Source organism: Vipera ursinii (genome assembly GCF_947247035.1).
Source record: "Vipera ursinii genome assembly, chromosome: 9".
In the NCBI taxonomy this organism is placed as follows: domain Eukaryota; kingdom Metazoa; phylum Chordata; class Lepidosauria; order Squamata; family Viperidae; genus Vipera; species Vipera ursinii.
The window spans coordinates 681,519-807,927 of record NC_139523.1 but is presented as its reverse complement, the minus strand read 5'-3'; the positions used below and the strand labels follow the sequence as shown (position 1 = coordinate 807,927).

The window sequence follows — 126,409 nt, the reverse complement described above, 5'->3', positions numbered from 1 at the left end:
CGGTCGGCACTGTTTCTGGAGAGAGCGCTAAAATCCCCCTTCCCTCACCACAGGGGGGAACATGCTTAGCAGCTTAAGCAGGTACAAAAAATAATTAGGGTATAAAAGAGATAGATCTCACCCAGTATCTTCCGCACTGCTTTAAGGTTGCCTGGTGGAAAATGTGACTGGCTGTTTGCAGCCTAGGGATGAGCCATATTTCTATGGCCGGTCCTTTCGTCCGCCAGTTTGGAGGGATCGCCAGGTCTAACGGGACAGTTGCGTCTCTCCCGTGATCCAGTGAACGCCCCTCCTTGCTGGTCGCCTCTTTGGGGTGACTTTTGGCCCTTTTCAGAGGCCCCCAACGATGTGAAACTGGATGGGGGAGAGAGAGCAAGTCTCCCAGCCATCCATGGCGGTTGCGTGGCAAACCAGAAGTCCCTAAAAACAGAATATACTTAAATAAATAAGATATGCATGTTGAACATAAGAGATTGTTATGAACTGAGATAAAGAAAAGTTTTTGGTCATTAAAACTTAGCAGTATAAATACTAATAGCTAAATTAGAATGTCGATTTGTGTATAAAGGTTATGTAAAGGTGAATAGGATGTAGATAAGCTAAAAGCTTATTTCTGAAAGTAATAAACAGGTCTATATGGAACATCAATAACAAAAATTATTAGTTTAAGCATGAGATAGCAGACATAAAAAGGAAGAGAGAGAAAGCATTAAATACTGAAATAATTTTTTTTTGATTACTACTTAAAAAATCAAAAACTAGCAGAAAGGAAGGATATTATATTGTATTATAAATTTGTTGATATAGAGGGTGAGAAGTTAAATAGATAGGATGTATATTTTGAATATTAGAGCTTGTGAGGAATGGTGATAGAGGAATTGGGAGTATATTAAAAATCTTGGGAATGATAAATATCAAATGTTAAATTTAAATGTTAGTGGAAATTAAAGTTGGAAAAATTTATTAGGTCATTGATTGTCCAAAACATTTTATGCCAAAACAACTAGAATATATGTAAATTAAAAACTATTATTTTCTGTGTGATTGATAGAATAAAACTTGTTTTAAATTTACAAATAGACATTATATATGAAGGGAAAAAGAGATGAAATGTTTATGGTAGCAATTTGAAATCTGTACTAAGGATATTTGTATGTAATTGAATTACTACTACCCAGCCACCATGTTGCTTTTCAAGTATGTGAATGTAATATTAGAAAATCGATAAAATTTGTCAAAAAAGAGAGAGAGAGACAATTTTTTAGCACTGTCAAGAGAAAGGTGATTGGATGCCATCTTTTATTTCAAATAATACGTGTAATAACAGAGGGAGATCCATTTGATGATTTAAAAGCACGGAGATGGAGGGCGAGTTGGCAAAGAAAGAAAGCTAGAATAAGGCTGAAGAAAATTGGGGTTTTGACTTATTAGTGAAGATTAAAAGAGAATATACTCAAATAGATAAGATGTATACTTTGAATACTAAATTGTGTTATGAACTGAGATGTAGAAAATTTTGATTATTTAAAACTTGGAAGTATAAATATTAAAAAGTTTAAATTGAATATTGATTTGTCTACAAAAATTGAATGTAAAAGTAATTTACATTTATAATTGAATGCTTTTATAACATTTATAATTTGAATGTAAAAGTAATTTACATTTATTTATAAGCTAAAAATCTATGGATAAATGTAATAAACATGTCTTTACTTAGCTGATATAATTGTACTAGCCTAAATATGAGATAGTAGACATTAAGAGAAAAAGAGAGGAAATCTTTGATGTTGAAATAAGATAAATTCTGATTACTAAGGTTGAGATATTAGGAAATTAACAGAAAATAAGAATGCTATATTGTATTATTAATTAGATGATGTAAGATGGTGAGAAATAGAATACGTTTGAATAGATAAGATGTGTATCCTGAATATTAGACTTTATGATGAATTTGATAAAGGGAATTTTGGTTACTCAAAATTTGGAAATTATAAGCAACAAATGTTAAATTCAAATATTAACGGGAAACTAAAAATTGGGAAAACTAATTAGGACATTGATTGTCCTTAAAGACTGAATGTTAAAATAACTAGGATATCTATAAGCTAAAAATTATTGATAAATGTAAGAATGTTATTTTTATTTAATTGATGTAATAAGAATTGCATTAGTTTAAATACGAGACAGTGGATATTAAGGGGAAAAGAAAGGAAATATTTGATGTGGTATTTTGAGATTTGTCTTAAAGATATCTGTAGGTCATTGAATTGTCTGTTAACCCAGCTGCCACATTGCTTTTCAAATACTTAAAATGTAAAATTAAAAAATCAATAAAACCTTTTAAAAAAAGAAATCCTTGCTCCCCCAGGAATTGCCTTTCTTTGCTTACCTGACTCCCAGCCCCTTGCCGTTTCTCCTTTGCGATCCGTCACCACTGTGTGCATGGAAACAAAAAAAGTTTTTTTGGGGAAAAATCAATTCCAACTTCGCAAGATCTTTTTTTTTGTGAGAAGTTGGAATTGATTGAGTGACCTTTCCCCCCCCAAAAAAACCAATGCGAGATCTCAAGACGTTAGAGAGTTTGATTGAACTTTTTTTTTTAAACTGGTAGTCCCACAAACACGCAACGAAGGCTGAGAAGCAAATGGAGAAATGCAATGCAGCTGAAAGGCAGGTTAATAAAAAAACACTGGGGGGAGGCAAGGGCATCTGGGTGGCGGGGGGGCAACCTTACCCTGCATGGCTTCGGCAGGTGTCTGGCAGGCAAAGGGAAACAACTCCACACACACACACACCATGGCAGTCTTACCCTGTGCGGCTTTGGCAGGTGTCTGGCAGATGGAGGAAAGCAACTGGTCTGCCACCATGCTCTTGCTTTCGTGTTGCTTCTCTACCCCATGCACGGCCCCGGCCCCACCCCCGCAGGCTCACGGCATACTCGTGCCAGTACCGGCAAAAAGTAAGCCCTCCCCAAAAGTAAAAGCTTGTGTTTACTTCAGAGCCCAAAAGAAAGTAAAACAGGCTCTTACTTTTGGGGAAACACGCTAATTAACACCATTATTCCTCTGCCACAAACAGATCAAATAACAACCAGATCACAAACACAGAGACCCCCTGCCGGCCCTGACTATCACTTACTGAAGGAATTGAAGGAGAACTTAAGAGACTGATGCCTGGTTCAAAGACAACAAATCTATTTTAATCCTAGGGGGTGGGAATAGCTTGGAAAGGCTCTAAATTACACCTCCCAGATGGCCTCAGACTCCAAGCACTGCAATGGAGTCATGACACTAAGCAGGCAGGTCACTTTGGATTTTTGAAGACATTTTATCTGGTGTGGAGGCAATTTTGGTGGCCAGGAATGAAAAAAGACATTGAGAGTTATGTTAAGAGTTGTACCATCTGTGCTGCCATGAAGAGGCATCCTGGAAAACCCCCAGGATTGTGGCAACAAATTGCTGAACCTTCCCAGACTTGGGAGGAAATAACCATGGATTTTATAGTGGAGTTACTTGAGAGCAATAGAAAAACTGTAATATAGACTGTGATTTATTTTCCAAACAGGCAAATTTCATCGCTTGTTCAGGACTTTCCTCTGCCCAGAAGCTAACCAAGCTGTTTTTGAAACACATATATTGACTCCTTGGTGCCCCAAAGCACATTATTTCTGACACAGGAATCCAGTTTACTGCTAAGTTTTAGAGGGAGTTCGTTAAACTGATTGGGTCCACCCAGGGGCTTTCATCAGCATTTCATCCGAATACTAATGGAGCTGCTAAAAAAGCTAATGCAATGGTGAAACAGAACCTCAGATGTTATGTAAATTACCAGCAGACTAATTGGGCATCACTCCTGCCTTTCGCAGAGGTAGCATACAACAATGCTGTGCACAGTAGCACTGGACTCACCCCACTTAAGATAGTAATGGGTCAAGATTTTGTGCCCATGCCTGAGTACCCCCAGGAGCCTCCTACTTCCCAGACTTTGGATCAATGGGGTGATCCAGGGGTGGTTGGGTGAATGTGAAGAAAGCATTGACCAAGGTCACCAAGATTTACAAGAAGCAAGCAGATAACGACACTCCCCTCAGAAACATTTTCATGTTGGGCAATTGGTTTATCTTTCAAGAAAATATTTAAGGTTAAAGTTACCCAGTAGAAAATTGGGTCCAAAATTCCTTGGTACTTTCCTCATCACTAAGATCATAAACCCTGTCACAATGGAATTGAAACTTCCACAATTGTTGAAAAAAGTGCACCCTGTGTTTCATTGCAGTCTATTGAAACCTGTGTCAGAATCCTCTGAGACCTGTCCCATAGAAGCCTCTGGGTCTAATAGTGGTAAAGGGGGAGACACATTATGAAAAAAAAGAATTCTTGATATCTAGGTTGTACAAGGGAAAATTACGGTACTATCAGAATCCACTTATATTTCATTTCTAACTGTCTCTTCTGTGCAAAACCCAAATCTCACCCTTCCCTGGATTCTGCCATTCCCAAGGAGAAGAGGGAACAAGCATGGGATTTTATTACTTTCACTTCCTTCCTTAATTGTAACCTTTGTGTATTCCCCTGCCTGCTATCCATCACAATATAACCAATTACCAGGCATTCCCCTCTTATCTTGCAGACAGGTAAGAAAGGGGGTGAAAAGTGAGGAAGGAACACTTCTGAAATATGGATTGTTTCTCCAGATGAAATATGAGGGGGTGGGAATGATCCTGTTTGTCCCACGAGGGGCTTCCCACCTGGAGCTTGGCTAATCCGGAACTGACCAAATGAACTGAGGGGTGGAGTCTGCTGCACATCAGCGAAGAGGACAGGAGTTATGCACCACATGCAGACTGGATCCTAGAGAAACCTATTGACCTGATGAAAAAACCCTTGGCTCCCTAAGGGAGGAGAAACCTGTGTCCTGCAGCCACACCAGCGCCTGGAGTTGCAGCTGGAGAGACAGTGGGGGGGGGAATCTGGAACCTGTAGCACCGGGGGCGTCCGCTGAACCCAGAGCTACCTCACCTGCCGACCCGCAGATGGGGATCAGGATGAGGAGCAATACCGCCAGCGGCATAGGCACCAATTCATTCAAAGACTCCTGCCTCTGGAAGCGAAATTCAAAGGGGAGCTGCCACGTTTGGGGTTTTTCCTAACTCAAGTCCTCAGTTATATGGAAGAATATGGACAAGACATCCCCAGTGACAAAGCCCGCATCCGCATCGTGCAATCCGCCCTGGACAGACTGGCTGCACACTGGGTGGTGAACCTGCATGACTCCGATGCCCCAGAACTCAATGACTTCAATCGGTTCATATCATCCTTGAGGAGGCGATTTGAGGATACTTTGGCTGATCGTAAGGCCCAGGAGAGAATAAAAACGGTGAGGCATGGTAGACAGCCGATGGCTGAATATACCCAAGAAATCCGGTCCATTGCCAATAAGCTGAACTGGCCGGAAGACATCCTCCTTAGCCAGTTCAAAGACGGGCTAAACTACAACCTGTATGATGTTTGCCTGCCTTGAGGAGACCCACACCACCTGGCAGAGGAGGTGGAGATAGACCTACTGAAGATGCACCACCGAGGGAAACTATGGGCCCGCCCGCCGCCCGAGCAACACACGAGCCAGCGAAACCACCAGCTACAGCTAAGAAATCAACGGGCTGTTTCAAATGCGGGAGAGAGGGCCACTGCGCCAGAGAATGCTGCTCAAAAGCCCCTCAGCGCAAATCAGACCCATCACCAGCCAGGAGATCAGGGAAGTCCCCAGCCAAACCAAAAGAACCTGCCACAAGGGGGATAGAGGCTGTAGAGTCCTCAACCCCTGCCAAGGAATGGGAGGGGACTCCAGCCTACACCGCAGGGGCAGTGAACACCTCGGAGGACAGCTCGGAGGGTGAAACCCTGGTAAGTGAATCCATTCCACCCATCTTTAAGACAGTGACTATATTAGCTTCCTGCATGCTCGAAGTCGTCCAAGTAAAAGCCCTAATAGACTCTGGCTACACCCGCTGCCTCATTAGCCCAACGCTAGTGGGGAATTTGGGCATTCCAGTGAGAAGACTAAAGCAACCAATCTCCTTTGGCCAGTTAGATGGGTCCATAGCACGAGGGGTACCCGCTACCCTAGCCACCTTACCAGACATAACATTTCTAGTGACCCCAGGCATGGAATACCCAATGATTTTAGGGCTGGAATGGTTAAAGAAATGGAATTCCTGGGTAAATTGGAGTACAGCAGAACTCAAACTTCCTGAAGGGGGAGCATACAAACTTAAAACCTCAAGGACCTCCCAAACCGAGGAGCAGAGACAGCATCAGTGGAGGAAGAGAAGGGGTTACCAGAAATACCAGAAGAATACCGGGACCTTGCTGAAGTTTTCAGTGAGGAACGGGCTCCCCCTCACTGACTCACAGACTGTGCTATAGAATTCAAACTTGGGGCAAAACTCCCGAACCCCAGGCTATACTCCATGAGCCCTAAAGAGAAGGTGGAGATGGAAAGATTCATAAATAAAAACTTAGAAAGGGGATTTATTGAGCCTGCCAAACCCAACGTGGCCGCTCCAGTCCTGTTCAGGGAGAAGAAGAACGGCACTATACGCTTATGCGTGAATTACAGGGCCCTAAACACAATTAGTGAAAGAAATCTGTATTCCCTAATGAAGGATATGCTATCCCACCTATCAAAAGGAAGAATTTTTGTCAAACTAGACCTAAGAGAAGCATATTACTGCATTAGGATCAAGGAAGGGAACGAATGGAAGACTGCATTTAATTGTCCAATGGGTTGCTTCCAGTTCAAAGTTCTGCCGTTTGGACTGCAAGGGGCCCCCACAGTTTTTATGAAATTAATTAATGAAGTGCTAAGAGACCACCTATATAAGGGGGTCCTGGTTTACTTAGATGACATCCTTATCTTCACTGAGACCAAATAGGAGCATATTAATCTAGTCAGAGCAGTTCTGAAAAAAATGCGGGCCGCCCACCTATATGCAAAATTATCGAAATGTGAATTCTACCAGGAAAGAATAGACTACCTGGGGCATCGATGGTTAGACTCCCCTGGGGCATCGATGGTTAGACTCCCCACAGGGCATCGAAATGGACCCCGAGAAAGTAAGGGCAGTATTAGAATGGGCACAACCCCGCACAAAAAAGCAATTGCAAGTTTTCCTGGGTTTTGCAAACTTCTACCGCCAATTCATCCCTTCGTTTGCCCAAATAGCCCTGCCCCTCACAAACTTGTTGAAAACAAGGGGGTGGGGTCCCCCACTGAAACCCAGCCAGCCCCTAAAGTGGACAATGGAATGTCAAGTAGCATTTGAGAGGCTAGACTTTTTTCTGTTGAACTCGTACTGAGACACCCAGATCCCGATAAACAGGTAGACGCTAGCGATATGGTGGTGGGAACTGTACTATTACAGAAAAATGACAGGGGGCATTGCAACCATGTGCATATACATCCAGAAAACTCATGGAGACAGAACAACATTGGGCCGTGTGGGAAAAGGAGGCGTACAATGTGAGGTGGTCATTACTTACATGGCGTCATTTCCTTGAAGGAAATAAAATCCCCTTCCAGGTCTGGATGGATCACAAAAATTTGGAAGTGCCAAAAACACCCAGGAAACTCACTCCTAAGCAAGCCCACTGGTCTCAACATTTTCACCGATTCCATTTCACACTCAAACACTTTCCTGGCAGATGCATTATCTCGCATGCCCCACTGACTCTAAACCACTTATGCCCGAACAACAACTGGCAGCACCAGTAACCACCAGGGCCCAAGCTAAAATAAAGCTGCAGGTGGATACCCAAACTGGAATCAAATTCCAAAAGTCTTTGGAATGTGATGAATAGTTCCAGAAAAATAGACATGTGTGCACAATCAAAGACGGACTACCCTGGGTGGGTGAGAAGTTATACATACTGGCCACCCAGAGGATCAATTTCATGCAGTTGTGCCATGATACAAAACCAGCAGGACATTTTGGGTTTGTAAAAAATTTACATTAAACTAAAAGACAATTTTGGTGGCCATCGGAGATAGAAAGCTACATGGCCACTGCCAAACGTGCGTAATGGCTAAGAGGCTGCAGGGGAAGTCACCCAGGGGGGCACAGATTTGTTTTCCAAACAGGTGCACTTTATCCCATGCCAAAATATTCCCTCAGCCCCCTGGAAAGAAATAGCCATGGATTTTATAGTGGAATTACCAGAAAGCAACGGGAACACTGTCATCGGGGGGGGGGCACAGATTTGTTTTCCAAACAGGTGCACTTTATCCCATGCCAAAATATTCCCACCACAAAAATCTTATCAAAACTATTCGTGCAGCACATTTACAGACTGCATGGAAGACCCCAATGCATCATATCTGACAAGGGAGTGCAATTTATGTCAAAGTTTTGGAAAGAATTTTTATCTCTCTTAGCAACTACTCAGGGACTGACATCTAGTCACCATCCTCAGGGGAACGGTCAATCGGAACGTGAGAACTCTGTACTTGAGCAATACTTAAGATGCTTTATTAATTTCCAACAATCAAATTGGACGGATCTACTCCCTTTCGCAGAAGTTGCTTACAATAATGCAGTCCACTCCAGCACAGGCTACACTCCTTTTCAAATAGCCACCGGTCAAAGTTTCAACCCTATGCCAGAACTAACCCCAAGCGAACCGGTAATTCCCAAACTGAAGGAATGGATTGCTCAATTGCAAAACACCTGGCCAATCATTAGGAAAGCTTTAGATGAAGCTAGGCAAGCATACAAAGCACAGGCAGATAAAAAGAGAGTCGATCCCACACCATTCAGGATAGGAGAGATGGTATATTTAGCCATAAAATACCTAAAACCCCTACACTCCTGTAAAAAACTCAGACCAAAATATATTGGACCTTTTCCAATTAAAAGAATCATAAACCCAGTAACAGTAGAATTAGGTAAAGGTAAAGGTTCCCCTGCACATGCGTGCTAGTCGTTTCCGACTCTAGGGGCCGGTGCTCATCTCCATTTCAAAGCCGAAGAGCCAGCACTTGTCCGAGGACGTCTCCGTGGTCATGTGGCCGGCATGACTAGACGCCAAAGGCGCACGGAACACTGTTACCTTCCCACCGTAGTGGTCCCTATTTTTCTACTTGCATTTTTACGTGCTTTTGAACTGCTAGGTTGGCAGAAGCTGGGATGAGTAACAGGCGCTCACTCTGTTACGCGGCACTCGGGATTCGACCCGCCAAACTGCCGACCTTCTGATTGACAAGCTCAGCGTCCTAACCCACTGAGCCACCGCGTCCCTACAGTAGAATTAAAACTACCCAAAAATCTTAGGCAAATACGCCCAATCTTTCACTGCAGTTTACTAAAAAGGGAACAACAGTTACCCTTACGATCAAAACCCCTACCACCACCACCTCCTATCATGGTTGAAGAACAACACTTCGAGGTAAAAGAAATCCTAACCCTAATCCTAACCACAGAGCAATTCAATAATTAGTAGCTTGGAAACAACTTCCCTCCTCAGAAAATGAGTGGGTCAATAAACGTCACATTAGAGCACCCAAGTTGCTAAAGAGGTTTCATACAGAATATCCCAGCAAACTGGGCTAACATGTATATTTTTGTTTGCTCTACAGGTGGATCTCTCCTATTTTTAAAGGGGGGCAGGATGTCAGAATTCACTTATATTTCATTTCTAACTGTCTCTTCTGTGCAAAACCCAAATCTCACCCTTCCCTGGATTTTGCCATTCCCAAGGAGAAGAGGGAACAAGCATGGGATTTTATTACTTTCACTTCCTTCCTTAAATGTAACCTTTGTGTATTCCCCTGCCTGCTATCCATCACAATATAACCAATTACCAGGTATTCCCCTTATCTTGTGGACAGCTAAGAAAGGGGTGGAAAGTGAGGAAGGAACGCATCCGAAATCTGGATTGTTTCTCTGGATGAAATGTGAGGGGGGTGGGAATGATCCTGTTTGTCCCACGAGGGGCTTGCCCCCTGGAGCTTGGCTGATCCGGAACTAACTGAATGAACTGAGGGGTGGAGTTTGCTTGGAGACACTTTAAAAATATCGATCTGTGAGGGCATTCTTCAGATCCTGCCATCTCCTATTTCTTAGTAAAAGTTCCTACTTGGAAAACCTTGTTTCCAAGAATCTTTCTTTCCTAAGATGTGGGCTGAAGTAGGTTTTGACAAGTACCTTGTTCAGTGGAAAGGCTACCCCCTTTCAGAAGCTACATGGGTGAAATGTACCAATGTGAAAGCAGATAGGTTAATAAAAAAGTTTTACGATAAATATCCTCACAAGCCTCAAGGAAATACTTAACCTGCTTTTTGTTTCCCCTATAGGAGTCTTTCTTTTTGAGAGGGGCCGACTGTCACCTCTACAAATGAGCATGGATGCAACCATTTTCCTTCTCCTTCTAGGTTGCAACATAGAATGGAGGGAGGGGGGTTGCCCAGGTGCTTCGCTAGTCAAAATAATCTTTTGTCCCATGGGAACCAAGGTCATCAGCTGCTCCGGGGATTAGAGACTGGGTGTTTCATAAAAAGCCCACTAAATAATCATATTGGGGAACGTAGTGCTTACATAGCTTTTGTGGGTGGTTCAAAGCAGCTGGTTCAAAGCAGGCAGCCCAACCTCATCCCTCCTGGAGATCAAGGCTGTTTGCATAGAATGTCTTAGGCCAGCATTACATGGAAACACTACTTCCAGCCTGGACATTTAAAGCCATTTTTGAGCCCCTTTAGTATTGGACTGATTATGTCCTTGGCAAAGAGTATGCTTGGAGGGTCTTTGTACCCTGGCAAGGTGGCCATTTTTATGTATTTTCCTCCCATCTTTGAATTAGCACGTATACTTATGTAAATAGTACTGAGCTTAACTTAGTTTTTAATGTGGGTCAATTTCAGGGCAACAATTGGTGGATTCCCTGCCCTCCTTTTCCCTTCTGCCCTCAAGTCATCCACTGGCAAGAAATGCAACCACCAGTCACTCTCTTAAATTTGGAACGGAGTTTGGGAGGCTCCTCTGAGATTGGCCAATCAGATTTTGTTTGTTTTTTGTTGCAAGACCACTGATAATTTTGGTACTGATAATTGTATTGGGGGGGGGAGAGAGAAAACACAACCATAGCCTGCCTGAAATGTCCTATGTGTAACAGGTGAAAAAACAATACTTTGTTAGAACAATCAGTTTGTTATTGGGCCTAGTGTAATTTTAGTTTTGGCTTAGTATATTATGTGAACTTTATGATACCAAGATCAAATAAACATCTAGGAGAGTCAGTCACCTCTGGGAGAGCAGTAACTTTCTTTAATCAGATTTGGATTACAAAAGCTTCCTGGAGTACTACAATAAACAAGGTTGTCTTATTTATAGCTGCAGCTAAAAAGAATAGTTGCACTATCATTGTAAACTTAGCTTTTAAGGGTAACATAACTTGTTACTTCATAGTATGTATTTTTATTTACAGAACTTACCTGGGGGAATTATGGGATTTATTTTTAACTATAGCTAACATGAGCAGAGTCATTAATAGCACAGGAACAAAACTGCTATCCAATAGAGTATCCTTCAACATCTGTGCCCACATGCCAGAGACAAGAACTGTTAAATGGATCTCACACAGTTCCCAAATTTCATGTACTAACAAAAAGTGGACAGCTTAAGAATCCATTCTGTTCTATCAGACCTAGGTCTTCTAACATCAAGCTGGGTGTCCTAGCATTCCTTTGCATTAAAGCTGTGTGGCTCTTCAGAGCTGAGGGTCATAGCTTATCCATCATTGCCAACAAATCACATCCCTTGCTGCTTGTCTCACTTTGCTGTTCCGACATCTCAAATTCCCCCATGATGTGATCCAGCTTCTCATTCCATTGCTGGTCCTGTTTCAATAAATGTTGCAAGCAAGTATTTATGTAAGAATAGATGTGTGGAGCAAAATACAATATTATTATTTATTATTATTTATTAATTTAATTTGTATACCGCCCTTCTCCCTAGGGACTCAGGGCGGTGAACAGGGCAATACATAAAAATTAGATACAAAAGTTAAAATTATTAAAACATGATTAAACAATGCCCATAAATTAATACAAATTTAGAATTAAAATCATTTATCATTTATTGAGCCTTGGTGGAGCAGTGGGCTAATGCCTCCTTAAGTAACACCAGCTGCCTGCAATTAGTGCAGGTTCGCATCCCACCAGGCTCAAGGTTGACTCAGCCTTCCATCCTCCCGAGGTAGGTAAAATGAGGACCCAGATTGTTGGGGGCAATTAAGCTGACTTTGTAATAATGCCGCTGGGGGGGGTGAAAGCCCTAATAAGCAGGCATATACATAGAATGAAGGCTACTGCTAAGCTTGTAAGCCGCCCTGAGTCTTCGGAGAAGGGCGGGATATAAATGGAATTAAAATAAAATAAAATAAAATAAATTTATAAAAATCCCACCCCGTCCCATCAGGCCAGGCCAGCTTGTTTAAAGAGATGGGTTTTAAGATCGCGCCGGAAGGAGCGGAGATCGGGCGCCATCCGGAGCTCAACCGGAAGATGGTTCCATAAATCCGGTGCACCCACAGAGAACGCTCTCCCCCTGGGGGCCACCAGTCGGCATTCTTTGACCGGTGGCACCCTGAGGAGGCCCTCTCTGTGGGAGCGTACTGGGCGGAGGGAAGTTGACGCCGGCAGCAGGTGCTCCCCAAGGTATTCTGGACCCATGCCATGAAGGGCTTTGTAGGTCATTACCAACACCTTGAACCTCACCCGGAAGACAACTGGTAACCAATGCAGCTCGCGGAGCAGAGGTGTGACATGGGAGTATCGGGAGACTCCCAGTACAACTCTCGTGGCTGCATTCTGTACCAGTTGGAGCCTCCGAGTGGTCTTCAAGGGTAGCCCCATGTAGAGAGCGTTGCAGTAATCAAGACGAGAGGTCACGAGCGCATGAGTGACTGTGCGTAAGGCATCCTGGTCTAGATAGGGCCGCAACTGGCGCACCAGGCGAACCTGGGCGAAGGCCCCCCTAGTCACAGCTACGATATGGTCTTCTAAGGAGAGTTGTGAATCTAGGAGGACTCCCAAGTTGCGAGCCCTATCTACAGGAGATAATGACTCACCCCCCATAATGAGGGGTGGGATATCCTGAATATCCCGAGATGCCGGTACGCACAGCCACTCAGTCTTGTCAGGGTTGAGTCGAAGCCTGTTCCTCCCCATCCAGACCCGGACCGCCTCCAGGCACCGGGACATCACGTTGAGGGCATCACTGGGGTGGTTTGGGGTCGAAATGAAAAGTTGGGTATCATCAGCGTACTGATGATACCCAACTCCAAAACCACGAATGATCTCACCCAGCGGTTTCATGTAGATGTTGAACAGGAGAGGCGAGAGGACCGACCCCTGAGGAACTCCACAAGCGAGAGGCCTCGCGGTCGACCTCTGCCCCCCTGCCAACACCAACTGCGAGCGTCCCAGGAGATAGGAGGAGAACCACTGAAGAACCGTGCCTCCCACTCCCAATCCCCTGAGACGCCGCAGCAGGATACCATGGTCGATGGTATCGAAAGCCGCTGAGAGGTCTAATAGGACTAGAACAGAGGAATATCCCCTGTCCCGAGCCCTCCAGAGATCATTCACCAGCGCGACCAATGCCGTCTCCGTGCTGTACCTGGGCCTGAAACCCGATTGGTACGGGTCTAGATAATCCGCTTCATCCAGGACCAGAGGGAGCTGATGCGCCACCACACTCTCAACAACCTTCGCAAGAAAGCGAAGGTTGGAGACCGGACGGAAGTTATTCAAAACAGCCGGGTCCAAGGCAGGCTTCTTGAGGAGAGGTCTCACCACCGCCTCTTTCAAGGCGGCGGGAAAACTACCCTCACTCAGAGAGGCAGATATAACCGCCTGGAACCAGCCTCGTGTTCCCTCCCGGGCTGCATAAACCAGCCAGGAAGGGCACGGGTCCAATAAACATGTGGTGGAGCTCAGCCTCCCCATGATCCTGTCCACTTCCTCCGGAGTTACAGGATCGAACTCCTCCCAGATGACATCGACAAGATCACTCGTGTCCTGATCGTCCGATACTGCCCAGTCGGAGTCCAAACCGGTCCGAATCCGAGCAATTTTGTCCGACAGATGTTGACTAAATTCCTCGGCACGCCCCTGCAAGGGATCCTCACTGACCTCCTGGTTGAGGAGGGAGCGGGTCACCCTAAACAGGGCGGCCGGGCGATTATCTGCGGACGCGATGAGGGCAGCGAAATAGTTAGATCTCGTTACCCTCATCGCAGCGAGATAAGACCTAATATGGGTTCTTAGTTGCAATCGGTCGGATTCAGATCGGGTGGACCTCCAGACGCTCTCTAGGCCCCGTCTCCGACGCTTCATCTCCCGGAGCTCCGCGGAAAACCATGGAGCCCATTGGGATCTGCGCCGGGTCAGGGGCCGCAAGGGTACAACTCGGTCAAGTGCCTCCGTGGCCGTCCTTTCCCAGGCCTCCACTAAGGCATCCGCCGAGCTGTGAGCTGGGGAGGCAGGTGGGGCCCCCAGCGCTGCCTGAAACCTCTCAGGGTCCATTAAGCGCCTGGGGCGGAACCATCTAGTTGGCTCAACAACCCCACGGTGGGGGGTGGCAAAACGGAAGACCAGCCGCAGGAGATGATGATCGGTCCATGACAGGGGCATAACAATTGGGGAGCCCCCACCAAGATCATCTAACCACCGACCAGATAAGAAAACCAAGTCAAGGGTGTGGCCTCCCTCATGGGTTGGTCCATGAATTACCTGCGTCAGGTCCATGGCCGTCATGGAAGCCATGAACTCCCGAGCTAACTCAGATACTCCTCCCAGGGATGGTAGATTGAAGTCTCCCAAAACCATTAGTTTAGGAAACTCAATCACCAGCCCTGAGAGGATATCGAGAAGCTCAGGCAGGGCTGCTGCTACGCGACTAGGCGAAAGGTACGCGAGCAGCAAGCCCAACTGCACCCTAGGACCAAACCTCAATAAGAGAAATTCACACCCGACTATCTGAGGAACGGTGGCCTCCTGCGGACATAAGGTCTCCCTCATAACTACAGCCACTCCCCCACCCCTACCCTGAGTCCGAGGCCGGTGTAGCACCCGGAAGCCTGGTGGGCAGAGATCCACCAGGGGGATACCACCCTCTGGGCCCAACCAGGTTTCCGTAATGCAAGCCAGGTCCGCTTGCTCACCCTCGACTAAATCCCGGACGAGGGGAGCCTTATTAGCAACGGACCTGGCATTTAGGTACACCAGTCAGAGCTCAGGTGGCTGCACATTCCCGCTCCCAGAGCCTTGGGTCGAAGGCAGAGGGTCGGAGCGCCTCACCGCTTGGAGATAGCGGAGAGGCCCTCCCGGAGGTCGATACAGCCCTCTGATCTTACACCTGCAGCCATTCCCTATCGTCGTGGGAATTGGCATTCCCACGACCCGCTCCAGAGCTCCAGAGATGACCGACCCCGGCTCCCTCTCAACGCGATCTCTACTAGGCCTGGTCTGAACAGCAGTTGGCAGAGTGCCCCCTCTCTCCAACCAACCACAACCCTCCCCCCTCCCTAACCCTACAAAAAATTTAGCTAAAAAAGTAATCAGGGGCCTCTTGTTAAATTTATATCTTAGGCCCCTGTTTCTGCCCGGCCATCTCTCAGGGTCCCAACAGTCGGACCCGTCATCAAGAGGTAAATTAAAAGGTAAGGCGGGTTGCTCCCAGGATGGGGGGGCACCTCTGAGAGCGAGTAAAACCGTGCTGGAGTATCTCAAAACCATGGTAAAATTGGGTAATACAGCAAAAAACAGACCCAGATCGAATAAATAAAAAGGGGAGGATCTTAAAAATGGAAGGGGAATATCCAGACTGCAAACCCAGCTCTTCTGCCACTAGAGCAGGGTAACCCCGGGACAATCCCCGTTCTCTCACAACGGTCAGAACCGGGGAGCAGCCTGAGATATACAGCCGGGGAGAGAGATACCGCCTAGAGCTCTCACCTCTAGGACGGAAAAGATGGAGCTCTTAACTCTTAACTCTATATGAAACTTACATATACAAATTCAAGTTGGTCCAGTTAAAAGAAACCTGTGTTACTCATTTTTTGAACAAACAATAAGATGCAGCAACAAATATCTACCTGGCCTGCTTGGATGTTGATAACTTGACAAGATAACTCCTCTGGATGAGTCAGGGAAGCGTGTCTTAAGAGAGCAAATAAAAACCTCACATAAATACAATTAATTAATTAATTGAAAGTTTGAAAGGTTTTTTTATCACTAACTCACTTCTGGAGTATGACCTCTGATATTTCAAAGGCCAAGGGCAACTCTGGATATATGTAAGACCCACCACCATTGCTACTACCATTGAAAGCCAAGTATCATACTCTTCCTCCTCATCAGTGGTGAAAAGATTCAGACGAAAACCAGCCTCCTTGACTAGGGGCTTCTTGATCTCCAAGCCACCCATCAGCCTGGCTAATAAATTCAGCTCTTCTTTAGCAAGAGGGTTGGGAGCAGTGTTCTCCTGCATTGACAACAACATTTCTAAGAGCCATGGAAAGAAACATGTAAGTTACACAATGTGCCAATGACTGATTTCCCAGTTTCTCCTATCTGGAAATCAGTATACCACTCCTCCCACCTTGCTTTCATTTAATAATTAGCCCTGGAGTAAAGCAGAATCCATCTTAAAAGTAGTTGCAATGGATATAGTTGGATCACAACAGAAGGAAAGAAAAATGAAATCAAATTTAAAAAGAAGTTCTGGAAAATACTCTCAGAACAAATAGCTTCTAGACAAGAAAGTCTATTCCAGTGTAGTAATCAAGGGATTTAGGATATTAATACTGAAACAAGCAAATGAACAAAATGAAATAGGAAGCAAAAATAACCTTGCTCTGTGTTTCTCAGGGTAAATCAAAGATACTGACCTTAGCATGAGATGCCAAGTTTTTGGCCCCCGATACATCTGTCTCTACAGGCCGACTGATGCTGTATCTAGAGATTAATTGAATTTATGTACATAAGAGGCACATAGGAAACTTGTTGAAAGCCTCAAACTGAAACTGCAGACCATGACTTACATGTTTGTTCCCAGTCTAATGACTCTGTCTCCATGAAGGTCAAATGAACCTTCCCGATATGGAAGAACATAATTTCCTCCACTGCTGAACTCGATCCTCTGAATTTCATCTCCTTTACTGTTAAAAAGTCTGTAACATTGTAAAGTATAAATACTGTTTCCTTTTTTCTTATACAATAGTTGGGAGAGTTTGGGGACTGAGTAATTCATCCATAAACCCAACCTTGTAAACACTGTTATACCCCAAAAGATAACCTGCACTACAAAGCTGGGGGTCCATATCCATTTGGACTGGTGTTCAATACCTGATCCAGTTGGATAGTTAAGGAAAAAGGCCAGTCAAAGGATTCACCTGATGAGTCCAGGGATCTCTGTTCCCCAAGGAACAAAACTTGAGGTTGGCAGCACAAAATGGCCATTAGAATTCTGCACTTTATCTTTTAAAAGAATGGAAACCTATGAAGAAATACCAAGACTGCTCAATAAAACTGCTTCACTTGGAAATCACTTATGCTAAACATTTTATTTTTACCATTATCACCCCATGGAAGTAATATGTAACATGCCTACCCTGATATGTATGTCCTGGAAAAAGATGAGCAGCGTTTGTCGGATGAGCTGAAGTTCCCCAGCAGACAGCAAGATGTAGGTCTAGGGTAAAGAATCAGAAGCAACAACATCTGATGAGTTCTTAGTTCTTCTTGCTCATTTTAGAACTAGGTGGACCAAGTATTTCATATGGCCTCATATCTGTCAGCAGATCAAACTGAAAATCTAGATGCAGATGCATCATGTATGTAATTTAGAATTTTAGAATTTTCATAATATTTTTAATATTTAAGATATACTTTTAATATTATATAACTCTGGCAAGCATATATGTAAATGATGAGATGGTCCTATTTGATGTTTCACTGATGGTGTATCACTGAACCATCACTGGTCATTCTATGCCATGGCTGTTTATACAGTATATTTAACTACAGTATGGTTAACTAAAATATAGTAATTTATTTAATTTTCCCAGATTTTTGGATGGGCATGAGAGACTAAAACATAAACTAACTGGGTATGCATAATGTGCAAGGTTAAAATTATAGATGGCTACTTAGGAATGTAGTGTGTCACAAATACAGATCATCTGCAATTCACTTGTTTCTTCCAACTTTATTCCCAGAAGGCTAAACCTACTGTTGACAAAGCTATAATTCTTTCTATAATTTAGTTTGCTTTTATTCTTTTATGCTATTTCTGTACAGAAGATAGAATGTACGGCATTCATACATCAATGAACTTGCGAAAGATAACATCAATTTGGTTCAGAATTTTGGGCGATTCATAGACAAAATCCTTAATAGCATCTAGGTGGTTGAAAGTGATGAGCAGAAGGTCCTTGGGTCGAGGGCAGAGGAGAACTTGGTACTTGAAAGCCATAGTCATTAGATCATAAAGCTACAGAATAAGCAAGAGATACCAGTTAATCACAGAGGCTGAGTCAGGGCACCAGCATTTATAAAGTTACTTATATTTTGTTAGAATATGATTACTGATTTAACATCTCATTTTAATACAGCTAGCAGGATTTTACTTGAAGAATACCAATAATCCTGGCTAGCTTTCAGTGCAATGTTTATTAAAATGCTCTTTGCATTCATGCCCAGAATCTAGCAATAATATATTGCACATTATTTAGTTAAATGCATATGGTGAATGGTTAGAATTAAAAATATTAAAATATACAGGTAGTCCTCGACTTACAACAGTTCATTTAGTGACTGTTCAAAATTATAACACTGAAAATGTGACTTATGACCATTTTTCACATGACCTTTGCAGCATTCCCATGATCACATGATCAAAATTCAGATGCTTGGCAACTGGAATGTATTTATTTATGACAGTTGCTGTGTCCCAGGGTCCTGTGATTGATCACCTTGAGTCCTTCTGACAAGTAAAGTCAACGGGGAAGCCAGATTCAACAGAAACAACAGAAAGTGAAATTAATTGAAAGCCCTCAGTTGATAAAGCAAATGATATGAAATAAAAATATCTCAGCAGGAAACTTACCAACATTATCACATCTGCATTCAGATATGTACCTCAACTTAGATCTTGCATTTGTATGCATACTTTATATAATATAAAGTAAATAAGTAAGTAAATAAATAAATCAGTCTAACATTAATACCTGGGAAGATCCTGGAAAAGATAATCAAAAAACAGATCTGCGAACAAGTAGAAGCAAACAAAGTTATAACCAGTAGCCAGCATGGGGTTGTCAAAAACAGATCATGCCAAACCAATCTTCTTTGATAAAGTGACTAAATTAGTAGACCAGCGAAATGCTGTGGACATAGTATACTTAGATTTCAGTAAGGCATTTGACAATATATTGCTTAGTAAGCTAGAAAAAGGTGGGATATACATCATTACCACCAGATGGATTTGTAGCTGGCTGACAAACTGTAGTCCTCAATGGTATTAATCCACAAGGCGAGAAGTAAGCAGTGGGGTACCACAAGGCTCTGTCTTAGGCCTAGTACTCTTCAATATCTTCATCAATGACTTAGATGAGGGAATAGAAGGGGAACTCATCAAATTTGGGTGTTGGAATAGCCAACACCCCAGAAGACAAGCTCAGGATCCAAAAAGATCTTGACAAACCTGAACAATGGGGCATATCCAACAAAATGAGTTTTAATGTGGAGAAAAGCAAAGTTTTACATTTAGGCGGGAAAAACCAAAGGTTTAAGTACAGATTAGGCTAGACCTGGCTCAAAAACAGCAACTGTGAGAGGGACCTTGGAGTCCTAGCAGATGATCACTTGACTATGAGCCAGCAATGTGCAGCAGCTGCCAAAAAAGCTAATACAATCCTGGGTTGTATAAACAGAGGCATAGAATCAAGATCACATGAAGTATTAGAATCACTTTATAAAACCCTAATAAGACCACACCTGGAATACTGCAACCAATTTTGGTCACCATACTGTAAAAAAGATGTTGAGACCTTGGAAAAAGTTCAGAGAAGAGCAACTAAAATTATCAAAGAAGAACGGCTGCAGGACTTGGGTTTGGCTAGTCTAAAGAAAAGAAGAAATAGGGGAGACATGATAGCAGTATTCCAGTATTTCAGGGGCTCCCACAAAGAAGAGGGCATCAAACTATTCTCCAAAGCACCTGAAAGCAAGACAAGAAACAATGGCTGGAAACTGATCAAAGAGAGAAGCAACCTGGAATTAAGGAGAGACTTCCTAACCAGTGGAACAGCTTGCCATCAGAAATCATGGGTGCTCCATCACAGGAGGTTTTTAAGAAGAGACTAGACAGTCACTTGTCTGAAATGGTTCTCCTGCTCAAGCAGGGAGCTGGACTAGAAGACCAGCTCTATTCTATTTAAAGTATTCACTTGAAAAAAGTTTCTTGAAAAAGATAAAAGTAGTTCGTTGAAGATACACATGTAAACACATTAATTAAATATTCAGTGTTTTCCTTTAGCAAGTAACATCTTGGTAACTATTTTGTTCAATAACACTATTGAACAAAAGTGATATGAACAGAAATCAGCCAAATGAGGATTGAACATATGAATGAGTGAAGCTGAATCTGAGTGTTCAGACTGCCATTTTGGAAGGTTGATGAGGACAAGCTATGGTATGGACAAGATTGGGGGGAGAGGGTGTGTTTCAAGGGCTAAGGCACTGGTTGATTAAGAAAGCAGAAAAAGACAGGTAGAGGTGCAGAGTGACATTTCATAAGACTACATGATACCATATTTTTGTCCTTAACTGTGAAGTCAGTAGGCATTGATGAGATGCACTGAAAATCAGTATTTCATATCATTTCTTCACTTTCATGTGCACCTATGTTTCAACTTGTGTGAATGTAACAATGGCTTTTCTTGATAAAAACAGGGTTATACAGATTCATAAAACATCTAGAGAAAAAGAAAGGTTTGACCTCACCTTATCCATACTGGGGGCATTCAGTCTCATGATGGAGGCATGAACCAACCGCTCAAAAACTGTCCTTAGGGCTTTCCTGGAATAGAGTTCCTGTGGCTTAAATAGCTCATCCATAAAATTTTTATTGAATATGCCCCCAATGATGTCATTCATCACTGAAAAGATAAAATAATCATAGTTGTTAGAAATCAATTGTTTTAGTTTCCCAGGAAGAAGCAGGCATTTTGCAATTGAGAAGAAAATGTGCTGCTGAAGCTGCTTTTTCACTTAAACTTCTTTGCCCCCAGATAATTCCTGTGCAAAGAGATATGCAGAAGATATTTCCTGAGTGCTAAATGGGGATTTCACTAGTCTGATAGCAATACAGAAATTGGAAAACATTTTCTTGTATTTGGAAAGGTGATGCTTGAAACTGCTTCACTGCTGTTCCTACACCAAATAATTCTATCTTCCAACAAGATAGAAAAGAAATGTTTGCAAAATCCAAGAGGAATATTTTTCAACTTCAGCAGTTACAATTTGCAGCATTAGTTTTTGTACTTCCAAGCTGCTTCAGTTCTTCTTCTTGCAATCATGACAAAAACATGTTTAAATATAATGACATTTATTGTGAAAAATAATCAAATCTCAGTTTTAAGATTCTGCAATTAATTGGGCTAATTTTCTCAGTCTTTAACCATTAAAAGGTAAAGGTAAAGGTTCCCCCGCACATGTGTGCTAGTCGTTTCCGACTCTAGGGGCCGGTGCTCATCTCCGTTTCAAAGCCGAAGAGCCAGCGCTTGTCCGAGGACGTCTCCGTGGTCATGTGGCCGGCATGACTAGACGCCAAAGAGGCACGGAACGCTGTTACCTTCCCACCATAGTGGTCCCTATTTTTCTACTTGCATTTTTACGTGCTTTCGAACTGCTAGGTTGGCAGAAGCTGGGACGAGTAACAGGCGCTCACTCTGCTACGCGGCACTCGGGATTCGACCCACCAAACTGCCGACCTTCTGATCGACAAGCTCAGCGTCCTAACCCACTAAGCCACCATTAGAGGACCCTTTTTCTTATGAGGATCACATTTTAGGCATAATAGGTTAATTATCAATATTTAGGTGCTTTAACTGCCAAGAGAAATCTTTAGTATTACTTAAACATTAAATGCTTATTAAATTTATATCCTACCCATTTCACAGTTTAAAGCAATTCTGGATGGAGATGCTTTTCCCTGTACCATAAGATCCATGATATGGATCTACTGGCTTTGAAGAATTCTCTACTCCATGAATTAATTACAAGATGTTAATAACCTTGAACACTGAAGTGACTCAGACGTTCTGTGACTGTATATGGGAGGATCAGATACCAAACAGGTTGGAAATTATCCAATTATCAGTACTGTATCATCAGACCTGAGATCAGATTAAAATTAACTACAAAAGAGTTGGCTGTCCTTGAGGGTGATGAAGACACTGTAATTTAAGTATTATCCAATATTGCCATTTTTCCTTTCCATGGTGGAGGCAGACAAAAATGGAATTTCCTCAGTTCTCCACACAAATGTCAGAATCAATTGTGACACCACAACACACTCAATTAGGCCTGTTACAAATGTATTGGCTGCATTTGCACAGCTTACTTTAAAACTGAGGTGCAGGTTTGGGACATATACTGTAACTGAGCTCACGATTCAGTAAATTGTGCCAAACCAGTAAATGGGTTAAGGGAATTGTATGAACATTCCCCACAATGCCTTTTCTACCTGCCATTTTTATTTTTTCCTTAGAGTCATTCATCCCAGCATCCAATAGATAGTGTTAATCACAATATCTCCAGAGATAGATATGCAGCACAATTCCCTCTGGACAAACTCTGAAACATAAAATATCTGTACTGTTTCTGAAAAGAAAGTCTTGCATATGTGCTATTCAGACTGCAAGTCAGAAAACCTCTTAGCTATTCAGGACCAGTCCAGTGGAAGAGCCTTTTGCATTGTACTACCCTACAAGCCATATTCAGAGGGTAAGTGGTAGGTGCTTAATGCCTCATTTTTAACTGGGGATTCCTGAATTGCTTTATGATCTGCTGCACTTGGGATGCCCTGAGACTGAACGCACCAACAAAATGATTAAAGGAAGGAATGCTATGCAGCCACTGTATTGTACATTTATCATTCAGAGCTGAGTTCTTTTTAGAAACCTACTGCTCAAATCTATGCAAGTTAAGCAGTTTTTTCCCCTAAATAAATGATTATCCCTTGCTTACCTACAAGACTATGGTACAACATAGGTAAGTGGATCAAAGGTAACACACTGGGGTAATAACTGTGGCTGTCACTAGTGCCCACTACGAATTGCAGTGATGCCAAATTCCACCATTATGTATATGTGTTCCAAACATCTGATGCCCTACCTAAGAGGCAGCCAGGCATTTGTATAATGGCACACATATTCTGTCATTTACTCCCCACAGACACTCATAGTTGCAGTCTGCTTTGCAATACACCAACAAAAATTGGTGAATACACCAACAAAAATTTTATGACAGTATGAACAAATGTGGTAAAGTCATACTGAATGATATTGAAAAGATCTTGACACAATAAACAATTTTACAGCAGAAACAACTGAGGGGAAACAAACTGGACCAAATCTGTTTGCATTCTGCATATGAACAATTACGGTAGACATTATTTATGCAACTCAGAGTGTTTCACAGAATTCTAGAGTTGGGAGGTACCCTTGAGGCCATGAGGTTTACATAGGGCTACATTTGAAAACAATGTGGAGGCTACAACTGGTACATAATGCAGTGATTGCATTATGCCCGTATGCCAGACTTGCTACTGCACAGACTCATAGAATGAAAGGAATTGAAAGGAAGTTTGGAGATCATCTAGTCCAACTCTCTCGCTCCCACAAGAGACCATAACATCAACATTCCTGAGCCACCGAAAACAGTGCTGATCAGCTGTTCGGCGGCTCGGAAGCCCCAACCTCGGGAGAAGAGGAGGGGGTGAGCGTCCAGGTAGGGGTAGAGCTCTCTGGGGCTGCCAGAACTTATAGTTTTGGCGGCAGAAGGATTGAGCCCCCCCGAAGCCTGGGCATGCTCCGGACTGCGAGGCCCCTCTGCTCCGGGTTTTTTGGAGCAGAACAGGGCGTTCGCAACCATCCCTGCTAGCAAGGAAGAGCTTTTGAGAACGAGGACGCAGGCAGAGCGATGCAGGAGATTTTGGTGAAGATGATGCTTTGATCTTTAACTCAATGGACTTTGCTGAATCTGCATGTGAAAGTGCGTAGTTAACAATAGAGGGTGAAAATGGCGGCTATATCTTCTAAAGTTCCTGCCCTGAGGCAGCAGTCTTTGGTGAAAACTTCATTGTCCTCTGCATCTGAATCTGTATCAGCTTTTACAGTGAAAGATTTGCAGAATCTGTTACAAGAGACTATGGAAAAGCAAATGCAGCAATTTGTTGAGATAATGGAGAAAAAGTTGGAGGAGAAGTTTACAGAGAAATTAAAAGAAATGAGAGCAGACATCACATCTGCAATAGGGGGCATGGTTAAAAGTATTGAGATTTTGGATGACAGAGTGGAAGATCTTGCTCAAAATGATACTAGATTGGAAGCCAAAATGACAGAAACTGAAAATGTAATAGAGAAAATGGATTATGATTTGATTTCGAGACAGTATTCTCAGATGGAGTTTGCTTTAAGAATCAGAGGCCTAATAGAAAATCCTAAGGAAAATTTGGAGAAAATGGTTTCTGAGGCTTTGGAAGGGGTGTTGAAGCGACCAGCAGATGAAATAATGCAAGATATAGATAAAATCTTCTGTGTTAATTCGTGGATCGCAAGACAAAGGAAACTACCTAGAGATGTGGTGGTTTATTTTACAAAGAGAATGATTAGAAATGAAGTTATCCAGGCCTCCTACAACATTGATTTTGTAATTGCTGAGCAAAAAGTTTTGATTTTAAAAGAGATCCCTGCAAAGATTTTAAGGAAAAGGAAGGAATTTGCTTTTTTGACATAAGAATTGAGACGACGTGACATTAAGTTTAGATGGCAAATACCAGTGGGTATGGTGGTGACCTATGAAGGTACAAGGTACTGTTTTACCACGGAGATTCAGGCACGTGATTTCTACAGTAATGTTTTAAAAGCAGTCCCCATACCATCTTTGGAATCTACAAAGAAAAAAGGTGAGAGAGAGTCTCAACGTTCCAGAGAGAACCTGCAAGTTGCTGAAGGGTTAACGCAGGCAGATGTGAAAGATACAGGAGTGGGTCAAATTTCATTATCACTGGAGAAGGCCAGAAATTGGAAGAGGCGTGTTACTTCTGGATGAATGAACCAAGCCTGAAGATTTAGTCACATAACTGTAAGAGACAATAATGTAATAAGGATTATGGGAACTGGAATTGCTAGAAGGACTAAATATTTGGGGATATATTTTTTACCCTTATAAAATAATTATGTAATATTTCATGTTGCTTTAGTTCTAAGATGATTATGAAAAGTTAATTGGGAAGATTTGTAGTAGTGTTTATTGATATTCTGTAGGTTATGATTTGTTATTTGGATGAAAAATTTTAAGCTTTTAGTTGGATAGAAGAATAGTCTTATAAAATTGATATAAATTGTTTTTTTGTGATTGAAGTTAATTTGTAATATTTTTATAGGTAATATTGGAATAGGTAATAGAATATAAGAATATAAGAATGATGTGATTATATAAAAATTTCTTAAGTTTGGAAAGTAATCTATGGTATTTTAAGTTGTATAACACATTAGGATAATGTGAATTTAAAGCTTAGCTGGAATGAGGAATAGTTTTAGACAATTGATATAAATTGGTTTATTTGAGATTGTTTTTATTGGGTATCAGATTGGAAGGTATTATTTTGTATTTGAATAATCATTGATATGATATATATACGTATGTTTGGAATTTACCTATATGAGTTAAAGTTTGATAGTTTGAATAGTTTAGGATTGTTTGCGTAAGTTAGATCATGATTGTTTGTATTTTTATACCCTGTGTTTTGGTATTAGATTGGAAAGTATTATTTTGTATTTGTATAATTATTGATATGATATATATATATATATATATATATATATATATATATATATATATATATATATATATATATGTTTGGAGTTTTCTTATATGAGTTAAAGTTCGGTAGTTTAAATAGTTTAGGATTGTTTGCGTAAGTTAGATTATGATTGTTTGTATTTTTATACCCTGTATTTTGCTCTGGGAAGCGGGGGGGAGGGGAAAGGGAGGGAGGGGTTGGGGAGGGTTGGGGAGGGGGAATTGGGTGGGGTTTTTTTCTTTGTTTTTGGTTTATTAAAGATAAAATGTATTGTAAAACTTTTTAATAAAAAAAAACATTCCTGACATATGGCCATTCAGTCTGTATAAACACCTTTAGCAAAGAGAGCCTACCATTCTCTAAGGCAGTGTTTCTTAAACATTTATATATATAAACATATATTACATATATTTATTGACATTACTGTATTAAAAATGTAAATTGATGCATTCCCTGTCACTACCGCTTCTCATCTTCATTTGATAGGATATTAATACTGTATTATTTTTCAACATAGGCTGACAAATAAATTTGATTTTGTGGACCCAAGAAAGGACCATACTTTAAGAAATACTGCTGATGGGAATGTTGTTCCATTGTTGAACAGCTTTTACCATTACATTTCCCCCCCAATATCTATTCCAAATTGATTTCCTTGATATTTAAACTTGTTTCTTGTACTGTTTCCTGAAATAACTGAATAATTCTTCCCTGCCTTCTACATGATAGCCTTTCAGATACCTGAAGACATATCCCAAATCTCCAAACATTCCTTGTTAAGATTCCTTGCAAACCTCTTACTATCTTGATTGTGCCCCATGAACAAACTCCAGTTTATCAATGTGCTTCCTAAGACACAATACACAGGGATGGATGCAATATTTTAGGTGCAGTCTGGCCAATGCAAAACAGACAATGAATTTTATTAATCTTAAGAACCTGTAATTCTGTTGATGCAGCCTATGATTATTTTTGCTTCTGACATCTTGTGATCTATCAAAGGACCTAGTATTTACTGCTGTTCAATATGGAGCTCTCATTCTATACACAGTTTTCAATTTTACTGCCCACAGTATTTATCTCTGTTCAAATTTATCTTGCTGATCTGGGTCTTTCTCCAAATTGTCACAATCCTCCTAAATTCTGATATTATTCTCTAAGGCAATGTTTCTCAAGCTAGGCGACTTGAAGGTGAGTGGACTTCAATTCCCAGAATCGCTCAGCCAGCAATACTTGAAGGTCCACTCACCTTCAAGTTGCCTAGGTTGAGAAATACAGGTTCTGCTCTAAGAGGTTTACTAGTTCCTCATCTGTTCTACTTCTTCATCATTGAACAGCCTGATGTAGACTTACTTAAAATGCACTGAAGCATACCTATTGGGCAGGATAACATTTTTTTTCTAGTTATTCCAAGCACAACTCAAAGTGCTGGTTATTATTTATTATTTAGTACAGTTACAAGCTACATCAAATATCACTTTTTGCCACATTATTCTGATTCTCATATTGGGTCATCTACAGGGGGCCTGTTCAAGGTTTCATTATCTTGGGAGTAAGGGGTTATTAGACAAGAAGACAGCCTTTCTTTGCGACAATTCCCATGCTTAGGTATTTATTTTCAGTACTGACATTGTACAAGACAGTGAAAATAATTTTAAGCTTCCCTTTGAAGCTTGACGGTGATACTGTTTCTCTTTTAATATATTTTGTTTTGGAAGGAATAAAATGTGATGAGCATGGTTATGATGATACAGACTCTAAAATTTGGCAATATCAGATATTTGAAAGGATTAATGGCCAACCTTATTATAATGAAAGTGTAAAATGAGGGGATGATTAGATTTGCTTCAGTATCGTTGCATATTGGTTTAAAATCCATAAATTTGTTCATATGGTGTAAGAAAAGTAATGTTTAAAGATATGAACGTGATTCTGAATTATTATTTTTTTATCTTTATTTTAATTCCATTTATATCCCGCCCTTCTCCGAAGACTCAGGCCGGCTATTTATGTACCAAAAATGCAGAATCTATCAATTTTTTGAAAACTGTGGAACTACAGAATAAAGCATATCAAAAATATTACTCTTTGATAATGGAAAGACAATGCCATTATCGATAAGATTTTAGATTCACTGTTTATGAATTGTTTCCATTTCAATGTAATGGAAGGGCTGATCTGTGTGGACAATATTTAATGCTGTGTTTAAAATGGGTTTTCTTTTCTCTGTATTTTCTATATATGTTTTCTATATATTTTATTTCTAAACATTAAAGCAAATAAATAGAGCAAAACAAGCAGATCTTGGAATTCCAATTATCATCTTATTTCTATCAGTGAGAAGTCAAATTAGAACAGGGAATTAAACTGGCTAAAAAGATTTGATTAAATTTATTGTTGTTGTTAGTTGCGAAGTCGTTTTCTACCCATTGTGACCCCATGGACAACGTTCCTCCAGGCCTTCCTGTCCTCTACCATCTTCTGGAGTCCATTTAAGCTCACGCCAACTGCTTCAGTGACTCTATCTGGCCACCTCATTCTGTCGTCCCTTTCTTCCCTTGCCCTCCATCTTTCCCAGCATTAGGCTCTTCTCCAGTGAGTCTTTCCTTCTCATTAGGTGGCCAAAGTATTTGAGTTTCAACTTCAGGATCTGGCCTTCTAAACAGCAGTCAGGGTTGATCTCCTCTAGGACTGACCGATTTGATTGCCTTGCAGTCCAAGGGACTTGCAGGAGTCTTCTCCAGCACCATAGTTCAAAGGCCTCAATTCTTTGGCGCTCAGCCTTTCTTATGGTCCAACTTTCACTGCCATACATTGCAACTGGGAAGACCATAGCCTTGACTATACGCACTTTTGTTGGCAGGGTGATGTCACTGCTTTTTAGTGTGCTGTCTAGATTTGCCATGGCTTTCCTCCCCAGGAGCAAGCGTCTTTTAATTTCTTGGCTACAGTCCCCATCTGCGATGATCTTGGAGCCCAGGAAAATAAAATCTATCACTACCTTCATTTCTTCCCCATCTATTTGCCAGGAATTGCGAGCGCCAGATGTCATGTTCTTGGTTTTCTTAATGTTAAGTTTCAAGCCAACTTTTGCACTCTCCTTCTTCACCTGCAACAAGAGGCTCTTTAGTTCTTCCTTCACTTTTTGCCATTAGAGTGGTATCATCTGCATATCTTAGGTTGTTGATATTTCTTCCGGCAATCTTAATTCCAACTTTTGATTCATCTAGCCCTGCCTTTCTCATAATGTGCTCTGCATATAAGTTAAACAGGCAAGGCGACAGTATATAGCCTTGGTGGACTCCTTTCCCAATTTTGAACCAATCAGTGGTTCCGTGTCCAGTTCTCACCATTGCTTCTTGACCCTCATATAGATTTCTCAAGAGACAAATAACATGGTCTGATACTCCCATCTCTTTAAGAACTTGCCACAGTTTGTTGTGATCCACACAATCAAAGGCTTTAGCATAGTCAATGAAGCAGAAGTAGATGTTTTTCTAGAACTCCCTAGCTTTCTCCATGATCCAGCGTATGTTGGAAATTTGATCTCTAGTTGCTCTACCTCTTCGAAATCCTGCCTGTACTTCTGGTAGTTCTCGATCCACATACAGCTGGAGTCTAGTTTGTAGGATTTTAAGCATAACTTTTTTCTCAATTTGCTGGCAAATTGAGTGTAGCACTTTTACTGCATCGTCTTTTAAGATTTTGAATAGCTCAGCTGGAATACTGTCACCCCCACTAGCTTTGTTGTTGCTCAGTTTTTCTAAGGCCCACTTCACTTCACATTCTAGGATGTCTGGCTCGAGGTCACTGACCACCTCATCGTGGTTATCAGGGACGTTATGCATAACTACGAAAGTGGCTACTTTTCATAATAGGTTGCAAAAGCAATAGGAAGAAAAAGAAGGCATCTTCAATCTGGAGGCTAGCATAAAGTGCAACTCCTACTCTTTGCAACATAGCAAAAATCTGGAGATGATGCCAGTTAGTCAAACGTGGCTGGAAAGACCAGTAGAGGAGAAAGATCAGCTGAGATTTGTGAGGCTAAGTTCAAATCCTCATGCAGCCGTGGAACTTATTGGGGCACATTTTTTCCAGGATAAATTTGGATGTGATAATATGCATTCATGCCCTTGGCTTCTTCCCTTGCTGGAACCATAATTAGTGTTAAGAAATAATTTTCAAAGGGACAGGAGCCATCTACTGTGGGAACACAAAATCTTGTAGGATGTCAATAACTGAAGTACAGAATACCTGGATAATCTGCATTATCAGACATGAATAGATTAAAAAATGAAGCCAGAAACAACATAATTAGCATTTTACAATAGGTCAATGTCTTGTCTAGGGACAATATTTAACCTGTCAATTGATCTACACCTTACCTCAAGGTTGAATTTGTTGCGGAACAATTAACAGTCCGACCAGAGGAGGATGGACCGTGGTTCATTTGCATGGTCAATATCAAAGAAAAGAAATCCAAGGCATATTCTATAGTAAAACTTTTAATGAGAAAACAAAAGACCTAAAACTGACTGCATTCTCTCATCAGGCAGAAGAGCAAAGTAAAAGAAACTGTGGGAAACTTTTTCTAGGCCTGCACACAAAACTGTTTAAAACCAAAACATAGCTGGACATAGCTGGAGTCACTATGGTTACATGATAAGATAATAACACAGGTGCAGAGCAGAAAAAGATGTACAATTAGAAATGAACGAAGCTGGCAAAACTAAAAAAACGTGCAGTGACATTCCCCTTCTTTTGTCAGTGAAGCAGAAAATCAGATAAGGCACATCTTCTTGCGCAGATACTCGTGTTGGGCTGTAGGAAGTGGTTTGTTCAGCATATCAGCAATTTGGTCATGTGTATGCACATACTGCAATTTGACAAAACCTTGTTTAACTGCTTGTCTTATGTTTTGGTAACCTGAACACCTAAATACGTCTTAATATGTCCTAAAGACCTCAATGTGAAAAACTGTTGTAAAGCTAAAGCAAAACATTCACTCATCTGCTTATTTGGACCAATATAAACAATATCATCAACATAAACAAGAATTATCTCATACCTATTATCAGATCTTTTTGTAAACACGCATTCATCTGTTTCGGACTTAATAAAGCCCATTGAATTTAGTTTGTCAGAAAGACATAAGTACCACATTAAACCAGACTGTTTCAGACCATAAAGACAGAATTAACAAATTGGCCTGTTCAACAATGATTCAAATAATTTTTCTATTTATTTGATTTCTATAGCTGCCCATCTCAACAAATTTTTGAACCCAATTTTTTTTATGGATTTGGCTTAAAACAGACCATACACTTCCACAGCTTGAACATAACAATTTTCTGTGATTCAAAGTAATTGAAGAAATTTTCTGGCAGCATTCTTCAACATACTGCCTATATATAGTTTGGAATCTCAGTGCAGGTCTAAAAATGTTACAGTACCTCGTCTCCTGTCCACATCAGTCCATTCATCTACACGAAGCATAAAACAGAAAAAATGGCGGGTCAAGTACCAAGAACACATTGAAAACAACGCGGAAAAGAGAAAAGAATTGAAGAGGGATGTACTCTGCCACTTAATAAGATCTTGCACAGCAGAAGACAGCTATTGAGGATATTTAAAGGTAGTATGAAATGGAAGTGTATACAGTTGCAAGAAAAAGTATGTGAACCCTTTGGGATTACGTGGAGTTTTGCATGAATAAAATGCACTCTAAACGTCATGTAAGTCACAATAGAAAAACACAGTCTGCTTAAAATAATACTACACAAACATTAGCTGTTGTCATGTTTTAATTGAACATAACATGTAAACATTCACAGTGCAGGGTGGAAAAAGTATGTGAACCTTTGGACTTAATAACTGGTTGACCCTCCTTTGGCAGCAATAACCTCAACCAAATGTTTCCTGTAGTTGCAGATCAGACCTGCACAACGATCTGGAGTAATTTTGGACCACTCCTCTTCACAAAACTGTTTCAGTGTAGCAATATTCTTGGGATGTCTGGTGTGAATCGCTCTCTTAAGGTCATGCCACAGCATTTCAATCAGGTTGAGGTCAGGACTCTGACTGGGCCACTCCAGAAGGCGTATTCTGTTCTGTTGAAGCCATTGTTTTGTTGAATTACTTGTATGCTTTGGTTCATTGTCCTGTTGCATCACCCATCCTCTGCGGAGCTTCAGTTGGCGGACAGATAGTCGTACGTTTTCCTGCAAAATGTCCTGATAAAACTCTGGAATTCATTTTCCCATCAATGACAACAATCTGTTCAGGCCCTGAGGCAGCAAAGCAGCCCCAAACCATGATGCTCCCTCCGCCATGTTTTACAGTGGGGATGAGGTTTTGATGTTGGTGTGCTGTGCCTTTTTTTCTCCACACAGTGTTGTGTGTTTTTCCCAAACAACTCAATTTTGGTTTCATCTGTCCACAGTATATTTTGCCAGTAGTGCTGTGGAACATCCAGGTGCTCTTTTGCAAACTTCAAACGTGCTACAATATTTTTTTGGACAGCAATGGCTTCCTCCATGGTGTCCTCCCATGTACTCCATTCTTGTTTAATGTTTTCCTTATTGTAGATGTGTCAACAAAAATGATAGCATGTGCCAGAGATTTCTGTAGGTCTTTAGCTGACACTCTAGGATTCTTCTTTACCTCATTAAGCATTATGCGCTGTGCACTTGCAGTCATTTTTACAGGACGACCACGCCTAGGGAGAGTAGCAACAGTGCTAAACTTTCTCCATTTGTAGACAGTCTGTCTTACCGTGGACACATGAACATCAAGGCTTTTGGAGATACTTTTGTAGCCCTTTCCAGCTTCATGCAAGTCAACAATTCTTGATCGTAGGTCTTCTGAGACCTCTTTTCTGCAAGGCATGGTTCACATCAGACAGTGCTTCTTGAGACCAGTAAATGCAAGACAGGTGTGTGTTTTTAAAGGGCAGGACAGCTGTCAGAAACACATCCAATATCATCACACTGATTGGAGTCACGGTTGGCTCACTCCTGGCTCCAATTAGCTCTTGGAGAAGTCATTAGGCTAGGGGTTCACATACTTTTTCCACCCTGCACTGTGAATGTTTACATGTTATGTTCAATTAAAACATGACAACAGCTAATGTTTGTGTAGTATTATTTTAAGCAGACTGTGTTTTTCTATTGTTGTGACTTATATGACGTTTAGAGCGCATTTTATGGCCAATTCATGCAAAACTCCACGTAATCCCAAAGGGTTCACATACTTTTTCTTGCAACTGTAACTTTTCAAGCCCATTTCATACTCTGGAGAAGAACTATATTTTCCCACCATTAAAAATGCTTGAAAATGAAGGAACAGTTCAGCAGCAGCTCAACTTTTATGGTGTCCTACTACAAACGTAAAAAATTATTCACAGGGAACCAAGCTATGCTGAGACATCTTCAGATCCACATGGCTGGGCTATCATTTTAGAACGATTCCATGTTTCTCAACAATAAAAATCTGCAGAACCAGTTTGATTTCACCTGAAGAGCTAGAAAAATGAAGCACAACCTGGCCAAATAACCAAAAATTACTACTTTGTTATTTTTCAGTCTCTCCATTTCCCATAGAGTAAACTATTTTGTTCTAAGAATGCCTAGAGAGGTAAAGAAACAACAGTTTGTCCAGCAGTAAAAGCTAAACTAAGATCTGATATTTTTGGATCCAGAGGTCCTGAATCTGTGTATGTGTGTGTGAAGGTATTCCTTCTAGACACATTCATTCGCATTTGAGCTGATTTTGGTGTTTTGTTTCTCTATTTCACTTCCACATCCCAGTGGTCCATTTCTGATACACAGAGTAATACCTCTTAAAAGTGAACTCCAGATGTCTGAGACCAAGCGGCCGTTCTCCAAAAGCCCAGGAAGCAAGAGCATCCTCAGCCCCTGGAGGGGAGTCTCTGAAGTACCAGGGAGGGCAGAGAGCCGCCTGCTCAAGGGAATCGGTGCCTCCTCCATAGGAGAGCAGGCATGCCCTGGGGGAAGAGGAGCTTGCGAGGAACAAACAAGTCTCTCGGTCTCCCCAGGAGGGGATTCTCCCTGCTTTCCCCCTCTGCTGCGATTCCAACCGGGTCCAGGAACAAAGATCGACTACAGCGCTCTCTAATAGGTCTCATCGTCAGGAACAATTGTGGTTTATGTCCACTTTCACTGCACTTTATTATTGCAAACAAATCATGATTGGATGAACCCCAGCAAAAGCTTTAGACTGGGGTCGAGCGGGGGCAGGGGAAACAGAAGGCCCAGCCCTCCTCCCGAGGCGCCGCGGCTGGGCGGACCAGGGGCTCCCCGCGGGGGGGGCATGGGTCCTGCACTTCCGGGGCCCTTCCGGGGGGCCTCGACTCCCCCTCCCGGCGGCCCCCTGACCTTGGCGCGCCTTGTCTCCCGGGATGCTCTGCGCGCGCAGTCGCTGGTCCACGATGTAGAGCATCTCCCCGCCCAGGTTGAGGACGAGCAGCGGCAGCGTCCGCAGCGACATTGCGGGCAGGTCGAAAGAAGCCGTCCAGGCGTCCTAAGGCGGCGAGAGGGGCGTCGCGTCGTCGCCAAGGCAACCGCGAGGGAAGCAGCTTCCGGTCGAGGGAGGGCCCCGCCGCGGCACCGAGACGGCGTATTAGGATTTCCAGAGGCGCGTTCTCGCGGGCGCGTGCTCTTTCCTACTGGCCGGGCGGGCCTGAGAGAAAATGAGGGAGTCGGGAGGGGAGGAGTTCCCGAAGGCCAATCGGCTAAGAAGGGGGAGGAGCCCCCACCCCATCCCCAACTGCCGTGCGGAAAGATGGTCCTTGCCGTTCGCGCCCCTTGAGCTGCGGAACGCTTTGCCGGCAGGCTCCACCGAAGGGCATCTCGGACGGGCCATTAATTTCAGACATACACCCGACTTGGTCAGCTGTGACAATGATTTCTAGCCATGGAGTCCTCCACTTTTTTATTACAGGTAGTCTTTGACTTAACAACCATTTGTTTGACTTAACAATCACCATTTGAAGTTACAACAGCACTGGAAAAAGTGACATGCCAGTTTTTCACACACAAGACCATTGCAGTGGTCATGTGACCAAAATTTTATTTTATTTTTTTAATTTATTTTAATTCCATTTATATCCCGCCCTTCTCCGAAGACTCAGGGCGGCTTACAAGCTTAGCAGTAGCCTTCATTCTATGTGTATGCCTGCTTATTAGGGCTTTCACACACCCCCAAGCGGCATTATTACAAAGTCAGCTTAATTGCCCACAACAATCTGGGTCCTCATTTTACCAATCTGGATGCTGGACAGCTAACTCGTGTTTAACAGAATAGCAGGGACCTTGGAGGTCTTCTACTCCAACCCCAGGCTCAAGCAGGAAACCCTATCTATTGTGTAGTGGGTTCTGGACCGCATGGAAGACAGCAGGCAGATGAGTACAGCAACAGCTCTTTATTGTGGGTAGGACTGTACTGAACAAAGGGGGTTACATGTACCCTTTATATACCTTGCCAGGTACGCTCTTGGCCAATCCCTTCATCTGAAAATCCCACTGAAAGCTAACCAGCCAATCCGGTAAAGGTACAGCGCCACCTGGTGGTATTTGCTGAGCTGCTGCTTAAACCCCATACATAACACCCCTTCCCCCTTAAAAGAATATACAATATATTCAATACAACATCATACACAATATTTCGCTGCAGTTACAATGGTTAATGGCAAACCACGACTTGACTCTAGGCCCTGTCCCCCTCAAGATTGTACATAGTCTGCAAGATAGGCAGGTGGCCTGTTAGCCCTGGATGACCATCTCAGAGTTTGCCATTTGTCCGGGTCAGCAGAGTTGGTGGTTGAGTCCTGGCTCAGTGTTCCTGGTTGACCCCTCCCAGAGTCAGCCCTAGCAAACATGCTGTCGTGATGGTCCTGGGCCTGTTGTATGGACCGGCTCTCCTCCAGTTGTTGGGGTTGATCGATCTGTGACCTTTCAGGAACCCGCTTCCTGATTTGGTCTATGTGTCGTCTGATCTGACGGTCCCCCTCCACCCCTACAATGTAGGACAAGGACCCAGTTCTGTCAACCACCACACCTGGAATCCATGCATGACCCGGCCCGTAGTTCCTTGCCCAAACCAAGTCATTGGTGTGAAGTTCTCTAAAGAGCTTGGGTTGCTCAGTCTCTGCAGCCACTCTGTTGGGGTGTAGCCTGTCCAATTTGGTGATGAGGTGCCTGCCCCAACGAAGTTCCGCTGGGCTCTTCCCCGTGGCTGTGCAAGGTGTGTTGTGTTGTGCTAACAGGAATTGTGCCAACCTTTGATGCCAGTCGCCACTGATGATGCGCCTCAATGCATCCTTGGTTGTTCGTACCATGCGTTCTGCTAATCCGTTGGTCGATGGGTGGAAAGGCGCAGCTGTGATATGCCTAATCAAGTTGGCCCTGATGAATGCCTGGAATTCAGCAGAGGTGAATTGAGGCCCATTGTCTGAGACCAATACGTCAGGGAGGCCATGTGTGGCAAAGACCCCCTCAGCTTTTGGATAGTTTTGGCCGTAGTCATGCTATTGCCTGGTATCACCTCTAGCCATTTGGAATGGCTGTCTACCACCACTAGAAACAGCTGTCCTTGGAAAGGACCAGCATAATCAATGTGGACTCTGGACCAGGGGGGGTGTGTAGCCTCCCATTTGTGTACAGGTGCATCGGGCATCTCCAGTCTGGACCTTTGGCAGTCATAGCAACTATTAACCTGTTCCTCTATGGCCTTATCTAGACCTGGCCACCACAGGTAGCTCCTAGCTAAAGCTTTCATCCAGACTATTCCCAGGTGTCCTTTGTGTAGTGACTTTATGACTTTGTTCCTCAGTGTCTCGGGAATAATGACCCTACTCCCCCACAAAAGGCATCCCTTGTGGGCAGATAACTCATGCTTCCTATTGAAGTAAGCCTGGAATTCCGGGCCTGGACTCTTTTCTTGCCACCCTGTGACTACCCAAGACTGAACTCTGGTCAGGATTCTGTCTGCTGTTGTTTGAGTGGCTATGTCTTTTGCCTGTAAGGGGCACTCGGGTAGGTCCTGGATGGTCAGTATTTGGGCTGCAGGTGCCGGATCAGGTTCTGAATTTGCTAGGGGTAACCTGCTTAACCCGTCTGTGTGGCCCATATCTTTACCTGGTTTGTGAACCAGTTTGTAAGTGTATGCAGATAGGAATATGGACCACCTGAGCATCCTAGGTGACAGAATTTGAGGGGTTTGTTTGTCTGTTGTGAACAACGCCAATAAAGGCTTATGATCTGTGAATATGGTGAAATCCCTGCCATAGAGGTAGTCATGGAATTTTTTGACCCTGGCCACTATAGCCAGGGCTTCCTTGTCAATCTGGGCGTAATTCCTTTCTGCCCCTGACAATGTACGGGAGTAGTATGCAATGGGCACCTGTTCCCCGTTCACTGTGGCTCAGTACTGCGCCCACTCCATAGGGAGATGCATCGCAAACGATGCAAATGGGCTTTGACTCTATTTATTTATTTATTTATTTATTTTATTATATTTATATAATAAATGAAATGGGTGACAGTGGAATTATTAGACAGTAATTCCTTTAGGTTTTTAAAACTTTTGTCGTGGACCTTGGTCCAGTTCCATGCAGCTTGCTTGTCTAGGAGCCTGTGCAGAGGCTCAGCTATGGCTGCTTTGTGTGGGAGGCTCAGGCCAGACCACCCACCGACCCAGCAGCAGCTCTGGAGGATCAGTCCACCATGAGAGCGCTGACGGGGCGCCCGTCTCTGTAAGTTTCCCAATTTAGAAGAGAGGCTTTGCGACCAGATCGTTTTCGGTCTAAGCGAGCAGCGGCTGCGACAGAAATTGCTTGTGAAGCCTACAATGAGCCTGCAAGAGGTTCTGGATGAGGTCCTGGCATACGAGGTGGCCTGTCACATGGCCGCTATAAAGTCGGCCGTCGGTTCGCCAGGTAACTGGATCCGCTGGATGAACCAGAAGCGCCAGAACATTTCAGACCTCCGTGGCATGAAGTGCCTGTTTAGTTTGGCCGTGAGATCGCTGTAGGGAACAGTTCCGATAGCTGTCGGTGAGCACAACCCGATGGCTATATCGTAAACGGCAGGCCCGCTGATGCACACCAGGGCCACCGCTTTCAAGTGGTCTTCAGTGATCCGGTTGACGAGCAGGTATCCTTCAACCTGGCCCAGATGCGATTCCCAGCGTTCGGGATGGCTGACGTCGAATTCGCGGATCTGACCGAGTTTTGCCATGCTGTGTCCAGTCCTGTGGATGCTGCTTCGGTAGAAGGAAATCAGAGAAAGATACTCTTTTCCTCCGTCCCTAGTGACTTCAGCTAGTGATTTCAGCTCTTGAGTGAAGCAGCATCCCACCTTCGTTGCCATTATTGTGTAGTGGGTTCTGGACTGCATGGAAGACAGCAGGCAGATGAGTACAGCAACAGCTCTTTATTGTGGGTAGGACTGTACTGAGCAAAGGGGGTTACCTGTACCCCTTATATACCTTGCCAGGTACGCTCTCGGCCAATCCCTTCATCTGAATCTCCCGCCGAAAGCTAACCAGCCAATCCAGTAATGGTACAGCGCCACCTGGTGGTATTTGCTGACCTGCTGCTTAAACCCCATACATAACACTATCATTCCAGACAAATGGTTGTCCAATCTCTTAAAAATTTCCAGTGTTGGAAGCCCCACAACTTCTGGAAGCAAGTCATTCCATTGGTTTATTGTTCTGACTATAAGGAAATTTCTCCTTAGTTCCAGGTTGCTTCTCTCCTTGGTAAGTTTCCATCCATTGTTTCTTGTTCTGCCTTCAAGTGCTTTGGAGAATAGATTGACCCCCTTTTCTTTGTGGCAACTCCTGAGATATTGGAACACTGCTATCATGTCACCTCTTCATTAAACTAGACCAGGGGTTGGCAACCTGAAAAAGCAAAAGAGCCACTGGGAACCGGTTCCATCACACATAAAAAAGGTGGGAGCCACGCGCGTGTATCCACGCACGTGTATGCGCATAAAACAAAACATTTTGCGCATTCGTAAAACGTTTTGTTTTTTGCGCGTGCGCATGCGTGGATACACGCGCGCGGTTCCACTTTTTTTTATGTGGACGCATCTGCACGCCAGCGGCGACGGGTCTCCGTGGTGACGGGCGCTGGGTTGCGGTACCGCCTTCAGCCCGGGCGTCGCCAGAGCCACCCCTGGGACCTCCAAACTGCCGCCTGAACACCCATTTGGAGACCTGTTGGTGCCGGTTCCACTTTTTTTTATGTGGACGCATCTGCACGCCAGCGGCGACGGGTCTCCGTGGTGACGGGCGCTGGGTTGCGGCACCGACTTCAGCCCGGGCACCGCCAGAGCCACCCCTGGGACCTCCAAACTGCCGCCTGAACACCCGTTTGGAGACCTGTTGGTGCCGGTGCAGAAAGTTGTTGCGTGCTGCGGCAGCTTTCTAAACCGGCACCAGCAGGTCTCCAAACCGCACCTCTGCCCGGCACCTCTGCCCGAACACCAGCAGGTCTCCAAATGGGTGTGCGCGCGCACCTCCGCCCAAACACCCATTTGGAGACCTGCTGGTGCTGGTTTAGAAAGTTGCTGTGAGCCGCGGCAGCTTTCCAAACTGGCACCAGCAGGTCTCCAAACGGGTACCGCCGCTGCCCGTTCCGAGAGGTGCGCGCGCAGCTCTCCAAACCTTTGGAGTGGTGCGCGTGCACCTCCTCCCATTCGGAGTGGTGCACGCGCACCTCCGCCCGTTCGGAGAGGTGTGCGCGCACCGGGCGACTGGGAGCCGCAGGAGATGGCTCAAAGAGCCGCATGCGGCTCCGGAGCTGCGGGTTGCCGACCCGTGAACTAGACATACCCAATACCTGCAACCATTCTTCATATCTTTTAGCCTTCAGTCCCCTAATCATCTTTGTTGCTGTTCTCTGCACTTTTTTTTTTGAGTCTCAACACCTGTTATTGTCAACTGTCTGGCTAGTGCAGGGGTCAGCAACCTGAAACAGTGAAAGAGCCACTTGGAACCAGTTCCCTCACAAAAGGAAAAACTGGGAGCCACAAAAAATGTGTGCACATGCGTGTACATGTGCGCATGCGCAGAACAGGGTTTGACTGAAGAGTGGAGCCAATGCGAGATATGCACCTACCCTGCATATTTGAATTGATTGGTTGAACTTTTTTAGTCCCACTTTTTTTTTTGGACTGTACATGGCAGAGGACTGGGAGCCGCAAGAGATGGCTGAAAGAGCTGCATGCGGCTCCGGAGCCGCGGGTTGCAGACCTGTGGGCTAGTGAATTCAACACTGAAGACACTTTATGGCTTTGAGGTGCCATAAAAGATAAACTTTATTGAATACGCATCTCAGTACTGAAGAAGCAAAATCAACTCTTAAGTTTTCTGTGCAAAAATCTGGTTAGTTAACAATAGCTTTTGATAACTTCTACCCATCAAGTGTTCACATTGCCCAATCACATTTCTTTGGGTTGTTATGAGAGCGGTCCATTTCTTTTGTGACCTTGGTTCTCACAATCTATAGACGGCTTCTTAAAAATCCTGTTTCTTTCCCTAGCTTCCTCTCCTCCCTGTTTCTATGGCAAGTTGAGTAGTGACAGAGGTTAACAAGTATCTTAGCAATTCAGTCTTGACATGCTGGTCCCCTGGAAAAAAAGCATAGGGAAATGATAAGTACAGTTATCCAACCATTCACTCATCTTCCTTTTGGATGTTGCGGGTATTTCTCATGAAACTTTCATATTAATCGATCAGCCTTAACATCTTGGGCTCTCACCCACCCAGCATTAGCTAAGGCAACCTAAAACACTCAAAGAGCCACTTGGACCTGTTTCCCACTGAAAAGACTGGGAGCCGTAAAACCCTTTTGACATCTAAAATGAAGATAACACTGTATGTATTGTTTTTTTACCTTTATGCTATGTATAAAAAAACTATAGTGTGCTGCATTTATGAAATCAATGAACTGCTACAAAGAAAAACTTTTTTTATTTCCGCATGTAACAAAAGCATTTTGAACTCCAAAAAAAAAAAAGACGCAGGGTCAAAGGTTACTTTCAAATAAAACACTCAAATGTCTATTTGAGTCCTCCTTGTATTTATGAAATAAAAAGTCAATGCAAACTACAAAAGCTACAAACAGAAAAATAGAAAAGAAAAAAATTGCCAGGGGAGGGAAGAAAAAGATAGGAGAAAGAGGTGAAAAAAACCCTTTCTCCTTCATCCCAACAGGTAAAAACAATTTTAGTAGCTTATCTGCCATCTTTAAATACAGCATAATTATCCCCATAACTCACCTCTTAATTAAAAAAACATCAAAATATTTCATTAAATGTTCTTTACTAAAAGTCCAGTAAGGACAACCACATATATTCATGTTCTCTCTTTCCCTCTCCCTCTGTCTCCCTCCCTCTCTTTCTGCCCTTGGCCTGCCAGTCCTCTTCCCCCACTCTGTATTTGTTTTGTGGCTTTATGACTTTGAGGTGTCATAAAAAATAAACTTTATTGAATACACATCTCGGTACTGAAGAAGCAAAATCAACTCTAAATTACCCGTGTGTTAATCTGGTTAGCTAACAATAGCTTTCCATAACAGCTACCCACCAAGTGTTCACATTGCCCAATCACACTTCTTTGGTTTTTTTATGAGAACAGTCCATTTCTCCATCAGACACCTGCTTTTCTGACCTTGGTTCTCTTGATCTGTAGATGGTGTCTTAAAAATCCTGTTTCTTTCCCAAACTTCCCCTCCCCCCCCCGATTCTGTGGCAAGTTGAATAGCGACAGAGATTAGCTAGCAATTTAGCAATTCCAGGAATTGATAATTATATATCATGGTGACTGAAACTGGATACAATATTTCAAGTGTGGTCTTAACAGTGCATTATAAAGTGGTATTAACACTTCATATGATCTTGATTCCATCCCTCTATTAATATAGCCATATAGGGTTTTAAAGGTGATAACCAGCACCTTGAATTGTACCCAGAAGCAAATTGACAGCCAATGCAGCTCCTGCAGAAGAGGTAACACACCTGGGCCTGCACAAAACCATGCCGGCTGCAGCATTCTGGACCAATTGGAGCCTCTGGGTACTTTCAAGGCACCCCCATGTAGAGTGCATTACAGTAGTCAAGACGGGAGATAACTAGGATGTTAAAGGAATGTTAAAGCTGTTCCCATTAAAACATTCCTCCTTAAACTTGTATTCTGCAGATGAATTCCAGGAATTCAACATCTTGGAGTACCAATACAACTGGAGATGCTTGGTTGGAAAAGACTGCACTAACCCCTTGCAATAAAAGCAAACACAATTTTATTTCAACATAATCATTATCTGACTGATTGCCTGGCAGGTTTACTAACTGATGCCATGTAAGGATTAATGCTGCCTGTCCAACTTTAATAAAAACCCATGATCCAAATATACTGCTGGTGTTCCTGCTTGCAGGCATGCCTTTTTTGGTTCTTCCTCATAAGCACAGAGTTGCTGATGTTGCTGAATTTTGTGTAGGACCTACCAGGATTGTGATGGGCAGGTGGTTCACGAAAAGAGGTGATAAAACCTATTCTGGGAAAAACCACAGGAGAACCGAAGTTGTAGGTAGCAGGAAAGCTGGTGTGAAGCCACTGCGGGCTTGCCACTAACTGGGAGGGGGGAGGGGTCATGGGTGCAACCAGAGTGATGGCAGTGGCTGGAGGCAGCGGCTGGAGGCAGTGGCAGCAACAGCCCTCCCACCTGTACTTGTATGATGACTGGGGGATGTTTGGAGCACAGCTGGGAGATGATGTTCTGAACCAGCCCTCTTCTGGCCTTGTAGTAAGGCAAACCCCTATTCAGATAGAAGAGACTGGAGAGTGTCCAAGGCTAAAAGGCGTCTGCCAAGTTTAATTACTCAATTAACAAAAACACTAGAGCTTGTCTCCTCAAGCGGAAGAGTTGCTTTCAGCAACCGGCCCCTCCCCAAACACTCCTTTTATTGAGAGCTCAGGGCGTGGTCTCCCTGTGCCTCCTCCCGAGGAGTCCCACAGCCTTTCTTTGTTTGTTCCTGCTCGACTGCCTCCTGCGTCGGGCGTCCTTGAACAGGGCCAGCTGTGGGTCATCATCCTCCGCACTATCGGGCTCACGCAGCTGAGAAGAGGTCCCCGGCTGAGGGCTCTGCAAAGCCTCCAAACCATCATCAGCCAGTTCGTCTCCCTCCTCCCCCTCATCTGAGTCATCCGATACATCGGAGCCGGCTGTCGGACCCACAGGCTGGCCCTGAGTCACAACACTATCCCGCACCGCAGGGCCCTTCCCCCGGGTCTGCCGATCCGGATGCGGTCGGGATGGGAACTGTTCGTGAAAAGCAGTCACCAACGCAGGGGCATGAACGGCGGTCGCGTCTTCCCATGTGAAGTCCTCCGGCCCGTACCCTTTCCACTCGATCAGGTACTGGAAGCGACCTTTCAGCCAGCGGGAATCCCTGATGCTGGCGACCTCGTACTCGGGGGTGCTGTCGCCATCACGAGGTCCTGATGGGGGAGGTTCCGCTTGGCGAAGTGGACAAGCCGGTTGTTCGGGGACCAACAAGGACCGATGGAAGACGGGGTGCACGCGCAGGGAACGTGGCAGAGTTAAACGATAGGCGACCGGGTTGATGACGATGACCTTCTCGGTACCCCCGTCGGTCTGAGGATGATGCGCGGACGAGAGGCAAACCTTAATGTCCAACGCCCGCATCAACTCCTGCCAGAAGCGGGCTGTAAACTGGGCCCCCCTATCGGAGACGACCCTATCGGGAAGGCCGTGCAGCCGGAACACCTGTTGGATGAACATGCGACTAGTGGCGCGAGCTGACGGTAAGCCGCGACAGGGGATGAAGTGCGCCATCTTGGTCAACATGTCCACCACCACAAACACTGTCGTGAAGCCGGAGGATGGGGGTAGATCCGTCAGAAAGTCCATGGACACAGCCCCCCAGGGTCTCTTGGGCATTGGCAAAGGCTGCAGTAAACCAGGCGGGGCCCCTGTCGCTGACTTGGCCTGCCTGCATGGGACGCAGGAGGTGACATAAGACTGGACATCGTGTCGGACTCGGGGCCACCAGAAGGTACGGGAGACCAGGTTCAGAGTCTTGAACAGGCCAAAATGCCCCGCAGCCGGGTTATCATGACACTGGCTGAGGACGAGTCCCCTGAGTGGCCCTCCTGGAACATAGAGCCGGTCACGATAATACAGGAGTCCATCCGTGACCGACCAAGGCGAATCTGGCCCCACCTCTTCCTTCCGCTGAGCCACCCACGCCTCCTGCTGCTGCGCCTCCCGGATCCGAGCCCGTATATCCACCGGCTCCCGCACCGCAGCAAAAGACTCGACGGGGATCACTGTCCTGGGCGGAAGCTTGTCTTCCACTCGGGTGTACTCGGGCTTCCTGGACAGAGCATCCACTCTCTGGTTGTGCCCGCTTGGTATGTACCGCACCCGGAAGTCAAACCTCGCAAAGAAGAGGGACCACCGGATCTGGCGTTGGTTCAAATTCCGAGCGGTCTGCAGGCTTTCCAGATTCTTGTGGTCCGTCCGGACCTCGATTTGATGCCACGCCCCCTCCAGATGATGCCTCCAAGCCTCGAACGCCGCCTTGATGGCCAGCAGCTCCTTCTCCCAGATGGTATAGTTGCGCTCCAAGGGGTTCAATTTCCGAGAGTGATACGCGCAAGGGAAAAGGGTACCGTTGGGCGTCGCTGCCTGGAGTAACACGGCCCCAATGGCAATGTCGGAGGCGTCCGCCTCCACGACAAACGGCCGTTGCGGGTCAGGATGCTTCAAGATGGGCTCCTTCATGAAGGCGTCCTTCAAAGCTTGGAACGCCTGTTGTTCGGGGGCGTTCCACTGGAACCGAGTCTTCTTCTGCAGGAGCCGGGTAAGGGGGGCTGTCAAGGCAGCAAAGCCAGGGATGAATGTTCGATAATAGTTGGCAAATCCAAGAAGTCGCTGAACATCCTTCACGCGACGCGGGGGTTGCCAACTCTGCAATGACTCAACTTTACTCGGTTCCATGGCGATGCCCTCAGGAGAAATGCGGTGACCCAAGAAATCGATGGTCACCTGGTAGAACTGGCACTTCTCCAACTTGGCAAACAGCCGATGTTTCCGGAGGCGCTGCAGGACCTGACGGAGATGCTGATGATGCGCTTCACGCGACGGGGAGTAAATCAGGATGTCGTCCAGGTAAATCACGACAAACTGGTCCAACAGATCTCGAAAGATGTCGTTCATAAAATGCTGAAACACAGCGGGGGCGTTGGTCAGGCCAAACGGCATCACCGTGTACTCGAAATGTCCATAGCGAGTACCAAACGCCGTCCTCCACTCATCACCCGGCCGAACCCTGACGAGGTTGTAAGCTCCACGCAGGTCCAGTTTCGTGAAGATCTTAGCCTCCCGGAGTCGGTCCAAGAGCTCGGGGATGAGGGGCAGCGGGTAGCGGTTACGCACCGTGATGGCGTTGAGTTTCCGGTAGTCACAGCAGAGCCGTAACTCGCCCGACTTCTTTTTGACGAAGAGCACGGGCGCAGACACTGGCGAGGACGAGGGCCGGATGAAACCACGAGCCAAATTCTTTGTCAGGAAGTCCCGCAATGCAGCCAACTCGGGCTCTGACATGGAATACAAACGCCCCACTGGGAGAGGCGCATCAGGAACTAGATCAATGGAACAGTCATAGGGCCTGTGCGGGGGTAATTGGTCCGCCTCTGACTCGCTGAACACATCAGCAAAGTCGGACAGTTCGGGAGGCAAGGAAACCCCTGAGGAACCCTCCACCTGGCCGGCACAGATATGGCGGGTGTGGTCCACGCACTGCAAACTTGGGAAGGTGACCAAGTTCTGAGACCAATAGATCTGTGGATCATGCGCCCGGAGCCACGCCAGTCCCAGGACCACGGGGAAGTGCAGATCCGAAGTGATGTAGAACTGAATGGCCTCCACATGGGAACTGATGGCCATACACACTGGTTGCGTGGCGGCCGTAATAGGCCCGGACAGGAGCACTCGACCATCAATAGTCTCCACTAGCATGGGCGGATCCACCGGACACTGGGGAACAGCCCATTTGGCCACGAAGGCCGAGTCCATAAAGTTAGTGGTAGCCCCAGAGTCAATTAAGGCATGGACCGGAATCCCCTCTGGCTTGCCAGGAAGGATCAGTCGTGCCTCCAAAATCAAATGCCGTGGAGGTTCACAGGCACCGTCGGAATGACGTCACTCGGCGTGGTCGTGGTGGGTCGTCCGATCTATCACACCGTCTAGATCGGGCTCGGGCCGTTTCCCGACAGCAAAGCAGGGGACTTTCTCGGGTCCGGCTTGGTCACTGATGCCCGCTGACGCTTCTTTGGACAAGAAGCAGCCAAATGTCCAGGGTCCCCACAGTAAAAACACAACCCCTCCGATCGTCGCCTGTCCATTTCCGTCACCGATAGACGGGACCTGGCGGCACCCAGCTCCATTGGCTCCTCCCTCTGGACTGGGGGCACACGCTCAACAGGAGCGGCAGGGGTCTGTGGGGTGGCACGGCGACTCTTTCGCTGCTGCAGCCGGGCATCGATCCGCAGACAAAGATGGATCAGCCCATTCAGGTCTGAGGGAATGTCCACGCGGGCCAGCTCATCCAACATCTCCTCTGACAAGCCATCCTGAAAGGCATCCACGAGCGCAGCCTCATTCCAGGCGGAATCCTGGCTAAGCAGCCGTAAATCGCTGATATAGGCCTGTAGGGGGCGCTGACCCTGCCTCAAAGCTTTCAGACGTCAGGTGGCAGTCTGCGCCTTAATCGGGTCCTCGTACATGAGGCGCATGTGGTCACAAAACCCCCCAAAGTTATCCAACAAAGGGCTAGGCTGTGCCAACAGAGGCGTGCCCCAACGAGCTGCATCTCCCGACAGAAGGCTCAACACGAATCCCACCTTATCTCGGTCAGTGGGGAAATCAGCTGCTCTCACGCTGATAAAAAGCTGGCATTGTCCCAGGAAGGCAGGAAATAGTTCTGGATTGCCAGCAAATTTATCCGGTTGCTTTCAGCAACCAGCCCCTCCCCAAACACTCCTTTTATTGAGAGCTCAGGGCGTGGTCTCCCTGTGCCTCCTCCCGAGGAGTCCCACAGCCTTTCTTTGTTTGTTCCTGCTCGACTTCCTCCTGCGTCGGCGTCCTTGAACAGGGCCAGCTGTGGGTCATCATCCTCCGCACTATCGGGCTCACGCAGCTGAGAAGAGGTCCCCGGCTGAGGGCTCTGCAAAGCCTCCAAACCATCATCAGCCGGTTCGTCTCCCTCCTCCCCCTCATCTGAGTCATCCGATACATCGGAGCCGGCTGTCGGACCCACAGGCTGGCCCTGAGTCACAACAGGTGATTATGGTCGGACAGCTGGGGGCTGGCTGCTGCCAGGCCATCATACCAGAGAATGGCTGCTGGTCGAACTTCTGGGTTTGCCTGCCCCCACCCACCTAACCAGCATCCAGAATGACGATCGTGAGCAACCAACTCACAGCAGCAGTCCTCTGCCCTCAGCGGAGTACCGAACAGATGATCAGCACAGAGAAATGGCGAGGAATTTAAAACCAGCCCTCGCCCTGCTGCCTTGCTGCCATGGACTAGAGCCCAAACCAGGCTGATTGCTGAGGGCAGAGGACTGCTGTTGTGAGCTAGGTGCTCACGATCGTCATTCTGGATGCTGGTTATACGGGTGGGGGCGGGCCTGGTGGGATCTGTCTATTTAGTGCACTGGGAGATAGTTGCTCCCAGCGCTTTGTTTGCATTTCCTTTGAGCTCGCAAGCCAGAGTGTACCTAAATAAACCAGGTTTACTTTGAACCCAAAATCCTGTTTTCTGTTGGGCTCAGGTCTGTGGTTGGGACCTCTGACAGAAAGTTAGCGCTCCGTTCTTTCCTGTCCCTATCTGTATCCCCTGGTGTTTCCTGACTGTGATCCGAACAGGTACAGGGGGATGGTTGAGGGCATAGAGGCGATGGTGGACGTAGGAGAGGTGGGAGAGCCAGCTGTGGCTGGGAGGCTGTGGACAGCGACATGCTGCTGGTGGTATTTTTTTTAATTTTAATCCCATTTATATCCTGCCCTTCTCCAAAGACTTAGGGCGGCTTACAATTTAAAGCACAAATCAATGTGCTTAGCAATTGCCTGCTTATTAGGGCTTTCACCCCCTCCCCCAAGTGGCATTATTACAAAGTCAGCTTATTGCCCCCAACAATCTGGGTCCTCATTTTACCTACCTCGGAAGGATGAAAGGCTGAGTCAACCTTGAGCCTGGTGGGATGCGAACCTGCACTAATTGCAGGCAGCTGGTGTTACTTAAGGAGGCATTAGCCCACTGCTCCACCAAGGCTCTTATGGCTGAAGGTATATGAGGCCAGGTCAGAAGAGCCAGCTATCGATGCACGGTCGGGCCCTGAGACGGTGCAGGAGGCAGGAGCCTCAGGAGAGTGGTGGCATAGCTCAGCTGTGACTGGTCTTGTGGCCCACCAACCGCAAATGCCAGGTGTTCCGGGTCCCCTGTTGACAGAGTGGCAAGAGAGGCAATTAACCAATGAGGATGAAGGGGAGTGGAGCTATTCCATGGCGCTGTGACGCCACATGATGAATGTGCTGCAGGGGAGATTCGGAGAGACTGGGTTCCAGGATCCCCCTGCGTGGCTGCATCGGGAGGCTGGAGCTGAGATGGCAGCCTGGCAATGAACAGGACCCCAGACATCGCAGACCCGGTTCCGGTTGGCTAGCCTGAAACTTAAATTGGACGCCGGTCCCAGTCGCGTATCCAACGCTCTGCAGGTGGTGGTGTTGTTAGTTGCAAAGTCGTGTCCGACCCATCGCGACCCTATGGACAATGTTCCTCCAGGCCTTCCTGTCCTCTACCATCTTCTGGAGTCCATCTAGGCTCACGCCTACTGCTTCAGTGCCTATTGCCCTCAATCTTTCCCAGCATTAGGCTCTTCTCCAGTGAGTCCTTCCTTCTCCTTAGGTGGCCAAAGTATTTGAGTTTTAGCTTCAGGATCTGGCCTTCTAAAGAGCAGTCAGGGTTGATCTCCTCTAGGACTGACCGGTTTGATCGCCTTGCAGTCCAAGGAACTCGCAGGAGTCTTCTCCAGCACCATAGTTCAAAGGCTTCAATTCTTTGGCGCTCAGCCTTTCTTATGGTCCAGCTTTCACTGCCATACATTGCAACTGGGAAGAACATAGCCTTGACTATACGCACTTTTGTTGACAGGGTGATGTCTCTGCTTTTTAGTGTGCTGTCTAGATTTGCCATGGCTTTCCTCCCAAGGAGCAAGCGTCTTTTAATTTCTTGGCTACAGTCCCCATCTGCAGTGATCTTGGAGCCCAGGAAAATAAAATCTGTCACTACCTCCATTTGTTCCCCATCTATTTGCCAGGAATTGAGAGGGCCAGATGCCATGATCTTAGTTTTCTTAATGTTTACTTTCAACCCAAGTTTTGCACTCTCCTTCTTCACCCGCAACAAGAGGCTCTTTAGTTCTTCTTCACTTTCTGCCATTAGAGTGGTATCATCTGCATATCTTAGGTTGTTGATGTTTCTTCCGGCAATCTTAATTCCAACTTTTGATTCATCTAGCCCTGCCTTTCTCATGATGTGCTCTGCATATAAGTTAAATAGGCAAGGCGACAGTATACAGCCTTGCCGGACTCCTTTCCCAATTTTGAACCAATCAGTGGTTCCGTGTCCAGTTCTCACTGTTGCTTCTTGGCCCGCATATAGATTTCTCAAGAGACAAATAAGATGGTCTGGTATGCCCATCTCTTTAAGGACTTGCCAGAGTTTGTTATGATCCACACAATCAAAGGCTTTAGCATAGTCAATGAAGCAGAAATAGATGTTTTTCTAGAACTCTCTAGCTTTCTCCACGATCCAGCATATGTTAGCAATTTGATCTCTAGTTCCTCTGCCTCTTCGAAATCCTGCCTGTACTTCTGGTAGTTCTCGATCCACATACTGCTGGAGTCTAGCTTGTAGAATTTTAAGCATAACTTTACTAGCATGAGAAATGAGTGCAATGGTGCAATCGTTTGAACATTCTTTGGCACTGCCTTTCTTTGGAATTGGAATGTAAACTGATCTTTTCCAATCCTGTGGCCACTGTTGAGTTTTCCAAATTTGCTGGCAAATTGAGTGTAGCACTTTTACTGCATTGTCTTTTAAGATTTTGAATAGCTCAGCTGGAATACTGTCACCTCCACTAGCTTTGTTGTTGCTCAGCTTTTCTAAGGCCCACTTCACTTCACATTCTAGGATGTCTGGCTCGAGGTCAGTGACCACCTCATTGTGATTATCAGGGACGTTAAGCTCATTCCTGTATAGTTCTTCTGTGTAATTTTGCCACCTCTTCTTAATCTCTTCTGCCTCTCTTAGGTCCCTGCCATTTTGGTCCTTTATCATGCCCATTTTTGCATGAAACGTTCCTTTCATCTCTCCAATTTTCTTGCAGGTGAGAGCCCCCCAAACAGAGTGCATCCCTGGCTATCTCAGCAGGATGACCACAGACTGCATGAGAAGGAAGTTCAATGCTAGGTCCAAGTGGAGGCCTCACCAGGGGCCCGGTTCTGGCGGCCTGGTCATCAGCTTGGTGGGGTACCAGTGTCAGGGATCAGCGCCCTCAGCAGGCTAGTGATGCCCTGCAGGGTCCTGGATGGCCCATGGGGTTTTGATCCTGGGGGCCCCTTGCAGTCCAAATGGCAGTACTTTGAACTGGTAGCAATCCAATGGGCAGTTGAATGTGGTCTTCTTTATTCATCTCCTTCCTTAATCCTAATGCGGTAATATGCTTCCCTCAGGTCTAGTTTAGTGAAAATCCTTCCTTTCGATAGGTGGGATAGCATATCCTTCATTAGGGGTAGTGGGTACAGATTACATTCACTAATTGTGTTCAAATTTCTGTAATCTATACAACAGCGGAAAGAACCGTCCTTCTCCCTGAGCAGGACCAGGGTGACCACTTTGGGTTTGGCAGGCTCAATAAACCCTCTTTCTAGGTTTCTCTTTCCCACCGATGCTGACTCCTCTCTTTGGGTTGAGGGGATGCTTTTGGGTTTTAAATTTCTAAGTTCCCCCTCTGGGAAGTTGAGTCCTGCTGTCCTCCAATTTCTCCCTGAGCAGAACCGGGGTGGCCACTTTGGGTCTGGCAGGCTCGATAAACGCTCTTTCTAGGTTTTTCTTTATGAATCTTTCCATTTCTGCCATTTCCCTTAGGCTCATGGCATACATCCTGGGTTTGAATTCTATAGCGCAGTCTGTGGGGTGGTGGGAGGGAAGCTCATCTGCCCGTTCCTCACTGAAAACCTCAGCAAGGTCCCTGTATTCCTCCAGTATCTCTGGTAACCCCTTCTCTTTCCCCACTGATGCTGTCTCCTCCCTTCGGGTTGGGGGGATGCTTCGGGGTTTTAAGCTTTTCTGCTCCCCCTTTGGGAAGCTGAGTTTTGCTGTCCTCCAGTTTATCCCAGGGTTCCATTTCTTCAGCCATTCCAGTCCTAAAATCATTGGGCATTCCATGCCTGGGGCCCCTACAAACGTTATGTCTTCCTCATGAGACCCCAGGGATACTTTACCAAAAGTGGCTAGGGTAACTGGTCCCCCCCTGCTATTGACCCATCTAATTGGCTAAAGGAGATTGGTTGTTTTAGTCTCCTTACTGGGATGCTGAGTCTCCCCACCACCTTTGGGCTGATAAGGCAGCGGGTGCAACCAGAGTCTATTAGGGCTTTTATTTTGATGGCTTCAGGCATAGAGGAAGCTAATATAGTCACTGTCTTAAGAATGGGTGGAATGGATTCACTTACCAATGGTTCTCCCTCTGAGCTGTCTTCCGAGGTATCCACCGCCCCTGCAGTGTAGGCCGGAATCCAATCCCAGTTCTTTGCAGGGGTTGTGGACTCTACAGCCTCTGTCCCCTTCATGGAAGATTCTTTTGGGTTGCCTTGGGGCTTCCCTAGTTTCTTGGGGGGTGATGCCTCTGATTTACGCTGGGAGGTTTTTGAGCGGCATTCTGCAGCGTGGTGACCCTCTCTCCCGCATTTGAAACAGCCTGTTGATTTTTTAGCTGTGGACAGTGGGTTTTCCCTCTCGCGTGTTTGTTTGGTTGGCGGCCGGCCCCATGGTTTCCCCCGACGGTGCTTCTTCAGTAGGTCTATTTCCACTTCCTCTGCCAGGACATACCAGGCGTCGAGATGGTGTGGGTTTCCTCGAGGCAGGCAAGCATCATGCAGGTTGTAGTTTAGCCCATCTTTGAAATGGCTAAGGAGGATATCTTCTGGCCAGTTCAGCTTGCTGGCAATGGCTCGGAATTCTTGGATATATTCAGCCACTGCCTGTCTGCCCTGCCTGATTGTTTTGATTCTCTCCTGGGCCTTATGATCAGCCAAAGGATCCTCGAACTGCTGCCTCAAGGATGACATGAATCGGTTGAAATTGTTGAGTTCTTGGGTGTTGGAGTCATGTAGGTTCACCACCCAGTCTGCAGCCGGTCCGTCCAGGGCGAATTGCACAATATGGATGCGGGCTTTGTCACTTTGTCATCCATACTCTTCCATATAGCTGAGGACTTGGGTTAGAAAAAACCCCAAGCGTTGGTGGTTCCCCCTTGAATTTTGTTTCCAGAGGTGGAAGTCTTTGACTGGATCGTTGTCTACATCGCGGGCAGTATTGACCCTCATCCTGGACCCCATCTGGGGTTCTGGGGGGGTACTACTGAGGCAGCAAACCCTGTTCCAGTGGACAGCCCCAGTGTTGCAGGTACAGGATCCCCTCCGTTGTCTCTCCAGTTGTGGTCCCAGGCGCTACTGCGGCTGTGGTGCTCAGCTTTCTCCTCTCTTAGTGAGCTATACCCTGGTCATATCATCTTCCTAACCCTATAAAATTTAATAAAAACTCTTACTTTAAAAAAGGAGAAAAAAGATGGGACCCTACGCCTGTGTATGGATTTTTGCAGCATCAATGGGGTATGTGTAGAAAACATGTACCCTCTGCTGCTGATGAAAGACATGGCTCATCTGGCAAAGGGTAGGGTTTTTACCAAATTGGACTTATGGGAGCCATATTATAGGGTTTGTGTGAAACGGGGGAATGAACGTTTAATTGCCCATTGGAGAGTTATCAATTTTGGGTGATGCCATTCGGGTAACAGGGAGCCCCGCGGTGTTCACAAAACTGAGGTGTTGCATGAGCATTTGTACCGTGGGGTTCTCATGTACCTGGACATCCTGATTTACACAACCAACATGGCGGAACACACTCAACTGGTCCGGCAGGTATTAGACAAACTACTGAAGGTGCACCTATACATGAAGCTTTCCAAGTGTGAGTTTCACCATACCCGACTGGACTATCTCAGGTACTGTATATTGGGTGCAGGCATGGAGATGGACCCTGCCAAAGTCAGGGCTGTACTGGAGTGGCAGACACCACGGACCCACTGTCAGCTGGGATTTGCGAATTTCTATAGACAGTTTATCCCCTCATTCGCAAGAGTGTCTCTGCCTTTGACTAACCTGCTCAGAACTAGACACGCAGCAGGCAAACCACATCCCGTTCAGCCACTGGCATGGATGTTAGACTGCCAAGCTTTTGAGGACCTGAGGGCCCTCTTTGCGAAAGAGCCTGTCCTGAAACACCCCAATCCTGACCAGCCGTTCGTTGTCCAGCGACGTACTGGTTGGAGCAGTTCTGTTACAGATGAACAAATGAGGAACGCTACAGCCCTGTGTGTACTGAAAGCTGACTGAAACTGAGTGGGCTTGGGCGATATGGGAGATATGCTGTATGGTGGGCATTATTGACCTGGGGGAATTTCTTAGAAGGAGCCAAAGAGCCGTTTGAGGTCTGGATGGATCACAAGAACCTAGAGCAGGGCTTTTCAACATTTTCACCCATTGTACCACTTTTAGGATAAGGCAATATCAGTACCACCAGTCGCTCAGCAAGATGTCAAAAACCTGACCCCCCAAAAAAGGAAAAAAAATGATAAAGTACAGTAGTCCTTTGTAGAGATGGAGGTCAAGGATATGAAGGGACCGTGCACAGAAAACTGCCTGCCTTAGTATCCTGATATCCGCATGTCTATGAGCTCATTCCAATTAGCACTGCCAAGGACTGCAGATAAGACTAGATAGATAAGAGAGACTCTGACCTGGCTAGGATGTTCGGATGTTCTGTAAGATTGACTAGGGAGTACACCAATAAACAATGCTTTTGCTGTGCGTTATTTCCTGCTTGTTAAAACTGTATAAATACAATAAACTCTGTGTAGGCAGACAGACATTTTGGGACACCCTGCGATGACTGGTCTCTGAAACCCACAGTCCTCAACTTGCAACAATACGCTTAGTGACTGTTCAGTTACAACAGCACTGAAAAAAGTGACTGATGACCATTTTTCACACTTATGACTGTTGCAGCATCCACAGGGTCATGTGATCACCTTTTGCAACTTTTTGACAAGTCAATGGCCGGGGTGGGGGTCATGCGTGGCCAGCTCATCACTCAGGTTGTGGAGTGCCTGTGGTGGTGGTGGAATCTGTGGGTCTCTGATGGAGGGGGGTGGGACTGGGGTGGGTGCCTTCCTTTCCTCCCTCTCTTCCATTGTCCCTTCCTTCCTTCTTTCCTTGTAGTGGGGTGCCCCAGGGCTCTGTTCTGGGCCCAGTGCTCTTCAACATCTTCATCAACAATTTGGATGGGGGGGAATATATGGGGAACTCTTCAAATTTGCAGATGACACCAAATTGTTATGTACGTATCTATGTCTCTGTGTGTGTGTGTGCGCGCACACATATCAATGTGTCTTGACTAGGGTTCAGTTACGGTAGTCTAGGAAGGGAGGAAAGTTGTGTGCCATGTGTGATATTTATTCCTTTGGCCTGAGGTGAAACTGTCTGAATCCATATAAAGTGTACAATGCATTGCACTGTGCTTCCTATTCCAAGGACATGGTACGTATACATGTCAAAAATGTTATTGTCTTTAGAGAATGGGAAGTAGTAGGTGAAAATTACAAAAGCTACAGCAGTGTCTGATGAATGCAAAAGCAAACATAAACATGCAGACATTTTCTTTTGTTGTTATTGTTAACAATACATGGTTTTTATAATATGTTGAAAAAATATGTGCAGTAAGGGCAGTTACCCATCAATCCTTGTAAATGGTGCTATGTGTCTTGCTGAATCTCCGATGGAACAACAAATGTTTCCATGCAAGATAAAAATAAAGCATATGTGTGCTTGCTCATTCATGCACACACTTTGTGACAATAAGGTCTGATCCTGCATAAATGGTTGACAACCTGTTGCTATTTGCGTACAAATACAGGTATGAAAAGGGAACTGATGAGGAATGAAATAGATGAAAAGAACAGAGGTACAGAAAGGAAATTTGGTGACAGATGAAAAGAAGGGATGGAGGAGAGTTGAGGAAAGGGGTACATTTAAGATAATATGGCATTCACAAAAGAGGGAACGTTATGGAGATAATTTTGCGAATGCTATGGAGATACAGCATGCTACAAGAATGGAAGAAGGCTATGTTGGGATAGAGTAAAAAAAAGGATATACATACGCAGTGCTTTTGATGTAAGAAAAAAGGTAATGGAACTCACTCAGCCCCCCCTCCCCCTACCAGGCCATTCTTTGATCAACAAACTTTCATTCCCCTCCCAAGCCAGACTGCCATGCTACTGCAGATGGGATGGGCAGGGTAGGCTCAGTCCCCCTCCCGTTTTGGAGCCGGGGGTGGGTGTGTGGGTGACAGTGAACAGCTCTGCTGCTGTTGTGTGCCTCTGGAGGGGCTTTCTTTAAACTTCACCCTGCAGATTATCTGCCCGGGCACAGCCTCCTTGTCCTCCGCCAACTCTCCCATGACTTGCGCCGTAACTGGGTGGCACAAGCCTCCCCTGCCACCTTCCTCCGCCAGTCCTTTGTCACCTGTCTCACGGAGAATGGAGAACAGAGCAGCTCTGCGGAGGGATGCAGAGCAGAGAATAGCACTTGCTTGCTGCCCTGCATTGTCCCACGTCCTTCTTCTCCCTTCTGGAAATAGCAGCTATGTTTCCTGCTGCTTCTCCTCCCAGCGCAGCTCCTCTCTCTTCCCAAAAGCATTTCTTTGCTAATGTGCTTTCAGCTCTGGCATGTTTCTCTTCTGCTGCACGGAAACAGAGTTCAGTCAGACCTTCCAACTCCTTGTGAGATCTTTTTTTCCCCCTGCAAGAAGTTGGAAGGTCTGATTCCCTGTCTTGTACCTTTTTCAATTTTAAAGGTCTCTGTTAGCCCCCCATCAACCTGGATGTTTTGAGAAGATAAGAGATAGTGCGCTTCAGAAGGGAAGTGAAACTTTGTGTGTTAAACTAATTGGGCAGGAGCCGTTCACTTGCTAGCCCTTCCCCCCAAGACTTGCTCACTCACCCTCGCTCGCTGTTCCTCTGAAAACAGCCCGGTCTGCTCTTTTTATACTTTTGTTCGCCTTCCTCCTCCTCTCTTTCAGGTGCACTGGAAGCTCCAATTAGCTCCAATGGCCTGCTCCCAGCCGTCCCACCATGATCGCCTCCCAGGTGTGCTCAAAATGGCCCCTGGTTGCGTTCCAGGTGGAGCCCTGGTAGGAGGATCCGCCTGTCAATCTCCTGCAGGCTTGCCACTAACTGGGAGGGTGGAGTCACGAGTGCAACTGGAGCAACAGCGGCGGCTAGAGGCAGCGACAGCCCTCCTCCCTGTACCTGTATGACAACCGGGGGCCATTTTGAGCACACCTGGGAGGCGATCATGGTGGGACGGCTGGGAGCCGACTGCTGCCAGGCCTTCATGCCAGAGGGTGGCTGCTTGTCGAACTTCCAGGTTTGCCAGCTCAGCTTTTTGGCACTCCGCTGAACAGCTGATCGGCGCAGAGAAACAGGGGGAATTTAAAACCAGCCCTCGCTTGCCCTGCTGTCTTGCTGCCATGCACCAGAGCTCAAGCCAGGCTAATTGCTGAGGGCAGAGGACTGCTGTTGTGCTGAGTGCTCACGATTGTTGTTCTGGATGCTGGTTAGGTGGGTGGGAGCGGGCCTGGGCGGGATCTGTCTATTTAGTGTGTTGGGAGGCAGTTGCTCCCAGCGCTGACTTTGTTTGCATTTGCTTTGAACTCACAAGCCAGTGTGTAACTAAATAAACCAGGTTTACTTTGAACCCAATGTCCTGTTTTCTGTTGGGCTCAGGTCTGTGGTTGTGACCTGACAGTTGGAAGGAGAGGAACCCTTGAAGAAGGGAACCACCTTTTTGATCTTCTGACAAACAAAGTCAACAGAAAAGCCAGATTCACTTTATAAACATGTTACTCACTTAACTGCAGTGATTCACTTAACAACTGTAACAAGAAAGGTTGTAAAATGGGACATAACTCACTTGACGACTGTCTCGCTTAGCTTAACTCCACTTTCCTGGCTACCTTCAGGAAAGGTAGTTTGAGCCTGACCACCTTCTGCAGAGCCCAGTTTCCCAGCTGAAGTGCAAGGTCCTCTATGCCTGAAAATGACCCCCACTTCCTGATGGCACCTTCTGATCCTGACCCACCTTTGTTGTCCTCCTTTGCTCTTTAAGATGGAGAGCGAGTATGCAGTTCCCGAGCCATTCGACAAATCTCACACCAGCCACAGAGGCACATCGACAGTGCATCCCTCAAAACGGTGCCCTGCAATGCTCAAGCCAAGGAAAGTGTGTCAGGTGTGCACGTTTGGGCATTATGCCCTCACATACCAGAAGCTGCATGACAGTTCAGTTTTGGTAGGAGATGAAACAGAAAATCCCCTCTCAGCCCCCTATTGAATGATAGATGATGAAAAATATCAGGTGTGATTATTAACATCTCTATTCTTCTCATCCATCTCAAAAGGTTGGAGAGGCATATTGTTCTCAAGACATCTAAAGCTCATGTTGATCTCTTCATAGGCAGTCTGGGGATATGAACTAGGTTGGTAAACGTGCCTGATCTTCTGTGCAGTGAACATTTACACAGATGCTGGGCCCCAGGGTTTAGAGACCATGGTTTAGACAGCAGTTTTCCTGATGTTTTGCCAGAAATCTTGGATGGCATTTTCTGAGGCAAAGGTATGTAGACCACAAGCATTTCAGCAGAGACTGACCTAGCCCATTTATACAGACTACCTACTGCACATAAAAATTAAATATAGGGGCTAAAGTTTCTGCTGGAAGATCCAGCATAAATTTAATCCTACTTCTACAATGCCCTGTTTAGAATCACTGGTAGTTCATGAATACCATTAACTACTTTTTACAATTGGAAACAGAAAAAGAAATTTGGGAAGACTTGATTCTTCCTTCCCAAATTTCACATTTCCCAGCAGTAGTAATTATTTTCACTTAGAATGAGGCTGATAGGAGTACTACGCAGCATAGTAAGATATGATTTTGGGAAACACTTTAAGGAATTAGTTATTAGTTCTCCCCTATGTGTGCTAGAACAGAAAGAAAAGGCACTATTTTGGAGCAGTGCAAAATACCTGTAGCTTCAACTACAGCCTTTAAAAAAAATTGTCACCAGATGCTAGATGAATATGCTACAAATTAAAGATTAGCTAAATATTGGATTTGTCTTCCTATACTTCGCATTAGATCCTGGAACTGTTTAGTAAAATAAGCATTAAAAGGACAAGTAGCAATAGAAAAAAATTGTATTGTCCTCTCATGCATGACCACTTAGATGTGAAGCTGTGGTATTTGCTTGTTTCACCATATCTCTTAGACTTAAGAGAATAAGGCACAATATTTCATAATACCAAGGCTGTATTGATGAGATGATGAGACAAAGCATGCACTATGTCCTTTATTAATAATGCATGTTTTCAGTAGTGTAGCAAAGTTGAGATAAATTATTTCTGCTTTCTTTTGTAATGGAAACAATTTAATTCCAGGATTCAAGCAAATTCTGCAGTTTGTGCCCAGTTTTGATGGCGAGGGTATATTGTGATTTATTTCACTGACAAGTTGCCTCATAGAATTCTTGTGAAACTTCAATAACTGTCTTGCCAACAAATTGGCTGAATTCACCCACTGCAATAAAACTGCAAGTTTGTAATTATAAATATGGTTTAAAGTAGATGGAGAAACATATATGCCCCGTTATCCTTTCCCTCAAACTGGAAGTGTTCAGGGTAGACATGAAGGCAAACAAACTTGCATTACAAGGAATAATTGTAATAATAAAAGCGGGATAATAAATAAATTCACCCTCTCCTTTTTCATTTTGTGTCCAGCAGAGGCATTTTAGCAATTCCAGTGATGAAAGGTGCAATCAAGACAAGATGCTACTCTGCAGCATAGTGCTTGGTTTAAGAACAAATGCTGCAATAAATCTTGACAAAACCTTTTTAAAATATAAATTTCATCTCTCCCCACCCCCCAGCAACTGCTGTTCTATTTCTCAGCGAAAGATCGCCTGCTAAATGAAATCTTAGCACATTACCGGAATGCCATAGGAGACCCGCATGTGTGTTCGGAGTGCAGTCATGCCACCAGGCACCACCGCCAAGCAACAGTGTTCTCCGTATTTGCGTGCCACGTAGCAGCTCAGAATCACTGGGCAGCAAATTCCAACACAACCTGCCAAGCAACATAAACATACACATGGAAACAAATAGAAGTAGGTAGAAAATGCTGTCATCCATTGTCCAGACTTGTAATCCTTGCACTAAGTCCTCCCCTAGCCAATCCTTTGTGGGTAAGAGAGTGACTGGTTGACTGTGTTCTGTGACAAACTAGGATCACCAGTGACCCTGTCAGATGAAAAGCAGACTTAAGGAATGGAGGTCATATCCTGTTCCTTTTTGTTCCCTCAGACAAAAAGAAATCACAACACAATAAAAACTGTACTGGATTAGATAATGGTAAACTTGGGGGGGGGCAGTTTTTGCCCCCCTTTTACATATATCCTCGTGATTCTGGAGGGTAAAAGCCCTATTTTGGCAGGGCTGCCCTAGGACTGAGGTCTCCAAATTTGGCAGCTTTAGGAAACATCTTTGAGAATGTCACCTGGCCAAAGCAAGAGAATTGAGCTGGCATCTTGATATTTAAAACTAAAATACTGTTTAAAGTTTGCTGCTAGTTAAATTGTTTTGCCAATGTCTAACAAAGTCCTGACCTCAAAAGCCAGATTCCTACACAATTTTTTCTATTTTCAAGAAACCTTAAAAGAGAATCCTGTATCTGCAGTTGTTGACATAACAGCATGACCTGTCCTGAATGAAGGCAAAATGAATGATGCCAGAAATGTCCACTTCTTTGAAACCAAACCCCACTCAACTAGCATTGATGAGGTTATCTAGTTTGGGTAATAAAACATCTGCATAAAAACAACCAAGCTCAGAGAGCACCAAGGACCCCTCCCATCCTCTTCTCCACTGACAATTCTCCAATTAGAAAGATTTTGCTTCCTTAATCATCTTGGTCAGAATAGCTGAGCAGGATGGGATTTAGTATCAACCTATGTTGAAAGGAACAAGTTGGGAAGTCCACTTACTGGAAATAACCCAGAAATCCAGTCTTATTTCAGGAAAAACTAGTTCACAAAGGGTCTCATTCCTTCCTTCTCAGCTGGCTACTTCCCACAGGTATTAGAACCAGAGATTTACTTACACATGGGACAGTCCAAACAGCACTCATATCTCCCGCTGGCCCAACTGCCTTCTGAGGACTGGCTTACTGGGGAGACAGTTGGCTGGCAAATCACTGACTGGGACATTGGCAAAGGCTGGGCTCCTGGGAAACACATCTGCTTCTGAACAGACATTGTCTATTGCAACTGCACAAGCAGGATTGTAAATGCTCTTCTTTGTGATATCCTGCAGGCTGGGTGAAATGCCAGAGGAAGCAGCAAGAAGTGGGTGGAATAATGCAAGGTCTTGTGAAACAAGTAGCTTTCTAAGCAGCAGACAGAGCAACTGAAAAAACTGTCCTAGAGCAGCTTTTGCGTGGTATTTACAGTCAGAATATTAGATCACCAGCAGTGCTTCAGCTTGCAGGGAAATGAAGGGCTTAGGTGTTAAGAATGTCATCCATCCCACTTGTTTAATTAACAAAGAAAGACTCCTGGTTCATTTCACTCAACTGTCACTGGATTTATGACCCTGGTGATGGAAAAAGACTACATATTTTGGATTTAGTTTTCTTCAGGTTATAGTCACTGCTGGAACCTAGTGAGATGCTCTCTTCTTGTCTGCTTGTTTTTTATAAGCTTCCCTCACTTTGTCTACAGCTTTGCACACCATGGGCTAAGTATTCTGCAGACTTTGATCCCCTCAGCTGGATCTGTGATGGGGCAGTTCTGGCATAGGGACAAAGTCCAGGCCTGTGGTCACCCAGAAAGGGTGAAACCTATGCTACTGTGCACTGAATTATTGTACCGTATTCTCCAGCGTATAAGACTGGGCGTATAAGACGACCCTCTACATTTCCTGTTAAATTATAGGGTTTGGGCTATACTCGCCGTATAAGACTACCCCTCTTCCAACGCACACCAAATAAAAATTAAAAAACATCAGATTTTATTTTAATATGGTAATTTTAATTCAAATGCTTATGATATGCAGGTACTTAATAGGAAAACTGTCACTTATAAACATAAGGCTGTTTGTCATCAAACATGTAAACATAAAACAGTGCAAGTGGATTAAACTTTTCCTAATTCACTCTAAAGCTTTCCCTGCACAGAGCCTTAAGTAACACCAGCTGCCTGCAATTAGTGCAGGTTCGCATCCCACCAGGCTCAAGGTTGACTCAGCCTTCCATCCTTCCAAGGTAGGTAAAATGAGGACCCAGATTGTTGGGGGCAATAAGCTGACTTTGTAATAATGCTGTTTGGGGGAGGGCGAAAGCCCTAATAAGCAGGCATATACATAGAATGAAGGCTATTGCTAAGCACATTGATTTGTGCTTTAAATTGTAAGCCGCCCTGAGTCTTCGGAGAAGGGCGGGATATAAATGGGATTTTAAAAAAAAGACCAAATGGGAGATCCGCTCCAGGTTTTCTAGCCCGCCCGCCCAGTTCCTGAGTCAAATGTGTCCTTAGAGCTAAGCAGCTGCTCTGACTGCTGCATTCCCCACCTGCTTTTCAAGTTGGGATAGACTACAGCTGCTCTTCAACTTTAGAAGGAAAGACGCCCAGACCCCAGCCTGTAAAAAATCACAGACTGCAGCTTCTTCTCCAATTGGTCCCGCTTTCCCTGCGCAGACAAAATGGGAAATCCACTCCAGGTTTTCCAGCCAGCCCTGTCCCTAAAATTTCAGCACCCGGCGTATAAGACGACTTTTGAGAAGATTTTCATGGGTTAAAAAGTCGTCTTATACGCCGGAAAATATAGTAGGTAACTTAAGCAAAGAGCAGGAGTTGGGCCCAATTGTCTTGCTGATAATTAATGTAACAATGGAAGTACTGCTGCAACACGCCATTAGTTCTCTCACAGTCTCCATTGGTCTGAAGGAGGAGCTTAGCCCCTGGGCTGTACCCAACACCTTTAAGAACTCCTGCCAAAACCAAAGTAAATTGGATACCACAGTCTGAGAAAATGCACTCCGATGCTTCATCTTTGCCACAGCAGAAACATGCAATTAAGCTCCACTGGGGTTTAGAGCTTTTTGAGAGAGATGAGTCCCCTCTCCCCGCTTTTTGTGCTCCTCACCTTTCAGGACTGGGTTATCTGTGGCTGTTTCTTCCTATGTGTTCATGGAATTCAGCTAGGTCAATTTCCATATTACTGGCCAGCAGGTACCACGCCTGGAGATTTTGCGGTACCCATCGGGAAAGGCAAGTGTAGTATAACTCTTCATTCAAACCCTCTCAAAAGTAGATTATCATCAGGCATTGGGGCCACTCTCCCAACCAGCTGGATAGTCTGCAGAACTCCTGGATATACTCTGCCACTGACCACTTCCCTTGCCTGATATTTTGAATGCAGATTTCAGCTCATTAGTTTGTGTAGGGGTCTTCAAACCGTTGCTGTAAAGTTCTCATGAATGTATCAAAATGTCCCAGTTCTGGTGCATCATCATCGTGGAAGGCCACCAGCCATTCCATCGCTTCTCCATCTAACAAGACCACAGTCAATGCAGGCAGCATTGTCTGGGTACATGGCCCCATAGCATTCCCATGTAATGCCCAACTTGAGTTAGAAAATAGGCCAGCCACTTTGGCATCCCATCGAACTTAACCATCAGGAGTGGTGGAGTGTGATCCCCCAGGCTCAGGGGTGGGGCCTGTGCTGGCAGGGCAGCTATTGGCAGGGCAACTGCAGGAATGGTAGCTGCTTGGGCAGCTGACAGAGCCATTGGTGGAGTTGCAAGCACAGTGAGGCTGCACCTGGTGTGGCTGCAGGGCTGGGTGGCATGGCAGCAGCTCCCTGAATGGGAGGATTCCATAGTTCCAGGGCCTGGACTCTCTATTAACTGGTCCACTGCTTTTCTGGAGATGGAACTTGGGGTTCTCCAGTAGGCCTGGTCCTCCCATCCAATAGGGCATCAGGCCTTCCAGCGATCTCCCTTTACCATGTTCAGCCCTGAGGAAGGTTCTTCTACTTCTCCCAAGTGTCCAACTCCCCAGGACTATGGGCCATTTGGGGTTTTTCTCAGTTGCTCCTCTGGAATGGCTGTTGCCACTGCAGGCCATTCTCCTGCAACCTTCAGATGAGCACCAGTGACTGGGGCTGCCTGGGCCCCCTTGTGGGATCCATGGAACTTCAGTTTCTGCCTTGTCCCCAGTGTTGTTCTTCTGCTCTGGCTCTTTCCTTGGAGTAGACATCGTTTCCATAATTTCCTCAGTAAAAGCTCCTCCTAGTCAGGGCTCTCTGCTTCAAAGCCAAACCCTCCCTAACCACTCATATTCCAATTTCTCCCCCCTCCCCCCCAGGCCGTTGCTGATGTTAACCTGCCAAAGTATGCAATGAGAAGCAAGCAGCAGAATGACAGCTAGAACAAAAGCGGAAAGTAGATCCTGCCACTTCAGATTGTAAATCAGAACTCTGGTGAAGACTGCAAAAAGGTGCTGTCCTGGAGACTGCTTATGGTCCTGGATTCCTAGGCTGCTCTTCCCAAATAGCTCAACTAACATTACATATGTACAAGTGTCTACACTGAAGGTAGGAAGATTAATAGGGGAAAGAACTGCATTCCCAGGTCACTTTCTACATCCCAGGAACCTGCCACCTTATTTCTCTCCCACAATCTGATATCATTCAAGATGTGTTCAAAATAACCACAACACATCTTGAATGGTTGCAGGAGTTGGGTATGTCTAGTTGAATGAAAAGGACTGGGGGTGACATGATAGCAGTGTTCCAGTATCTAAGGGGCTGCTACAAAGAAGAGGTCAACCCATTCTCCAAAGCACCTGAAGGCAGGACAAGAAGCAACGGATATAAATTAATCAAGGAGAGAAACAACCTAGAATTAAGGAGAAAATTCCTAACAGCGAGAACAATTAATCAATGGAATGGCTTGCCTCCAGAAGTCATGGCTACTCCATCACTGGAGATTTTTTAAGAAGAAATTTGACAGCCATTTGTCCAGAACAGTGTAGGGGGACACTTGTACAGGGTGTTGGACTGAAGACCTCCAAGGTCCTTCCAACTCTGATGGCACAAAGCCAGGGAATTCAAAAATCCTAACAACGTAAACAGTCTTGAACATTTCCAAGTATTTTTTTTCTTAATTACACATTACCAGTTATTGAAAACAAAAAGCAAGTTTTGTGAAATAATACCCCTGAGATATGTAATAGATCCTTTGCAAAGAAAAGAGCCTTAGTTCTGCTCCTATTTCTTAGGCTGCATTTCACCAAAGCTGCCAGTCTTTCAGTATTTTTATATAGACTACTCAGGGAAAAAAAAATAAGCTGGATCAGGTATAAACTTCCAAGTTCTGTCCAAAGAATGGAATATTTGTGACTTACAAATTGAGGGTCTCCACTTCAATTTTTAAAAAAGAAACTGAGGCACTCTGGAAAGATGGGAACAAACCCTGTTTTGCACTGATCATAACAACAAGGGTGCCACTGGACTTGTCATCTGCTGGTAGTACATGACTGAGTCCTGCGGGAAGAGGACAGTGAATAATGCTTTTTGGTTAAATCCAATTTGGTGGATCTCCCTCCTTGAACTCTGAGAATGGTAGAAGAATCCCTACTAATATTTAGGTAACTAGAACAATAACTGATGTCTAACACAAGAATCTCCAAACCTGTCAACTTTAAGACTTGTAAACCTCAACTCCCAGAATCTATGCTGGTGGGTAATTCTGAGAGTTGAAGTCTACAAATTTTAAAGTTGACACGTTTGGAGATCCCTGATCTAACATCCTTATTACACCTCAAACACATACATGAAGAGAAAAAAAAGAGGGTGTGTGCATATGTCCCCATACATAGATGCAGATGAAAAGTTGGTGTCCAATGTTTTATTATCTTTAAGATTTGTTCCTTGGTTTGAGCTTCTCCTCTCATCAACAGAAGGTATGCCTAGCTCAGCCTGGGGTCTCCTCCTTTGGCCGAGCTTGCTCCTTTATTCCTTCATCTTGCTTTTCCATTTGCTTCAATCTTTCCAGAGCTCTTAGTTTTTGCTTCTCTTTGTAGACCTGAATATTAATGGGAAGGAGAGATTTAATTGGGGATTTAGCTACCCAAATGCCCTGTCACCCTGGAGAAATAAGCAGCTTCTGCTTCCATTGCCATCATATAAAAATGTCCCCATTCCTATGGTTGCAACCGCTACAATGAGACAGTAAAAAACCATAATGTAGTTTGCCCCATTTTATCTGAATATGAAGCATGAAGCCAACTGATAAAGGTCAAAGAAATAAGCTATGGCTCAGTCATGCTATTTTCTGCAAAGATTAAGGCAGGGCAAGTCCTCTATCCACAAGCTGTTCACTGCTGCTGAGAATGTACTTCTTTGCTTAGCCATGCCGTTTATGCTTTCCTGCTCTCTTACATGCTATCCTTACCCACCCACTCTAACACTTAGGACATAAATGCTGTTCACCTATTGGAGAGGATCCTTGTCAAAAGTGGCCTTCAAGCCTCTTTCCTTGTCTGAAGTCTATGCAGAAGAGCGAAACATGCCTACTATCCCAAATCAAGTTCTCTATGATATAGAAGCTGCAATTGCCCAGGCTGTTCCCGTAGGTCACCTTCAGCCAGCCATTCTTAACCTACCATGGTTCGAAGTTCCTTCTTGACAGCTGCGCGCCGTGTGATTTTTTGCCGGTATTGTGGAGGTGGTGAATACTCAATTTCCAACTGCTTGCATGTATTCTCAAAGATATCATAGTGGTTATTACGTAGGTATTTCAGCAACACAGTCCGACGGTCAGTGGCTATCATCATACGGGTAAGGTTAACCTTGTCCTAGAAAGTTATAGCCTCTTCGGTGAATTATCCGTGGATTTAAGTCTTTTAATTTTTCAACTTTCTGGTTAATAATTTAATGACAGCATTTAAATAAACTTGCAAGTTTATTGAAAGACAGTAATAATAAACAACTGCTAACTTCCTAGAAGGAAAAAAATCATTGTGTTGGGGAATAAGGAATATTATTTAATACACTGTGATCTCTGAGAAACAAAACAGTATTAAAAATATGCTTCTCAAAACTGGATCTAAAGCATGTAATCATCTAATTTATGGAATGCAGGCAGTAGAATACTGGTTTGCAATGAAGTCTTTGGATTAGAAATCCTACCATAATATGCCAGGACTCACTAGGAGTCAGCAGGGAACATAGTAACAATTCAGGCTGGTAACCTGAACTCCACCTTCTCCATGTTAATATAAGGTTTTATGGTGGTGGTGGTGAATATCAATATATCTGTTGATGACCTTGGTATTGGAAAACTGAAATCTGGAATGCCAGAGGAGTGCATGCAAGGAGCACAAATAATCGAATTAAATGACCAAAAGAAAAATAGCCACGATGTATTTTTGTGAAATGATGAAAGTGGGAAAATGCAACAGAGTTGAATGAAGATGGTCTACTCTTAGGAATTATTGAATATATGCAGGGAAAGGAAGGTGTAGGCTTTATTATGAGTAAAAGCCTAAAATGTACATTGGGAAGTACTAATTCACATCAACGTGACTGTTATGGGTACATATGAAAGAAGGAATCCACAGAGCAGGCCATACAATATGTGGCCAGCTGATGTTTTTTTAAAAAATAAAAAATTCATCCCTGCAACTGCCCTGGATGATGTGCTGTTTCACTGATGCCACCATCTTCAGCACTGCCCACTACACAACTATTCTGGCATGAATGAAAAGGAGACTGAGGAGTATCTGTTTAGAAAAGGCGATGTTTGATTTAAGCCTAACTCTACACATGAAAAAGAAATAAATTTAAAAGCATAACTGGTTGGATCGTCTGTGGATAAAATTGAGAAAACAAGAATTATTAACTTTGTTTTCATTTACTTTGGTCATGTCATGCATGCAAATTAACTGGAGAAGTCAATGATGCTAGGAATATTTAGTGGATCAAGAAGAAAGGGCAAGCAAAGAACATGCTGGCTTGATTCCATCAAAGCTGATACAAAGATGAACAACTGAGAAGCTCTGCTTGACAGGGTAGTCTGGAAAGCACTTGCCTATAAAGTCATTGAGTCGGAGACGACTGAATGGCTAAAACAACAATGCAAGAATGATACAAAGTTTTGAATGTGATAGAAATTAGTTTTTGGCAGCATCAAGAATAAATTTTGGGAAAAACTGGATATGGAAGAAAAACCCCCAAAAGAAATTGGAGTGAAAGAAGAATAAATGGGGAAAAAAGGCTGAATCCTGAATAATATTAGAAGACAGACTGTTCTCATTACAGAATGAATGGAGAGAGGCTGCCTGAAAACAAATGGAAAAAAAAAACAATCTTACAGAATTCCATGGTTACATTAACAGAATCTATGTAAAATGATGCTTAATGAAATGACAAAACATAAATGTCAAATTCTAAGCGCAATTATGCTGTTGCGACCATTATTGCTTCTCAGCTTGCCAAGAACTTGGGGAAGGGGGAAATGGAAATGAAATTCAGGTGCCAGAGATCAAGAAGTCAGACCGTGAGAACCAAGAACAGTTCACCAGGTGTCTGGCTAAACTCAAAGACACTTTCTCATAACAATATTATAGCACTTAATTGGAAGATGTGACCTGCACTAAAAGGGGGAGGGAGAACTCTATACTTTTATTATATGATTTGAGGTGGGGATTAACCAAAGCTGGTTTTGCTTGCAAGTGGACCTGGAGAAAGTGAAATCCATTCTGGAATGCTGTTGCAGCCCTCAGTGAAATAGAGTTTGACTCCCCTGAGGAGCCTGCAAATTACATTCATAATCCGAGGATTCATTAATTGGATCACGTTAAATGAATGTGATCCCTCCCTGCTTTCCGCAATGCATTCATTAGTCAAATGCATGGGTCATTAAGTGCACATGAGGTATCTCAGGTGGGGAAGACCATGTGCTGAAAACAGGCCACCTACTTTAGACTACCCAAGACCTCCTCCCACCTACTAAGATACCTCATTCTCTCGTAGGGTCCCCAACATTGGTTCCTGACCCACCGGGTCTCCACAGGCACAGAATGGAGGCCTGCAAGGGCACGATCTCATGCTTCTTCAGCTCTCCATCCTCCGCTCCGAAAGCTTTTGCAAAGGGCCTGAAGTAGCATGAGATTGTGGCCCTGAAGTCTTCTGTCCCCTTTGCAAATACTTTGAGAGCAGAGGATGGAGCGCTGAAGAAGCGCAATATCGTGCCCCTGCACGCCTCCATTTTCCACAGCAAAATCTTCGGTTCCATCAGACTCGTCAGGGCTGACTGCCTGGCACTCCAAAAGTGGATTAGATGTCCTGCAAAGGCAGCTTCAGTGAGTCAGTCAAGCTGAGCAGGGCCCACTGGTCCCACTCTGTCTCTGCTCTCACTGCTCTGCTATTGGAGCTCTGGGAGCCAGCATAGACACCACAGCAGAGAGGTGGAAAGAAGACAGTTTGCTTGATCATGGAGATCTTCGCAAAGTGAGTATCCACAGAGCAGTGCCTGTTAGGTCCCAGGAGCGGGGAGGAATAGACAGGGGAAATGTTGCAGTGTCTCTGTGGTCAGTCATAAGGATGAATGACTGCAGTGGTGTTGCAACATTCATAACTTTAGGACTGTGTTATAAGTTCTTATGGGAGTGATGTAACTGAACCATCGCAAAGTGAACTGTCATAATTCGATGATTGCCTGTAAAGGATGCCTGACCAAAAAAATGGAAGGTGGGAATCCAACATTGAACAGTCAGGCAAGGATGTGGGAGATTCCCTTGACTGTTTGATGCATTTATGGCTAAATGTATAAGGAATAATGGTGACATCAGAGATATGCAGTGTGGGAGTGTGAATATGCACGAACATTTGCATGCAGATGATACTGTATTTGTGGCCAAGAACTGAAACATTTGCAAGAAATTTTAGACAGTATGATCTAATAATTAAAGTACCAAAACCTTATGTTTGACAAAGTAAACTGTGTGTGAATAACTATAAATGGCAAAAAAGGGAAGAATTTGTGCCCCTAAGGATGTAAGAAGGATAACATTTAAGTGGTACCAGTGGAAAGGTAATGGATACATGTGACTGTTTGTTGGAAAAAATAAACAAAAATAAACAAAAATAAGTGGCTGTTTGCAAGTGTTTTTCTGTCCATTTTGTTACTATATTAGGAAATGAGAGCTAGACATATGAAGAGAAACATAAAAAGTTGAATGAGTAATGCGGACTAAATATAGAAGTGACTGACCGTTAGAAAATATGGGCAGCTTGGTCATACATGGTAGATAAAATGAATGAAAATTGAATTGCAAAATAAATACATGAAGGAACAGTGAATGGATTGTGAAGAAAGGGAAGACTGAGCAAGGTATGGTTGGATGCAGTTTTGAAATACTCAAAAAAGATGTCTATGGAGATTCTCAGTCATCCAGGTCATGGTTGTCCCAAAGACACTTCAATCAAGAAGTGAAATGTCTTCAAGGAAATACGAAGAAGGTCCAATTTCCTTTTTAAAAAGCATCTTTGGGTCCTCAAAAAAGAAAAGTTCAAAATTTTAATGATGAAAGAACAATGTACAAAATGATAGATGGACATGATGGAAAACAAGGACAGTTTGCAAGGTGAGAACAAAGGGTGAGAAATTGCCATTGGTTTTAGCTTCCCCCCTTCTCTCATTAGCTTCTCCAGATCTCTTCTCTGTATCTATACTGAACTTTATGAGGTTCATTTGAAGAATGAACTACTTTGCATCGGAAGATATTTGCATTCAATAAGGACTGCTAGAAATCCAATTCTCTGCCATCCATTTGATTGCACTGCTTTTCAACAAAATCTGCTGGCTTAGAAGACAGTGTTTATAGAGGTTACATAACAAGCAGTTTAAATGCTTTGAGAAATCATACCTTGGGGTGCATATGCAGATGTTCTTTGAGGGTGCGGATCATGGCTGTCAGGTAGGCAACTAGAACATTAAGAAAAAAAGTTACAAAAGCTCCTATTATATTTTCTTCTCCTATTTTAAAGAGTACACATGAATGAACATTAGCAGCCAGACACGCTTTTAAGAGGCAGCATTTTTTTGGTGAAAGGGAGCTCAGTGTTACACGTGGGCATTGAGTTATTTCCCTGTTGTTTCTTTGTTCTACTGAAAGAAGTCAGAGTGAGTTTGGAGGGAGAGGAGTGAAAACAGGAAGCAGGACAATTTCAGAAGAATAATCAGCTCTACTGGGCATCTCAATTATTTCTAGTCCAACCAATCATCATCAGCACTGTATTCTTTAAGAATTCTTTGCCTCTTCCTTCTCTCATTCCTTTTCCTTTTATGTTGCATAAAAGGAACTTGTACTTGTGTACAGTAATCACTATTGATCTTATTTTTAAAATTTATTATTAGATTTTACATTCCTTTTATTTTGTACAACAAAACAACGTTTGTGCAAGATAACACAACCAATGCTCCCACCTCCTATTTGCCCTGGAACAATAACCCTGTGAGGTGGATTGGGCTGAGAGAGTGCAGTTGTCCTAAAGTCTCTTGGCACCTTAATCAGTATTTTAAACTGTCTTATATAGGTTTTCAGGAAATTGTTTTGCTTGAAGTTGAAAATAAACACTTTACATAATCAGAGGCATAAATGGGTGACTACCACATCCCTTGGAAGATAAATATCCTACATCTCCTTTAGCTTATTCTTTCAAAGATCTGTGAATCAGGCACCATTTCTTTTCTCTGCCTGAGGCCAAAGCTAAAAGGAACAACAGCAGCAATTTATCTGCTTCTGGGTAAGTGGTGAAATTATTGCTGAATATAATTCAGATTTGCTTGAGGAGAGGAGGGGGAAGAAGCATTAATCTTGGATGACATGCCAAATTCCTGCTAGGGTGGGATACTGTCAAACCCCCAAACCCCTCACCTATTCTCTTTTCCCTTCTATTCTTTTTGGGGCCGCGGTGGCTCAGTGGGTTAAGACGCTGAGCTTGTCGATCAGATGGTCGGCAGTTTGGCAGGTCGAATCCCGAGTGCCGCGTAACAGAGTGAGCGCCTGTTACTCGTCCCAGCTTCTGCCAACCTAGCAGTTCGAAAGCACGTAAAAATGCAAGTAGAAAAATAGGGACCACTACGGTGGGAAGGTAACAGCGTTCCGTGTGCCTTTGGCGTCTAGTCATGCCGGCCACATGACCATGGAGACGTCCTCGGACAAGCGCTGGCTCTTCAGCTTTGAAACGGAGATGAGCACCGGCCCCTAGAGTCGGAAACGACTAGCACGCATGTGCGGGGGAACCTTTACCTTTATTCTTGCTGGGGGGAGGGGGTGCATGGGGGGATTCATAGTGTTAACTTTCACTTTCTCCTTCCTTTTTCTGGCCTCCCCCTTCTGACTATGGAATGTGTCTCCTTATCTAGGAGACAGTTGCAAGGAAACGAAAGCTGGAGAAGACCTTGAGTTGCATGGCTACCAGTCAGCTGCCCACCAGGCCACCTGTGGATTGGTTGGATTTGAAACGGACATTATGACTTTGGTGGGAGGGGGCATATTGCTTGCTTTAATTATATCATTCACAGGGGGGGGGGCTTTTCTTCAGATCTCGCCTTACATTCCCTGCTATCACTAGTCCCTAATAAAAGTTTCCTTTTGACACAATGCCAGTTTCAAGAGTTCTGCTTTCTTGGGTGATTAGATGAAGTGGGTCCTGACAGATACAAGGCACAGAGTCTTATAAGAAGTGAAAAAAAGTGACACACACATAACCTAAACTGGAGCCAGTTTGGAAAATCAGGAGGGAGAACTGATGATAGTCTTCTGCCCAAAAGACAAATGTCAAAGGAAGCTTTCTCAAGACAACAATTTGTTGGATAGCAATTCTATGCAGTTATAATCTGTGCAGCAGGATTCAACTGAGGTTTGACTTTCACAAGTCTTCTTTCAATAGCTCCACTTCCTGCTGCATCTTGAAGTTATTGCCTCAGTGAGATGTTGAAACCTGCACCAAAGCTGCAGGAAATGAACTCACTCTTTCACCATGTCCCAGGCCATCCAGTCCACCCCACTGTTCCAGGGGCTGCCCAGCCTCTGTCTAACCCCCCACCCCCAGTGAAAAGGAGCCTGCCTTCTTGGTGGGTCTTGTGCTCCACTGTCCAATTCCTCTTTCCTGAAGAAGTCCTTCCTAGAATTTCATTGCTTTAACTTAAAATCTATTATTTAATGAATATGTATTTCTTTATTACATTTATGGCCAAATACCAAAGAGCACTTTAGTTACAAAACAGGTCTTGACTTCCTGTGTGACACCATTTCAGGTGTGTGAAATGGGCTGTAAGGGGAACCTTGAGGAGCAGCAGAAGCACAAAGCAAGGTATTGGTCAGAGAAAAAAAACCTGAAGTACAAGACAGAACTTTCACCTAAGAAAGCATCTCAGACAAAACTCTTACTTCTGATGAAGACTGGGAGGGGGCACATTTAGACTTACAAGATTCTGTTACTTCACAATAAAAGCAGTATTAGCATCCATAACTTTGGCTTCCTACGTCTAGCTCAAAGAGCTGAGAGTATATGATGGCATTCCCCCATCCCTTAACAAAGTTTTCTTTAATCTGTCTTCATAAGATTAAGTAGGGATAAACCTACCATTCTTGTTGCCTTTCTCTGAAAAAGGTTTTTTATAAAAATGTGCCCAGAATGGTGCCAATTACTCAAGGTGAGGTCTGAATGAGTGTAATTAAAGCAGAAGACAATGGAACTCTTCTTTCTTGTGTTCTGGAAACTATATTTTTATTGATGCTAAACTGATTTTATTTATGGCAGGAGCTCCCAAACTTTTCTATACCCTGCCCCCCTAGAACGCTTCTGATATATTCTTGCACTCCTTACAAAACTTCGAAGTAACAGCAACCAATTATGCATATACACTATAATTTTGAAAACGCAAGTTTTTGCACCCCCTGGAATATCGTCTCGCAGACATTTAAGTCTGTCTGGACCCAGTCTTTGGTACTATAAGTTTGACGGCAATGGCGAAGAGTGAGATGGCTTGACTTACCATCAGATCGGCCTCACTGTCATAAGGCACTGGCAACTTCAGGCTCTCAGCCGGAGCTCTCTCTTCCCTGGGAGGGAGAGCGGATTTTGACAGCTTGATCTTGATGTGCTCAGTTTGATTTCTCTCGTCCCCTACATGGGGACCTTTTCAGCTTGGTAGTAGTGGCAGGCACACTCCTGGTTTGAGGGGCAGGAGCCAGGCAGCCTGGTAATCCTGCTGGCCACACCTGAAGCACTTGATGAGAGCTCCGGCAGCTCGGTGGGCACTGGTTGCAGGAGCAGCCGATGGCTGTCGCCCAAACAGGCATCTCCTGGCTTTGCCTCACTTCTTTCAGAGGTGCTGGGCTACTTCTTACAACAGGCCAACTCAATATCCAGGGTCACAGCCATATGGTACCATTCAGGAATCCCCCAGTAGGTACATGCCTGGAATAAGTCACAGTCTAGTCCCTCTTTGATGGATCAGTGGATCAGCGGTCAGTGGATCAGTGATCATTCTGGCCACTGCCAGATCCTGCCAACCATTTTTTGGAATTCCCGGATGTATTCTTTAGCAGGGCAACCCCTCTGCCTCAGGATGTGGATTTCCATCTCAGCCTGCAGGGCCTGGGATTCGTCTGAATCTGGCTCTCAGACTATCCATGAACAGATTTATGTCCCACAGCTCTGGTATTTCCTCATCATGGAGGCTGGTCAACCACTCGCCCGCTTCTCCCTCTAGTTTGGCCGCCACCGTGTTCACCATCACTGAGTCGTCAGGGTATGCAGGAGCATAGCGATCCAGGTGAGCCCACACCTAGTTCAGGAAAAAGGGCAATTTCTTTATGTCCCCATCAAATATGGGTTTGATGGGAGGTGGGTCTACAGACTGCGGCGTCCATTATGCGGGGCTCCGGGCAGGTCACTGGTACTGGGGCTGCGGCTGATCCACTCTCTGGAATCCTCCCTGTTGAGCTCCTGGGCTTGTAGCCTGCTGATCCCTCATGGGACTTTGCCTGCGTGCTGGGCTCAATGCTAAGACTGGTTTAGGTAGCAGGGAAGCTGTGCAGGCCATAGCAGTCAGACTTGGGCGTGGGAGCAATGGCAACACCCTCACATGCTCTCTGTCTGAAATCACGTACCGTGCAACCAGGGTCACTGTCTTGACATCGATCCGGTCGAACCTCTCTCTCAATCTTTCGACCCAGTGGCCATGGAATGCTGTCAAGTACTTCCATTCCCCGAATTTGTCCCATCCTGCTGCCATCTTCACCTTCCACAGAGGACTGTGGGATGAAATCAGTGGGAACTCAACTTTGGCCGCTTCAGGAGTACCCCTGCGCTTGGGGGCTGCCCCTGCCTGACCGAGGTCTCCGAAGGTCAGAGTTCCTCTTTGCAGCAATGACTTCTCAGGTTGGGTCAAATGGGTCTTCAGCTGAGACCTCAATACCGATGATCTGCTTCCTGCCTGACCAGCAGCCAATGCTTCGGCAGCTGCAGTTGCACTGAGGCTTGCTATCAATTCTTCCTTCTTTTCCATCCCAAAATCTTCCCTGCGTCTTTGCCATCCTCCCAAAGATAGTGGGTAGGTTGACCAGGGCTCAGGGCCCTGAAATAAAAAGGGGCTTTAATGAGATTTGGTTTAATGATGGAGCCAAATAAATCAGAACTCTGAGGCATGAGATTTCCACAAAGAACATGTTTATTGGATACATGATGTCGGTACAGTCAAAAATGAAACCAAGTGTAAAATCTCCCCCAAAAGTTCAGAGTAACTTAAGGTAACAATTTCCACTCACATTCTCCAACAGAACTAACTTGGCGGGCTTTCTGGCAGGACATCCCTTTTTCTCCACTACAGTTTGGGAATGACCTTGGTTCCCACAGGATCTATTCACATTTAGACTAGCAAAAATACTTCATCCCCCCGTCAACCATCTTTGTCATTCTAGGTTGCCACAGGAGAGGTCCTGTGGCAACCTAGAATGACAAAGATGGTTGAAGCAAGGTTCATTGTAGATTTGGCACTCAGGGTGCTCCCGTTGCCTAATTAGTTATGCTGCAATGCGGAGACTAGGGTTGCATGTGAGGAATAGAATAGAATAAAGCTGGAAGGGATCTTGGAGGTCTTCTAGTCCAGCCCCCTGCTCAAGCAGGAGAACCTATTCCATCTCAGACAAGTGACTGTCTAGCCTCGTCTTAAAAATCTCCAGTGATGGAGCGCCCACAATTTCTGAAGGCAAACTGTTCCATTGGTTAATTGTCCTCACTGTCAGGAAGTTTCTCCTTATTTTTTTTGGTAAATATTTTATGGGTATTTTTTAACAGAACATAAATCATTCAGTCATTTGTAAAGAGTATGTTGTCTGGGTAACATTTGTAAGACAATCTTTAACAATTGATTTCTACAATCTATATTCCATATGTTAATTTCAGTTGATTTCCCCTTTCTCCAAAGTATCTTTCTTTGTAAACATTAGATTAAAACAATTCTCATTATTTTGATAAACAACAATTAAGTATATAGTTTTTCCAATATTCCTATTTGTCATTTTAGTAAATATTCTTACTAGTGACAGTTTTCTCAACAATTAATTACATTTACATTGATGGATTGAATTCTATTTTTTCCATATAAGCCCTCTCATACTTTTATATTTCTTAGTCAATAGGTAAAAAAGTAGAAAGAGAAGAGAAAAGAGGAAAAAAAGAGAAAAAGCAAAGCGAAAAAAGACAAAAACACTGAAATAAAAAAATAACATACTACTTAAAATATGTATTCCTCCTAATTTAATACATACTTATTCCCTCAATTTCTTATTCTTTTTAACCATAGCTGAAAATATATTTAATCTATTTAAACTTTAAGCATTCCCTTCAATAGATCTAATCATCTAATCCTTTACCTCTAATTCAAGCATTTTATGCTTTTCTTATCGTCACATTTAAATAACTAAAACATTTGCTGTTTAAATCATTTTAATTTCTTTTACAGAAAGGAAAAAGAAAAAACACATATTGTATTAGTTAAAAAAATCATCCCTTGAAGAATAATACATTCCAAAGTTTTTCCATTTCTTTAGCCATATTCAAACGTTTCTTTTTTAAATATTCTCTCTGATAAGTCCCATCATCTATTTTCTTGAATTCCATTTTAATCTTTTTTTCTCTGGCCATTGCCTTTCTTAATCAGTGTATTTTGCTGCATCATTCATTTCTCTGTAAAGTATTTTTTTCTCATTCTTTTGCTTATCTTTAAAGTTGCTTGGACGCATTGAAATATCTCCCACTTGAATTAAATCATGATTTTTTATTTTATATGGTTCCTTCTTTAAGTCTCTATCCTCAGAATTATGTTCAATCAACTCTACTGTATTTTCCTGGGAAATTTCTTGGAGTAAAATTAAGTTGGAGATTACTCTCAAAGTTGTTCTGTATTTCTTTGTAGTTTAAAATCATTGTCCTTTGAAATGGTTGCCGCTTATCATATGTTTCCTTTTGTGAAGCATTCACTGCTTCAGATTTGTTAGTCTCACTTTATTTACACAGCTGTACTTTATTAAGAACTTTGAAGGTCAGAGAAAAAAATCCTCACCCACCAGTAGGTGTCAACATTTGCTCATTTTTCAGATCTTTCAAGTCTTTTTCTCTCTCTCTAAAGGGTAAGTTTAGCCGCTGGTAGCCAAAAGGAGGGAGTAGAAACCCCCTCCTTTTCCCCCCAGAGATCTCTTATTTTTGAGATTTTCTTCTTCAGGAAAATAGGTAGGATAGAGAAAATCAATATTCTTACCCATATTCAAGCATGCTGTTTAAAATCTGCTTAAAAATAAAGCTTGAGACTTCCATTATTTTCAGCTATGGCTGGAAAATGGAGTTAGCCAGCCTTTTTTCTGTTGGTTTCTGGAAGGCTTCTCCTGGACCGTTCATGGAGACTGTTGTCTCTCCTAAGTCCCTGGGATTTCCTTCCTTCATTCCACGTCTTTGGGGTGGGTTCTGGCCCCTTAGGGTCCCCAACAGAAAGAAATTTCAGCCGAAGGATTTGGCATTCCAAATCTTCTGACTGCTCCGCTGGAAACAGGTACCAGGAAGTTTCTCCTTAATTCCAAGTTGTTTCCAAACATTGTTTCTTGTCCTGTCCTATGGTGTTTTGATGAATAATGTGACACCCTCTGCATTGTGGCAGCCCCTCAGATACTGGAACACTGCTATCATGTCCTCCATATTTCTTCTTTTCTTTAGACTAGCCAAAGTCCTGCAGCTATTCTTTGTATGTGTCATGGTTCCAACTAATGACACAGATCAAAGAACATTTAGGCATTGTTTATTCTAAAAAGTCTACAATAGTGAGAACGAAGCATTGGCATTCATGGATGGATGCCAGAATCTGAATTCTCCTCCCCTGAACACATTGTATCAAACATAATTTCCTCCCTTAATTTACACATCATAAATCACATTCTCCAATTAGTTTAACATGCAAAGCATCACTTCCTTTCTATAGCGTACCATTATCTTATTAAAACCGGGTTAGCATTCTCCTCCCCACCCCAGCTTCATTTAATTTGAAGCAAAACAGTTTAAATGAAAAGGCTGCCTTTTATATTGTCAGAGCAAATGTTTGCAACGGTGACATCTGCCCCCCCTTACAAAAAGGATAGATCCTGTAATGTAAACAAAAGCACATGTCAGGCATTATCTCTTGGTTTATTGAGGTTTTTTTCATGAAACTTTTTGATGAGTTGGTCAGCCTTCATATTGCTAGATTTCACCCAAGTAGCTTCACCCAAGTAGCTTCAGAGCCTTGGTGGAGCAGTGGGCTAATGCCTCCTTAAGTAACACCAGCTGCCTGCAATTAGTGCAGGTTCGCATCCCACCAGGCTCAAGGTTGACTCAGCCTTCCATCCTTCCGAGGTAGGTAAAATGAGGACCCAGATTGTTGGGGGCAATTAAGCGTTCTAATAATGCCGCTTGGGGGTGTGTGAAAGCCCTAATAAGCAGGCATATACTTAGAATGAAGGCTACTGCTAAGCTTGTAAGCAGCCCTGAGTCTCTCGGAGAAGGGCGGGATATAAATGGAATTAAAATAAAAAATAAAAAATACCCCTTCTATTGTACTAGGTACTGCAATTTTCCTTTAAAAATTCTAGAATCAAGAATGCCTTTCACTTCATAGTGTGTCTGACCCACTACTCCGAGGGGCCCGGGTGCCATCTTACGAGGAGGTCTTAAGGTGGAGTCCTAAAAGGTTTCAGCAGGCTACAATGTAAGACAGGGTAAACTTTGGGGAGCCCTCTTTTTATCAGCCTGTTTTTTATAAGTCTCAGAAGTCTTTTTAATGCCATTTTTGTGTTTCTCCAAACTTCTTCCTGTGGCTACTCTGAAAGTCATGTAGCCGGTACTGCTGTGAACAGAATTATTGTAAGCCACCTCAGCGAAAGGGAGGAACTCAGTCCTGTTTGTCTGTTGGTAGGAAACATAGCATCTGAGATATTGCTCCACCATTTTGTTAGCGGATTCTGCATCCCCATTGGTAGTCGCATGAAAACCAGATAAGCCTTGAGATGATCCAATTAATTTAAGAAAACTCCTCCAAAATTTCACTGTGAACTGCACTCCTGTATCCAAAATTATTCGCTTAGTGGCACCACGCAGTCAGTAGATATGTTTCAGGAACAATTAGTCAGTCGTTGGGCAGATGGGAGTCCTTTGCAGGCGATAAAATGAACCTGCTTTGAAAACAGGTCTATCACAGTCCAGATGATGGTATTTCCCCTACTTTCGGGTAGGTCTACAATAAAGTCCATAGCTATTTCTTCCCATAGTTGAGAAGGGTCTGCCACCAACTGCGGTAACCCTTGGGTTTTCCCCGGAATTCTTTTCATGGTGGCACATACAGTACAACTCCTGACATAGTTTTCCACATCTCGTTTTAGCCCCAGCCACCAAAACTGCCAGCGGATGAGGTGTAGTTTTTAAATATTTGAAGTGTCCAGCCTGTTTTACATCATGGCTGTGTTTGAGAGCATTGAGACGGAGGGCTTCAGGTAGATAGAGTTTCCCCCCCTTTTATGCCAAACCATCCCTGCATGTTAAGGAGGTTTGATTATCTTTGAACCATTGATCGGTGAGGAGCTCTTGTTTTATCTTCTTCACTCCTGGGTCATCAGGTTTATGGGTTCTGCAAAGTGTGAGTTGTGCTGCAGGTTGTGAACTGGGGATAACTGCCTCGTTGACCTCTTCGCGTTCGCTTTTGAACTGGGGCATCGGGACAGCGCATCAGCTAAGAATTTTTTCCCCTCCTGATATTGTCCATGGGGTCGTGATGGGTTGGACACGACTTTGCAACAAAAACAATGTACTTTAGAGTGAAGTTGAAACAATTAAAGTACTGTGCCCACTGCACTTGTTTTGGGGTCAGTTTGTGGGGGGTCTTCAGTGCCTCTAGTTTTTTGTGATCTGTCCATACTTCAAATGGCACTTTGCTCACCCTCTAAATAGTGTCGCCAGTTTAACATTAGGCTCCACTTAATGGCGAAGGCCTCCTCCCAGATTGCGTATCTCCTCTCGCTTTCACTGAATTTTTTGGAGGTGTAAGCACAGGGTTGTAGAACTCCACTTTTGTTCTTTTGCAGTAATACAGCTCCAATTGCAACGTCTCAGGCGTCAGCTTGGATTACGAAGGGCTCCCCTGGGCATGGATGCTTTAGGACTGGTTCAGCAGCAAATAGTCTTTTTAAATTCTCAAAAGCTGTTTGACAGCTCATCATCCAAGCAAGTGGTTGGCCCAGTCTCGCAGCTTCCCTCCTCCTTTGCCTGTCTTGAATAGTTCTGTAAGGGGTAGGGAAATCTCAGCAAAGGAGGGGATATATTGGCGATAAAAGTTAGCAAAAGCTAAAAAACTCTGAAGCTGTTTACGAGTCTTTGGGGGCTGCCATTCAATTATAGTTCTCACTTTGGCTGGGTCCATTTCTACCCCCTCGTTGGAAATTCTGTAGCCAAGATAATCTAATCGGGTCTGGTGAAATTCACATTTCGACAATTTGGCATACAGCTTGGCCTTCAAGAGTTTCTTTTACACTTCTCTCACTAGCTTTATATGATCAGTCATATTTGTGCTGTATATGTGAGATTTAAGGTGCTGGTTCTTACCTTTAAAGCCCTACATGGCTTAGGCCCAGGATACTTGCAGGACCATCTTCTGCCGGGAACGAATTCCCATCACCCAGTACGCTCACACAGAGAAGGCCTCCTCAGGGTACTGTCGGCTAGACAATGTCGGCTTGCGAACCACAGGGGAAGAGCCTTCTCTGTGGGAGCGCCAGCCCTGTGGAGCCAGCTCCCCCCTGAGCTTCGGATGGCCCAAGATCTCCAGTCCTTTCGCCACGGCCTCAAAACACTCCTTTTCCACCTGGCTGACCTAGACTGACAGGGATTTTAATTATATTTACAATTCTAACTTTATTCTTTAATTTATTTTAATTTATTTCAAATTTTATTTTTTAATTTACTGTACAGAGACCTTTAAGTTTTGTTGTTGTTAGCCGCCCTGAGTCCCTCGGGAGATAGGGCGGGATATAAATCCCATTAAGAAATAAATAAATAAATAAAATAAATATCAAGATGTCATCAAGATACACCAGAACACCTTTGTATAAGTGATCTTATAGGACCTCATTAATCAGCTGCATGAATACGGATGGGGGCCCCTGCAGTCCGAATGGCATGACTTTGAATTGGTAGGTCCCCAAGGGACAATTAACGGCAGTTTTCCACTCATCTCCCTCTTTTATTCTCACCCGGTAGTATGCCTCTCTCAGGTCCAATTCTGTGAAAATGCTCCCCTTAGCTAGGTGGGTTAACAAGTCTTTCAGGAGGGAGAGGGAGTATTTGTTCTCCACACTCACCGCGTTAAGCCCTTTATAGTCTATGTAGGGATTAAGAGAGCCATCTTTTTTTTCCTTGAACAACACAGGGGCTCTCACCGTAGATTTGGCTCATTCAATGAAACCCCTTGCTAGGTTTTTATCCATGTATCATTGCATCTCCTCCATTTCGAGGGAGGACATGGCATACATTCTCGGTCGTGGGAGTCTGGCTCCCGGCAACAGTTCGATAGAACAATCATTCGGTCTGTGAGGGGGCAGGGTGTTGCATTTTTTCTCACTAAATGCCCCTGCCAGGTCCCGGTGTTCACTGGAGACGGTTGGTTTGCCTGGTGGCGGTGAGGCACCCATGTGAGCTTGCTCAGTTGGTGGCCTAATTTGTCCTGCCACATCTGTTGAATCAGTGGGAGGTTTAGACCCTATAAGTAGTCTCACAGTTCTCAATCCTTTCTCCTACCAGATAAACGGGTTCCATTTGTCCAACCAGGCTAATCCTACGATCACAGCCTCAGTCATTTTTGGGGCCACCAGGAAGTGAATAAACTCCCAGTGCTCACCTATTTCCAGGCGTAGGGGCTCCGTTAATTGCGTGACTAAAGTCCCTCCCATCAGGGAGCCATCGGCTTGTTTGAATCTCACAGGTTTGGACAGCAGTTTTGCTCATATGCCCAGTTTCATGGCAAATGACAAGCTAGATGCATCGGGAGCATCCAGAATGAACTAGCACCTTTAAAACTACCTGCGTACCCAATTTAGGGATTATGAGCTTGGCAGGTAGTGAGAAAGGTGGGATATGTCAGCTCACCATTGGGTCATTCTCTCCATCGTCGCTGTCGAAAGAGGGTAGAACGGGGGTGGATCCAGCCTGAGTTCTGGCGTCCTCCCATGTGGGGAATGTGACCTGGGCAACAGGTTCCTGCGTCATCTGGTTGGATTTCTCTCCCGTTAGCCGCTGTGCAGGTTTCTTTCTAGCTGCTGGTCCTGGTCTATTCTGCGATTAGGGGTAGGGGACTGGGCAATTCACTGCTTGATGTCCCTGCTGTCTGCACCAGAAACACTTAATTGATGGGCCTGCAGGTAGCCTGGGTCTTTCAGCCATCACAGTAGTTGGAGATTTTCGTGAGGTGATTGTCATTCGGGTTGTTCTGGCCTCGGCTCGGCTTCAGGTGGGAGAGGCTTCTTATAGCGGGCAAGCTGAACCTCTAATCTTACCGCTGCCCAGTACCATTCTTGCAGCTGGTCAGATACAGCTCAGTAAATGCAGGCCTGAGAAAGGTGGTTGTCCAACCCTTCCCTGAAATGAATTATAGATTGCTCAATACGACCGGCTCTCTTGCAAAACTCTCGCATGTACTCCAGGGCAGGCCAGCCATCTTGTTTTATCTTGTGGATTTGTTCTTCTGTTTTGAGTGCAATGGATGGGTCCTCAAATTTTTCTTTCAGCCCTAGGAGGAAGCGGTGGGGGTCCTGTAATTCAGGGGCTAGCTCATTAGATAAATTGTTTATCCATTCGGATGCTTCTCCCTCTAGGCTGGACGCAATCACATCGACCATAGCACCTGGATCCTGGATCCATAGGCCCAGCGAGTCAAATGAGGGCGTACTTAGTTGAGGAAAAAGATCAGATTCTCTTAAAGGTGGGGCCATCATTGGTTGCTGGGGCCCCCACTGCAGCTGTTGTACCCCTAGTTGCTGCTGGCCCCACACTGGTTGTTGATTCAATGGTTGCTGGGGCCCCCATTGCATCTGTTGAACCCCCGGTTGCTGGTGACCCCATTGGTGCTGCTGTATGCCCTGGGGTTGCATGTACCCTGCTGCTGCCCCCGTTGCTGTGGTTGTCTGAGGGGAGGCTGCTGGGTCTCCCTCAGTTGCGGGCCACTCAGCGGTTGCTATATGCACCTAAATGAATTATTTCAGATTGTGGGGTCTAGTTTACTGCTAAGTTCTGGAAGGAGTTTGTGAGGATGATTGTATCCTCCCAGGGACTCAGTTCTACTTTCCATCCAAGTACAAATGGATCTGCAGAATAAGCCAAAGCCATAGTGGAACAGTATCTGTAGAGGATAAAGTGCATCTATCTACAAAGTAAATTAAGCTGAAACAAAGTTGCAAGAAGTTAGGGCCAAAGTACATAGGTCCTCTTCACAATGTAAAAGTCATTTAACAGTAGAGCTAAAACTACCAAAGTTGTTGGGTAAGGTGCACCCAGTGTTCCACTTGCTGAAGCCATACAAGGAATCCACGTTGAGGCCAGTAGCGACAGTGGTCCCTGCTCCAATATTGGTAGAAGGGGAAACAAATAATAATAATAATAATAATAATAATAATAATAATAATAATAAGAAGAAGAAGAAGAAGAAGAAGAAGAAGAAGAAGAAGAAGAAGAAGAAGAAGAAGAAGAAGAAGAAGAAGAAGTAGTTGGAAGGGACCTTGTAGGTCATCTAGTCCAACCCCCTGCTCAGGGAGGAAACCTTATAGCATTTCAGGCAAATGCCTGTCCAGTCTCTTCTTAAAAACCTCCAGTGTTGGAGCATTCACCACCTCTGGAGGCAGGTTGTTCCACTGGTTAATTGTTCTAACTGTCAGGAAGTTTCTCCTTAGTTCTAGGTTGCTTCTCTCCTTGACTAGTTTCTATCCATTGCTTCTTGTCCTGCTTTCAGGTGCTTTGGAGAATAGCTTGACTCCCTCTTCTTTGTGGTAGCCCCTGAGATATTGGAACACTGCTATCATGTCACCCCTCACTCTTCTCTTTGTTAAACTAGACATACCCAATTCCAGCAACCGTTCCCTATATGTTTTGGCCTCCAGCCCCCTAATCATCTTTGTTGCTCTTCTCTGTACCCTTTCTAGAGTCTCGACATCTTTTTTACATCGTGGTGACCAAAACTGGATGCAGTATTCCAGGTGTGGCCTTACCAAAGCATTGTAAAGTGCTATTAGTACTTCACTTGATCTTGATTCTATCCCTCTGTTAATGCAGCCTAGCACTGTGTTGGCTTTTTTGGCAGCTGCAGCACACTGCTGGCTCATATTTAAGTGAGGACTTAAATATGAGCCAGGACTAGAGTCACTAGGACTAGCCAGAGTCCACTAGGACTCTGAGATCCCTCTCACAGTTACTACTATTGAGCAAGGTACCACCTATACTATACCTGTGCATTTGATTTTTCCTGCCTAAATGTAGAACCTTACTTTTTTCACCATTGAATTCCATTTTGTTAGATAGTGCCCAGTGTTCGAGTCTGTCCAGATCCTCCTGTATCTTAAGCCTATCTTCTGGAGTATTGGCTATTCCTGCCAGCTTGGTGTCGTCTGCAAATTTGATGAGTTCCCCATCTATCCCCTCATCCAAGTCGTTAATGAAGATATTGAAGAGCACTGGGCCCAGAACAGAGCCCTGGGGCACCCCACTGCACACTTCCTGCATGTAGATGCAGTTCCATTGAGGACCACACGCTGAGTACGGCCTGTCAGCCAGCTACGAATCCATCTGGTGGTGATGCTGTCTAACCCACATTTTTCTATCTTATCAAGTAGTAGGTTGTGATCTACTTTATCAAATGCCTTACTGAAGTCCAAGTAAATTATATCTACAGCATTCCTCTGGTCCACTAATTTTGTCACTCGGTCAAAGAATGTAATAAGATTTGTCTGGCATGATCTGTTTTTGACAAACCCATGTTGACTTTTAGTGATGACTTTGTTTGCATCAAGGTGTTCGCTGATTTGTTGTTTGATTATCTTTTCCAGAATCTTCCCAGCTATTGAGGTCAGGCTGATAGGTCTGTAGTTTCCTGGATCTATTTTTTTCCCTTTTTTGAATATGGGAACTACATCAGCTCTCTTCCAGTCCTCTGGTAGTTCCCCAGTGCTCCAGGATCTATGAAAAATATAGTTCAGTGGTTCTGAGATCATGTCTGCCGGTTCCTTGAGAACTTTGGGATGTAATCCATCTGGTCCTGGTGATTTGAACTCGTCTAGGCTGGACAGGTGTTCACTTACCATTTTTTTTGCCTCTCTTAACTTGCGTTTCTATTCTGTTTTTTATGGCACTGATTTTGGTAGGTTGGACTGTTTTTTCCCTTTGTGTAAAGACAGATACAAAAAACGAGTTAAATAGTTCAGCTTTCTCCCTGTTGCTTGTCACCTTCTTGCCACTTTCCCCCACTAATGGACCAATCATTTCCTTAACTTATTTCTTGTTTCTTATATGTTGAAAGAAGCATTTTTTGTTATTTTTGACTTTGGTCGCAAGCCTTAGTTCATTTTGAGCCTTAGCTTTCCTCACTTCATCTTTGCAGGCACGGGCTATGAAGTTAAGCAAATCCTCGATTCCAGAATCCACAAAGGGAAATTGCAGTACTTAATCCAATGGGAGGGTTATCCGATGTCAGAAGCCAGTATATAAAAGCAGATCGTTTACTAAAATGATTTCACAAGAAATACCCTGGAAGCTGGGGCCATCATAAGGGGAGAGATTAACCAGCAGTACTGTGTATTCTTTTTTGTTTTCCAGAGTTTTTTTATTTTAGGGGGGGGCAGCCGGTCAAGCTACAAATCCTATTGCCTTTAGGACCACTGTAATTCCTTTGCTTGTGAGAGAGGAGAGATAAAACAGGCTGGCCGGCAGCCGATCTACAACTTTGTGGCACACAGGTGGCAGCGACAAACAGGCAAGAAACGCAGCTGGGGAAGGGTCAACCTCTGGGAGGAATGAAGAAAGGTAGCATCCCTTGAAGGAGACCAGCAAATGGCCCTCGCCCACTTCACATACCCGTGGACTCTGGGGGAGGGGACACCGTGAACAGCATGAGAGTCCACATTACCTGCGCTATGCCACTCAGACCCCAGCCTGGCAGGCAGCAGGCAGTGGCGGGCTCTCTTCACCGTGCGGAGACTGGGCCATGCAAGGCAAAGCTGGCGAGAAGTCGAACCTGCCTGGGTGCATGCAGAGGAAGCAGTGAGCGTATGGCGTGACTGTTTTGCCCCACAGGCTGACCACGTTCTGAGCGCTTCCCTTTCACACGGGACGCCAGGTGCCATATGCTTGCTGCCTCCTTTGCATGCACCCAGGCAGGTTCGACTTCTCACTAGTTTCGCCTTGCCTGGCCCAGTCTCTCTGCACGGTGAGGAGAGTGTGCCGCTGCCTGCTAAAACCGGGCAGGCTGGGGTCTGACTCTTGAGTGTTTAAGGTTGCTGACCCCTGCCCTAGACCAGGGATTGGCAACCTTAAACACTCAAAGAACCATTTGGACCTCTTTCCCACAGAAAACAAAACACCGGGAGCTACAAAACGCTGCTGCTTCCCCCAAGCACTCCACTGCTGCTGCTGCTTATCCCCCTCCTGCACAGAGCACCCTGCTGTACCCGTCTTATTGAGAGCAATCCCGCTGCTGCGCCTCTGCTTTCAACTCAGATGGAGCAGAGTGGGGAGAACGAGGAGAGTGGTGAGGCTTTGTGCCAGCTGGTCGGCCAGGTGAGGGGTAGGCCGGGTGATGGTGGTTGGCTGGCTGGGGGGATCATGGCCACTGGGGGAAATCTGACAAGCCTCATGGCAGTGGAATTGGTAGCTCCACCCGGCCCATTTCCCCAGCTTCGTACAAGATGCTTGGCAGAAACCCCCCATGCGCCCCCGATCAGACCCATGCGGCAACTTCTTTCCAGCTCCAATGCAGTCCTCCATCACCTCTTCTGACGCCGTGTGCAGTCTTACAAACAAAAGAAGCTTTTGTTTGTCGGACTGCCCACAAACTCTTTTTGTTTGTGGGACTAAAAAAAAAGTTCAATCAATCAATTCCAACTTCACAAGATCTTTTTTTTTCTGTGAGAAGTTGGAATTGATTGATTGAACTTTTTTTTAGGTGGTGGAGGACTGGGAGCCACAGCAGCTCCGGAGCCACGGGTTGCTGACCCCTGCCCTAGACCATTTCAATCAATCAATCGATCAGAATAAAGCTAGAAAGGATCTTGGAGGTCTTCTAGTCCAGCCCTCTGCTCAAGCAGGAGAACCTAGACCATTTCAATCAATCAATCAATCAATCAATCAATCAATCAATCAGAATAAAGCTGCAAAGGCCATTCGAGGTCTTCTAGTCCATCCCCCTGCTCAAGCAGGAGACCCTACAGTAGGGGGTGGGAATTGGGAGAGTTTGGAATACACAGGTGTTCCTTATCAACTTGAGAGCTGAAGCTGTTGAAGAGTTGTCTCATAACAATTACTGAAAGATGTATTGGACAATGTGACTTAAATTGTCAGAGAGGGGAGGGAAAGTTTTATGCTTTTAATTATATGCTTCCCGCCATTTTCTCAAAGCTAGTTTCCCTTCAATTTTACCTGTTAGTTATTGCCTAATAAAGTTTAGATTAGAGAACACTGTGTCTCTGGTGTTTTGCTCAGTTGGGTTTTTCAGCTGGAACTTGACACTGCCTATATGGGGCCACATGTCGCAAAATTTCTGACAGACGGGTCCAATTCTACATTAATAACAACAAAACAAGAATAATAATAATGATGATGATGATGAAGTTGGAAGGGACCTTGGAGGTCAGTTAGTCCAACCCCCTGCTCCGGCAGGAAACCCTATACCATTTCAAACAAATGGCTGTCCAGTCTCTTCTTAAAAACTTCCAGTGTTGGAACATTCACCACTTATGGAGGCAGGTTGTTCCACTGATTAATTGTTCTAGGTGTCAGAAAGTTTCTCCTTAGTTCTAGGTTGCTTCTCTCCTTGATTAGTTTCCATCCATTGCTTCTTGTCCTGCCTTCAGGCGCTTTGGAGAATAGCCTGAGTCCCTCTTCCTTATGGCAGCCCTTGAGATGTTGGAACACTGCCATCATGTCCCCCCTCATCCTTCTCTTCGTTAAACTAGACATACCCAATTCCAGCAACCGTTCCTCATATGTTTTAGCCTCCAGACCTCTAATCATCTTTGTTGCTCTTCTCTGCACTCTTTCTAGAGTCTCAACATCTTTTTTACATTGTGGTGACCAAAACTGGATGCAGTATTCCAAGTGTGGCTTTATCAAGGCATTTAAAGTGGTATTAATACTTCATGTGATCTTGATTCTATCCTTCTGTTAATGCAGCCTAACACTGTGTTGGCTTTTTTGGCAGCTGCAGCACACTGCTGGCTCATATCTAAGTGATTGTCCACTAGGACTCTGAGATCCCTCTCACAGTTACTAATATGGAGAAATGTACTACCTATACTATACCTGTACATTTGGTTTTTCTTGCCTAAATGTAGAACTTTACTTTTTTCACCACTGAATTTTATTTTGTTAGATAGTACCCAGTGTTCCAGTTTGTTCAGATCCTCCTGTATCTTAAGCCTATCTTCTGGAGTGTTGGCTATTCCTGCCAGCTTGGTGTCGTCTGCAAATCTGATGAGTTCCCTATCTATCCCCTCATCCAAATCATTGATGAAGATGTTGAAGAGCACTGGGCCTAGAACAGAGCCCTGTGGCACCTCACTACACACTTCCCTCCATGTAGATGCAGTTCCATTAAAGACCACATGCTGAGTACGGCCGGTCAGCCAGCTATGAATCCATCTGGTGGTGATGCTCAAAGTTCTGGAGAGCATTTTTGGCAATGGATCAGGGCCTGAGTTTTAGTCACCATTCTCAAAACGAATTGGGGGAACAGAACAAACTAACTCAGTTCTAGAACAGTACCTGAGATGCTTTATTAACTACCAACAAGACAACTGGACTGACATCTTGCCATTTGCTGAGGTTGTCTATAACAATGCTCTACACACCAGCACTAGTTTTACCCCTTTCCAAGTTGCCACAGGGCAGGAATTCAACCCAATGCCTGAGTTGCCAACCAATCAGCCCTCCACTTTCTCATTAAAGGAGTGGATTAATCATCTGAAAAATACCTGGCCAGTTGTTCACAAAGCTTTAGGCAAAGCCAGAGCAGCCTACAAGGCATAGGCAGATAAGAGTAAAGCCTAAACCATTCCGCACTGGGGAACGAGTATACCTGTCCACTGGATTCCTAGTCCTTACAACCCTCTAAGAAACTAGGCCCAAAATTTGTGGGGCCTTTCCCCATCAAACACATCATAAACCCTCTCACAGTAGAATAAGGTTTGCCAAAAACCTTAAGACAAATCCACCCTGTATTCCAGTGCAGCCTGAGATAACATCACCTTTACAGCCAGCGACTCCACCAACACCACAGTCCATCATGGTAGAGGGTGAATAACACTTTGAAATTAAAGAAATCCTTGACTCCCCAAAACACCATGAGGGAACACAATTCCTGGTAGCATGGAAAGACCTCCCTGCAGCCTTTAAATGAATGGGTTCATAAGAAACACATTAAAGCCCCTAGACTGCTCAAGTGATTCCACGCTTTCTACCCAGATAAATCTAATTAATCATTTCACTTTCCTCTCCTTTATTATTTTCTTTTTGCTCCAGGTGGATTTGTCCTTCTTTTAGAGGGCACCATGTCAGGTCCCCATAGATCCCTATCAGGACACTACCATTCTGGCGGGAGGGGGAAACCTCAGGGCTTTTCTGTGATGTGTCCATTTTACTTTCCTCCTCTTTTGCTTTGATGTATCTTCCTGGGGGATGGGAGGGGGAGGGATGAGAACAACTTATCACCTTCTCAGCTCGGAGTTCTCACAATACCTTTGTACCTCTCGATTGGCTCTCTATGGACTGGGCAATTGGGAGGGGTTTTGAAGAATGGGGTTTAACCTAACGTTTTAACACGGGAAGTTTAGATCCTCCCTGAATTTTCTGCAATCACTATTTCTCAATAAAAGTTCCTTTTGAAATGCTGCTTGCTTCAGGAATTCTACTTTTTTGAGGGAATAGCTGAGGTGAGACCTTACAACACTAGTTATTCAACCCAATTCTGAGTGCCCTGCAAATGCAGCAAGCATTTTCATCCATTGGATTAATAAAAATGACAATGACTAGAAGGCCAAGACCAAACTCTGCAGCTCTCTACCTTTTCTCTTTCCAGTGAGGAGGAACAGCAAATGAATCCCAAGTAGAATTTTCAAGTCCAATTTCTAGCCACTTTATGCCAACAATGTAGGATGTAAGGGGCATGGGACGGCGATATTGGTTCCCCTAAGGGTTGTTTCTGCCCTGCCTCCCTGCTCCATGTGCCTCTCTCCTGCAGATGGGTGCTTGGTGGAACAGGATATCCAACCTAGATTGGGGTCGACCATTCTTTGGTCAACTGCACTCTTCTTTTAGAACTCTAGGCAACCTCAAAACCCATTTGTAAGCTCCTACTTGGATCAACCTGAATGACAATTTTTTTAAATCAAAATGTTTCTTTAATCAAGAGCATTTCCACCACTAAGTATTGTTATTCCACAACTGATATGACATAAGCTTGGCAATATTTGTCATACCTTTGTTTTGTTTGTGATCTCAAAATGCATACATGACACAATTTTCCCCCTACAATAATCCTGTGTGGGAGGTTTGGCTGAAGCAGAGACACTGCCCCATCATCACCCATGAGTTTCCATAGTTGGGTTGAATTAATCCAACTCTTTAACCTACTATACCAGATTTGTATACATGATTTGTTTGTTTGAATTAATTAGTCACATAACTCCAACAGTCTGATAGCTTATCCATACTGACTCCTGGCAACTAGTGCCTTGTTTTCAAGGCATATATAGCTCATAACTTTGTAATTTAATTCAAACCACCTACATTCTAAAATCAGAGGCCATTAAGAAAACATATACATTCTCTACAAAGCAACTGTATCCAATTACACTGACAGAAGTATAGACTGTGATGTTGGGAAAATAGAAAGAAAACATATAAAATTTTCCTTTTATATGAAAAGGAATGAGTCAACTTTCAGATGTATCCAACAACACTTCACATCCACCCTTCCACAAATACAGCTACTGCAGTGGAGATTATTTCCGTCTGCTTGACCAGTTCCTGAGAACAGTCACAAATTGAAAATCATAACTCTCCAGATGTCCATTAAAAAGGTAAAGGAAAAGGTTCCCCCGCACATGCGTGCTAGTCGTTTCCGACTCTAGGGGCCGGTGCTCATCTCCATTTCAAAGCCAAAGAGTCAACGCTTGTCCGAGGACGTCTCCGTGGTTATGTGGCTGGCATGACTAGACGCCAAAGGCGCATGGAACGCTGTTACCTTCCCACTGTAGTGGTCCCTATTTTTCTACTTGCATTTTTACATGCTTTCGAACTGCTAGGTTGGCAGAAGCTGGGACGAGTAACAGGCTCTCACTCTGTTACGTGGCACTCAGGATTCAACCCACCAAACTGCTGACCTTCTGATCGACAAGCTCAGCATCCTAACCCACTGAGCCACCGCGTCCCTAGATGTCCATTAGGCCCTTCCAAAACACAATTGGGTGAAGCCCAGTCTTCCTGGAAGCCGTGGAGCTAAGGGGGAGGAGGGATAGCTTCCACATTTCTGCCTACCTTGAACCTCTGCAGATCCACAGTCATTTGGGTTCCTGCGGACTTTGGCTGCCAGCTGCTCTTTCTTCATTTTCACTTTTTCCCTCTACAGGCACAAGAAGATGTTGGTGATACTTGGGGAATGGAAGTCAACATTTCGGACAGTTTCTCAACATATACAGCATGTTAGTACAGCTCCATCTAGGGCTTCAAATGAAAATCCTGAGGGAAAGGGCCTCAACGTTACTTGCCTACTGAAGAAGGAAGTGGGAAATTTGATATCATAGAACCCATAAAATCATATAGGGACTCTTCACACTTAATCAAATCAGCTGCATCTGAGATTTGTAAAGCATGCTAAGATTTTTTTCATTCAAAAACTTTTGTTACAACTGTTGTGACTTGGTATTATTATACTACCCAAGTTTATGATTAAGAAGAATTATACCAACTCAGAAATTAGTTGATTTGGTCAGCTGATTAAGTATGTTCTGCAAACACAGTCATGAAGGACACTGAAAGTTCACAAACATCTTAACTGTTGGTATACAGGCAATCCTTAGGTTACAACAGCAATTGGGACCAGGAATTCTGATGCTAAGCAATGCAATTGTAAAGCATGTCACGTAATCACATCACTTAACAATGGCAATTCCAGCAGTCTTGGCTGTTGTCATGAGGACTGCACAGATTGTTAAGCAAGGATTTCATGTGATCATAACTTCTGACTTCTTGCCGACTTTCCCACTGATTTTACTTGTGGGAAGCTAGCAGGGAACATTAGAAATTTTATTTATTACATTTATATGCTGCCCATCTCACTATCCAAAGCAATTCTTGAGTAGAAATGGTAATCTCATGACTGTGGGGACATTGCGAAAGCTGAAATGTCAAGACCCACCATAAATCCTCCTTGTTCAGCACAATTATAACTCTGAATGGTCCTGAATGGTCATAATCTGAGGACTACCTGTATACTAATGCTAAATGGGATAACAACATGTAGAGTTGACAGATTGTTTCTCTTTTGAAACAAGGTATTACAATCTCCAGATACTTTGATTTGAAATGTTTTGCATTCCATGAATACACGCCTATTGAGAAATTCACCTTTTTATTTTTTATTTTAATTTAAAATAAACAAGAAAGAAGAAACTTTGCTTCAAAATGTGTGGGATATGGCTAAAGCATATTTCAGAAGGTTGGCTATAACTTATATCACTAAAAAGAATAAAGAAACAACAGGTTGAAGGACGAATTCCGAAAGTTAGAATCAGAATTACAAATAGATCCACAAAAGAAAATACTTAAGAAACAAGTTGAAATAATAAAACATAATTAAATTTAGCCAAGATAGAAATAATGGCTCAACAGATTAAAAGAGCTAAACAGAACTTCTTTGAAAATGCCAACAAGCCAGGGAGATGGTTAGCATATAGACTGAAAAAAGAGAGAGAAAAAATTGATAAACAAGCTGCAAGATTCAAAAGTTGAATTAGTTTCAAAATGATACAATTCAAAAAAATATTTTATTTATTTATTTATTTTATTTCGATTTATATACCGCCCTTTTCCCAAGGGACTCAGGGCGGTTTACAGGGCAAATTAAAACAATACAATATATACAGGTTAAAATTAAATTAAATTAAATAGCCCCAAAATAATTAAAAATTATTTTTAAAAAATTAGCCCCAAAATTAAATAGCCCCAAAATAATTAAAAATTAAAACCTTAACCCAAAAACCCTCAGTCCAGGCTGGCAAGCTCGAATAGCCAAGTTTTTAGGTCCCAGTGAAACGAGCGAAGGTCGGGGGCCATCCCGAGTTCCACAGGCACACCCACAGAGAACGCTCTCTCCCTGGGGGCCGCCAGCCGGCACTCCCTGACTGGCGGCACCCTGAGGAGGCCCTCCCTGTGGGAGCGCACAGGGCGATGGGAAGTTGATGCTGGCAGCATGTGCTCCCGAAGATAGCCCGGGCCCATGCCATTTAGGGCTCTATAGGTCATCACCAGCACCTTGAATCTCACCCGGAGGGCAACTGGAAGCCAATGCAGCTCACAGAGAAGAGGCGTTACATGGGAGTATTAAAGATTATTATGAGATTTTTATTTATTTTATTTTTTTATTTTAATCCCATTTATATCCCGCCCTTCTCCAAAGACTCAGGGCGGCTTACAATTTAAGCACAAACCAATGTGCTTAGCAATAGCCTTCATTCTATGTATATGCCTGCTTATTAGGGCTTTCGGGCCCCGCCAAGCAGCATTATTACAAAGTCAGCTTATTGCCCCCAACAATCTGGGTCCTCATTTTACCTACCTCGGAAGGATGGAAGGCAGAGGAAATTCCAAGAGCCTTGGTGGAGCAGTGGGCTAATGCCTCCTTAAGTAACACCACCTGCCTGCAATTAGTGCAGGTTCGAGTCCCACCAGGCTCAAGGTTGACTCAGCCTTCCATCCTTCCGAGGTAGGTAAAATGAGGACCCAGATTGTTGGGGGCAATTAAGCTGACTTTGTAATAATGCCGCTTGGGGGGTGTATGAAAGCCCTAATAAGCAGGCATATACATAGAATGAAGGCTACTGCTAAGCTTGTAAGCCGCCCTGAGTCTTCGGAGAAGGGCGGGATATAAATGGAATTAAAATAAAATAAAATAAAATAAATGTAGATTACAAAATCTTCGCCTCAATAATGGCAGTAAAGACTAAAGAAATTTTTGATCAAATTTATGCATACAGACCAAAATGGTTTCCTGCCTAAAAGACAGATAAAAAATAATTTAAGAATGATTCTTAAATTATTAAAGCCATCTGATTCAGGGAAACAGATGGCTTTAATAATCCTTGATGCACAGAAAGCGTTTGACAATGTAAACTGGCAATTTATGTTTCAGCAATTTGTATAAATGGACTTTAGAAAAAAGTTTATAAATGTAATTAAAACAATTTATTGTAAACAAACAGCCAAAATAATTGCAAATGGAGAACTTACAAAAAACTTCAATATTAAAGAGGGCACAAGACAGGGATGCCCACTATCTCCATTACTATTTATACTAACATTGGAAATACTGAATAGAAACATTAGACAAGATATAGAAATTAAAGTACTGGAAATAAAAAAATGAAAAATATAAACTACAAGCATTTGCAGATGATTTGGTTTTCATATTGGAAGATCGATTGGAAACAAGTACCAAATTTCTGGAGAAAATAGACAAATTTGGAGAAGTGGCAGGATTGACAATAAACAGAGAAAAGACTAAAGTGCTAACAAAGAATCAAACAGAAAAACAAAAAAATCAACTAATAAAAATCCAAACCTTCAAATAGTTAAAAAAGTTAAATATTTGGGAATTTATCTAACAGTAAAATGTGTAACAATAAAAGAAGATAACTATGTAAGGCTGCTAAAACAAATAAAATTGGATTTGGAAAAGTGGAAAAACTTCCAATTTTCAATGTTGGGGAGAATAACAACAGTGAAAATGAATATCCTACCAAAAATACTCTTTATTTCAAACAATCCCTATAAGGCTGGGAAAAGCCTTCTTTGATGAACTGAATATAACAATATTGAAATTCATCTGGCAAGGAAAAAAAGCTAAAATTTTCTGGTAAATCCCAAACTTTCTATAAAAGGAAAACAAAAACTAACCTGACTTGCCATTTCCAGAGACAGCATTCTTCTGACAACATCATCCACCCTGCAAGAAAGCACAGATGTATTATTATTTTTATCTCCTCATGGGTTTAGCATTTTCCACTGGCGTCAAATGGTTTTTAGGATGCAGCAAAGGAAATTAAAAGTAAGGCTGAAGGGGCTTCCAGTTTTGACATTGCGGCAGAAGCGGTGCAGGAAGACGGGCCTCCGTCTTTTGTGGTCAATTTTACCCTGCTGGGGACCCTGAAAAGTTGCCCTGTAGAGGCGACAAGCAAGGACGGGACCCTCGTTGATCGCGGGAGGGCAGCGGCCCTTCCATTTGATCCAAGGAAGCCCTCCAAACTGATGGGGAAAAGACTGCCTACATTCGTGTAGCCAGTCAGAAGCTGCTGACAACGGAAGACAATAAGCACTAACAAGCAACCTTTCAGCAACATGGATGAAACTGGGTGAGACCTTTATAACTTTAAGACTTCTTCCTGGAAATAATTGCCGAAAGCACCCTCCCTGATGAGAGAGGGAAGGGGAATCTCCACCCCATTTCCTCAGGAAAAGAAAAGCGGTAAAATAATTACTTGGGGGAAAACAGAAAATTAGAAGATCAGTTTGGAATTATTTATAGTTTTGAGATTTGGGGACTAAAAAGAGATTTGAAAAGTTTATGTTACAAGTTAGGATTTAAAAAGCTGGAAAATGGTGCTAATGACATCTAGTAGTGAATTACAGCACTACATTTGTTATGCCTAAAGGAAACTTGGCTTGAAGCTCAGATTTAGATAAGACTCTTGCTGACCTTGGAAGTTTTCACAGCTGGGAAAAGGAAAAAAAAGCTTTTGGGCTACGTATCGAAGTGGCAGACAATGAAACTGGCTTGCCTGAACTATGAATATAAATATTACCTGACTTTTAGAGCTGTGTTGTAGAACTATTTCCCTGCAGGAGAAATACACTTCATTGCTTGAGATGACGGAGTATTTTGGATTACAAATCCTTGACTGATGAGCAATTTTTAATATAAAGACCACGTACAAAAAATGAAATGGATATCCCATACTCAGCTTTAAAAGGTAAAAAACCCATTTCTAACACGTCTCCAAAGTCTTCAGTTTAACATACTACCAAGAAAATATGGATGAAGATCATAAAGAAATTCTCTCCACGTTAAAATCAATACAAGAGATCATTGTTTTAGCTCATGATGAGACTAGAAATAACACAAAGGAGATAAAAGAACAATTTTCTAATCTAAATTTACAAACCAAGAACATGACTACAAAGAAGAAACTAACAACCCAGAAAATAGAAGGAAAACTAGAGGAAGCAGTTGCAATGATTGAGAACCTAAAGGAAGGAACCAACCGACAGATTCAGACAACTGAAGAACTAGAAGACGGAGCGATAATATTGGAAATGGAAAAGACAGCTTACCAATCCTGAATTCTTATTCAGGACATATTTGAGGAAAATGAAGAACTGATTGAATGGAAAATAGAACTGTTAGGAGAACTGTGGGGGAATTGGAGAAGGAGGGAGGCTGTTTAATGAATATCAATGGATTCATTCTTCCAAAAATACTTTCTAAATGGTCTTTCTTATTCCAAAGAATATAGACAAAAACAGAGGAAAAATTACTTGACGATTCAAATGCACTGACTTGGAAAAGGAAGTTGGCAAAGGAAGAAAGCTAGAGTAAGGCTAAAGAAAATAGAGGTTTTGATCCATTAGATGGGATATTATATTATTAACTAAATGTTTGAATATGGTGGAGAATAGATAATTGCTAGAAATAGAAGTATTATAACTAGAAAGATAAGATTTGTAACTAGAACATTAGATTTTGGTACAAGAAGGGAAACAGGAAAACGTTAAGAAATTTGAATAAGGGAATCTTGGTGGAGCAGTGGGCTAATGCCTCCTTAAGTAACACCAGGCTCAAGGTTGACTCAGCCTTCCATCCTTCCGAGGTAGGTAAAATGAGGACCCAGATTGTTGGGGGCAATTAAGCTGACTTTGTAATAATGCCGCTTGGGGTGTGTGTGAAAGCCCTAATAAGCAGGCATATACTTTCCGTCGGGGCCTGAAGACCCACCTGTTCGAATTAGCTGGTCTGGCCTGATGGGGGATTATGGGTTTTTAATTGTTTTTAATTTGCACCACTGTTTTATTGGGCATGGGTTTAATTCCTTTTTTAATTTTTGTATTCTCTTTTTGATATATGCCCTGTGAACCGCCCTGAGTCCCTACCAAGGAGAAGGGCGGTATATAAATCAAATAAACTATAAACTATATACATTGAATGAAGGCTACTGCTAAGCTTGTAAGCTGCCCTGAGTCTTTGGAGAAGGGCGGGATATAAATGGAATTAAAATAAAAAAATTAAAAAAAAATCTTTTAGTTACCCAAATATAACTTACTTTGAAATTATAAACAATAGAGACATTTTGAATACTGATGTGAAATTAAAAAAGCGAAAACAGGATACCGATTGAACATATGGATATTAAGTGCAAATGCAATTAAGATATGTTTGATCAGAAAAGTTATCTAAAACTGATATTATTAAGAGAAAAATGTAACAATGTTGATATTTAATTGTATATTAATAACAATAAGAATTGTATTTGCCTAGTGTGGGAATACAGGTACTACCGGAAGAATAGAGCAGACATGTCAAACACAAGGCCCGGGGGCCAGATCCGGCCCACGAAGCGGTTTCATGTGGCCCGCGAAGCCATCCTGGAAACAGTGAGGGAATGGCCCCCACTGCCTTGGCCCTGGCCCAGAGACCCTCCTCCTGCCAGAGACCCTCAGATCTGTCCCACTCCTGCCCAGGCCCCCATAGGCACCCTTGATGTGAACGATGTAGAGCTGGCCACGCCCACCCAGTAGGCCATATGCACTTTAGCCACGCCCACCTAGTAGGCCACGCCCACCCTGGCCATACCCACCCGGCCCCTTGAGGGTAACCGCAATGCTGATGCGGCCCTCAATGAAATTGAGTTTGACACCCCTGGAATAGAGGAAACATTTGATGGTGTATTATTGGATCTAGGTTGAAGAGATGGTGTTAGACTTCCGGAGAAAAAAGGAGGAACCTGCCCCACTTTACATCGGAGAGAACTGTGTAGAGAGTTTCCTCCTTTAAATTTCTGGGAGTCTACCTCTGTGAAGATCTGACCTGGAAAGTTAACACAACCCAGGTGGCTAGAAAGGCCCAACAGAGGCTTCACTTTCTTAGGGTCTTGCGGAAGAACAGGGTAGAACAACAGCTAATGACCCTCTTTTACCGATCTACTATAGAGAGCGTCCTCTCGTATGGTATTGTGGTTTGGTATGCTGGTCTGACAGCCGCGGATAGGAAAGAATTACAGAGGGTAGTGAGCACAGCACAAGACATTGTGGGCTGTTCCCTGACACCACTGGATGACATCGCCAGGGCTCGTTGCCTTGGAAGAGTGAGGAAGATTCTCAGGGATGACTCACACCCTGCACGGTATCTCTTTACTCTCCTGCCATCTGGTAGGAGATATAGGAATATAGCGAGCCGTACCAACAGGCTGAAAAATAGCTTTTATCCGTGGGCTGTTAGGCTTTTAAATGGGACATAATCTTATGCAGAATTGACTTGGGAGGCCGGTGTGTGGTGTAGTTGGTTCACATAGTGTGGTGGGATGGAGGGTTTGTTGTCACTGTGTGTTGGGGGGAGAGAGCACGGGGGGGGAGGCTCAGCTAATCTCAATGTACACATGTTGTACTTTGACAATAAAGGTTTTTTTATTTATTTATTTTTATTAAGAAGTTAATATATTCAACTGAATTACTAAGGAACCCAGACAACACTTTGTCTATTAAGTGTTTGATTGTAAAACAATGAAGGGTGGGTATTTTGTGTGATTGTATCTTGGGAGCTTTTTTTCTTCCAACTGTAAAATAGATGACAGAATTGTCACCAAGGGGCACTAGAAACTCTGTTCTCCTCTTCCCCCACACACACCCATTTCACATCAATCCGTGCAACTCTTACTTGTCTATAGCTGAGACATTGGCATAATCTTTCCTCAGCGTTGTACCAGGCAGATCATCCAAATGGCTGGGGATAGCTGAAAAGAAAGGGCTTGAAACATAATTGCTCTCGTTATAAACTTTTTTTCAGCAATTATTTTTCTACAGTAGCCAAACAGATATCTGTAGATACCCCCAAAATGGAACTTTAAGAGTTTCAAGGTCCTCCTCAATTCCCTGGTGGTGAGAAAGAAGGAAGTGGAAGAAATTGCTACTTTTGTAAGATCAATTGCTCAGAAGTCAGAAGCAAATGCAGCCCTCCAATTTTCTGAGCCAATGTGTCTATTGATATGAAAGGAAGGGAGGTACCACAATTTACTATCACCTTTTATTTTTCCATTTCAGTGGATCAGGGCTTGGGATTACGGACAAATCTTCAAATCCATAGAAACAAAGAATCCTCAGCAACCAGAATCCAAACCATTTACTAATTTATATTCTGCCTTTCCACCCCGAAGGGCACAATGAGAACCAAGCTGAACAATTTATAATATATACCTTCTTTTTTTTTCCGGACAGGCCTGGCATATTCTCTGATTATTTGGAGGAAAGTGCTCTTCCCTGAAAAGACAAAAAAACGTATACAGAACCAGTTCAGAACACGCTGGGACAATGATGGAAGTCATGCAGTAACAAAATTTAACCTGACTCTGTGTGGGGAGATTAAGTAGCCTGTTAGCCCAAGAGCATTTTTTCCGATTTTGAAGAACCAGCTAGTTTTTCTCGTTGCCTGCTGTTCAAGAAGATGGAGAAAAAGAAAAAGACTCACAAGCCGGGTGACTGCTTGTTTTTAACCTCAGGGCAGCGTTTTCGAGATATCTTTATGCATGATCGAACAAAAGGGCTGGGTCCCGAACACGCGAAACTGAAACAGGGCAGGCGAATTTGTACCGTGAACAGCCAGATGTTATTCAATTCCTGCCCTTTTTTAAACCAGCCTGCAGAGAAGCTCCCAACCCCAATGGAAAGACTCTTTCCTCCCGCCGCTGCGAATCAGGTCCGGGCGACGCCACGAACCTCCCTCCAGCCCTACCAGGCCGCGATCCTCCTCGCCAGAAACGGGGCCGATTCGAGAGTCCCAGGCGGGCAACTCCATCGTGGCCAAAGCCGAATGTACCCCTCCATCCCCGCATCTTGCCCTCGTGCAGACAGAGCAACATCGGTGCTGTAGTGCGACGGCAGCGGGGGAAGAGGTGCAGAGCGCAGGCAGGGCAGGGCAAAGTAGAGACAGGTGTTGCCCCCTGTCTAGACGTCTGGCCGCCCGCTAGCCCTTCCTCACCCGGCCTTTGACGCGCCGCCTCCGCCGCCCCCGCGAAGAGCTTGGAGCTGCTACCCCCGGCAAGCGCTGAGGCGCCGCACAGCACCAGTCGGAGCATCACTGCCGGTCACGAGCCGGTCGTCGCCGCCTGCGACGTACAGGAAGGGGCCAGCGGGCTCGCGCATGCGCCCTGGCTCAGCGGAAAGCTGTGGGAAGATGGCGGTTGCTTAATGCTGACCTGATGAGTCGTTTCCGGAGGGCACGTGACATCAACTGGTGAATCCAGTTGTACATGGCATCATTTAATGATCAGAACTGAGAGTTGTATCTTACCTTACATCTGCCTTGTCAGAGAGACTGAGAGTTAACATATTGCAGCAATCCCAAAAGGCGGAAGAGTGAAGTTGACATTTGGCTGAGGTGTAGCATTCAGGTTTCTGAGGGTTACAGTTTTGTTTCCCTGAGGCAGAGAAATGACCAGACAAAAGCAGGGATTATTTTTTATTATTTTCCTCCTTGACATTCTGTGGGTTTTGGTTAAAAGTCCTGTCCCATTTTATTTAGGAATGCTGAGGAAAATGGAGATTGACAAAGCAGATGACTTGAAGAATTTGTCAGAAGTTGCAACGCAAATGTTCAGTGATGTAACAAACTAAGGGCAAATTGTAACTCTTTTGGTGCCTTTGTTGCCAAACACTTGAAGAGGCATCAGGAAAGAGGCATCAACACTTTGGCAGAGATTATCATGGACAAAAGAGAATGGCTGCTGCATCACAACACTTGCCTAAGTGAGAGACTCCTGGCCTTTAAGCTGCCTTTCTAAAGCTGCCAGGTAATGCTTCTGCTGCCAGTGTCAAAGCCATTAATGGTACTGTTCTTTTTTTTTTTAGAAAGGCTTCGTTAAGTTATTCTATGTAAAGGAGATTGAAGGCAGCATCAAAAACATTCTGGTGGCTTTTGTAAGCATGGCTAGCCTAGGAGCAAGCTTGGCATACTTGATCCGGTAAGCCAAAGGAGGCCCTCCAAGTAGAACCAGCTTGGATGTGTCTGTTCCCACTGTGAATAGAAAATTGAGATAAAAGGACTGAAGCCCAAGACAGCATATCTTCTGGGCCCTGGATGGCCTTGGGCATGGGATAAAGACTGTTGGATGTCCTGAGTAGTGATTCGTTTGTACAGGATGATGATCGGGCCTGAACTTCCATCTTCTTAGATTTGAAAAGTTTTTGGTCCAGTGCCTAAAGACTTCCAGGTGCAGTGTACTCATTATCCACCACTGAGAGAAAAGGCATGGCATCCTTCAGACTTTAACCAACACTTTAACTTTAACCTGACTGGATTGTTTTTCCATTTTTCTTTCTACTGCCCTTTCTTTGAATGTATTACACTGCCATCAGCCCCCTGGATCACATAAAGCTGCTCCCTGCAGTGGAGCTTGGTCTACAAACATGTATGAAGTTATTTGGAACCAATGTAAATGGCTGTCTGAAACTGAACAATACTCTTGAAGAATTTTTTAATATGATTCAGTTTTGATTTTGTAACTTTTTTTCCCATAAAACCTTTATATCCAAGTTAACAAGATGTAGCTGTGTATCAGCGGGGTATTTTGAAAACCCCTTTTTTGAAATCTTTTCCTCTATTGAGAAGCCAGCCTTTTGGGGGTTTTTCACCACCCTGCTTTTATTTTCGATTCTCAATTTAAAGAATTAAGAGTCATGCTTGCACTTAAATGTTATTTAATTGTAGGAAAAAAACAACCTCAGTGAATTAGCAGCATGAGATAATGTAATACATGCAGACATTCTAACTTCTGGGCAGCTCTTTGGGTGACCACCAGATGTCCTGACCCGTGGCCCAGACATTCCTTTGAAGTCCTTGGAGACTTTGTTTTTTTTAAAAAGACTCCCTGTTGTCTTTTTGGCCTGCCTGATGTGTTTCTACTTTTCTCAAGATAGACTATTGCCTAAACAAGTTTGTCTTTGAAGATATTTGACTCCCTTGGATTATAAATATAGAGAAGCTTGGAATTCTTATTATTGGTTTTTGAATATAATTTCCTGGATTACAATTTTGACATTTTTATTACCTTTTACTTATTCCCACCACCTACTTCTATCATTTTTTTAGTTCTGTCTTTTACTTTTTACTTTTACTCTTTTGTGTGCCTTCTTTATTTTTTTTTCTTTTTCTTTTCTCATTTTTTATGCTTTTTGGGGTAACCTTTTTCTTTTGCCCTACTATTTTTCCAGATACCTCCTATTTTGCTCCTATTACTTTTCCCTACTCTCTCTCTCTCTCTCTCTCTCTCTCTCTCTCTCTCTCTCTCTCTCTCTCTCTCTCTCTCTCTCTCTTGCTCCCCTTCCATTTTTGGGGGAGGTATCTTTATTTTTGTGGATCCCCATATTTCTTACTATTTTTACTACTTTGATGGTTCTCTCCTAACCATTAGAGGCCTATTGGATTACAAAATTTGGCCATTTGGCAGAGACACCATACAACTTGAAGACAAAAATGAGCATCTCTAACTCACGGCTTTTCAGCCTTTTCACCCATTGTACCACTTTTAGGATAAGGCAAAGTCCAACTACAACCAGTCACCCAGCAAGGTGTCAAAAGCGTGACCAAAAAAAAAGGAAAAAAAATGATAGTCCTCGATTTACAACAATTCGCTTAGTGACTGTTCAAAGTTATGACGGCACTGAAAAAAGTGACTTATGACCATTTTTCATACTTATGACCGATGCAGCATCCCCAGGGTCATGTGATTTACATTTGGATACTTGGCAACCGATTCATATTTATAATGTCACATTGTTCCAGGTTCATGTGATTCCCTTTTGCAACCTTCTGACAAGCAAAGTTAGTGGGGAAACTGGATTCACTTAACAACCAAGATACTAATTTAATTTCTGTCTTTCCCCCTCTCTCTTTTTCCCTCCCTCCCCCTCCCTCCCTCTTTCTATCTCTCTTTCTCCCTCTCTGTTTCTATCTTTCCCTCTCTATTTCTCCCTCTTTCTCTCACCCTCTATTTCCCTCCCCTTTTCTCCTCTCTCCCTCTCTTTCTTTCCCCCTCTCTCTCCCTCTCTCTATTTCCCTCCCTCTTTCTCCTTCTCTCTCCCTCTATCTCTCTCCCTCTTTCTCTTCCTCTCAGATCTGGTTTTTTTGTCTTCCCTGAGCCAGGGGAACATGAATATCTGTTTGTTTTTCGAATTTGACCTCTATCTGCAATTGGCACTTTTCATGCTATAAGCAATTTTTCCTAACAAATGCAACATATAACCTGGGCTAACTCTGCAAGGAGACATCAGATCTGCAAAACTCTTGGTTTTCTGGTGTTTGCTGAGCCGGGGGAACATGAATATGTGGTTGTTTTTCATATTTGAGCTCTATCTGCAATTGGCACTTTTCATGCTATAAGCAATTTTTCCTAACAAATGCAACATATAACCTGGGCTAACTCCGCAAGGAGATACCAGATCTGCAAAACTCGTGGTTTTTTGGTCTTTGCTGAGCCGGGGGAACATGAATATGTGTTTGTTTGTTTGTTTGTGTCAATAAATTTGGCAGGCTTAGTTCTAGCCTCTTGCCTTTTCTCCAGGGCTGGTAGTAGGCTGGAACAGAACAGTTTGCCTGAAACCTCCCACCCCTTATTATTATTATAGAGCAGCTATGTGCAGAGAATGCCCAGCTCGCCCAGCAACTCGCTTTGTTGGCAGCTCAGGTGGCTCAATTGCAAGCTCAGGTCCATGCTGCACCTCCACCATCACCACCATCCAGGAGAAAATGCCAAGTTGTGATGCCGGATAAATTTAATGGCAATCCAGAACTGTTTCCTGCTTTCCTGGGACAATGCCAGCTCTTTATCAGCGTGAGAGCAGCTGATTTCCCCACTGACCAGGATAAGATGGGGTTTGTGTTAAGCCTTCTTTCGGGTGATGCAGCTCATTGGGGCACGCCTCTGCTGGCTCAACCTAGTCCATTGTTGGACAACTTTGTGGGGTTTTGTGATCATATGCGTCTGATGTATGAGGACCCTATAAAGACGCAGACCGCTACTCGACGCTTGAAAGCTCTGAGGCAGGGTCAGCTCTGAGGCAGAGGGCCTACAGGGCTATATCAGCGATTTTCGGCTGCTTAGCCAGGATTCCGCCTGGAATGAGGCTGTGCTTATGGATGCCTTCCAGGATGGATTGTCGGAGGAGATGTTGGATGAGCTGGCCCGTGTGGATATTCCCTCAGACCTGAATGGGCTGATCCATCTCTGCCTGCGGATCGATGCTCAGTTGCAGCAGCGAAGGAGTTGCTGTGCCACCCCACAGACCTCTGCAGCCCCTGTTGTGCGTGAGACCCCAGTTCAAAGGGAGGAGCCAATGGAGCTGGGTGCCGCCAGGTCTCATCTATCGGTGACTGAAATGAACAGACGACGATTGGGGGGTTTGTGTTTTTACTGCGGGGACCCTGGGCATTTGGCTGCTTTTTGCCCAAAGAAGTGACAGCGGGCATCAGTGACCGAGTCTGCCCCAAGAAAGTCCCCTACTTTTGTGTCAGGAAACGCCACGAGCCCGATCTAGACGGTGTGATAGATCGGGCATCCCACAACAACACTGAGCGACATCTTTCCGATGCTGCCTATGGACCTCCACGGCATCTGATATTGGAGGCATGTCTGATCCTTCCTGGCAAGCCAAAGGGGATTCCAGTCCATGCCTTAATTGACTCTGGGGCCACCACAAATTTTATGGACTCAGCATTTGTGGCCAAATGGGCTGTTCCCCAGTCCCCGGTGGATCTGCCCATGTTAGTGGAGACTATCGATGGTTGAGTGCTCCTGTCTGGGCCAATTAAGGCCGCCACGCAACCATTATGTATGGCCATCAGTTCCCATGTGGAGGCCATCCAGTTCTATATCACCTCAGATCTGCATTTCCCTGTGGTCTTGGGACTGGCGTGGCTCTGGGTGCATGACTTGGTCACCTTCCTAAGCTTGCAGTGCGTGGACCACACCCGCCATATCTGTGCCGGTCAGGTGGAGGGTTCCCCAGGGGTTTCCTTGCCTCCCGAACTGTCCGACTTTGCTGATGTGTTCAGCGAGACAGAGGCGGATCAATTACCCGTGCACAGGCCCTATGATTGCCCCATTGATTTAGTCCCTAATGCGCCTTTCCCAGTGGGGCGTTTGTACTCCATGTCGGACCCCGAGTTGGCTGCATTGTGGGACTTTCTGGAGAAGAATTTGGCTCGCGGTTTCATCCGGCCCTCGTCCTCGCCAATGTCTGCACCCGTGCTCTTCGTTAAAAAGAAGTCCAGCGAATTGCGGCTTTGCTGCGATTATAGGAAACTCAACGCCATCACGGTGCACAATTGTTACCCGCTGCCCCTCATCCCCGAACTCTTGGACCGACTCCAGGAGGCTAAGATCTTCATGAAACTGGACCTGCGTGGAGCTTACAATCTCGTCAGGGTTCGGTCGGCCAGGTGATGAGTGGAAGACGGTGTATGGTACTCGTTATGGACATTTTGAATACATGGTGATGCCATTTGGCCTGACCAACGCCACCGCCGTGTTTCAGCATTTCATGAATGATATTTTCCGGGATTTGTTAAATCAGTTTGTCGTGATCTACTTGGACAACATCCTGATCTACTCCCCGTCATGAGAGGTGCACCATCAACATCTCCGTCAGGTCCTGCAGTGACTCCGAGAACATCGGCTGTTTGCCAAATTGGAGAAGTGCCAGTTCTACCGGGTGACCATCGATTTCCTGGGTCACCGCATTTCTCCTGAGGGCATCGCCATGGAGCCGAGTAAGGTTGAGTCTTTGCAGAGTTGGCAACCCCCACGTCGTGTGAAGGATGTTCAGCGACTTCTTGGGTTCGCCAACTGTTACCGAGCTTTCATCCCTGGGTTGAAATTGTCTGAAATTGTGGAGAATTTGCTGCGGCTTGAGCAGTGGCCTGGACTAGAAGACCTCCAAGGACCCTTCTAGCTCGATTCTGATTCTGATTCTGATCTCTCTGTCACACACACACAAAGACACACACAAAGAGACAAAGACAAACATCTCTCCTATCTATCTATCTATCTATCTATCTATCTATCTATCTATCTATCTATCTATCTATCATTTCTCTCTGGTTTTTCTCCTGTGTGGATCCTTTGAGGTATATAAAGGCTGCTCCTCCAACTGAAGCTCTTTCCACACTCTGTGCATTTATTCCGTTTTTCTCCTGTGTGAATCTTTGATGTCTATGGAGATGTCCCATCTGAGTGAAGCTCCTTCCACACTCCAGGCATTTATGTGGTTTTTCTCCTACGTGGATTCTTAGATGCATATAAAAGATGCCGTTCTTACTAAAGGTCTTTCCACATTCCAGGCATTTAAATAGTTTCTCCCCAGTGTGGATTCTTCGATGTGCATAAAGTTTTCCCAGATGAATGAAGCTCTTTCCACACTCCAGGTATTTATACGGGTTTTCTGTTGTGTAGATCATTCGATGTACATAAAGGTTTTCCCTCAGACTGAAGCTCTTTCCACATTCCAGGCATTTAAATGGTTTTTCTCCTGTGTGGATTCTTAGATGCCTTTCAAGAATTCCATTTGATTTGAAGGATTTTCCACATTCTGGGCACTGATATTTCTTTCCTCCCTCCTGGATTCTGTGGCATTTCCCGAGTCTCCCGAAGGACCCTCCGCCCTCCAGGCCCGTCTCGGGGTCTCCGCTCGTTTCCTGCTCCCCGTTTCGCGCTCCAGGTGGTCTTTCGCAGTGACCCCCTCAGCTCATCCCTTCCTCCCCGGGTGGGGCTGGGACTCCCCTCCGGGGAAGGGACGAAGCCGTGACGCACCTCTCCTCCTCCCCCTTTGCCCCTGCAGGAGGACGGGGGAGCCCAACGGAGGAAGGAAGGAGGCCCCGTGGAGATGGTGAGGAAGGGATGACCCCACAGGGACTCTGTGAAAAGAGGCCACCTGGAGGGTGAAGCAGGGGGGGCAGGAAACAGGCAGAGACCCCGAGACGGGCCTGGAGGGCGGAGGGTCCTTCGGGACAGGCGGGAGTCTTGGGAGGATCCAGGAGGGAGGAGAGAAATATCGGTGCCCGGAATGTGGAAAATCCTTTAAAAGAAATGGAGATCTTAAAAATCATCTAAGAATCCACACAGGAGAAAAATCATTTAAATGCCTGGAGTGTGGAAAGAGCTTTAGTCAGATGGGACACCTTTATAGACATAAAAGGATCCACTTAGGCGAGAAAGGAAAGAAATATCAGTGCCCGGAATATGGAAAATCCTTCAGAAGGAATCACCATCTTGAAAGGCATTTAAAAATCCACATAGGAGAAAAACCACATAAATGCCTGGAGTGTGGAGAGGGGAAACCTTTATAGTCATCAAAAAATTCACACTGCAGAGAAACAGTATAAATGCCTGGAGTGGGGAAAGAGCTTCAACATAATAATAATAATAATAATAATAATAATAATAATAATAATAATAATAATAATAATAGAAGAAGAAGAAGAAGAAGAAGAAGAAGTTGGAAGGGACCTTGGAGGTCATCTAGTCCAACCCCCTGCTCAGGCAGGAAACCCTATACCATTTCAGGCAAATGGCTGTCCAGTCTCTTCTTAAAAACCTCCAGTGTTGGAGCATTCACCACCTCTGGAGGCAGGTTGTTCCACTGGTTAATTGTTCTAACTGTCAGGAAGTTTCTCCTTAGTTCTAGTTGCTTCTCTCCTTGACTAGTTTCTATCCATTGCTTCTTGTCCTGCTTTCAGGTGCTTTGGAGAATAGCTTGACTCCCTCTTCTTTGTGGCAGCCCCTGAGATATTGTAACACTGCTATCATGTCACCCCTCACCCTTCTCTTTGTTAAACTACACATACCCAATTCCAGCAACCGTTCCCTATATGTTTTAGCCTCCAGTCGCCCAATCATCTCTGTTGCTCTTCTCTGTATCCTTTCTACAGTCTTGACATCTTTTTACATCGTGGTGACCAAAACTCGATGCAGTATTCCAGGTGTGGCCTTACCAAAGCATTGTAAAGTGGTATTAGTACTTCACTTGATCTTGATTCTATCCCTCTGTTAATGCAGCCTAGCACTGTGTTGGCTTTTTTGGCAGCTGCAGCACACTGCTGGCTCATATTGAAGTGATTGTCTACTAGGACACCGAGATCCCTCTCACAGTTACTAATATTGAGCAAGGTACCACCTATACTATACCTGTGCATTTGATTTTTCCTGCCTAAATGTAGAACCTTACTTTTTTCACCATTGAATTTCATTTTGTTAGATTGCGCCCAGTGTTCGAGTCTGTCCAGATCCTCCTGTATTTTAAGCCTATCTTCTGGAGTATTGGCTATTCCTGCCAGCTTGGTGTGATCTGCAAATTTGATGAGTTTATTTATTTTATTTATTTATTTTATTGGATTTATATACCGCCCTTTCCCGAAGGACTCAGGGCAGTGTACAGGGTATTACAGGTGCCCCTCCTGGCTGGTTTATGCCGCTCGGGAGGAGACACGAGGCTGGTTCCAGGCAGTAATAACTGCTTCCTTGAAGGAGGGTGTTTTCCCCGCCTCCCTGAAGGAGGCGGTGGTGAGACCCCTCCTCAAGAAGCCTGCCCTGGACCCGGCTGTTTTAAATAACTATCGTCCGGTCTCCAACCTCCGCTTTCTGGCAAAGGTTGTTGAGAGTGTGGTGGCCCATCAGCTTCCTCTGTTCCTGGATGAAACTGATTATCTGGACCCATACCAATCGGGTTTCAGGCCTGGGCACAGCACGGAGACGGCATTGGTCGCACTGGTGAATGATCTCTGGCGGGCTTGGGACAGGGGTTGTTCCTCTGTCCTAGTCCTATTAGACCTCTCAGCGGCTTTCGATACCATCGACCATGGTATCCTACTGCGGCGTCTCAGGGGGTTGGGAGTGGGAGGCACTGTTTTGCGGTGGTTCTCCTATCTCCTGGGGCGCTCGCAGTCGGTGTTGATGGGAGGGCAGAGGTCCGCCCCGAGGCCTCTTGTTTGTGGAGTTCCTCAGGGGTCGGTTCTCTCGCCCCTCCTGTTCAACATCTATATGAAGCCACTGGGTGAGATCATTCGTGGTTTTGGGGTGGGGTATCATCAGTACGCTGATGATACCCAACTTTTTTTCTCCACCCCAAACCAACCCGGCGATGCCCTCTCCGTGATGTCCCGTTGCCTGGAAGCGGTCCGGGTCTGGATGGGGAGAAACAGGCTTCGTCTCAATCCTGCCAAGACTGAGTGGCTGTGCATACCGGCATCTCGGGTCAACCAGACTATTCTATCTCTAATGATGGGGGGTGAGGTGTTACCACCCGTTGATAGGGCTCACAACGTGGGCATCCTCCTGGATTCGCAGCTCACTTTTGAAGACCATATAGGAGCTGTGACCAGGGGGGCTTTTGCCCAGGTTCGCCTGGTGCGCCAGTTGCGACCCTACCTGGACTGAGATGCCCTATGCACAGTTACTCATGCGCTCGTGACCTCCCGTTTAGACTACTGCAATGCTGTCTACATGGGGCTGCCCTTGAGGACCACCCGGAGGCTTCAACTGGTGCAGAATGCGGCCGCGCGAGTCGTGATGGGGGTCTCCCGATACTCCCATGTAACACCTCTACTCCGCGAGCTGCATTGGCTTCCAGTTGCCCTTCGGGTGAGATTCAAGGTGCTGGTGATGACCTATAAAGCCCTAAATGGCGAGGGTCCAGGATATTTGAGGGAACACCTGCTGCCAGCATCAAGTTCCCTTCGTCCAGTGCGCTCCCACAGGGAGGGTCTCCTCAGGGTGCCTCCGGTTAAAGACTGCCGGCGGGTAACACCCAGGGGTAGGGCCTTCTCAGTGGGTGCACCTGCCTTGTGGAACCAGCTGCCTACGGAGCTTAGGACTGCCCCCAACCTCCGTTCATTCTGCCGGGACCTGAAGACCTGGCTCTTCGAGCTCTCTGGCCCAGGCTAAGAATATTTTTAATTTTAATTTTAACTGGGTTTTAATTTTCTCAGGGTTTTATTTAATCTCTTTTAATTTGTTTTAACGTTTGTATTGACTGTTTTTTAAATGCCCTGCAAACCGCCCTGAGTCCTTCGGGAAAGGGTGGTATATAAATCTAAATAAAATAAATAAATAAATTTAAAACAAAAATCAATACAAAAGTTAAAAACAATTAAAAAAGATTAAATCAAATCCCTGAAAAAAAATATAAAAACCCCGATTAAAATTCTCAGCCTGGGCTGTTAAGCTCAAAAAGCCAGGTCTTCAGGTCCCGGCGAAATGAACAAAGGTCGGGGGCAGTCCTAAGCTCCGCGGGCAGCTGGTTCCAGAGGGCAGGTGCACCCACAGAGAAGGCCCTCCCCCTGGGTGTTATCCGCTGGCAATCTTTTACCGGCGGCACCCTGAGAAGGCCCTCCCTGTGGGAGCGCACAGGACGAAGGGAACTTGATGCTGGCAGCAGGTGTTCCCTCAGATATCCCGGACCCAAGCCATTTACATACATACTCACATACCTGGCGCCCAGTTGTGTGGCAACAGCCCTGCCCGAGCTGCTCGACACTCTCTCAGGGTTGGCGGTGGAGTTCCCCAGGCTTATAGTTCTGGGTGACTTCAACCTGCCTTCACTGGGAGGGTCGTCTGAGTTAGCTCGGGAGTTCATGGCCTCCATGACGGCCATGGGCCTGACCCAAGTAATTGAGGGCCTGACTCATGTGGGGATCATACTCTCGACCTGGTGTTCCTGTCTGGACAGTGGTTGGATGATCTAGGAGGGGGTTCATCAACTATCTTTCCCCTGTCATGGTCAGATCATTATCTCCTGCGGCTGGTCTTCTGTTATGCCACCCCCCGCCGCTGGGCTGCGGAACCGACCAGGTGGTTCCACCCCAGGCGCCTAATGGACCCAGAACGGTTCCAGATGGCACTTGGGTCTATACCCATCGCCCTCACCCACAGCCCAGTCGATGCCCTGGTGGATGCCTGGGAAAGGGCGGCCGCCGGGGCACTTGACTGTGTTGTACCCTTGCGACCCCTGACCCAGCGCAGATCCCGCTGAGCTCTGTGGTTCTCTGTGGAGCTCCGGGAGATGAAGTGTCGGAGACGGGGTCTAGAGAGCGGTTGGAGGTCCAGCCGATCCGAATCTGACTGATTGCAGTTAAGAACCCTTATAAGGTCTTATCTTGCGGCGATAAGGACGCCGAAGTCTAACTACTTCGCTGCCCTCATCGCGTCCACAGATAATCGCCCGGCCACCCTGTTTAGGATAACTCACTCCCTCCTTAATCAGGAGGTGAGGGAGGATCCCTAACGGGGACGGGCTGAGGAGTTTAGTCATCATCTGGCGGACAAAATCGCTCAGATCCGGACCGGTCTGGACTCTGCCTGGGCAGAGTCTGATGTGGAGGAATCGGACGGTCTTGAGCATGTTATCTGGACTGAGTTCGATCCTGTTTCCCCTGATGATGTGGACAGGATCATAGGGAGGCTGAGCACCACCACCTGTTTGTTGGATCCGTGCCCCTCCTGGCTAGTTTATGCGGGAGGAGACACGAGGCTGGTTTCAGGCAGTAATAACTGCTTCTTTGAAAGAGGGTGTCTTCCCTGCTGCCTTGAAGGAGGCGGTGGTGAGACCCCTCCTCAAAAAGCCTGTCCTGGACCCGGCTGTTTTAAATAACTATCATCCAGTCTCCAACCTTCGCTTTTTGGCGAAGGTTGTTGAGAGTGTGGTGGCGCATCAGCTTCCTCTGTTCCTGGAGGAAACTGATTATCTGGACCCGTACCAATCGGGTTTCAGATGGCTTGGGTCCGGGATATCTGAGGGAACACCTGCTGCCAGCATCAAGCTCCCTTCGTCCAGTGCGCTCCCACAGGGAGGGTCTTCTCAGGGTGCCACCGGTAAGAGATTGCCGGTGGACGACACCCAGGGATAGGGCCTTCTCAGTGGGTGCACCTGCCCTTTGGAACCAGCTGCCAGTGGAGCTTAGGACTGCCCCCGACCTCCGTTCATTCCGCCGAGACCTGAAGACCTGGCTCTTCGAGCTTTCTGGCCCAGACTGAGAATTTTAATTTTAATTTTTAATTTTAATTTTAATTTTAACTGGGGTTTCACTTATTCATGGACGAATATAATTTTTTTTAATTTGTCTTTAACTTTTGTATTTTTGTTTTTAATCACCCTGTAAACCGCCCTGAGTCCTTCAGGAAAGGGCGGTATATAAATGTAATAAAATAAATAAATAAATAAATAAATTTAGGGCTTTATAGGTCATCACCAGCACCTTGAATCTCACCCGGAGGGCAACCGGAAGCCAATGCAGCTCGCGGAGTAGAGATGTTACATGGGAGTATCGGGAAACCCCCATCACAACTCGCGCGGCCGCATTCTGCACCAGCTGAAGCCTCCGAGTGGTCCTCAAGGGCAGCCCCATGTAGAGAGCGTTGCAGTAGTCTAAACGGGAGGTCACGAGCGCATGAGTGACTGTGCATAGGGCATCTCAGTCCAGGTAGGGTCGCAACTGGTGCACCAGGCGAACCTGGGCAAAAGCCCCCCTGGTCACGGCTCCTATATGGTCTTCAAAATTGAGCCGTGAATCCAGGAGGACACCCAAGTTGCGAGCCCTACCAACGGGGGGTAACACCTCACCCCCCCATTGTTAAAGATGGAATAGTCTGGTTAACCCGAGATGCCGATATGCACAGCCACTCAGTCTTGGCAGGATTGAGACGCCTGTTTCTCCCCATCCAGACCTGGACCGCCTCCAGGCAATGGGACATCACGGCGAAGGCATCACTGGGTTGGTTCGGGGTGGAGAAAAAAAGTTGGGTATCATCAGCATACTGATGATACCCCACCCTGAAACCACGAATGATCTCACCCAGCGGCTTCATATAGATGTTGAACAGGAGGGGCGAGAGAACCGACCCCTGAGGAACTCCACAAACAAGAGGCCTCGGGGCGGACCTCTGCCCTCCCATCAACACTGACTGTGAGCGGCCCAGGAGATAGGAGGAGAACCACCGTAAAACGGTGCCTCCCACTCCCAACCCCCTGAGACGCCGCAGTAGGATACCATGGTCGATGGTATCAAAAGCCGCTGAGAGATCTAATAGGACTAGGACAGAGGAACAGCCCCTGTCCCGAGCCCGCCAGAGATCATTCACCAGCGTGACCAATGCTGTCTCCGTGCTGTGTCCGGGTCTGAAACCCGATTGGTACGGGTCCAGATAATCAGTTTCCTCCAGGAACAGAGGAAGCTGATGCGCCACCACACTCTCAACAACCTTCGCCAAAAGGTGAAGGTTGGAGACCGGACGATAGTTATTTAAAACAGCTGGGTCCAGGGCAGACTTTTTGAGGAGGGGTCTCACCACCGCCTCCTTCAAGACAACCTCCTTCAAAGAAGCAGTTATTACTGCCAGGAACCAGCCTCATGTCTCCTCCCGGGCCGCATAAACCAGCCAAGAGGGGCACGGGTCCAACAAACAGATAGTGGAGCTCAGCCTCCTCATGATCCTGTCCACATCATCGGGAAACAGGATTGAACTCAGTCCAGATAACAATCTCAAGACCGTCCGATTCCTCCACGTCAGACTCCGCCCAGTCAGAGTCCAAGCCGGCCCGGATCTGAGCGATTTTGTCCATCAGATGATGACTAAACTCCTCGGCCCGTCCCTGTAAGGGATCCTCCCTCACCTCCTGATTAAGAAGGGAGCGAGTCACCCTAAACAGGGCGGCCGGGCAATTATCTGCGGATACGATGAGGGCAGCGAAGTAATTAGCCTTTGCTGTCGTCATCGCCACAAGATAAGACCTTATAAAGATTCTTAGCAGCAATCGGTCAGATTCGGATCGGCTGGACCTCCAACTGCTCTCTAGACCCCGTCTCCTACACTTCATCTCCCAGAGCTCCACAGAGAACCATGGAGCCCAGTGGGATCTGCGCCGGGTCAGGGGTCGCAAGGGTACAACACAGTCGAGTGCCTCGGCGGCAGCCCTTTCCCAAACATCCACCAAGGCATCAACTGGGCTGTGAGTGAGGGCGATGGGTATAGGGCCACATCTCAGGAGGAGGGACTCACTCCCGGCCATCTGGACAATGGTGGTCTGCTGCGGGCATAAAGTCTCCCGGATAACCACTGCCACCCCTCCACCCCTACCCTGAGCCCGTGGCTGGTGTAGCACATGGAAACCTGGAGGGCATAACTCGGTCAGAGGAACCCCTCCTTCCGAGCCCAACCAAGTTTCCGTGATGCATGCCAGATCCGCGCATTCCTCAATCAAGTCATGAACGAGGGGAGCCTTGTTAACAACAGATCTGGCATTAAAATAGACCACCCTAAGCTCAGGGACCAGATCAACCTCATCCCCGGGCAAAGGGGTGCTAACCGGAGAGTCGGAGTGTGCCACCGCTTGAAGACAGCGGGCGCGCGATCCCAGATGTTGATGCGACCCTCCGTGCAACCACCTGCTGCCATTCCCTATCATCATGGGGATCTGAGACCCCACCCCAACACACACAGAACCAGCAGCCTCCATCCCCAACCCCATCCCGCCGGGATCCCTAACCGGCCCAGACTGAGTGCCGGTTAATAATTCCCTCCCCACCCTACTATTCCCCCCCTCCCTAACCCTTTAAAATAACTGGCTAAAAATATATCAGGGGCCTCTTAATACGTCTCCACCCGAGGCCCCTGTCTAAGCCCAACCACCTCTCAGGGTCCCAACAATTGGGCCCGTCATTAAGGGGAATGCAAGAAAAGGCGGCAGGTCGTACCCAGGAGGGAGGAACCCCCCTGAGAGCATACAAATCGGCTCCAGAATAACACAGGCGAGCCATATAATCAAAAGCGCATCCACATAGGGCAAATATTAACAATGGGTAGTCTGAAGATGTAGAATAATATCCAGATGATAGTAGTATTGGGTCCGGTAAGTATACCTCAGTCCACTAATCCAGCTCAGCTCTCACCCGAGATGGTACAGAAAAGAAACCCCAACCGTCCTCTCACTACGGCTGAGGAGTCCAATCTGGGGTGGACAGAGTAAGGAATCCCAGGGAAGCCTACCCCAACTGGTCTCTCACACCAGTGGGGCGGTCGATGACCAATCCAGGACCACCCTCCCACCACGGTCCAGTCCCAGGTCCAATCCGGACTATCAATAGGGAGGTCTTAACTCCAACCGGGCGTTGAAACACAACCATGGTCGATCTTCAGGTCATAGTAGTACCTGGCAACCAGCACAAGGAGGTGGGCCAGGCCACGGCCGATCTTCTGGCCGCCGGCCACTACTGCCATTCCGGGGGAGGGCAAAAGCATCCCCACCCACAAGCACCCGACAGCTGATCCAAACAATGGTTCGGGCTGCAGACGACCTTCAAGTCGTTTTACTCCCGTCAGATCTTCTGAGTCAGGTTGCCCCCATTCCTCCAAACAGAGGGAGGGCGCCCACAGTGCAACGGCGAGCAGAAGGCATTCCCAACAACAGGTCCAGGCATCCACCAACAAATCCATGGCAGCAGGGCAAAACCGTGGCCGATTTCCAGGCCGGAAAGTCACCACCGCCATCCGGGGGGAGAGGGAGGGCTCCGCGCCACCGAAAACAGCACCTGCCAGCTGATACTGATCCCAGCTCCCGACCAAATCTCCAGCTCATCAAATCGTCACCACCGCCCCTCCGAACAAGCGGGGAGTGTCCATGGCAAGAAAACAAGCGAAGGGAGCCTGCAGCAAATGGAGGAAGCCTGCAACAAGTTCAGCGTCCACCAGCGAGTCCCGGGCAATAAGGCCCAGCCATGATCGATCTCCAGGCCGGTAGGCCAGTGCCGCTATCCAAAGGGGGAGGGAGGGCTCAGCGCCACCAAAAACAGCACCAAGCAGATGTTTCTGCGTCCAACTCCCCCTTAAATTGCCCTAACATGTCATGCCTCAGCTGGGCCTCCCAAATTGACCCATTTGAAGCCCGTTGCGGAGCGCATGGAGCTCAAGCTGCGGCCGCCATCTTGGGCAAAAAAAGAAGTTCCCCATCTATAGTTCCCCATCTATCCCCTCATCCAAATCGTTAAATGAAGATATTGAAGAGCACTGGGCCCAGAACAGAGCCCTGGGGCACCCCACCACACACTTCCTTCCATGTAGATGCAGTTCCATTGAGGACCACACGCTGAGTACGGCCTGTCAGCAAGCTACGAATCCATCTGGTGGTGATGCTATTTAACCCACATTTTTCTATCTTATCAAGTAGTAGGTTGTGATCTACTTTATAAAATACCTTACTGAAGTCCAAGTAAATTATATCTACAGCATTCCACAAAGGATCCACACTGGAGAAAAACCACATAAATGCCTGGAGTGTGGAAAAAGCTTCAGTGAGAGGGAAAACCTTTATAGTCATCAAAAATTCACACTGGAGAGAAACAGCATAAATGCCTGGTGTGTTGAAAGAGCTTCAGTCAGACTAGCGCCCTTTATAGTCATTAAAGGATCCACACTGGAGAAAAACCATATGAATGCCTGGAGTGTGGAAAGAGCTTCAGTCGGAGGGGCACCCTTAATATACATCAAAGGATCCACTCAGGAGAAAAACCATATGAATGCCTGGAGTGTGGAAAGAGCTTTAGTGATAGGAGCACCTTTTGTGTTCATCAAAGTATCCACTCAGGAGAGACACAGCATAAATACCTGGAGTATGGAAAGTGCTTCAGTCGGAGGAGCAACCTTCAGTCAGAGGGGAAACCTTTATGTGCATCAAAGGTTCCATTCAGGGGAGAAACCAAATAAATGCCTGGAGTGTGGAAAGTGCTTCAGTGGGAGGAGCAACCTTTATGTACATCAAAGGATCCATTCAGGGGAGAAATCGTATTAGTGCCTCCAGTGTGGAAAGAGCTTTACTGAAAGTGGTCTTTGTAAACAAAGAATTCACACAGGAGAAAAACCATATGTCTAGAGTTTGGAAGATGTGAACACATACTCTTCATTGCCATCTCATCCTTTGTGTGTCAACATTTTATTATTCCCTTTATTGCTACTCTCTGTTTAATGATTCTGCCATTCTGTGATTTCTAATAGTTGAATTTAAATCTTACAAACGTTTCAAGGGGTATGTAATCTTATAAGTGGAAGTGTATTCATTTCCACAAAGCCGTATCACAATTTCTTCTCATTGGTGAGATTTCATTTTGAGATTCAAAAGCTGCTACTGGAATGTTCTGAAGAAACTTAGCAATTTCCATTGTGCCCACGGTTCTTTCCATGGGCCTGGAAATCAGAGCGTTCTCCTCCTTCCACACAGAGAACAAACTGCAGTCTTGGTTATTACTGAGTCAATTAATGAGTCAATTTACCCTTTTCTCTCCTTAATGCGGGCCATAACCTTTGCCTCCTGTGAAGACCTCTGTGTTGCAGGAATACAGTCCTTGCTGAGGGCCAAGCAACAGGTTTCTTGCACTTGGTTGCACTTTCTTGTAACTTTAATAGTTTTATGATAACCTTGTAATATTCTAGGTGCCTGTAACTTTCTAACTGCAAAACAAGGCACTCTCTTAGGCTGAATAGTAAAGCACTTTGTCAATTGTACATGCTAAAGTTTCAGCTGGCTGAAATGGTATCTTTTCACAACAGATTTATATGGCTCAGGATGCCTTTTCCCGTGCAAATGTTCTCCTTTTAATAAAATGGTTTTAAATGGTTATGTTTAACTTACTGTCCACGTTTCTGATTAACAGGATTTCTTCCATCCAATCAACTATTCTTTTGCCGTGATAGAATCTAGGTGTCTGGCCTCCTCCAACTAGGTCCCTTAGGAAGGAAAGATCCTCAACTTCATCAGATTGAAGCAAAAGGTCTCTCTTGTAGAAACCAATTCTGGTCAAATTCGATATCCCTCATGGGTGGGCGGGGCTGGTCATGGTAAAAGGGAAGCCTCATGGCTGCAAGGCTAGGGCAGCAAGGGGGCCATGGAGGTGAGGTGGGGGTGGCACTGATCTACAACCTGGTTGCGTCCATCAAAGCCAGAACATGCTCAGCCTTAGATCCACAGGGCAGCCCTGGAACCAGCGAGTGCCCCCCCCCCCACAGGGTGTGCGCACAGGAGATGGCCAGCACCAGAGCCCTGGGTGAAGTCAGCCTCTAGGGAAGATAGGGAGCAAGGTCACCAGACTCTGCGCATGCAGGGCAGGGCACACGTCGCTGGTTCCAGGGCTATCCTGGACCATGTCTTATATCTAATCGAATAGTACGTGTATTGGCTGCCCCCTTGGTTCCTTTCTCTCCAAATATCTTACATCCCTAATTCATCCACCATCTTGACAAAATTTTTTAGCAATATTCTGAGTCCCTTTCATTGTGATGTAACCCTAAGTGGAATTTTCTTCCAATGGACTTTTTCCCTCGTACTTTACCAGGAAAGAAACATAGGGCAGGCTAGAAAGCTAAGTGCCCTCCTTACCATACCCAAGCCCTCCGGGTTTGTTGGCGAAGTCCATTTTCCTAAAAGAGTTCATGGTGACCTGACCCTAAGTGGAATTTTCCTCCAATGCAATTTTCCCACGTACTTTACCAGGAAAGAAACATAGGGCGGCCTAGAAACGTAAGTGCCCTCCTAACCTTACCCCAGCACTCCGGGTTTGTTGGCGAAGTCCTTTTTCCTGTATGAGGTCATGGTGACCCAACCATAACCGTAAGTGGGATTTTCCCATGTATTTTACCAGGAAACATAGATAGGGTGGCCTAGAAAGGTAAGTGCCCTCCTACCCATACCCAAGCACTCGTGAGTTTGTTGGCTAAGTCCTTTTTCCTGTATGAGTTCATGGTGACCTAACCCTAACCCTAAGTGGAATTTTCCTCCAATGGGATTTTCCCATGTATTTTACCAGGAAAACTAAGTGCCCTCGTAACCATACCCAAGCACTCCGGGTTTCTTGGCTAAGTCCATTTTCCTGTATGAGTTCATGGTGATCCAACCATTACCGTAAGTGCAATTTTACTCCAATGGGATTTTCCCATGTATTTTACCAGGAAACATAGATAGAGCGGCCTAGAAAGGTAAGTGCCCTCCTAATCATACCCAAGCACTCCAAGTTTGTTGGCAATGTCCATTTTGCTCTATCAGTTCTAACCCGAACCCTAAGTGGAATTTTCCTCCAATGGGATTTTCCCATTTATTTTACCAGGAAACATAGTGTGGCCTAGAAAGGTAAGTACCGTCTGAGCTATATCCAACCACTCCGAGATTGTTGGCGAACTCCATTTTCCTGTACACGTTCATGGTGACCTAACTCTAAGTGTAATTTTCCTCCAATGGGATTTTCCCATGTGTTTCACCAGGAAACAGATAAATTGGCCTAGAAATGTAAGTGGCCTCCTAACCACACCCAAGCACTCCATGTTTCTTGGCGATGTCCATTTTCCTGTACAGGTTCAGGGCGATCAAACGCTAACCCTCAGTGGAATTTTCCTCCAGTGGGAATCTCCCATGTATTTTACCAGGAAACATAAGATAGGGCAGCCTAGAAAGTTAAGTGCTCTCCTAACCATGCCCAAGCACTCTGAATTTGTTGGCGATGTCCATTTTCCTGTACGAGTTTAGGGCGACCTAACCTAAGTAGAATTTTCCTCCAATGGGATTTTCCCATGTGTTTCACCAGGAAACAGATAATTTGGCCTAGAAATGTAAGTGCCCTCCTAACCACACCCAAGCACTCCATGTTTCTTGGCGATGTCCATTTTCCTGTACGGGTTCAGGGCGACCAAACGTTAACCCTCAGTGGAATTTTCCACCAGTGGGAATCTCCCTTGTATTTTACCAGGAAACATAGATAGGGCAGCCTAGAAAGGTAAGTGCCCTCCTAACCTTACCCAAACTCTCTGAGTTTGTAGGCGAAGTCCGTTTTCCTAACCCTAACCCCAGCACTCCGATTTTGTTGGCGATGTCAATTGACCTAACACGAACCCTAAGTGGAATTTTCCTCCAATGGGATTTTCCCTTGTATTTTGCCAGGAAACATAGATAGGGCAGCCTAGAATTGTAAGTGCCTCCTGACCATACCCATGCACTCCAAGTTTGTTGGCAATGTCCATTTTGCTTTGTGAGTTGATACTGACCTAACCTTAAGTGTAATTTTCCTCTAATAGGACTTTCCCATGTATTTTACCAGGAAACACAGACAGGGCAGCCTAGAAAGGTAAGTGCCCTCCTAACCTTACCCAAACTCTCCGAGTTTGTAGGCAAAGTCTGTTTTCCTGTATGGGTTCAGGGCGACCTAACGCTAACCCTAAGTGGAATTTTCCTCCAGTGGGATTTTCCCATGTATTTTACCAGGAAACATAGATAGGGCAGCCTAGAAAGGTAAGTGCCCTCCTAACCATACCCAAGGACTCCGAGTTTGTTGGCAAAGTCCATTTTCCTGTACGAGTTCATGGTGACCTAATCCTAACCCTATCCCTAAGTGGAATTTTCCTCCAAAAGGATTTTCCAAGGTATTTTAACAGTAAACATAGATAGGGCAGCCTAGAAAACTAAGTGCCCTCCTAACCATACCCAAGCACTCCGGGTTTGTTAGCTAAGTCCATTTTCCTGTACAAGTTCATGGTGACCAAATCCTAACCCTAAGTGGAATTTTCTTCCAATGAGATTTTCCCATGTATTTTACCAGGAAACAGATAGAAAGGTAAGTGCCCTCCTAACCATACCCAAACAGTCCGAATAACTTGGCGAAGTCTATTTTCCTGTATGAGTTCATGGTGACCTAACCCTAACCCTAATTGGAATTTTCCTCCAATGGGATTTTCCCATGTATTTTACCAGGAAACATAGATAGGGCAGCCTAGAAAGGAAAGTGCCCTCCTAAGCATAGCCAAGCACTCCGAGCTTGTTGGCGAAGTCCAGTGCTTTTTTTGTAAAAGAAAAAGGTGCCAGAACTCACACATGTCATACAACCCGCCTTGCCTACCCTATAAGGTTCCATCCAAAAAAGGTGCCGGAATTCCGTTCTGAGTGTTCTATGAGAAAAAAAGCCCTGGTGAAGTCCATTTTCCTGTATGAGTTCATGGTGACCTACCTTATTAAGTAAGAAGTGAATTGCTTCTGCGGCGGATACCTCTGAACTATCAATCCCAGGATCCTAGAGTTGGGCAAGGGGGGGATTGGAGGTCATCTAGTCCAACCCCAGCTTTGGCCGCAACATCCTTTAGCCTTGCAATCTCAGGGGCTTGCAAAAGCCTGCGCCTTCTTTAGAACGCTTGAAAAAAACCAAAGGCCCCTTTTCCGGGTTGGCCCAGGAAAACGATGGGGGCTAACCCTCGCTTAGCCTGCAAGGCCCATTTAAGCCTTGCAGAAGCTTTGCCCGTTGCACCTGCCTGGAACTCTGGAAAAAAAGCATTCTTTCCTGGATGGCCAAGAAAAGCGACAGGGACCCGGGAGGTCATCTAGTCCAACCCTCCCACTTAGGCAGGCTAGCCATCACGATTCAGAGGGAGAGGGGCTGCCAGTGAACCAGGCTCCCATCTACCAGCAACTGCCTCGCCTTGCCAGGCATCCTTGCACTGATGCAACGGACTTATCAGAGTCGTTTCATTCGTGGGGGGGTGAACCCTGCGAGGGAGGGAGGGGCCTAGTGCAACTCACCTTTCGAGGGCTCCCTAGAGCAGGTTAAAGCAGAGCCCCGAGGAGGCCGTTCAGCCAGCTGTGGCTCCACGGCAGATTGCAACATTTGGCCATGCTGAAGACTGTAAGGTTTCGCACCCGGGATACATCCTGGCACTGCCAGGTAGAGAAGCAAGGGCCCACCGACACCGCTCCTGCAAGGCCCCAAAAGCAGAATCCCAGGATGAGCGTCAGGTTCACACAACCAGACCCACACATACAGTCATGCTCGAAATTGTTGGCACCCCAGAAATTTTTCCAGAAAATCAAGTATTTCTCACAGAAAAGTATTGCAGGAACACATGTTTTGCTATACACAGGTTTATTCCCTTTGTGTGTATTGGAACACAACAAAAAAGGGAGGAAAAAAAGCAAATTGGACATAATGTCAAACAAAACTCCAAAAATGGGCCGGACAAAATTATTGGCACCCATTCAAAATTGTGGGTAAACAAAATTGTTTCAAGCATGTGATGCTCCTTTAAACTCACCTTGGGCAAGTAACAGGTGTGGACAATATAAAAATCACACCTAAAAGCAGATAAAAAGGAGAGAAGTTCACTTAGTCTTTGCATTGTGTGTCTGTGTGTGCCACACTAAGCATGGACAACAGAAAGAGGAGAAGAGAACTGTCTGAGGACTTGAGAACCAAAATTGTGGACAAATATCAACAATCTCAAGATTACAAGTCCATCTCCAGAGATCTAGATTTGCCTTTGTGTGCAACATTATCAAGAAGTTTGCAACCCATGGCACTGTAGCGAATCTCCCTGGTCGTGGACAGAAGAGAAAAATTGATGAAAGGTTGCAACGCAGTATAGTCCAGATGGTGGATAAGCAGCCCCAAACAAGTTCCAAAGGAATGCAAGCTGTCCTGCAGGCTCAGGGAGCATCAGTGTCGGTGCAAACTATCCGTCAACATTTAAATGAAATGAAACGCTATTGCAGGAGACCCAGGAGGACCCCACTGCTGACACAGAGACATAAAAAAGCAAGATTACAGTTTGCTAAAATGTACTTGAGTAAGCCAAAATCCTTCTGGGAAAACGTCTTGTGGACAGATGAGACCAAGATAGAGCTTTTTGGTAAAGCACATCATTCTACTGTTTACCGAAAATGAAATGAGGCCTACAAAGAAAAGAACACAGTACCTACAGTGAAATGTGGTGGAGGTTCAATGATGTTTTGGGGTTGTTTTGCTGCCTCTGGCACTGGGTGCCTTGAATGTGTGCAAGGCATCATGAAATCTGAGGATTACCAAAGGATTTTGGGTCGCACTGTAGAGCCCAGTGTCAGAAAGCTAGGTTTGCTTCCGAGATCTTGGGTCTTCCAGCAGGACAATGACCCCAAACATACGTCAAAAAGCACCCAGAAATGGATGGCAAGAAAGATGGCTGGAGAGTTCTGAAGTGGCCAGCAATGAGTCCAGATCTGAATCCCATTGAACACCTGTGGAGAGATCTTAAAATTGCTGTTGGGAAAAGGCGCCCTTCCAATAAGAGAGATCTGGAGCAGTTTGCAAAGGAAGAGTGGTCCAAAATTCCGGGTGAGAGGTGTAAGAAGCTTATTGATGGTTATAGGAAGCGACTGATTTCAGTTATTTTTTCCAAAGGGTGTGCAACCAAATATTAAGTTAAGGGTGCCAATAATTTTGTCCGGCGCATTTTTGGAGTTTTGTTTGACATTATGTCCAATTTGCTTTTTTTCCTCCCTTTTTTTGTTGTGTTCCAATACATACAAAGGGAATAAACCTGTGTATAGCAAAACATGTGTTCCTGCAATACTTTTCTGTGAGAAATACTTGATTTTCTGGAAAAATTTCTGGGGTGCCAACAATTTCGAGCATGACTGTATATAGTTGGCTCATTTTTTTCAGGCAGTCCTCAACTTACGACCATAAAATCCATCACTAAGCGAGACAACAGTTCAGTGAGTTCTGCAGGCGAGCGGAAACAGAGCAGGGCTGCCCACAGAGGGGAATATTCCAAGTAACAGGCAGATCAGGGGAATCCTCAGCTTACAACCGCAACAGAGCCCCCCCACACACATTTCCACCGCTAAGTGATACATTTGCAGTCATTAAGCGAGGCACATGGGGTTGTTCAGTGAATCTGACTTTGCTTGTCGCAAAAGTGGATCATCTGACCTCCTCACCCCGCCCACAGGACACTTCGACCGTCGTAAATATGAAACGGTTGCCAATATGAGTCAGTGGCCGAGCATCTGAATTTAGATCATGTGACCCGGGGATGCTGAGACTGTCGTAAATATGAGCTGGTTGCCAACCGTCTGAATTTGGATCACATGACCCCAGGATGCTGAGAACTGTCATAAGTCTGCATCAGTTGTCAAACATCCAAATTTTGAGCCCGTGACCAAAGGGATTCAGCAAACGGTTGTAAGTGTGAAAACCTAAGTCGTTTTTTTTCAGTGCCGTTCCAAATTCGGTCACTAAATGAATTGTTGTAAGTAGAGGACCACATGTACTTTAAAACTAGTCCTTGACTTGCGGCCATAATTGAGTCCAAATTTTTGGTCAGTAAGTGAATTCATGTGAATTTTGTCCCATTTTCATGCCACTGTTGTTAAGTGAATCGCTGCAGCTCTCCCACGGTCGTTCAGTGAATCGGGCTCCCCACCTAGGTACTTTGCTTCTCAGAGGGTCACAAAAGGGCACCACCTGACCCTGGGAACCTACGACCGTCATAAATATGAGTCAGTTGCCAAGCAGCCGAATTTCAATCATGTCATTGACCTCAACGGTCGTAAAGTCTCCAAAACGGACCTCAGTCACATGTGGAACTTCCGACGGTCACTAAATGAATTGTCATAAGTCGTGGACTCCCTGAACGACCTGCACCTTGCAAGTCGAGGTGGCCGCACGATTTTACAGACACACCCTCCCCCAAGGGGAGGACATTTTCACGGCGGTCATTAAGCGAATCGACACTGCAACCATCGTAAATAGGAACCTGATTGCGGAATCTTCGGATTTTAAGGTTTGGGGGAGGCGACCACGGTTGTGTGAATGACAGTCCTCAGCGGCTTTTTTTTTCTTTTCAGTGGCCGTCACTAAGCAAACTGTCTAGGTCGAGGACCTCTCAAAGTCTGGGTGCAGGCTCCCCTTAAGGGGGCCAGTGGGTCACCCCATATGGAAAGACACTAAGGGGGAAGGCTGGAGGGAGGTCGTAGAGCGAGACAAATTTGCAAGATCGGGTCTCTCTGCCGTTTTGAACTTGGGGCCCCAATATCTGAAGACGCCCCCCCTAAAGAAGAGGAGAAGGAGTAAGCCCCCCCAACTCCCCACCCTCAGTGCAGTGGGCCCCATTCAAGCATTTGCACCACACGCGCACCGTCCGGTTCCGAGCGACGGGTCTGGGGTCCTCATTCCTGTGACGGAGTGGGGGGTGAGGAATACAAAGATGGCGGAAATCAAAAAGAGGCCGTCATCCAAACGGTTTGGGGTAACTGAGGAGGCCCATAATCCCTCTCGTGGGTTGCTTTTAACCTCCTGGGCTTTTGGCAGACCGGGGTCAGGCTAGATGACCTTGGGGGGAGTTAATCCTTTCCGGGTTTCCTTTTTTTTCCCGGAATGGTACATTTTCTTCACTGTGGTTTTTATGTGAAAATGTAAAAATATTTGGAAATATACAAAGAGGAATAAGGAAATAAATAAATAATAAAACTAACA

The 126,409-nt window shown here is 45.0% G+C and overlaps 3 protein-coding genes and 1 long non-coding RNA gene across 6 annotated transcripts; all 4 read right to left on the bottom strand.

Annotated features, from left to right (window-relative positions):
- Positions 1-11,301: 11,301 nt before the first annotated feature.
- On the bottom strand, positions 11,302-34,846 carry OSCP1 (organic solute carrier partner 1). Of its 2 annotated transcripts, none has more exons than XR_014493266.1 (10): positions 34,546-34,846; positions 21,064-21,218; positions 18,383-18,550; positions 17,669-17,749; positions 17,451-17,554; positions 17,100-17,228; positions 16,947-17,013; positions 16,300-16,540; positions 16,152-16,215; positions 11,302-11,889 (listed from the first exon to the last, which is right to left on the bottom strand). XR_014493266.1 is itself a non-coding variant. In XM_083369149.1 (10 exons), exons 1-10 carry the CDS (start codon positions 34,655-34,657, stop codon positions 11,773-11,775), a joined length of 1,137 nt encoding a protein of 378 aa, XP_083225275.1. In that variant the 5' UTR covers positions 34,658-34,846; the 3' UTR covers positions 11,302-11,772. The 2 variants fall into 2 exon arrangements, 1 of the variants encoding a protein (XP_083225275.1); XM_083369149.1 differs by having other exon boundaries at positions 16,401-16,540.
- A 5,633-nt stretch (positions 34,847-40,479) lies between these two features.
- Positions 40,480-48,566, bottom strand: LOC310644856. Its single transcript, XR_014493383.1, has 2 exons — positions 48,427-48,566; positions 40,480-40,809 (listed from the first exon to the last, which is right to left on the bottom strand). It is a non-coding gene; the product is annotated as an uncharacterized lncRNA (long non-coding RNA).
- Positions 48,567-56,055: 7,489 nt separating this feature from the next.
- LOC310644855 (cornifelin-like) lies at positions 56,056-61,061 on the bottom strand. Its single transcript, XM_083370171.1, has 4 exons — positions 60,830-61,061; positions 59,661-59,797; positions 57,752-57,869; positions 56,056-56,348 (listed from the first exon to the last, which is right to left on the bottom strand). Exons 1-3 carry the CDS (start codon positions 60,981-60,983, stop codon positions 57,774-57,776), a joined length of 387 nt encoding a protein of 128 aa, XP_083226297.1. The 5' UTR covers positions 60,984-61,061; the 3' UTR covers positions 56,056-56,348; positions 57,752-57,773.
- Positions 61,062-65,623: 4,562 nt separating this feature from the next.
- MRPS15 (mitochondrial ribosomal protein S15) lies at positions 65,624-101,221 on the bottom strand. Of its 2 annotated transcripts, none has more exons than XM_083369152.1 (8): positions 101,093-101,221; positions 100,312-100,374; positions 99,776-99,851; positions 95,746-95,794; positions 92,110-92,194; positions 70,662-70,720; positions 66,396-66,587; positions 65,624-65,815 (listed from the first exon to the last, which is right to left on the bottom strand). In XM_083369152.1, the coding sequence occupies exons 1-8, from the start codon at positions 101,187-101,189 to the stop codon at positions 65,705-65,707; spliced, it is 732 nt and encodes a 243-aa protein (XP_083225278.1). In that variant the 5' UTR covers positions 101,190-101,221; the 3' UTR covers positions 65,624-65,704. The 2 variants fall into 2 exon arrangements, with proteins under 2 accessions (XP_083225278.1, XP_083225277.1); XM_083369151.1 differs by lacking the exon at positions 101,093-101,221 and adding an exon at positions 100,847-101,080.
- Between the last annotated feature and the right edge of the window lie 25,188 nt (positions 101,222-126,409).

Excerpts from the sequence above, each read along its gene's own strand:
- OSCP1 (XM_083369149.1), bottom strand. The coding sequence starts at position 34,657 with ATGTCGCTGCGGACGCTGCCGCTGCTCGTCCTCAACCTGGGCGGGGAG. Across the intron at positions 17,014-17,099 it reads ATTAGACTGGGAACAAACAT|ATACAGCATCAGTCGGCCTG; the intron begins GTAAGTCATGGT and ends ATTAATCTCTAG. Across the intron at positions 11,890-16,151 it reads TCAACATCCAAGCAGGCCAG|GACCAGCAATGGAATGAGAA; the intron begins GTAGATATTTGT and ends TTATTGAAACAG.
- MRPS15 (XM_083369151.1), bottom strand. The coding sequence starts at position 100,973 with ATGTTGCTCTGTCTGCACGAGGGCAAGATGCGGGGATGGAGGGGTACA. Across the intron at positions 70,721-92,109 it reads TGGATCTGCAGAGGTTCAAG|TTGCCTACCTGACAGCCATG; the intron begins GTAGGCAGAAAT and ends TTAATGTTCTAG. Across the intron at positions 66,588-70,661 it reads ATCTGCATATGCACCCCAAG|GACAAGGTTAACCTTACCCG; the intron begins GTATGATTTCTC and ends ATAACTTTCTAG.
- LOC310644855 (XM_083370171.1), bottom strand. The coding sequence starts at position 60,983 with ATGTCTGTTCAGAAGCAGATGTGTTTCCCAGGAGCCCAGCCTTTGCCA. Across the intron at positions 59,798-60,829 it reads CTGTTTGGACTGTCCCATGT|GTTGTGTTGGAATTTGCTGC; the intron begins GTAAGTAAATCT and ends GTTGCTTGGCAG. Across the intron at positions 57,870-59,660 it reads GGGTCTCCTATGGCATTCCG|GGCACCGTTTTGAGGGATGC; the intron begins GTAATGTGCTAA and ends TGAGCATTGCAG.